Below are 127,648 nucleotides of genomic sequence, written 5' to 3' on the forward strand. Positions count from 1 at the left end.
CCACTTACTTTCGTTGCCTTTTTTTAATAGTTCAGCAGTGCTTCACTCTCCACCTTGTTCCTCAGCTCTATTGGGCAAATATGCAAATATGAATAATAAAATCACTTCGCTATTGAGAATGACTTATAATAAAATCTCAAAACAATAAAATATCGACTTTTCAACTCCAGGATCTGCTTTTAAATCTGCCATTGAGGCTGCTAGTTTTTATGACCCTTTTATGTGAAATGTGATTTACAAATAAACGTACATTAGTTTTCAGTAAAATTGAAAAACAAACACCCGATATATAAGTACCCCAATACCCCAGCTATAGTAAAGCCAATATTACTCTATGGTGCTGTAGTGTGGTGGACTGCATTGAGAAAAACGACACACAAAACACCTATGGAAAGTATTCAACGTCTTGGTGCCGTCTGCACGACAAGGACAATCAAAACTACTCCTACGGCTGCTCTTGAAAGAATACTCAACATACCACCGACTGGCATTGCGGCAGAAAGTCTAACAGCTAGATCTTCCGCAAGACTTAACGTAACGGGTTAATTTACCTGAGTCAAAGCTCAACTTCACCACCCACATAAACGTTATTATTTCTAAATCGTTCACAATGTTAGCCTTTATTCTTCGTTTTCTGATCCCTATACTCTCAAACTGTTGTACTCGTCCTTAGTTCGGTTCAGGTTAGAATACGAGGTGTGTTCAAAAAGTATCGCGAATTTTGTGTTTTTTTCAAAAATTATTTATTTATTCATTAATATCTATTTTGTTCCCTTCAAAGTAAGCCCCATGAGATATTATGCACTTGTGCCAACGATTTTTCCAATCTTCGAAGCACTTGAAAACATCATTTTTTTTTATCTTGTTCAGCTCCTCCTTCGATGCCGTCTTTATCTCGTCAATCGTAGCGTAGCGTTGTCCTTTCATGGGCCTCTTCAGTTTCGGGAACAAAAAAGTCAGAGGGGGAAGGTCCGAGCTGTGGCATCATTAGTGTGTTGCTTTTGGCCAAAAAGTCGCGCACAAGCAACGATGTGTGAGCAGGGGCGTTATCGTGATGCAAGAGCCAATTATTGTTATTCCACAAATCCAGGCGCTTCTGACGCAAATTGCACATAACTTGCAGATAATATTCCTTATTGACCTTTTATCCTGTGGCAAGAACTCATGATGCAGAACGCTCCTGCAATCGAAGCAAAACTTTTACATTCGACCGAACTTGGCGCGCTGTTTTCGGTCTTGGTTCGTGCGGCAGCTTTCATTGAGATAATTGAGCTTTGGTTTCCACGTCATAACCATAAACCCAAGATTCGTCATCAGTTATGACCCTCTGGAGTAAATTTGGGTCGTCGCGGACAGAGTCCAACATCTCATTAGCTATGTTGTTTTTTCGTACGAATTTTGCGGCGACCCGCAATGCATCCGCGCACTTAATTTCGTCTTTCACGCAAAATTTGATACAGGTTCTTTGATCCATCTTTTTGAATAGGTAAAAATCGAAGGCGAGCCGAAACACGTGCAAGCAAAGCAGCTGTCGACATGAGTGAGAGACATGAGTACCAACATATCGCCACAAAAAAATCGAAATTCGAATATACGTAACCTGTGAAAATTCTAAATTCGCGATACTTTTTGAACACACCTCGTACGCGGTATTCGTTTGGAGCCGTTTCATGCAGTCTATATTAATAACTTAGAGTCTGCTCAGAGAGCTTTTGAGCGTTTTGCAATGCGCTCGTTGAAATTCGTTGATCCCATCCCGTCTTATCGAGCTCGTTGCTTATTAATAAATCTAATGTCCTTAGAGTCTAGGCGTGATCTGTTGTCGATGTGTTTTGTCTTCGATATTTGTGCGGGCTCAATAGATTGTCCGTATCTTCTCAACAAAATTAATTTTAATGTTAATGTTAATTAATAAATAAATAATCCAAGTAAAAAAACAAATATTCGGACATAGCACAATAGGTATGAGTTATCAGACCAATACGGACTATATGACTCCGAAATACAAATGTGTGAATAGATTCTGAACAACAATAGAAAAAGGGAGGTATGAAACCTAGCCCCAATACGCTCAACATACGGCTCGAAAATGATGGATGGCGTAGGGGCAAGGATTTATTGCGCAGAGCTGGACATCAGGCAGCCAATTAAGTTCCCACCATTGCAGTATTTTTCAAGCAGAAGTCTTTGCGGTAGGAAAGACTGCAGAAATAGCACTAGCAAGAACATCGAGCAACTCCAACCTAAATATGTACATGTATACGTTGACAGCCAAGCGGCAATAAAGGCAATAAACTCATATGAAATTTCATCTAAAAACGTTCTTAGGACCAGTGAAGCCATAGGGAGACTAGCTGCAGACAGACGGTTACACATCTATTGGGTACCCGGATATAAGGGCATGGCAGGTAACGAAATTGTAGATGAGATTGCCAAAAGCGCTGTTTACATACAATTCGAACAAGAAAACGACATACTGAATCGCTGCGGACATGAAAACACGGGTAGACAGGAGGTGGAATAACCTAGCCATTTGCGAAACCACGAAAATCATCAACCACAATGATCAGCCCAATCATAGAATCCGTCGTAGAAAACCTACGACTACGAATATCTACTACGAATACGAAAAAATTGTAATCGTGGGTTCCAAGTGAACACAAAAAAAGTTCTGTCAAACTCAAATGTCAAATTTTAATATTTCGACAACAGCTCACTTCAATGTAAAGAAGACAATTTGGCAAATAATCAAATTAGCTGAATTTTCATATTAAAATGGCATATGCTGTTGTGATAATGGAGGAAGAGAGACGTAAACGGAGTCTCAAAATGAGAGATGTCAGCAACTTTCTCGATATGGACGAACCATTGTAAGTGCTTGCCTTTTTGGTAAAGAAAACGTTTATTTAAATTCGGTTTAAAATAGGTTTATCAAAAATTAGCGGTTAAATAAAGCTACATTTACATACATTTTTAGTTTCATTAAAGACAGCGCAAGCTCAGCAAGGTCGTCGTCCATAACTCCGACTATCCTCTGTTGTACGGTTTCTTGCTGAGGGAGGCTATCAACACGGAGTTGGCAAAGATTTCAACGTGCCAATGGGGCATTCGACATTTAGCTATGTACTAAAAGACGTATTGGTGTCATTACAAACACGAATGTGTCTTCTCGGCATGAGAGCCAATAAAAAACGGCAAAGCAAGATGGAATTCTATCAAAAATATGGATTTCCTGCCATCATTTTGTGTCTAGACGGGACGCACATAAAAATTATTTCCCCCACCAAAGGAAAATTTTCTCTACCACAACCGGAAGGGCTACTACAGTATCAATGCCATGATTGATTTCTCCTTTATTAGCTCCAAAAAGTGGCATACTGATGCCGTGTTGTTACAACTTTACACCTGTGGAAGTCACATAAAAGTATATATACTTCAAACATTTCTTTTCATTTATAGTTAAGTTAATATAGGACTTACATTTTACAGCTTTTTTATTTGTTTCCTTTTAAATCTTCTTTTTATTTCTCGTTCCAATTTTTGTCCGTCTAAAGTCGTGGTAGAAAAATTGTACGAAACTCTAAGATTTGACGATACGAGGGTATTTGGTGAATGCTTCTCTACGAATTTCGAACGTACGCTCGGAGCTATTGGATTTGTATGACTACAATTGTATGACTTAGTTTCTACCAAAAACAGTCTACGATGAATTGCATGATAGGGCTGGATAACTTCAAATTTTGCAATGAACTAGAAGAAAGGGAAACTCTTGAACACCTTCTATGTTCTTGCCCTACATTAGCTAGAACTGGAATGAAATGCTTTCGAGCTCTACAATATGAGAGGTTAGAATGTCTCGCGAGCTTAGAGCTTCAGAGCTTACTTAGATTCGCAAACGACGCAGGACAAGAAGACTACTACTACAAGGAAACGTAAGGGTCAAGCTCCATCTGGTACCACTATTGGTCCTTAGTCTAAGGTATATGTGATGGCTTTCAGCCAGCCAGGTCAACCTAACCTAACCTCAGTACCCCAAAGGAAAGTCCTGTGATTCCGAACTGTCGAAGCTTAGACTTACTGAACACCATATATGTGTGTGTAATACATATACATATCACATAGAAAGACTTTAAATCTCAACACAAGTGAATGCGGAATGTTTTCTAAAATCTTAATTGCTAGGTCAAGTTTTTCCTGCATACCTATATATGTTGTTAGTATGTATGTATGTATGTACATATTTACAAAAAGTCAACTATTTTTTCTTTAAATACAACGTGTCTGAAAGATTGGCAACTTTGCAGGTACAAATTTTCGTCGTTGTGTGTGCGCAAATGTCGCATGTACGTATGTATGTATATGTACAAATGTATGTATTTATGTGGCGGAGTGTTGCAACATGTTGTATGCTCTAATTTGTTTGCCTCCAGCCGCCGGCAATTTGAAGGTGCAGCAAAAAATAATTGAATGAAAAAATTGCGTTTTCCAATTCGGATACATATATACATATACATATGTATGTATGTATACACATTATTATTATAATTTTTGCATTTCTGAAATTCCGCAGAATTTCGCTTGCTGGCGTTTTCTTCAAAAAATGTTTTATCATAATTTAAATTTTCAATGTTGAGGAAAACTCGACGCAAATAGACAAATTGAAAGGAATTTTATTCTTAAAATCCCCCAATGAGATAAATTGGAGATGTTGTGTGCACAAGTATATAAGTATTTACAAGTTGAAGTCCAAAATAAACAAGACTGGCGTCAGGAATATATTTCTTTTTAATGAGTTAACGCGTTGGGAATTACATCCCTAGCTGACTTCCAGTGAAAACTTGGTGACATTCGGTTGAGTGGAAGGGAAGTTATTGCGTCTAAAGAGTCAGTATGTTTGTGTCATCGGTACAAAATTGAGTTTCGAACAAAGAGCGAATTTCAAATTTTGTTTTAAAATCGGTAAAACGTTTACCGAATCATTTCAATTGATAAAAAGAGTTTATAAAAAAAGTTTTATAAAAACGTTAAGACCACAATTCATGAGTGGTTTACACGTTTCAGAAATGATTGTGTGGACATAAATGACAAAATCACCGAAAACTCCATCGAAATTCTCAAATTTGTCATTTATCAAAAATGAACCGAAATCACCGTTAAAATTTATGGATTCGGATTTGAATATCTACAAAACATCGATTTATCGCATTTTAACTGATCATTTGGGCTTACGAAAGGTCTGTACACGTTTCATTCCGCACAAGTTAATATAACTGAGGACCAAAAATTGCTCAGAACTCAACATTCGAAAGACCTCATTAAAGAGGTGAGAAGACACAAGAACTTCCTTTACAACATTGTAACTGGTGATGAAACGTGGTGTTTCTAACATGAATCTGAAACTAAGCGTCAAAGTCCGAAGGCAAGGCCCCAGACGAGCCACCACCCAAAAAATTGCGTTTGGAGAAGTAAAAAATCAAGTCGATGCTCATTTGATTTTACAATTCCAAGGAAATTGTCCACAAGGAGTTCGTGCCAATGGGCCAAACCGTCAATGCAATTTTCTATCTTGGCATTTTGAAGCGTTTGTTGCATCGCATTCGTTGTTGCGTCGAATTCGCCCTGAATACCGCGAAGGAGGAAGAACGACCAGAAAATAGTTTTAAGCCAAAAATTTTACGCAAAAATAACGGATTCCTTTTTCCGCCCTTGCGCGCCGTCAGCGCTAGCACGAATAAATTTTGAAGGGGCGAAGTCACAAATTCTTCCTCAATATTTTATACCCAATAGTTTTTGGAAAACGCACCACAGCCGCTCTCTCAAACACGGTTTGACGTGCAAACTTGCAGCGACGAGTTCGATGTCCGGTTGGGCCCCGGCAGTGGGCAGTTTGCCATCGAACTTGTTGGCCGAAGCCTTCGCACCCATGAACGAATCAAATCTTCACTTGCGCCATCACGTAAACGTCAAATTTTGTAACGCCGACTCTACGACGAGCAGTTGCACATGACTAATTGGCCTTGAAATACGCTTCGATGGCAAACGCACGCGGTTCACCCCAGTCCACTGCCCCGTAACTAAATTACCCACATGAATAACGAAGCTAACGCGGTCCCCTCCCCGCCCATACTCTCAGCCATTAAGGAGAAACTTTAAATTTAAAACATTGTCCCCTGTATGGTATACAACGAACACCCTGTATGGTATATGTATATTTTGTCTCTTTTAATACTACTAAAGCTATTCCAATACTACTAAATCTATTCCAAAAAAATCATAAGAGCACTAAAAATATTTATCAAATTCGGTTTGAATAAGATTGGTTGTCCAAATGGTCCTTCCCATTATACCGGCGGACGGAAATTGTTAGGCCTACAGTCATAGTCTGATAGAAGAATTTGCTTTTCATTAAGTTTTGTTTATAGTTATCAATGGCAACATTAATTGCAATGAATTTACCAATCTCTTCTAAGCTCATATCTCGCCCCAAGTCTCAGAAATAAACGCTTGTTTGTTCATTCAACTAACTAAACCGATTATTCAATGAATGAGTCTGTCATGCGATGTGCCCAATTATGTAATAATTACAGCGATATTATAGATTTCAATGTTAATGTACACAAATTGAAACTTAATCTGTTTATAACATTTAACCAATTGTATTCGTTTATTTTTTTTAATATATAAAATGTTAAATGTGTTTAAAATACTTCATTTACTTTGATTAGCCTAGAGTTCACAAGACGTTTTGGCGTTGAAAAGCTTATTTCAACTAAAATTCTTATAAATTTTGCTCGATGGTATCCCCCATAAGTATTTAATTGGGTTTAGGTCCGGGTTGATCGCTGGCCACTCTAAAACTACTGGCTGTGTGAACTGGTGCACTACTTCGCTGGATCAAACTGGAATCTCCGTAGAGTTTACCAGCAGATTCACGTACATGGACGTATTTGACTTGGTTGGTATAAAACAAAACGGAGACTTCCTTGCATATCCAAAATATGCCCAAATCATTCACGTTCCACCAACAAGATTTCACTTATGGCGAGCTTAGCGGGTTGATGCACGCCACATCAGTATCTATGACAGCTTTCATAGCTTTGATTGGTCTCTGCGCCAGAGTGAACGTCTACCTCACCGACCTTTCTCGCTTTTCCACTGCGAGGAATCTCCAACTTTTCCCCACAAAGTCCACGGCGACTCCCTTTACCATCTGGACAAAGGAAGTCAAACTGCAGCTCAAGGCAAAAGTCGATGACACACCAATTCCGACTGTTAACAATCCCAACATTTTGGGTGTACCCTAGGACAGTTTGCTCTCCTTCTCTGCGCACACAACCGCAATTGCCACTAAAGTCCAAAATCGCTTGCCGGCAGCACTTGAGGCAAAGACAAAGAATTGTTGCTATCGACATTTAAGGCAATTGGCCGGTCGGTTTTAAACTATGCTGCGCCTATCTGGTCGCCTGGAACTAGTGACACGCAGCGAATAAAGCTCCAGACTTGCCAAAACACTGTTATTCGGACAGCGACGGGTTGACGCCTGTTGTCCCCTCTTCAACACCTTCACAACGAGGCACAGATGATCCACAGTATCTGCTCGGGTGCTACCGCAGGTTACACCTTTGCAGACACCTGCTTGAGCCAGAGCCGCCTGCCAGGCATATCAGGAGACACCTCCTCAATTTCGCCGACATTCATCGGGAGACCATCAACTCCTTCCGAAGCTCCCGACCACACAATGCCGTAATCGGAGTCCAACCACCACCTACAGCAGATGAAGAGCTCCAGCTTTCCCGTGAGACCCACGTAACCTTGGCACAATTACGTTCTGGATATTGAAGGAGGTTAAACTCCTACTTATCCAGAATTGACCCCGACATACTAAACATATGTCCTGCAGGTGAAGGCACCCCGCACGACATTAACCACCTGTTCACATGCCCCTTGAAACCCACTCATCTAACACCCCTCTCCCTCTGGACCCAACCTGTCGAAACAGCACGTTTCCTCGGCTTACCTTTACATGAGTTTGACAAAGGCGACCGGTGATATACACTGCACTGACAGAGCTTGTATTACTGCTACAACAAGAACAACAGCCTTCAGGACAGTCCGATTACATTTTTCTAGAGTCACATGAAAAATTCGCACACCGCCTTTATAGATATGCCTTGCTATTGGGCATAGTAGAGGAGTTGAAGAAACTATGTAGAATACCATTTGGTATCCTCCACAATTGTTGAGGTGTTCAGTAACCCTCTCATCATTATTTTTTTACAGTATCTTTTTCTACTTTTATTATAAAAATCTAACTTTTTCTGGATCTATTTAATAATACTTTCAAATATAAGTAGATGAGCTACTTTTTCACACTTAACTCAAAATCCGTAATTAAAAAGCTCGATTTCCCATACAAAATTTCTCTTCCAAAATCTGAGATTATAAAATAATCCCAGATAATAACGGTACTTTTTGACATACAACCCTGTGTTTTCTGTGTTATCGATAATTATTATTACGAATGTAAGGGAAAACATCAAAATAAAAACTAAATGAAATGGATGCCGGCAAAGAAAACAGGCCTGTAAACATAATTCTAATCAAATTTTTGATAAATATTATTCATAATGGATTAGTTTTACAGAAAAAAGCGTGTATCCATAAACGTTTTGTCCTCTTATTACTTATTATAAAATTTAATATAGAATTTCCCATGCGTACTGCTGGCATAATTTTTTGCAACCTCAGTAAACGTCAGTACTGGATTTCCTCCAACTGTTTATTATTAGCAGCCAATTGCGCAATTAAATTACATAGCTATTCCTTCTCCTTGTATTTTCTGCATATCGTTAATAATTATTAAAGAAACCAAAAACACCGAAATATTCCACAAAAATAATTTCTATGAAGAAAAACCTCTCAAAGCAGTATTGAAGGCTGATTGTCAATTTTGCAGTTAATCTGCCATATGTGAACGGGTAGATTATTTTGGTGGATTTATAGGTTATTAATGCATATGTGAAAGTATTATAAGATTGGTTAATTTTTTTTTTTGTTTACTCTTTAGTTTTGATTTGACAGTTAGTTTCGATAAATTTCCGATAAAAATTATAAATAACGTAATTCGCTCTGAAATTTTATATGGCAAATTACGTAGTTTGAAGGGTAATTGGGAAGTGAATTACGAATGAGTCACAATTATATGTCGTAGGAACAAAGCATTATATACATCTCTTACTGAACACACTATCAGCTGACTATCTCTATTGGATTTCACCACCAAATTTGGTGAACTTTTTGTGACTGCAAGTTAATGAATGTCCATGATTCAATTATAGAAGGTTAGGTAAGTAAACAGTTTTCTCGCTCCCTCTTGACATATCGGCTCCCTTATTTGAAAACGTGTTGCTTCTTTACAAAAAAAAGTACCTATTTCACAAAAAAAATTTTTGAATTGTAGTAAAAACTAAACTTTTGGTGCAAATTATTTGGTCAGCAACACCGTTTCCACTTTGACGCTTTGCTTTGTTATTATTCGTTGAAAATCTTTTATCTGTTTGTAAACATTCAAGTAGGTATAATAATAAAAGCTAATTATTTTGTAAATTAACGTCGTTTTTCACTATTTAGGTCGATTATGTCTTACATATGGTGATAGTCGATTATTTGGAGTCGGCTTTCTGCTGCAGAAAACCACCGGTTTGTGAATTTTCATACATGTAAGTCCAGATCAGACATTTGTAAAAATTCTTATTAAACTTTTTCATTCATAGGTTTTTATAGCAGCGTTTTTGCAAATATAACAGAGACCACCTTACATACAATACATAAACTACAGTTAGTAAGTTCTTTTAGAATATTTGCTAATAAATTGTAATAAATAAAAAGTTTTTATTTGTAGGACTTCACAGACGGGCAATTGCTGCGGAAGGTGTGTGTTGAAGAGCTAGGTGGCCCAACTATTGTGGTTTTTAGAAACGAAACGCGCGTATTTCTACCATTGTCTCATGTGGTGCTACGGACAATTTCATAGGAGACATGGAGCGTGTTGTGTATGATGGTGCAAACACCTGTTTAACATGTGACGGTCATTATGTGCCTAGTACTGCTACCTCTGAAATCAATTTGACTTCCGAACTGGCTGTCCAATCTTCTGTCGATACCTTACCCCATCTAGAACAATATGCTGTACGTAGATGTATGCGCAACACCTACACGAGCAAGTCCTCGCGCTTTAAGTCTACAATTACAGATAAGTTGTAATGATATATTTGTGAGTTATTTTTAAGTTTTTGGTTTACAGGTTTTTGATTTCTGTCTGAAGTAAGTGCAGCGTTCCAACACCTATACGAGCAAGTGCACCCACATTCCTGATATTTCCTCTCCGATTCATTACTGAGACACGTGGTATTGATATACATAAATTTACAAACCATCACAATTACTAAAAGTGGATTATATTACCAATATCTAAAATTTTTCGATGTATTAGTTTTAGTCTATATTATTGTAATACATTTTCCTATTAATATTAGGGACGCAAAGTATATTAAGGTAGACAAATTTTAAACTATAAACTAGTAAATTTGTAATTTTTATTGCAAACTATTTTAACTCTCCTAATTTCAATTTTTTTCTTATATTTAGAAATGATCGACTGAACTTCTGCTTTCGCAATGTCTTTACGGTAACATACTACATGTATCTACATGTATTGTTATGCACGAAATAAGAAAAAAAATTAAACTTTCTGTTTCATCTCATTCCTGTCGATTAAGTATATTTTGACCTTTGGTGTATTAAAAGACTTGTACTATTGTAGTAAATTAAACACATTAAATTCCTTTATTATGACTATTTTTTGTTCTCTTCCACAAAATATACTCAAATCTATATATATATATAATTGGCGCGGGTGGGGTGTTTGACCGAGCTCTTCCTCCTATTTGTGGTGTGCGTCTTGATGTTATTCCACAAATGAAGGGACCTACAGTTTCAAGCCGACTCCGAACGGCAGAAAAAAAACACATACATAAGTAACATCACATAGTTCTGCGTGCTCTTGTGTTAGATAAACATCCAAAATATTCTAAATAAATATTACATTTGTTTAAAGAAAAAACTATAATTTTTCTGTCGTTTCGTTTTAATGTAGATTAAATAACCAATATACTTGTTTTTCTCTTAGTACAGGACTAATTAGTTACTTTACGTACTTTTTTACTACCTCTAGGCAAGAAGGGGAAAACATTTTTCCCTTTTTCCCATCCTTCGTAAATGCAGCCCTAAAATAAGGGAGTGTCAAAGCGCCCTTGTCACTACTTACCTAACCTTCTATAATTGAATCATGATGAATGTCAAACCGCCTCATGTCACAAAAATATCCTTCAACATAAAATTTCAAATTGAGTGGCCTAAGACGGGCATAAATTACTGATTATATGCCTAAATATGATTAAGATTGCCTAAAGTATGGATTTAAACGAACCCTAACAATTACAAAAAAATATTTGTGAATTCAAAATTGCTAGTCAGAGCACAGTATTATAATTATCATATGTTATTGGGAAGAAACGTCAATCACCGTCTCCGATATCAATACAAATTAGTTCAATTTTTGTTTTGTTTGTCGGGATTTCATAGCTGGTGCTAAAAATCCATCACAAAACGCCCAGTTTGACTACGCAAAACTCCCAATATACAGAAAATGGCTAGCGACTGGGAGTGTATTCCACACACGTACGATGTGACGAAGAATTACCTTCAAAGCTACCAAACCTACGAACATCCACTGAAGATACAGACAGTGACAGTAGTGGAAAGCAAAGGCACGAAGCAGGCTTTGAAAGATAACCGAGGGAGTTTCAGTAGCAACGCTAGCTCGCGTGCTTCCTCAAGCATTTCATTACTAACGGAGCCGCTCGGTTCGGCCCTGGATGGGACCGATCCTTTATCGCAGTTTGCACGGCAAGAGCAAGAACTCAAAGATCCTCTTTCAAATACGTCTTACGACTACGTGAGTTTTCTTCAAAACTTTCTATATGTTTTATATTACTCTATATATACATATATGTATTCTTATTTCAATTATTGAAATATTCATAGCAAAAGAAGGCAAAAAGACGGGAGAGAAACGCGTTAGAGGAGGATGAGCTGAGTTGGGCCACCAAACGGCTGGGCATATTAAATCGATTTACAACCTCGGAGAAGCTCTCGATTACAACCAGTTTTCTTTCCACTGGGAGCACAGGAGCAGATGGCAGTAAGTTTACGTTTTAAAAAATATTACAATAGCCTATTTTATGCACTAGAGCCTTAGTTCCATACCTTTTAATTATTAATACCGAATTTATCATTTAGTCAGAGCGCAAACTATAGTGGCGGATAAGGTAAAATTTCGCCTCGAGCAACTAGACGATTTCGATGATGGTTCCGTGCGCCACATGATAGACCTAACGCAACAGGAATACATACAACGAATTGAACAACTGAATCAAGAGTTGGTACTGTCGTGGAATGACGATCAACGTGTAAAAGCATTAAAAATTGTAATACAATGTTCGAAAATGCTTTCAGACACTTCCGTACTTAGCTTTTATCCCAGCCAATTTGTGCTTATAACTGATATACTCGATATGTTTGGTAAATTAGTTTACGAACGTCTGAATATTAAGGCAAACAATGACTTTGGCGATGGAGAGTATGTTAAGAATATATATATTTTTTTTTTATATTAGCACCTATTTTAAAAATATTATATCTTAGCACCGGGAAATTGGGAAGAACTGAATATATGAACGAAAGTGCACGAGAAACCTGCCAGAATTGGTTTTTTAAAATTGCCTCTATCCGCGAACTGCTGCCCCGTCTTTATGTAGAAATGGCTTTAATGAAATGTTATGAATTCATAACACCAAGGTAAGAACCGAAATCAAATACTTAGCGCATGCGTTACGTGCACACATTCATGTACAAATATATTATGTTTTGTTTTGTACAGCGAAATTGACAAGTCCCTGCGCCGCATTACCAAAATGATCCGTGGCATTGGTGATCCTTTGGTGCAAACGTATGCGCGTTGCTATTTGGTGCGCGTCAGTTTGGCTGTAATTACGAATAAAGAATGCATAAGAGAGAATTTCAAAGATTTTTTAAAAATCTACCACACGGTACTGAGTATCCATAAATGCTTTAGTACTTTCCAAAATTCGTCTACATTTAAATATTTTTTTTTTAGATTTTTTGCGGTACTGTGCGTTCGGAACTTAATCGCCAGCGTGTGAATATAGAAACATACTTGGCACTATATGGCCCGGCATTGGATTTTATGCTATCAGCGCTTGTTCACAAATGCAATCTGTACACAGAAGAAATAATCGCTGAATGCAAGGGAGTAAAAAATAAGTGAGGATTTTCTTCAGCGTACCAAAACTTATCGCATACATCTAAAATGTTTATATATTATTTATATATAAATGAAATTCATTAAAATAATATGGTTTCAGTGCACCGCTTTTGATATCCATATTGAATGCGTTCAAACCGGAATTCATCGCTGCCAATGCCATGGAATTCGTCAAACTACTAACCCATTCCAATGCGGAAGGCACTTCGAAAGGACAGTTATTTCGCGCACTAGGTAGTAATGTCAGCGTCTGTCCACCACTGCCAGAGCAGAGATTGCCGTTTTTAAATGCTGCTTTTAACGCCATAGACACTTTCGCGGATCCAATGGAATATATAAATTGCGTGGAAACTTGGGCACATTTCATCACAGACAACTTTCCCGTAAGTATAGCGAGTCAATGTAATGATTCTACAAGTTCTGTTATTCACTGCCGAGTGAATTTCATAAATTACCGGAATGTTTTAATAGATGTCGTTCGACAGTAAAATACGGAACCTCCCGCATATATATTTTCAAGGAAATAATTCTCTGCTTTCTATCAGGTAAGCGTTATCAACGATCTGCTGGGCACAATCACATTGCGGGTCAAAGTCAGTCGAGCATATGAAAAGCATTATAATCAGCTACAAAATATTCTAGACAAAATCCTGCAATGCTTAAAAAATACAGAATCGCTACTCATTCAAGAAAATTTTCTGCCATATGTTGATCTTTTCCAAAAGGACACAATCAAGGTTGGTGTTTGCAAAAACATTCTCACAATATTCCATCTTAAGAGTGAGGAGAATATTTCCGATGAAATTGTCATCAACGCTCTTACGTATATTGGAAAAATTCTTAACGACTCCGTAACGTAAGTACGGAAAAAGGAGATAATTAGCACTTTTCTTTATGACCGAATATGTCTATACGTTCTTTGCTTCAGCGCTTTAACTGTGGAAGATGAACGCCGTCAAATTTCGCAGTTGATCAGCAGTTCCATACGTAAGGTTGTTTTCCCACGCGACTTTGAACGACAGCTGAGCTTTTATGTGGAGGCACGCGAGGCTTTCACCAATTTGGATGCGGTCTACATAACATTGGTTAATGCGGTCAATAAATTAGCAGTCGAGACGCAACATATAGTCAACGGAAAGCATACACGTAAAACCGGCGCTTTTGTTAAGGCGTGTGTAGCCTTTTGCTTTATAACCATTCCTAGCATTACTGCCGTTCAATCTCAAATGGACCTGTATTTGCTGACTGGCCAGGTGGCACTTTTGAATCTATGCTTAGGACAAGGTAGATAAAGTTTGCTCTAGTATTGGATATCAATTCACAGCTATTTTATATTCTTTTCCAGCGGATGCATGTTTTGAAGCCTCGCTTCAATTAGTTAGCGAATTGCCGCGCTCAGTAGAGATTGAGGGCAAAACGCGTAGCCTGGAAACGTATTTAATTTCTTATCTTTGCAATATGTTAGCCACATTGGTGGTAGTGCCGGTACATAAGGATAATCATTTTTATTGATTGTGATATTAAACTTATCCCATGTTCATATGTTTGTAATGCTATCGTTTATCCCCACAGGATAGCCCAGAACAAGGTGTTTTGTATTTATTACGTCTATTACTGGAAGTAGTAAATAAATTTCCCTTCGAAACACATAGCTCCGGACCCATCACTGTGTACTTGCATGCTCTGGACATGTTGTATGTGCAAAGTTTAGAAGAGTTCCCCTATCACATACCTGGCGGTTGGAAATTTTAAATATATTTGTATAATATTTTGTATTAACAAATAATTTTTAGTGGTTTCCAATGATGAACTCTATGGCAATGATCCGAAATTTGTTGCTGAAGTGAATAATATTTGTACGCAAGTCGTTGACCAAATTCTAGCACAACTCAAAATACTCGGTAACGCACATCAACAACGTGCGCAGGCCACACTCGCTTTGGAACTCTTTTTGCGGATCATCCGGTATGCAAATCTCTGCCGCGAAAAAACCTTCCATTTGGCTCTAAATCTTTGGCTGCTTGCTGTTAAGGCGGAATCTCATATCGACTCTAAATTAATTGTAAATTTCCATTGACTGGTAAATTTCGAACACAGTATTCATTTATATCACCCGTTACTGTTTTCGATGTTCACTTTAACATATGCATTAATTCCACGCTCTTATGCATACAATTCAATTTCAGCCATATTCGTTGAAAACCGTCGAATACACCTACAAGAAAATAATGAACACAAATACGCCGCATGCACAGTCTTTGGCGCAATTGATGTTACGCATTCGAAACCAATAAATTTTGTATTTTTTATTACGTGAATATATTTTATGTTTATTTATACATTTGACCCGTCATCAAACAGTTTGATTTTTAAATGGAAATAATATGTAATCGGTTCCAAAAAAGTTCATAAATGAAGTACTATAAGCTTGCTTAATATATAAAACTATTTTACCACATCCAATAATGAAAAAATTAGTTATTGCAAATTGTTTTATTTGGGTTTTATTCAACGCTATCTTTTCTTATGCAGTCTAATCATTTGAAATTGATTAGTCTATTTTACTTAAATAAACAAAAGTATTTAATTTTAACTGGATTTTTTTGTTACAAATTATCAAGTTTCGGCGTTCATGTGTCCAAAAACCCTGCAAAGTAGGGGAAAGTGAGAGAGCAAAATGACATATCATTTTGCGGGGAAGTCGCAAGTTTTTGCTGTATAAATTATTACTTGTAAGAATTTGCAAGTGAGAAAAACAACTGATCGCAAATTAAAAATGAACACGACTAGAATTTGCGAATTGGGTCAAAGTTCTAAATTAAATAAAAATGGTGATTAAAATGGAGAACGTAAGTAAATATATTTTAGATAAAATTTATTAAGTTTATTTAACCTGGCGTTCGTCGCTACTGGGTAAAAAATACCACAGAGATAATAAAATCACTTCTAACTTTCTACAAAATAACGTGACGTGCCGTTTCAAGTACCTTTCTGCATAGACACAAAATACGCGCTCTTTACGTAAAATAAATATTTACTTAATTATATTATTTGCCTTGCGACAAACCCCCGGTTTAAAGTCATATATTAAATAGAAATCGGCAAATGACAAAGGGGCATGTACTTCTGAACCACAGCCCCCAGTCACCGTAGCTGCAGTTTCCGAAATACAAATCGATAGCATTGAAGGTATCTTTTGTGTTTCTTGTACTTCTTGGTTATTAACTAATTTGGCAATATACAACATATCGCACTTGTTACGTTAAAGCGTAACAACTCAAAATTTCCAAATTTTAGTTTTTTGCAAGAAAACAATGTACAGTGGTCATCTCTACCCACTGTAAAAATCGTTCAGTGGTTTGTCTAGCCTTTCGTTAAAAAAACCGTTATGACTCTCTCTTTGTTTTCAGAATGACTTCTTTTGTCTCAACTAAAGAGTTACATTTTTAGTTGTCTCCAAGTGTTTGAACAAATTTATGTCACATAAAGTGTAACATTTTGAATTGTGCCTGTTTACAACCAAACGGTTTGTTTAAGTTTGTTTAAGTTTTTAGTGAGAATTTTCAGTTAAACAGAGACAACTTAAAAAAACACCACTAAGTGTATAAAAAAATTTCAGGAAAAGAGTGACAACTCAAAAATTTGTTATTTTAGCGCAACTACTAAACAAATAAGAATGAAACAACCGTTATATTGTTTTTAATGATATTTCCGTGCAATTAATATACATATTTTTTTCCTTGTAATATACTATTAATATTTACGGAAACAGTTTTTCGTCTCTACTGAAAATGTTCAGATTTTGAGTTGTTACGCTTTAACGTAACAAGTGCGATATGTATGTACATATACATATGTACATATATACATATATACATGCATAGACGAAAGCAAGGAAAATATGCAAACGCTTTGATTGCCACAACAATACAACTGCTAATGGAATGTTCTTCATCTGACAGCGATGATTAAATAGAAAAATAAAATCATATGATACTAAGCTCGTAATTTTCCATTTTATTTGCTTTATTTTTTTCCTGTTTTTTATGTAATTTAATACGAGGTAGCTCAACTGGAAAAAATTGGAATTCTTGTAATTTTCGCGTCAACAATTCAGTCAGCTGTTCGTAAAACTTGCGAACTTTTTTTATATAATTATGTATATATTTCTCTTTGAGAGCAAAGACACAGAAATTAAGTTACTAGTAATTTTTACATGAACAAATTTATTGATGCTGAATTGTTAAATTTTTTTCAATATATGTATGTATGTATAAAATCAAAACATTCTCATATGTATGTACATATGTGAAAAGCAGTTTTGAGGATTTTTTTATTTTGAATTCACTCTACTCAGCGTGTAAAAATTGGTTCCGATCTCTCGCATCGAAGGTCACTTTTGACATGCTCTCCTCCGCGAATCTTTTGGATTCATTGATGAATCTTAAGAGTTCCGGAAGGGGAAGAGTATGAACTTTATCCATACTCAGTACATCGCACCCTAACAGCCTAAGTCTGTTTCTAGAAAACGCCAGGCAGCTATAGAGAAAATGCTTTGCAGTGTCGTCATTCTCACGGCAGCTTAGGCACATTGGATCGTCAATGATTCCCATAGTAGCCATATGCTGACCACGGGCGTTGTGCCCTGTGATTAAACCCACCGGTGCTCTCAGGTCCTTCCTACTAAGTTTTAGGAGAAAGGTCGCTAGTTTCCTATTTGGTTCTTTCACAAGGTACTTGGCTACTCTGCAGGAACCCAACTACAAGAACAAGATAGACCTCATGAAATCCTGAATCCATAGTTGATGCAGAATTGATACCTAGAAAGGGTTTAGAGCCTAGTGGTATTTGAGAATGCCTGCAACGTTTACACAAAATGCTATCAGATGAAAACTTGCCATACACATTACATGTATTGCCAATAATCTGCTATCACCATCTAGTCTACAGTCGATTGGGTTCTTAATCTGCTCACAAAATTGTTGTAGTATTTATTCTAACGATATATGAGCATATCTTCAGCTGGGGATAATGGTTACTGGGGCGTAAAATATCTGAATACACCAACGCGAGGAACTGTATTTTTCTATGCCGACTTGGATAAGACGCCTTACCATTTTTATGAGAAATTATTTTTCACAAAATCGGCTCGCCGCAAAGATCGAGACAATCAGCACAATTGTCTAAGATCTGCAAGATTGTGCTGCCCATATCTAGAAATCAGTTCCCAGTTTTAATTCGCAACAACTTAACTAAGAGCAGATTCGGATAGTTCTGCATTGAAGAGGAAGGTGTATGAGAGTCTCTTGAGATTGGTCGCACAAACGACAAGAATCAGTGGAGCATATTCTGATCATGTGCAGACGACTGTGCAGTCTGCAATAATCTGTGATTATTCTCAGTGTATGCTCTTTTGGTTGTGCCACCCAGCAAGGATTTCGCCTGGCGTAGCCCCTTAGTTTGATGCCAACTAACCTCCCTTAGATTTAACTCTTTCCATAGCAAGGAAGGTCTGGGGTCCTGCTGGTAACAACGCCCCTACCTCTCTTGCCAATGCGTGCGCTACTTCGTTCCCAGTTATACCCTGTGCCCTGGAACCCAAAATTCCTAACAGTTTCGGTTTCTCGATACACTCAATGACCAGTGAGGTCTTAATCTCACAGGATAACAGAGCCTTAAGTGCAGCCCAACTGGCGCTCAGAACAGCAACTCGCTCATTCCAGAAATTCCTGTTTAAGTAAAACTCTGCATATAGACAGATGGAAGACGCTTGGAAAACTACCCATCGGCACAGAGCGCTTGGTCCTTGGGTCATATATTTCAGCGCCTATGGCTTCTGGTGTCTTCGAACCATCTGTGAACGAGTGCAGGGTACGCTCCTGTAGTTTACTTTCGAATGCAGGTGTACTCCAGTTTACCTTGTCATCCAGCTCAATTCTGAATTTTTTTTTTAGAATTTGATGACTTTAGTGATATCATCTCTGGGTAGCTGGGCAAGTGGGAGCTGCAGATTCAGTAATTCCATGTTCTTAAAATATTTACTAAGCCGGTTAAATACTTTTGAAGAATGAAACAAAATGGCTGTACAACTGAGATTGTGCTGGTGGTATACGAAAAAAATCACTCCCCGCTCATGTTGCTTGCAAGAATGATAGAGTACCAGGTTTGGGCAATCTGCTATGGTGCAATCTGCAAAATTGTGTGAGTAACCTCGGCTGCCACGTCACCGGGTACTGGGCAGCAAAATTCTGCCCGCTCATTTCACACGTATTCACACACTCGTCCAATCAGTCGTTGTTCAGACGGCAATTATCTGAAAAAGATTACCATATCACAATTGCAGATCTGCATCATCCTTGAATCGTTCTTTACTTGACTTCGTCCGCATTTAAAGAAAGTTAGATGTATGTGCTCAACGGGAGCGCCAACAGTTCAAGTCCATTATCTTTCAGTTGAAAATCAAAACGAGTTCATCAAGTTTTGCGCCTAAACAACATTTTTTCGACGAGAAAGCAAAAATAATCAAGAGCTGTTGATGAAGGAATCAATTTGCATATTTTTGTTTTGCAATTTTGCTGAACGTTCCTTCAGGTTCTGGTTTAAAAACTCCGTACTCTGTATCAACCAATGAGCGAACACAAGTCTAAAGGTGATGGCTAATCCAAGTTACACTTGCTTCGCTTCGACAGCTGTCAAAAAAAAAAAATAGAATAGAAAGAGATTGGCTTCACACGCTTTGGATTTGAATAGCGACTTTAAAATTTAAATTTCACTTAGGAATCCACCACTTGGTCATGGAAGCTTTCAAAGCGATGCTAAGAGAGCAAATCCAGGGTTCGTAAAATACGGTACACTAGACAGGGCTAGTTTACGGGGCCGGCAACCCTCCGTCAGGAAAACCCCCGACATTCCTGTAACGTAGAACCGGCTGCCATGGGAATGAATTTTGTCTTTTTTGTCTTCAAGGGTTATTGCTCAAGCCAGACACGAGCACACTTCTAGCATTGCCTTTTCTAGATATCATTCCATCTCCGATCTTTTAACCAAACATCGATGTGATATACGACTACATTTTTCATATATATTGCTATTGTATATTTATTTCAAATTGGTTTGGTTTTTATACAATACTACAACACAAATTGTTCAATACTAACGAAATAAATGCAGTGTTTTCTTTCTGTACCATTCTTTATTAATAAAATGCAAATTGTGTAGCTGACATTTTATCTACCTGCAGCTCTTTTCGTTGAAAACCCCGAATTATAACTTTAATGTAAATATGTATGCACGTGTAAATTGTCATGTGTTCAACCATGCCTTTCAAACTAGATTACTTTATTTATAGGTTAGGATAGGTGCATGTGTATGTTCCCTATTTGCAGCCACTGTTTTCAATCGTTTTCAACTGCATATAGCGATCATAGATGTATGGATGCATGTATGTATTGTATATGTTTGCCGTCTGCCGAAGTTTTGATCGGCGGCAACGAATGAAACGATTTGTCTTTTTATTTCTTTGTTTGAAAATCAGAATGCATGCAAATGCTTTATAGAAAATATATCTGCCTCCGACTTGCGCCGCCTAGGATTTAACAACATGAAAAAGCCAGCTGTAGGCGTTCTAATATGATCCACTATTAGCAAATCATTGTCAAGCAATGCATTTACAGAATGTTTTTCTAATATGGCTAGAAACTATTTCGAACACTAACATAAGTAATATACTTTTTTAGTGATTTTTTTTTTTAAACAAAGCATGCTTAGTTGGCTCAATTCAATTTAAAACAAAACATTCAACAATGACTGAACCTGCAATAAACTTGAACAAGATATTAATGAAAGCCAACTGAAGCCAATCAAAAACCTCAGGTGAAAAGTATTTCTTGTCAGGTGCTTGTGACACTTCGAACCGAAAAATTAAAAAAAAAAAAAATATTTAAAATAACTAAAAAACAAAAGAACATTAAAAAAAAATTAAAAAAAAAAAATATTAAAAACAAAATAATTAAAAAAAGAAAAAATAATTAAAAAAACAAAAATTAAAAAAAATAAAAAAAATAAAAAATAACAAAAATAAAAAAAATAAACAAAAAAAAAAAACAAAAAAAAAAAATAAATAAATAACAAAAATAAAAAAATAAATAAATAACAAAAAAAAAGATAATAAATAAATAAAAAAAGAAAACATAATAAATAAATAAAAAATAAAAAAAAAAATTATATATAACAAAAATAAAAAAAAAATTTATATCAAAAATTAAAATGAAAATCAAAAATTGAAAAAAATTAAAATCAGAAATTGAAAAAAAATAAAATTGAAATCAAAAATTAAAATTTTTTTTTTTAATTAAAAAAAATTTAAACAAAAATTAAAAAAAAAATTTTTAAATTAGAAATTGAAAAAAAAAATAAAACAAATTAAAAAAAAAGGTTAAAAAAAGATAACTAAAAAAATTAAAAAAAGATTAAAAAAATTAGAAAAAAAATAAGAAATTAAAAAAAAAATTTAAAAAATAAACATGAAAAAAAAATTTTTTAAATTAAAAACAAAATTAAATAAAACAAAAATTAAATTCAAAAAATTTATAAAATACAAAAAAATGTCAAAAATAATAATAAAACAAAAAAAAATTTAAAAAAGGAAAAATTTACATAATAAATAAAAAAGTTTAAAACAAAAATTAAATAAAATAAAACATATAAAAAAATTAAAACAAAAACATTAAAAAAAAATTGAAAAAAAAAATAAAAAAATATGAAAAAATTGAAAAAATAAAAAAATATGAAAAAATAGAAAAAATTGAAAAAATAAAAAACATTTGAAAAATAAATCAAAAAAATAAACAAACAAAAAAAATAAAATGAAATAAAAAATTGAAAAAAAAATGAATTAAGAAAAAAAAAATTTAAAAAAATAAAAGAAAAAATTAAAAAAAAAAATTAAATAAACAATTTAAAAAAAAATTCATAAAAATAAAAAAAATGAACAATAAAAAAAAAAACAGTGGTATAAAGTGGCAAGTACAATCTTTATATGGCTGTCTTCGTACACACATCGTGTCAAAGGGAGACACGCGACACACTTTCTTGAAAGCAACGTGAGAAATTTTAACGTGGTTCGTGTAAGTGAATTTCTAATATTAAAATAGTGGAAATGCAATAAATCGACCGCATACACAGACATTCACGAAAGTAAAATTCTTTTGTTGCATATATGTATCTTTGAACGGTGTTTAAAAAGTAGGCCCTTATTAGATGAAAAAACACTGTTGGTTTTAAATTTGTTTCGTTTATTTGTATTATTTTGAAAATTTAGGATCTTATTGTAGTATTCATACTGTAGCATCAAATATACGAATATATGTATATAAAACATCGATTGACGTTCGTTCTTCGTTCTTGTTTTTCGTGTTTAATTTCTTAATTAAATGTCCGTCTTTAACTTTCATGTAGTGATGTTATGCAGGGCAATCTTGTTTCAAATATGAAGCTTTTTTTATATGTGTCAATTTGGGTTAGAAATGTAAAAAAGACCAACAATTTTACAGAGGTCCGTAACGAGTAAAACATATTTGTAGAAATCGGTCAAATATAATCATCAACACCATTCAGAGAAATACGGAGGAATAGTCAGTATTCCAATTTGTCTTGTCAACTACAATACAAAAGCGAGTATCAGCAAAATGATACAGATCATAAATTTAGCAATCATTTATTAATTCATTGCTTTATGCGTTTTCTTTGTAATGGTTAATTTCAAACTTTGTGTCTACTATTCATTCCTAATTTAAGTTCTCATCTTCCTTTCGTCTCCTATACCGACTGTAGTTCGCTCCTTTTGTATTTTAGCGATATAATTTATGTTTATTACTATTATTTCTATCCTTTTTATTTTAATCATTTTTTTAATATAGATCCCTTAAAGTAAACCCTTTTTCCGTCTATTACATTCCGTTTATTGCATTTGCAAGGTTTAATTTATGTATGAGTGTGAATGTCTATGTCTGTATTGAATTCTTGATTAGATATCTTTTATATTTTAAAATAATTATTCTTGGTTTCGTTTATTTTATTATTATACTGATGTATTTTATCATTACCGTTATTATTAATAATTATTCTGTTTTCTTTAATAATAATTCTGGTTTTAATAATTATGTTTAATGCAAAAAATGTTCACACATTGAATGGGAGCGGGGGCAGGAGGAATTTGCTTGAATTCTTTTTTAGTTTTTTAAGTGTTTTTCTGAAATAGAATTTTTTTATTCTTTATGCAATTGAAATGTATATAATGTATATCATTGTTGCTGTTGCAGTGTATTATAATGCTTCTCGTTTTTTTATGTATGTGTGGTTGTTGCTGCTGTATTACAGTAGGAAAAGGTATATAGAGGAGTTTTAGAATTAAGTAAGGATTTAGGGTTACTTAAATTACGACACATCCTGATCTTCAACATCTTGAATCTCCGGCTTCTGTTCGCCATCACCTGTGCAAGAAAAAATTTTTTAAACATATTGAAAATCAAATCAGAAATTGTGTACGAACCATCGGCCTGCATATCAGACGTCCATAATGTGAGATTATCCCTCAGCAACTGCATGATAAGTGTGGAATCTTTGTAACTCTCTTCGCTTAAGGTATCTAGCTCAGCAATGGCATCGTCGAATGCTGCTTTCGCTAGTCTGCAGGCGCGATCCGGCGAATTGAGAATCTCGTAGTAGAATACCTACAAACACAAACATATATGCGTTAAAATGATTTTGATTCCTACGAGGAGCTCTTTATTAGTATCCTTACCGAGAAGTTCAACGCCAATCCCAAGCGAATGGGATGTGTTGGCGGCAGATCATTCATTGCAATATCGCTGGCTGCTTTATAGGCAATCAGGGAATTCTCTGCCGCGTCCTTGCGATCCGAACCAGTGGCAAACTCAGCCAAATAGCGATGATAATCGCCCTTCATTTTATAGTAAAACACTTTACTTTCGCCTGTTGTGGCGCACGGAATGAGGTGCTTTTCCAGCACATTTAAAATATCGGAACATATATCTCGCAGTTCTTTCTCCACCTGCCCGCGGTAGGTTTTGATCATTTCAAGCTTCTCCTCGGCGCCTTTGTTCTCCTCTTTTTGTTCAATCGATGTAATTATACGCCATGAAGCACGTCGTGCGCCAATTACATTTTTGTAGGCGACAGAAAGGAGGTTGCGCTCTTCGACAGTTAACTCCACGTCAAGCGAAGCAACCTTTTTCATGGCTTCAACCATTTCTAAAACAAAAAAAAGTATAAAAAAAATAATTATTAAAACATATGCCAAATAAATTATATTTTGTAGAATATATTGAAATAATGGTCCCCTAAGAAATTTAAGGTTAAGGCATTACAGAAGACACTGCATACATATACATACATATGTGGGCGAAAATATCTTATTAAGAACCATAGTTTCAGAAATGTTCAATTTTTAAAATTATTTAAGAAATGATATCTCAACGTACATTTTAATTTCAACACACATACATACATACATATGGTATACATGAAAAGCTCCTCATAAAAAAATATCAGGCGGCCACCGTAGCCGAATGGGTTGTAGGTCACTCCACTTCTGGAACAACATCAAGACGCTCGCCACAAATAGGGGGAGGAGCTCGGCCAAACATCCAAAAAGGGTGTAAGCGCCAATTATAATATAATTATATATGTAATAACTCACCTGTTATATTATCTATACCCAATAACGAGTCGCACAAATACGTGTATTTAAAATGTTTATTAATTCGTTTAATAGTTACAAATATATTATGCTCGCCGTCCATGTGCTCACACCTATTCACCGTAACTAACTAACTTCTTCCCCTCACTCAGGTAAGGCCACTCTCGCTGACTGCAATGAAACGGCATCCACTCTCATGAGTGCACGCACAGACACATACAGGTCTATACATCTCTTCCTTATTTTTGAGTCTTCTTTCCAGCTATGAATTTGAGGCAGTAGGAATTGTTGATGATGAAACTGTTGCAGCCTTATGCGGTCTTGCTGACGACGCCTCGCTTTGTGGAACCATGTCACTTGCGACCTTCGCTGGTACTGTTGTCGTGGTAGTAACCGGTGTGGTTAATCCTGCGGCGTTTTGGTGTTCTCCTGAAACAGAAGGATTAGCATTTTTGGTAACCGGCAGTCTTTTTACATGGCTTATGTTTCTTCTCAACGACTTCCCATTCGCCGCTATCGTCACCTCGTTTCCATTCACTTCCTTTACTACATACTCCGTTGGATCGAACGTTGGTGTGAGTTTGTGTGGGAATATAACATTTCGTAGAAGCACTTTATCTCCCACTTCAATATCAGGTTCTTTCACTCCGCGCTTCGTATCTGCCTTCTCTTTCCCCTTCCATTTGTTGATCATGTCTAAGTCTTTGGCCGCTGAATCCAGCATATCGCCTGTCAAGTCTTGTATCCCCGGGATCTTATCTCTGATAACGCGGTTGAACAAAAGTTCAGATGGTGATGTCCCAGTTGTACCGTGAGGGGTAACATTGTACATGAGCGTAAAGTCCTGAATTTCCTCCTTGTAGTCTCTTTTGTTGTTGTGTGCTATTATTAACCGTTTCACTAACGAGCGGTTCATATTTTCGACCTCTCCATTAGCCTGCGGCCAGTATGGAGGGGTTGTGATTAGTTCCATGTTGTGGGTTTGACAGAAACTCTTAAACTCCGCGCTTCGTATCTGCCTTCTCTTTCCCCTTCCATTTGTTGATCATGTCTAAGTCTTTGGCCGCTGAATCCAGCATATCGCCTGTCAAGTCTTGTATCCCCGGGATCTTATCTCTGATTATCTATACCCAATAACGAGTCGCACAAATACGTGTATTTAAAATGTTTATTAATTCGTTTAATAGTTACAAATATATTATGCTCGCCGTCCATGTGCTCACACCTATTCACCGTAACTAACTAACTTCTTCCCCTCACTCAGGTAAGGCCACTCTCGCTGACTGCAATGAAACGGCATCCACTCTCATGAGTGCACGCACAGACACATACAGGTCTATACAATATACATATATATATATATAAATAGGTGTCTGGGTAGAATAAATTCAAAAATTATATGCCATAAACTCTCTGCGCCATTAGGTAGTATCAGTAGAGCAGCTGATTTAATTTTTTCTATATATGGTATCTAAATTGTCAAATTTTGTTTAAATCACTCCAAATTATAAAGCTTTGTTTATAGAATTTGATATTCCAGGGATCAAAGGTAGAAACAAAATACATTACTCTTGCTGGGGATGGGGATGGGATACGGCACATTAGACAGGGCTAGTATACTGGGGCGGCAGCCCTTGGTCGGGGAAAAACCCGAGTCGCTCCGGTAACGTAGAACCGGCTGCATGGGAATAATTTTTTCCATTACTCTTGCTGTTTTCCTCTACTGCCGCTAACTAATTGATGTGCCTCGGCCATAACGAAGGTGTATTAAATAAGGTGTAATCAACAACTCTCTTTTAAGCGAACATAATGACACAAAATATAAACAAACGAATTAAAATAGGTAAAATTGTTTTCCATTTGCCATTAAGTTCCTTCGGCTAGATTTCTAGTTGCTATCCAGCAACGAAATTCCATCTGGTCTCTTTTAAAAATATTCAAAGTAATAAACGAACAAAAAGTTTGCAAGAAAGTTGAAACAAAATTCATTATTGAAAATTAAAAGTGAAATAGGTAATATGAAAAAGTAAAAAAAAAAAGCTGGGCAGGCATACTCCGTAGGCTCCAAGGTAGATTTACCTACTTCTTCCATATTAAATTCTGTATATTTCCATTTTCCGAACTGTATTAAATATTCTGATTTCTTAACTTTTTAAGAGTTGTCGAAAACTACCAGCTTCGCAAGCTCAACATTGTATTCTGCTTACTGTCAAATTCAGACACACTTCATTAAATATATTTTGATCATTTGCCATTGATGCATTGAAATGAGTAATTTTTGTTCGAAATCTTAAAATTTTGATTGAAATCTTGAATTTTGACTTCGTTAAGTCTTCATTGCTCACGAAAAGTTTTAGTGCTGTCTATAAAGATTTATAGAGCCCCAATTCTGATTCGGTTTATAGCTTAGCAATATGTTCATATTTCGACTTGTAGGGGGAACATATAGATTTGAAGGAAGTTTCTTAAAACCATACATGAGGTCTAGATGGATCGTTCCCATAACTATCTACGGAAAGAAGCTGTTTCCCCCTATGAGTAATCAATGGTAATTATCAAAGAATGGGTGGAATTGTTAAAAATTAAATTTAAAAAAATATAGGTGAAAGATTATTTTTTTGTTTGTCATCCCAATAGCCACACTGCACTTCATACTAACTTATCTAAAATAGTAGGAATCGGTTAATTTGCACTGATAGGTACCTACTGGTATTTAAAAATCAGTACCAGTAGGAATTTTTAGACATCAGTAACTAGCATTAATTAATTAACTAGCAACTAAAATAACATTAATAAAATTCCAATTCGATCTATTTTATGTATACCTATTATCAGCACTTTTAAACAGCGCTTACCTAAAAACGCTAAAAGAAACAACTAAGAGAAGGAACATAAATGTTAAAAACAGGTTAAAATATATGGATTTTATTTTTTATTCCTTCCATACATATCACCTAAGCGCCCAAAGTTTCTTCATAAATAACCCAAGCTTTGTCTTTGTTGCAAAAGTACAATCGACTCAACACTGGACTCATTGTCCGACTGTAACGTCGAGATGTTTTTGATTGTTTCGAGTTGACTGTCTTTTATATTTTTTTATTCATACTAATTGAGGTAATTGGCAAAAATTTGTTGCGCATACAAATAAAGCTTCCACGGGCCATAAGCTAGTTCGAGATGGTAACTCACACCTTATTTGATGCAGATACGATATTTGTCAACAATATCTGGTGTTATATGTCATAATATCTTACGAAAATAGAAAAACAATATAGCAGTCATATTATTTATTTTATTTCATTTAATTTCATTTCCCAACATAAAATACACAAACGTGTACATTCAAAACAAAAACAAAACAGGGAATTCACGCCAGACATTATGAAATATAGAAGACTACAAAAAAAATCTCGAAATGAGGACGCTCATCGCATGCAATTCATCTCATGCGATATAATTCAAATGGAGACCTCATGCGATAAATCACAGACCCTACGACATGGATATTTTTTTTTTTATTTTTCGTTTAATAGACTTTTTCCTTTTGCTCGAAATTCAGGCCGAATGGATGTTTTTTTTTATAAAAATATATGTGATGAAATGCCCACGTAAAAAAATCATCTGCGATAATTGCTCCACACGACATAAAATTGTCAGTTTGCATGCAATAGCTCATCGCAAATGAAGATGTAGTGTTATGCATGACTATTCGCAACTGGAAATTCGTCTACAAGAGATAATATTGAGATATTTGAACAATATACATAAAACATATCGCATTCGTCCATCACTAAGTATATAAAAAAAAATGCACATGCAGAAATGCACAGCACTCTAGCGATACTCAAATTTTCATATTTCATTGCTAAAATCCTCTATACCGGTATCGCTTGCCCCGCATTCCACACTCAAATATTACAAGCAAAATACGAACGAAAATCCCATTCACCTGCATGAGATAGACAAGGCCATCAGCATCGCCCGGCACAAGTAAAACACGAGTGCGAAAACAAGAGGATAAACATGTGATACAGACAAACCGCAACGTCGACGCTGACGACATCTGCGCTATTTTAGAAGGTGGAGGACTGCATGGATTCTAGCAGCTACATATATTCACGGAAAATGGCAATGCCGCCAACAAACTATTAGCTACTTCTTCGTACATTAATACTTCTATATATTCATCCTTGTTTGACTAATATTGAATTATTAAAATTAATACATAAATACACCGGCTAACACCAACAATAAGTGCGAAGGCACCGATGCGAGTAGAGTAACATGTAGAAATGTAACTTACTCAAGGATTAAAGCATGAGATAAACGTCATTCACTAAATAATCGAATATAAGTATGCATGGTACATGGATACGTTTTTTGGAGTAAAAATGGGAGACTGTTATAAGGACTACTATAAATTAATAGAATGTTTTCAAAGGTTCATTTAACATCCACATATACCACAATCTGTCTTGATAAATATCCCAGCAAAGAGTATCACTGTGCTAGCATGAAATATTTTATAATTACAAACTTTAGTGCAAGGAAAATGGAACAAGCTATCCCAGAATAATAAGGTGTACCGAAAGCTCACTTATGCGGTCTAAAAGACGTCAATATGAACCTTAAAACCCTCAAACGGTTGATGTTGGATTATGTGTGCGCATGAGCGATATGAATATTCAAAATATAATTTGTTGAAAAAATAGATTACAAAAATTCTATTAAAATAATTTACGCGATTGAGCTTTCTCCTGTAATTTCGTCGTTGTTTGCCATCAAAAGCGTCATTTAGATTCTAAGAGTTCACTCAAAACATGTAAATATTTCATGTGAAGCATTTGATTGTCTAACAAAAATTTTCAGTATCCTCAGTGGAGACGAACCTGAAACTGTTCCTTTCGTATCACTCCTTGAAATCTAGAATTACCACACTTAGAAATTTAGTCAGCATATTATTAGAATTATGAGATATTCAGAAATTGTTGACAGATTTGCGTAGCGTTTTGCTTTTGCCCATATGCATTATATACCGGTGATTTTGCTGCAAAACCATCCAAAGTCGCTGTCTGCAACTTATTGTTGTATTATAGGTGGCCGATCGATCCCATTCATCGATTTTTCGCGCTAGCAACTATCCACGAGCAAACGCCACGGTAACGAAAAACACACACAGCCCGAACGTATGACGAATAGGCATGGGGAAAAGAAAACACGAAAAAAAAAAAACATAAAGAACGAAACTTGTGTATGTCAATTCTAAGCAAAACGTGAAAGCACGATAGTAGGTAGCTAGTGACACTGCTCACGCGTGCAGGACAAAATATCGGTATCCGCAATGAGGTATGCGCCAGTGCGGGTTAGGAAATGTACAACAGACTTCTAATTGCCCAAGTGGTTCCACCGTTCTCCAGTAATCGAAATTTTTATATTTCCTCTATATGAATAAATGAATTTAACTCAGTAATCACGACTCCCTGCCTTTCTAGGCCCTTCCAGCAATCTTTCAAAATACATTTTCAATTTAGAATGCTAGGCCCGTTTTACTTGTACATGGCAACTAAGAATTAACTGATGATTAATGAGTAGATTGTTTGGTACTATTTTCTATATTCGCCGAAGAGAAAACCGCGGTGAAGCGAATATTTATATGTGTAGCACTACACTATGCGTACCTAATACTTTAGCATCATCATACCAGCTTTATCGATGACCTTAGAAAACTTTTCTATATGTATACCATTGCCCGTAATTAATTTTTCCCACCCCATCATCTTCTTATTTTTTTATTTGCAAACTATTATATAGATAAGTGAAGACTTCTGGAAGTTTAAGAAACAACACTCTGAAGCAATCTAATTATAAGAAATTAAAATCGCCGGCAAAAACCAAGTTTCAGTAACTTCGTTATTGCGGCCATTTCGCTTCATTGAAATTTTTTTTTTCCTCCCAGGTTGACGCACCATCGTCGTTGCCTTCGTCACAAGAAGTATACTATACTCCGCGTGTTTCTATTCAATTTTTTTTTTTTCTTTTTTTTTTCAATCCACACCCCAGAATGAAAAACCGCATTATTCAATTTACGGCAACGCATTTTCTATATAGTAAGTTATATACACTCTACGTACTTACCGTCATATCGCTCGGCTTGCTCCGCCAGCTTAGCCTTGTACACATTATTTTCACGTTCAGACATTCTATTTTATCGTTAACAATCCTTTTAAATAGCTTATTTTCAATTTAGTTATTTTCCTGCGTCGTTCTTAAACAGCAGTTTTCAGCGTTCTACACCTTTTTATTTTTCGTTGTCGCCTGCGCTTCCGAAATCCAATTTTTTACTTTTCTCTACTACAAATTTTTTCTCTTTGACAAACGTTTTATTTCTGCTGCTGCTTTCGCTTCTTCTCCGGCACTAATGTCGTTGTCGTTCTCGTTACCCGACCGCTGCGCTGCTGTCGCTTTTGTTCTTCTTCTTCCTACCTTTTCTTCTTCTTATTCCACTTTTCTCGACTTTGTCGCAGTAGTCGACGCTTTGTTCTACACTTTTTTCTTCTCTATCTGTGCCGTCTTAAAACAGCGTCAACAGTTGGAAGAAACAAAAATGTACAGATTTCAGTTCAATATTTAAAGGAAAATACTTTACACAACTCAATTAAATATTTTTAAACAATTTTATTTGAGCAATTCTCAAATTTTAACCGCTTTCTATGAACAATACTTCGATGAACGTCGTTGCTCGCCGTTGTCAACTCGTTGATTCATCTCCTACATAAACGAATACGAAGCGACGCTGAACGACGGCTTCGTTTGAAGCAATCAATATGGCCGCACCTATTTCTAAGTGCTTATTGTTATCTCCTTTGCGAGCACGTGTTTTCCACGAAACACTTCAACACTTTCGTTCAGTTTAACAGTAGCTATCTTACTCCACTAACATATCTGCTTTTTGACGGATTGTTTGAATATTATGGGAATTGGAATAATTCAATGCCTTTTCGAGTTCATAGATGTCGCAAAAACATTAAATTTGTAACATGATACTAAGGTATTAAAAATAATGGAAAACCACTTCTTAACATTAGAATGGAGCATTTAGTATTACTGATTCTTCTTCTTCTTAATTGTAAATAATACGATGCAGAAATTTGATATACTCTATTTTTAATAAGCTTATACTTCCTATTGAGAGTTAAGATTAACTTCTTAAGTTCAGTAGACATAGGTATTTTTTTATCATTTTAATAAACTCATAGTAAAAGCTGTTTCGATATTACTACCATATATGTGTTTAAATATTTCGATAAAGTTTTACTACCAAATCAGAGTTGTTATATACTTTTTTGTCCCTACGCTCATATATTTCCCCCCTACTACTCTCAACTCCTTATTTTTGCCCATTTCGTTTTTATACTCATTATTTGATTCAAAAATATTGCTTTTGATAATTTTACCATAAGATTACTTAAACTATGTACATATTTTCAATGAAATTTACGTCGAGATTTTACAGTTAAAAAATTAGAGATTTATATAGTTTTAACAAGTATATATGTATAATTCGTTTGATTGAAATAATACATTTATATTGATAAATAATTCATTTATATAGGTATATATATATATATATATACAGTCGAACTTCCATATAGTGAATTCGCACGGGACCTGAAAATCACTTCACTATATAGAAACTTCATTATAAAGAAACATTGATTTTTTATGTAATTTTATTTAAAATAATCAGTGAGTTTGGTTTGAATTACAGTCTTCCATTTTTCATTTTCAATAAAAGCTTCCAAATCATGTAGAGAGTTGAAAACATTAATCGGCACGTCACTCCTCATTTCCACAAAGGTTCTAATTACGCTAATGGATGAAGCAGCTTGTATCAACGTAGGTAATGCCTCCTCAGTTTCTGCCAATTCTTCAACGGTCAAATCGTGTTCATCGTTATCTGAAATAATATTTACATATTAAATTTTTGTTTGACTATAAAAAGATAAATGCTTACCAGGTTCAGCTGGAACTCCGCGACTTTCAAAACTGCTGTTGAGAATATCTTCTTCGGATGGGTTGTCCCAAGTCTGCACACCATTATCAACATTTACGTAGTCATCAAACGGTGCTTCGATATTTGCTACTTTTTTAAATGAAGACTGGAAAGCAGCCAAACCCGATATTGAAAGAAGGTCCTCTTCATCCCAATGCTCAAATGGAATCTGCATAGCATCTTTTCAAAATCCAGCCTTTTTAAAACAGTTGGCAATTGTTTCTGGTTTAACATAGACATTCCATACATTGCTAAGATTTCGAACTGTTTGCAGCAAGTCTATGGCCATAACAGAATTTCCCTCATCCACTTGAGTCAATATATTCGTTAAAATTCGTTTTCTGTAACGTTGTTTCATGTTGTAGATAATGCCTTGGTCCATTGGTTGCAGTAACGAAGTCATGTTGGGAGGAAAATAAGCGAGATGAATGTTTCTCAACTTGTCTCTTACATCTTTAGGGTGGGCAGTGCAGTTATCAACAAAAAACAACACCTTTCTGTTTTGATCACAAAATTTTTTGTCGAGTTTTACAATCCATTTCGTAAAAATCTCACTGGTCATCCATGATTTTTTGTTAAACTCATAATCGACACCTAAAGATTTTATTCCCTTGAAGCACCTCGGATTTTTGGCCTTTCCGATTACCAGCAATTTTAGCTTTTCTGATCCAGTCATATTGCTTCCCACCAGGACAGTTATTCTCTCCTTGCTTTGCTTCCCACCAAAGCATTTTTCATTTTTGAATGCCAGTGTTTTAGTTGGCAAGCATTTGAAAAACAAAGCAGTCTCGTCGGCATTAAAAATGTCGTTAATGTTGTAATTTTCAATTAATTTCGGTAAGACGTTCGTTACCCATTCATCACGGTTTTCTATGTTGGCGTCAGCACTTTCCCCACATGATGTCTTTTGAATAACGCCATGCCGACTTTTGAACTTGTCTAACCAATCTGTACTTGCCTCAAATTCGTGGTGTCCTAGTGCTTCCGCAAAATCTTTGGCCTTTTGCTTCAATAATGGTCCAGATAAAGGGAGATTCTTACCACGTGCAACGAGTAACCATTTCAGCATGCTTCGTCAATATCTTCAAAATGACAAGGTCGAAGTCTTTTGCGTTTGGTATTTACTGCCAAATCCTCCGCATTTTTTAAAATCACTTCCTTATTTTTTAAAATATTTGATAAAGTGCTGGGAAGAACTCCGAATTCATTGGTAATATCTTTTTTTTTTTCTTTCCTTCATTAACTTTGTTAATCATTAATAACTTTTTTTCAAGCGAAATGCTGCTTCGATGCGTCATTTTAACTTCAATCACTGAATAAAACTGTAATAGCTCAGCTCTTTCTGTTTTAATTTTGGGATTCCCCTCATAACAGTTTGTCCGCATCTAACTGTAATTTCTTGCAACAGAAAACTTTTGAAAAAATTCACTATATGGAGACAAAAACTTAGGACGCTTGAATTTCCAGCTGTAAAATTTGTTCATTATATAGAAAACTTCACTGTATAGAAATTCATTATAAGGAGACAAAAATACACCGAAAGTAGAACGAAAAAGCAGTGTCTTCGAAACCAGTTTATTATAAGGAGAGCTTCATTATATGGAAGTTCACTGTAGAGAAGTTCGACTGTATAATGGGCGGTTTTCACCCTTTTTGGGTGTTGGGCCGAGCTCACCCTCCTATTTGTGGTGTGCGTCATGATGTTGTTTCACAAAGGGAGGGACCTACAGTTTAAGACGATTCCGAGCGTCAGATATTTTTATGAGGAGAAAGAGACTCGGAGGTTTGCCATTGCCTGCCGAGGGGCAACCGATATTAGAAAAAACTTTTTTTTTTCATTTTGGTGTATCACTCAGATTCGAACCTACGTTCTCTCCGAATTCAAAATGATAGTCACGAACCAACCATTCGACTACGTCGCCAGAATATATATATATATATATATTTTTTTTTTTAAATAAGATAAGTTACATATATAACGCATATTTATTATTTATTATATATCTTCACATATTTATATAAAGTATTTATGCTTATAATAATATTCAGTTCTGTTTAAAACAAGCCAAGCATTTGTATCTAACTGAGATACGTTCGTTAAGTCTCTATAAGAAAAACTATTAGAAATAAGTTCTTACTTTGAGAAGGGACCTACATTCTAAAAGTATCATTGAACACATTGTAAATTTTTTGATAAATATTAAATAAATCAAATATACTTACAATTCTAGTGAGACCATGTTTTTGTGATGTGACTCTTTACACTGAAAAGAGCAGCAGTGCTGGTTTTGGTTTTGCAGTTTGGAGCAGATGATACAAATCGAGGTCAAACCTGCGTGACTGAGTTTTTTCGTTTCTTGTATGTACATCGGGGATGAATGTAGAAAATAAGATCTTGAATTAAAAAATGCTCACAAATTCCTCAAGTTCTATACTTATATGCCAAATACACGACACAAATGTAATTACGAACGTTTTTTTTATAGAATGTTTTTAATATGGCCACACTAACACCAGTAACCGAATGTTGCCACAAAAACGGGCTGATTTAAATTATAAGTGGAAAAAGTAACTTTCAACTTTGAAGAACATTTTGTAATCGGTCGAAAATTCCCCACATTTCAAGCTTTTTAAAAATCTGTACTCTTTTCCCTACAGCCATGAGGCCTCTTCTTTTCGCCAAGTGTTAGCAAGTGGAGAATAGATGAAACAACTGGTATAAATGAATATATCTTGGCAATGCTAGAATACAGCTGTTTAATGAGTTATAATCATACTCGTTAGCGACGAATTTTACTCGATAGCTTTGTTGTTGCTTTCGCAAATTTTAATCGAGTTAATTGAGAAAAAAGACAGCGAGGCTTATCTCCGATTCACCAAGTGGTGAGTGGATGAAGCGACTACTCCTGTTTTTCATCTACCATTATATCAAGACTTACCAGTTTAGAGTCGTTTTTGTGAAATATGAATGTAATACGCCTTTTAAAATTTCTATTGAGCAATTGGTACATCCAAAAAAAAAATTTCAAGATCTCCAAATTTGTCGACAGTAGCGCTACAGCGAAATGCGTATCAAGGCGAATTCGTTGAAGGTACAAGCATATCAGCAAGAATGATAAAGTAATTGATTGCGCCCTTCGAATTCGCTGTGTGTAAACAAACAAAAGGACGGGGAATTACTAATGTGTGAAGAGGAAGAGTAGGCGAAAGCAATGGAAAGAACCATACTTTCTTGCCATGGCGTCTTCCGCATAAAAACGTAAACAAAGTGCATTTGGAGGGCTTATGTTAATTTGTATTTTCAGAATTTAGCACACGGGGCTTCGTTATCATTAGTTCGGTTAGTTTCAATCTCATAAATCACAATATTACGAAGCCATTCACTGAATTTTCATATATTTCATCCATTTATTTATTTTGTTCGTTTGTTTTGTATTGGGAAGGGAGATGACGTCAGACTTGTAAAAATCGCGACAAATGTCATACAAAAGATTTAAGGCGCAAATTATCAGAAATCAATTGGAATGCACTTGGACAAATTAATACAAAAATATCCTCAAAACTGCTTTTTAAATGTGTAAATTTTCGTTTTATTCATACATATGCATGTATATTGAACAAATTTCAACAATTCAGAGAGGATGTTTGGTTGATCACCTACTGATTTTGTTGTGGTGAACGGAGGGCAAGAGGGCGTGTCATTTAAAACCCATCCCATTTGAAAGACGACAGTCCAAATTCTCACTATGTAATATTGATTACTTTGTTGAAATTTGTAGTTATTAAATTTGTATGTTATCGTTCTTGACTATAAACTGCAAATTTCAAGCCGAAATTGAAATTTTAATTTCAAAAGCTAAATTGGTTTGTTTACACAACGGTCAATCATGTGGTCATATGATCACAAGTTTTTCTTGCATTGAACTGTCACTTTGCTCTCTCAAGTTTTGGGTGGTGGGTAATTTTTTAGCATTACCGAACGCCTACTTGCAAAAATTATAATACTTTGCCATATATTCTTCTCACTTATTAAGATTATTATAATTTTTTTGTTAAAACTGCAATAAATAAATAGCAATGGCTATACGAATTTTTGTGTTATTGAACGCAACTATTATTACAGTAGAATATTACGTGTAATAGTTTTTCTTAGCAATCTGGTAACTACGATAAGTTTTGATCAAAATTGTCACATAGAGTAGATAGAGTTTCAGTTTTAAGTTTTTGCTATTTGTCGGATGCTTTGATAAACAATACATTAAATTAAAAAGTTTTGATTGCCATGGCGGGAAACGGAGATATAATGGATGGTATAGAGCCATGCCGTACATGTGGTATTTTCTATTTGACAACATCAAATTTTCTGCGCAAGTTTTTCGATTCATCAACTGATGAATACGATTTGTCAAATATTCGTACTGAATTAGCTGCATGGAGTGTTCAGGTGAGTACCCGTAAATCATTGTAAAAATCAATAGTGAATGAATGTTATTTCAACAGATTATAAAGGACGATGGCTTGCCGCAGTATATTTGCACCTGTTGTATACTTGAATTTCAAAAGATGTTCAAATTTCGTGGGCTTTGCGTTGAACTACAAACCCAATGGAGACATTTTTACAATGTACGAGCAGAGAATAAATTATATATTAAAAAGGAGCTAACCGATCCGGATGAGAAAACTGAAAATATTTGTGATTTTATTTACGTAGACGACATTAGCGACAATGAGTACAACGGCGAGGGAGGAGGTGGTTTTACACCATTCAAGATTCCACATGTTCCTATCAAAGAAGAAAGTCCAGATGATGCTGCGGGTCAAAATGAGAGCATTATTCTTGGAGTGAAAGAAACATTTAACACCAGTAGTAATCAAATGGAAACATCAGAAGAAACAAACTTTGCACACAACATAAGCTATCTTACGAATTCCAATTCAAATAGTCTTGATTCTCCAGTATCTCAGCTTTTGGATGAACCGGTAAACCAGCTGCCCCCATTTGAACCAAACCAAGAAGTATCAACATCGGTTCAGTGTAGTTTATGTCGCCATATGTCTGTTAGTGCAGAGTTACATAGGCAACATATGAAGCGAATACATGAAATAAAAGATTTGGTGTGTCACATATGCGGAAAAGAATTCAAAAATTCTACTGCTACCCGCCTAAAGTTTCATCTGAAATGGCACAGAATAAGCAAACATATTAAGTGCGCTCAGTGCGGCTTTTTCTGTGACTCTCGCGCAACTCTTAAGGAACATACCAGAGCAATACATTCAAAGATCGAATGTACCACTTGTGGTAAACGTAAGTAAAAACCTCGTTATTCGATTTACAATGTGAATGTACCAGATTATTTCATATTCTATTTAGGCGTCTTGGGGAAAAAGATGAAAATTCATATGCGGGGGCATAAATTGAGATCGTGGTCGTGCTCTTACTGTGATGAAGGTAAAGAGAAAACTAATGATATTGCGATTTTTTGTTAAATTTTGTTTTTAGTATTTCAGACAGAAAACGTGCTTGAGGCACATATTTGGCAAATACATGCACAAGAAGAGAATCTGTCAATCACAACAGAAGAGAATAACACTCGCAATAAGTTGTTGGCAGAACAATCTTCGTCTTGTAGTCAATGCAATCAGTTTTATACCACCCAATACGAATTAAATGCACATAAGCTGCAATGCCATTTGATGCCAAATACTTTCGATACTGAGTCTTACGCTAGTTCGGACCTTCAAAGCGAACAATTCCACTACCAAGACCCAGCAGATATCCTGCAAGTGCCTACTACAAATTTACCAAATACTAACAAAGGCACCGGAGTCAATGAGGGAAACTCATACACCTCATGTAATAATGATGCAGTCACGCAAATTATTTCTTCTGACGAGGAAACTTGTGATAGTGATAGTTATTCCGCAGCGTCAAAAGATTTCGCTTGCCCAAAATGTACACAGACTTTTTCAAGCACTGAACAACTTTGTACGCACTATCAGCAACATGTGGAAAAATCTGGATTTAACTGCCAGATATGTGGAAAATCGTTTGAACTTAAATTCAGTCTTAACCGTCATCTAAAAAAGCATAATAGTCAATAGTTTAAAATTTAATTTTGCGCTTCATTTATGTAAATTCAATCTTCAAATATACATATAGAGTATAATTGTAAACCAGCTATATTGAATACGATTAAATGTGAATATCCCAAAAATTGTAGATTTATTCAGTTCTTATTAGTCACATTTCTTTCAATCGACTGAAAATTTACGTAAAATGGGTCAATCCGCATTCTTTTTCTTAAAAGGTGCGCTATTTAAAGCGGCAGCATGAAACTGTAGGTCCCTTCTCTTCCAATTTGCTGTGTCTGTTTTGATGTTACAATTTTATGCTGCTGCCCCCGACCGACAGACTGTTTTTTTTTTTTCGTTGAGTAAATACACAACACTAACCACCTTTTCACATGCCCTATTAAACCCACTCATCTAACACCCCTCTCCCTCTGGACCCAACCTGTCGAAACAGCACGTTTCCTGGGCCTATCGTTAGATGAGGTAGGCGAAGATGTCCGGTGATCGACATAACTCTGGCAGGGATATGTATACTGCTACAACAACAACAACAACAATCTAAGGACTATGATTTGAGGGCATGCACATGCATTGTCCTGTCCGTAAATGGGGTACCTCTGCCCGGCTGGTTAATGTTCTCCGAAGAACAAAGGCTGACATCACTTAAATTCAGGAGGTGCGATGGACGGGGCAAGGCAAGAAACACATTGGACCTTGCGACTGCTACAGCCTTGTAAAGGAGCATAAATTCGGTGTTTGTAGTGGGAGACAGATGTCGTCACCAAGTACTTTCGTTCACTCCATTGGGCGTGCGTCTCGCAATAATCCACATCAAAGCGAATTTTTCAACATCTTGCTCATCTCGGCGAGGGCGCAAGCCCCGACGGAAAAGAAGGACGATTAGATCAATGATTGGAACGTTTCTGAGCCCTACCTCCGCCACGACATAAAAATCGTGCTTGGCGACTTGAAAGCCACGACGGGCAACGAGGGTATTTTTGGTCCTACAGTCGGGAAATTCCGCTTGCACAAGGAAACATCCGATAACGAACAGAGGCTGCGTGACTTCACATGGCCTTGAAACTTGTTAGTCTGCAGTACCAGATTATATATATAGGTATAATTGGGGCGTACACCCTTTTTGGGTACTTGGCCGAGCTCCTCCTCCTATTTGTGGAGTGCGTCTTGATGTTGTTCCACAAATGGAGGCACCTACACTTTCAAACCGATTCCAAACAGCAGCTATTTTTATGAGGAGCTTTTTCATGGCAGAAATGCACTCGGAGGTTTGCCATTGCCTGCATCAGCTTCTATGCAAAATATGGTCGGATGAAATAAGGCCTGCCGATTGGAATTTAAGTGTGCTCTGCGCAATCCATAAGAACGGTGATTCTGTAATCTGTGTCTATTACCTAGAAGACTAATCGTCTTCTAAATATTGCGTATTAGGTTCTAGCGAGCGAATTGTGTAAAAGGCTGAAGCCCACTATCCAATCAGGACCTTATCACTCTGGCTTTAGACCTGAAAAGTCTACCATCGACCAAATATTCAGATTACGCCAAGTCTTGGAAAAGACTCACGGAAGGATAGTCGACACACACCACCTTTTTGTCGATTTTAAAGCTGCATTCGACAGTACGAAAAGGAGTTATCTGCATGCCGCGATGTCTGAATTTGGTATCGCCGTAAAACTAATAAGGTATGCAAAATGACGTTGCTCAATAGTAGCATCGCCGTCAGAATTGGGAAGAACCTCTCCGAGCCGTTTGATAACAACGAGGTTTCAGACAGGGTGACTCGCTGTCGTGTGAATTCTTTCACCTGATGTTGGAAAGGATCGTACGAGCCGCAGAACTTAATCGCTCAGGCACAATTTTTTATAAGAGCGTACCATTCACATCATCTGCCTTAACAACCGCTCTGTTAGTTCTGCTTTTTTCCAAACTGGGTAAAGAGGTAAAGCGATCAACGGAGAATCTCTCTTGTCAACAAGCTCTACTTTGGACTAAGTAGGCAATTGAGTAGGAAAGTTCTCTCTCGACAAACAAAACTAGCACTCTACAAGGCTCTCATCATGCCCGTCCTAAAGTATGGCGCAGAAGCGTGGACGATGACAATATCCGATAAAGAGCTCTAACTTCCCCGAGAGTCCCGTGTAATCTTGGCACAATTACGTTCTGGATATTGTACCAAGTTAAACTCCTACTAATCCAGAATCGACCCCGGCATACTAAACGTATGTCCAGCATGTGAAGGCCCTCCGCACGACACTAACCACATTTTCACATGCCCTATTAAGCCCACTTATCTAACACCCCTCTCCCTCTGGACCCGTCGAAACAGCTAGTTTTCTGGCCCCACCGTTAGATGAGCTAGACGAAGACGACCGGTGATTACGCTACACTCACAGGGCTAAGGTACTGCTACAACAACAACAACAGCAACAACAATATCCGATGAAGCGTCGCTTGGAGTGTTTGAGATGATTCTGCGGAAGATTTTTGAACCTTTGTACGTTGGCAAAGGCGAATATCGCAGGTGATGGAACGATGAGCTTACGACGATATAGACACAGCGCGGCGAATAAAGGTCCAGCGGCTTTGTTGGCTGCGCCATGTCGTCCGAAGAGATAAAATGCTTCGGCTGTGAAAGTATTCAGGAAGAGGAAGGCCTACTCTTTGTTGGAAATATTAGAATTTGACTTTACTTGGCGTGTCCAACTAGCGCGATTTGTTAGACTCGGCCAAAATCGCTTAACCGGTTATAGCGCCAATCAACAAGTTTGGACGAGTTTTATTTAGTCCTTATTGAGATACCTGCATTTGCATCGTTGTTTCCTTTTATTTTATTTTTTTGTATCAATATTTGGACTAAATGTGTGTTGCTTTGGCTTATTTATAACAGAGCTATCACGTTTTTTTTTTTCTTTTTTTGAACACTACCATTTTATGGGAGATGGGCGTGGTTATTGAGCGACTTGGCCCATTTAGGATACCAACCTACCTTGAAGTATTATGCGTTTTGAGCTTCAAGCTTTGCTTTAAAGCGCTTATGAAATCAGACTTTTAGTTCAAGAAGACACCAATGGACAATAGGATTTTGTTTTCTTTGATATATTTATTTAATGTCGTCACTCAAATTATTTATGTGCTTGCAATTATTTGTGTTATACACACATTTCTATTTTTGCAAAAAAGGATGTCTATGTTTATTAATAATAATATATGTATTTTCTTAGATTAATAATCAATGTGAAATAAAAAAATTAAACTTATGTAAACGATCTAATTCCGATTTTTTTTCTAGCATTCTATTATATAAAATTGGTATTTTTAAAATAGGATATTGTTAAACGTAGTAATTGTTATATGATTATGTGCATACTCGTAGTAGGCATTTCCCACATTTTGGGGGAAATTAAAAAAAAAATTAACGTTCTAGCAGCATCAGAAAATGTATGAAGATCACTCTCAACGAAATCATCATTTACAAATTTTAAGGGGAGCGAACCTTGTACCAAGAAATAACTGTTTAATCAATCTCGTATACTTCATTATCTTTAAATCCGGTTGGGGCTGCATTCAATACTGCACCAGATGGGGCAGCTGCCGGGTTTTGATCTACTACTGGCGGCTGTTGTCCATCCGGCCCAACAGCTGCTTGGTAGTAGCCTGCTGCACTTGGATTCTGATTTGCGAACAACAGGGGACTCATATACATACCGCTGGGATGGGCGAGTGTGGCGTGTAAGGATAAAAGATCTTTATACATTGCAGGATTGTTGTTATTCATTTCGGTATACAAATGTTGCAAGTATGTGGGCACAAGCTGTACGGCTTGATTTTGTGTTATTTCTGGATGATCCTTTACTATCTTCATATTTAGTAGCTGCAACAAAATATCCGAACGGAAACCAAAGATGCGATTAGAGGTTACACCACCTGCAGCGTTACCAAATTGACCACCAAAAGCACTTCGGTCGTAAGACATGTATTGGGCTGTTTGCACACTACGCGTCTTTTCGGCTTCATATTCCGCCCAAGCAGCCTTGCGTTCGGCGTCGTTGAGATTCTCACTTTCCTCGTTCTCTAAAAGTGAGTCATGCTCATGATATTTAAAAATCAATGAGTCATGTTTGCTAAGCAGCTCTGCAAATAGGCGGTCCTTGGGCAAAATCGGTATTTCTCGTTCAGTGGCTGGCTTTAGTTCAAAGGAGTAAAGTTCTTGAAGATCGGATTGATTATAGTGGCGAGATATTTGTTGCTCATCTATTACGCGCTTAGCCGTTGCCTGTTTCGCCACTTGACGCTCGTAAACCTTCTGCTCCATGGTACCCATGGCTATAAGACGATAAATATAGCAAGGCTTCTCCTGACCAAAGCGATAAACCCGAAAAATGCTTTGAGTATCGTGGGAAGGATTCCAAGAAACATCGAAAATGACCACACGATTTGCTGCAACCAAGTTGATGCCCAAGCCTCCAGCTCGTGTAGAGATGAGGAATAGGCGACCACGTAAATTGCCAACATCGTTAAACTTCTTACACATAGCCTCACGACTTTCAACAGAACAAGAGCCGTCAAGGCGGTAATAATCTATACCCGGCTGCCAAAAGCCTTTAAAATCACCAACATTACCTGAAGAAAACACAAATCTTTTAGTAAATGCACGCTATTTATAAGTTCTGTTGTTACCTTCGTATTCGTATCCTCTCGTCTTACTGTCTATTAATGCCAAAAAATGTTCAATGACGTCAATAGATTGCAAGGACTGTGAAAACACTAGAAGTTTGTCGCCAATAACCTCACATTCTTGCAACAAATTCATTAGTATCACCAATTTCGGGGAATGATTTATGTTGTTTAACTCTTTTTCATCAACCAAACACTTCCACCATTCTGATGGATCAGCTTCTGGTTGTGACGGTTCCAACTCTTCTACGTCACTTTCTTTGTCTGCCTGTTTACCACTCCGTGTACGAGTGCCTTTAGCACCCTTCCGTGCAGTGGCATTGCCGCTGCCCTCACCGCCGCTAGGGAATGACTTCGATGAATCAACCGATGTATCAGATCCAGTGCCAGTCTCTGCCTCGTCATCATCGTCGTCACAAATAAAATCCTCCATTGAATCGGAGTCATTAGCCTGCTGCCGCTTGCGAATAACCGTGTCACTGTTCTTTCGTAAATTCATCGGATGAGTCCAAATTCGACGCAAATCCTGAAAATCTTGAAATAATCGTGCGCCTTTTCCGGTAATATCACTAAAGTCACGCTGGGTCGTCATGTAATATTCGTATATCTGCTGTTGCAGTTCAGACAGAGTTGTGTAAACAGTGTATTCGTGTTTCGGCGGTAGATAGGGTGCCAGCACCGAATAATCGCGCCGTTGAATGCAGCCCTCCAACATTTTGTGTAAAATATGGGATCGATGCTTCATCAAGCGAATATCTCGCTCGGTTGAATCTGTATACTGGCCATTGGTAATCGGATTTACAAAACGATTTAAATACTCTTTATAGGTGCCAAGAAGATTGGGTTTAATGAACTGTATCATGCAATAATCTGCAATAAAAAAATTTATTAAATTTCATATTGAAAACAAAAAAAAATGTATTAAATTTCATATTGAAAAACAAAAAAATAAAATAAAATAAAAAATGTATTAAATTTCATATTAAAAAAAAAATGTAGGTATTAAATTTCATATTAAAAAAAAAGTATTAAATTTCATATTAAAAAATAAAAATATTAAATTTCATATCGAAAAAAAAAAAAACGTATTAAATTTCATATTGAAGAACAAAAACAAAAACAAATATTAAATTTCATATTGAAAAAAAGGGTATATAAAACAAAATTATTAAATTTCATATTAAAAACAAAAAATTTATTAAATTTCATATCGAAAAAAATGTATTAGATCTCATATTGAAAAAAATTATTAAATTTCATATTAAAAAAAAAAAAAACAAAAAAGCGTTATTAAATTTTATATTGAAAAAAAAAAAAAAAAAAAAAAAAAAAAAAAAAATTTTATTTCATATCGAAAAAAAATCATATTAAATTTCATATTGAAAAGAGGGTATTAAATTTCATATTAAAAAAATATATATATTAAATTTCATATTAAAATAAACAAAAAAAATTTATTAAATTTCATATTGAAAACACAAATGTATTAAATTTCATATTGAAAAAAAATTATTAAATTTCATATTAAAAAAAACAAAACAACAAAATTTATTAAATTTCATGTTTGAAAAAAAAACGGTATTAAATTTCATATCGAAAAAAAAACGAATCTAATTTCATATTGAAGAACAAAAACAAATATTAAATTTCATATTGAAAAAAAGAGTATATAAAACAAAATTATTAAATTTCATATTAAAAACAAAAAATTTATTAAATTTCATATCAAAAAAAATGTATTAGATTTCATATTGAAAAAATGTATTAAATTTCATATTAAAAAAAAAATTTATTAAACTTCATATTGAAAAAAAAAAGATTAAATTTCATTTCGAAAAAAAAAACGTATTAAATTTCATATTGAAGAACAAAAACAAAAACAAATATTAAATTCCATATTGAAAAAAAAAAGTGTATTAAATTTCATTCATTTCAAGCCGAAACGGCAAAACCCATGAAGTACCTTAACAAAAAACGTATGAATTGGATCAAATATAAAGAACATCTTGCCAATGGACTTCCTGATATCAGGCAGTTTGAAATGACAAATAAAAACGATATCGAAAACGCTGTCAACATGATAACGAAGACGTGTCAAAGCGCAGCACGACAATCTTGTCCCCTGACAAAAACAGGAGGTGCATAAACCTTTTTGGTGGACTCCAGAAATCTCAGAACGTCGCAATCGAACTCGGAAACTCTTTAACCAATCTAAAATAACAGACGAATGGGAAGAATATCGACAATGTCTCAAAGACTTTAAGAAAGCTGTCAGAAGTGCAAAACGCACATCCTGGCGATCATACACTCAAGAATTAGAGAACACTTCAGAAGTAAGCAGACTACGCAAGATTCTTGCATCAAACCCAGTCTCTCCCAGTTTTATCATGACTCAAGATGGAACTTGGACTACTTCAACTGACCACACTCTTAGAATACTTCTAGAATCTCACTTTCCAGGCTGTGTTGCCAACTTACCTGCACTTCCCAGCACTCTTCAGAGTAATTATGGGAATAGATCAGATCTAATCAGCTCTAATAGCATCTCTACAGCAATACTAAGTTTTAAAAAATTTAAATCACCAGGTCCTGACAACATCATTCCAGCAGAACTTCAAGAAGGACTGGAAATTCTACTGCCTTGGTTAACAAGGATCTTTAACAAGTGTTTAAATCTCTCCTACCTTCCGACAATTTGGAAGAAATCGAAGGTAGTATTCATTCCGAAAACGGAAACCAAACGACTTCAGGCCCATTAGCCTAACCTCTTTTTGCTTAAAGGCTTTTGAAAAAGTCTTAGATGAGCAAATCAAAACCCAACTTGATACTAAGTTGATCTCTGAGGCACAACATGCCTACACTAAACGGAAATCGACTGAAACGGCACTTCATTCACTGGTGCAAACAGTGGAAACTTCCCTTCACAATAAAGAGTACTCTCTTGTCGCATTTATGGACATAGAAGGTGCTTTTAATAATATTGAACCCAACGCTATTTTGTCTGAAATTGCCAAATTGGGTATCAATTACTCCATCCGAAAGATGATCGAACAAATGCTCCAAAATAGAATAATCACTTCAGAGCTTGGGTTAAGCCGCACCCCTTCTTTGGAATCTCGCTGTAAACAGTTTGCTTCGAAATCTCGAAAAAGCAGGCTGCAAGGTTGTAGCCTATGCAGATGATATTGCTCTCTGCGTGTCAGGCAAACACCTGAATACCCTCACTGAGCTCATGCAACGCTCAATCAATATTCTGTCAAAATGGTGCACCGAATGCGGACTAAATGCGAATCCAGCAAAGACAGATCTTGTTCTCTTCAATAGGAAACAACAATCTCCTCCACTGCAAACAATAACTTTAAAAGGGGAATCATTACTTCTATCTGATTCAGCTAAATATCTAGGAGTTATTCTAGATAGGAAGTTGAGTTGGAAATTGAACATCGAAAATAGATGTAAAAAAGCCTTCATAGCTCTCTATACTTGTAAGAAAGCTATAGGCAAAACCTGGGGTTTTTCACCTCGGATCATTTATTGGATATATACCTCGATCATCAAACCGATACTCTTCTACGGTGTGGTTGTATGGTGGACAGCACTCGAAAAACGGTGTAGAGTAGCCACAATTGATCGAGTTCAAAGAACAGCCTGCCTCCTGGTAACAGGATGCTTAAGTACAACACCTACTAAGGCTCTAAACACGTTGCTTCACTTGTTCCCTATCGATCTGGCTGGCAAAGCGATTGCAGCGAAAGCAGCGACCCGCATGAATGCTATATCGAAATGGATCTTGGCCATTCGGTCATACTGAACAGGAACACTGTTATCTCTTCCGACATAGACTATCATGTAACCACCCTTGCTATTCTCCTGTTCACTCCCAACTAGGAAAGAATGGAAGACAAATCTAACCGAAATCAATGGCCCTCTGACTATATATACAGATGGTTCAAAACAAGACGGCAAAGTGGGATTTGGAATCTTTTCCAATTCCCCTCACATCAATCTATCATTTAGATTACCCGACTACTGTAGCGTATTCCAAGCGGAAGTATGCGCTATCTGGTATGCTGCGAAAACTGCTCCCGCTTTTTCACCGTTCGAGCACTCAGCTCCTCTTATACCCACTCAGACGTGATTCGATCCTGTCTCTTATCTCTTAACGAGATAACTGTTCAGAATTCTGTCCAAGTAATCTGGATACCGGGTCACAGTGGATTCGAAGGTAACTGCAAAGCTGATGAGCTCGCAAGAGCTGGAGCTGCGCAATCAAATGTTAGTAACTTACCCACAATCCACATTCCGCTCTCAACATGTAAAATGCTCATCTATCGAGAATTTCACAGCATTGCTGATCGGAGGTGGCTGGAAACTACTTGCGTTACGACCAGACAAATCTGGCCATTCTACAATCTGAAACAGACAAAAACCCTTATAAGTCTTTCGAAACACGAACTAAGGCATATAACATCTCTTATCACCGGCCACTGCCTTTTGGACACTCACGCACGTCGGCTCGGGGTTCCTCAAAACGACCTGTGCAGATACTGCGAGGACGAAAATGAGGAAGTATCGAGCAGACATTTGCTGTGCAGTTGTCCGGGTCTAGCCAGAAGTCGACTCGCTCTTCTAGGCTCTCCAACAATTGACAATCTTTCAGTACTCTCGGACCTGAAAATCGAATCTCTCATCAAATTTTCGAAACGAATTAATATCTTTGACCAAAATCTACAATAAAAATCTCGGTTAGGTGGGGAAGTCATTTAAAATAATGAGCTTTAGGGCAACACAACGGACCCAACTTGCGGTCTATGTGGCACTCCGATGCGGGGTCACCCTTAAACCAACCAACCAACCAAATTTCATATTGAAAAAAAAAAAAAAAAAAAAAAAAAAAAAACAAATATTAAGTTTCATATTGAAAAAAAGTGTATTAAATTTCACATTAAAAAAAAAAATATATTATTAAATTTCATATTAAAAACAAAAAATGTATTAAATTTCATATTGAAAAAAAAAAAAGACTAAATTTCATATTGAAAAAAAAAAAAAAAAAAAAAAAAAAAAAATGTATTACACTTCATATTGAAAAAAATATATATTAAATTTCATATTAAAAAAACAAAACAAATGTATTAAATTTCATATTAAAAAAAAATTTATTAAATTTCATATTGAAAAAAACAAACAAACAAAATCTATTAAATTTCATATTAAAAAAAAACTTTTTTAAATTTCATATGGAAAAAAATTTAATTTGATATTGAAAAACAAAAATTTATTAAATTTCATATTGAAAAAAAAAAATAAAATAAAAAAATTATTGTAAATTAAAAAAAAAAACCGTATTAAATTTCATATTAAAAAAAAAACTACAAAAATGTATGTATTCAATTTCATATTGACAATATGTTTAAAATATTAAATTGTGGCTAACTGTTTATTGATATATGCAAAACTAGGTTAGGCGATTGATAACATAAAATGTGTTTAAGACAAGCTTCTCTGCTCAGAACGGCAGATGATTTTGATCAAGCTTTTTATGGCAGAAATGTAGCCGGAGGAAGGTCATTTTCTGCCGACGCACCGCTGTTGGAAAATATTTGAGGCTTTATGTCCACAGTGGGCATTTTTTAAGCAATGGTGCAGTATCAATCTGAGAATACCTCCGAAATATTTATGTACATACATATATGCTCCATATTATGAGTCAAGCCACAACTTTTCTAACAGAGTTTTATTTTGCGTCATAATGATTCTGTTCCACAGGCGAATGAAAAAAAAACAAGCAAAATGAGTGAATGGAAATAAATGCGCACATTCAAGTAAACAGCACACCTCTAGTCTACGCAGTAAAGCACGGTAAAAAAAATGGCCGAATGAAATACGAGTCGCATCGATTGTTTTAGTCCTGCTTATAGTTACACCTTAGCATTTCAAAGTAATTACTGCGATTTCACTTCGCATAATAAATAAAAATATTATTGCAATATAAAAAAAATATTTACTTTACGTGAAACAAAGTCGCCTATTAATTGATATATGCAGTTGTGTAGCTATGGTAAATACCAAATATACATAATGAACTATGAATAAGTTCGTGCGGTTTTTTTTTCGAAATTTGAAACTTTATTGACGTAAAATGGTTACAAATTTAATATTCAAAATATTGTCCATCGCTTACTACTACTTTTTCCCATCTTTCTGGCAATTCACGGATTCCCTTTGTGAAAAATTCGGTCGGTTTTGCCGCAATCCACGAATCGATCCATTTTTTGACTTCATCGTAATTACGGAAGTGCTGGTCAGCCAGGCCATGTTGCATCGATCGGAAGAGATAGTAATCGGATGGCGCAAGGTCTGGACTATACGGCGGGTGGGGTAGGACATCCCATTTGAGCGTTTCTAAGTATGTTTTGACCACTTGTGCAACATGTGGCCGAGCATTGTCATGTTGCAAAATAACTTTGTCGTGTCTATCGGCGTATTGCGGCCGTTTTTCTCGCAGTGCTCGGCTCAAACGCATCAATTGTCGTCGGTAGACATCCCCCGTAATCGTTTCATTCGGTTTCAGTAGCTCATAATACACAACACCCAGCTGGTCCCACCAGATACACAGCATAACCTTCAGGCCATGAATATTCTGCGCCGACGTCGATGTTGAAGCATGGCCAGGGTATCCATACGTTGCCCGACGTTTTGGATTGTCGTAATGGACCCACTTTTCATCGCCAGTCACAATTCGATGCAAAAAACCCTTTCTTTTGTGCCGTTGAAGCAGTTGTTCGCATGCCATAAAACGGCGTTCAACGTCTCTTGGCTTCAATTCATACGGCACCCAATGGCCTACCTTTCGGATCATTCCCATGGCTTTTAAACGTTTGGAAATGGTTGATTGATCAACTCCCAAAGTTTTTGCAACCTCTTCTTGCGTTTGAGCCGGATCTTGATCGAGCAATTCCTCCAATTCGGTATCCATGAACTTTGGCGGCGCACCCTCGCGTTCTTCGTCTTCCAAGCCAAAATCACCACTTTTAAAGCGTGCAAACCACTTCTGGCACGTTCGCTCAGATAGAGCATGCTCACCATAAACTTCCACCAAGATACGATGACTTTCGGCTGCTTTTTTCTTCATATTAAAATAATGAAGAAGAATTCCCCGCAAAAACACATTATTTGGCACGAAATTCGACATTTTCAAGTGTGGTAAAAATATTGTTGTTTACGCTTCAAATAAAAAACTTATACTGACGTTTGTGCCTTACGACAGTAGCTCTCCAATGAATGTTTGGAAATGTGGATCGATGGAATAATAATCAAGTTACGCCATCTGTTGTAAAACCGCACGAACTTATTCATAGTCATATTACATTGCAAAAATAAAATAGTATTATTAAATCGACGGCCGTAGTCGAATGGGTTGGTGCGTAAATTCGAATCTCCGTGAAGCACCAAAATGAAGAAACGGTTTTTTCTAATAGCGATCGCTCCTTGGCAGGCAATGGCAAGCCTCTGAATGCAGTTCTGCCATGAAAAAGCTCCTCCATAAAGACGTAAACCACAAATAGGAAGAGCGAAAGAGATCCCCTCTCTTTTCAAGTGCACGACATGATTTGCACATAAGCAAACAATGTCAGGCGAAGTTGAGAGCGAAACGAAAAAGCGAAAGGAATAGAATAGAACAAAGGGAGGTTTGTACTTCGACTTAGAGATCTTTTGTGGTCATCACAATACCTCATTAATTTCCTCAATAAACCTAGGATAACGCTGGGTTAGGATGAGCATAGGTGCTTTTCTTCTGGCCGAACCAGGCCTAGATGTCTCTAGCCAACGCACCCCCGCTTCGTTTCCAGGTACACTCGCTGACTAGCGAGGACTTAACCTCAGGAGATGACAAAGCCTCGAGTGCAGCCTGTTGCTCAAAATGGCAATTCGCTCATTTCGGAGGTTTCTCCGAAAATTCATCTGTGCACATGACAGATGTCATGCTGCGCCTGTCTGGTCGCCTGGATCCAGTGATACGCAGTGGACGAAGCTCCAGACCTGCCAAAATACTGCAATTAGGACCGCGACAGGATGTTTCCTGATGTCCCCCATACAACACCTGCACGTCGAGGCTCACATGCTTCCTGTGAAGGAGCATAACAAACTGCTCAGCAAGCAGTTTCTGCTAAGGTGTCACCGTAGGCCTCACCCATGCAGACACCTGCTTGAGGCTGAGCCACCTCCCAGGCACATCAGGAGGCACTTCCTCAACTACGTGGACGAGATCCTGGGCAAAACAGACAGACCACTCCAGGATCGGACAGTGTACAGACAGACCATAAACGACATTCATCGGGAGACCCTTACCACCTTCTTAAGCTCCCGACCCCCGAATGCCGTTATCGGAGTCCAACAACCACCAATTGCAGACGAAGAGCTTCAGCTTCCCCGAGAGTCCCTCGTAACCTTGGCACAATTACGTTCTGGATACTGTAGCAGGTTAAACTCCTACTTATCCAGAATCGACCCCGACATACGACACTAACCACCTTTTCACATGCCCCATCAAACCCACTCATCTAACACCTCTCTCCCTCTGGACCCAACCCGTTGTTGTTGTTGTTGTTTTAACAGCATAGTTAGCCCTGTCAGTGTGGGTATATCATCTGTCGTCTTCGTCTAGCTCATCTAGGGGTAGGCCCAGGAAACATGCTGTTTCGACGGGTTGGGTCCAGAGGGAGAGGGGGGTTAGATGAGTCTGATTAAGGGGGCATGTGAAGAGGTGGTTAGTGTCGTGCGGGGTACCTTCACATGCCGGACATGTGTTTGGTATGTCGGGGTCAATTCTGGATAAGTAGGAGTTTAACCTGCTACAATATCCAGAACGTAATTGTGCCAATGTTACACGAGTCTCACGGGGAAGCTGGAGCTCTTCATCTGCAATGGGTGGTGGTTGGACTCCGATTACGGCATTCACGGGACGGGAGTTCATGAAGGTGGTAACGGACTCCCGGTGAATGTCGTTTATTGACTGTCTGAATACTGTCCGGTCCAGTAGGTCTCGGTCAGTTTTGTCCTGGAGTTCGTCAGCGTAGTCGAGGAGGTGTCTCCTGACGTGCCTGGGAGGCGGCTCAGGCTCAAGCAGGTGTCTGCAGGGGTGAAACCTGCGGTAACACCCCAGCAGGAACTGCTTGCTGAGCAGTTTGTTGTGCTCCGCGACTGGGAGCATTTGTGCCTCGTTGTGCAGGTGTTGTATGGGTGACATCAGGAGGCACCCGGTCGCTGTCCGAATGGCGGTATTCTGACATGTCTGAAGCTTTATCCACTGCGAATCACTAGTACCAGGCGACCAGACAGGCGCAGCATAGTTTAGAACCGGCCGGCCAATTGCCTTAAATGTCGAAAGCAACAGTTCTTTGTCCTTGCCCCAAGTGCTGCCGGCCAGCGATTTGAGGACCTTGTTGCGATTTTGGACTTTAGTGGCAATTGCGGTTGTGTGCGCAGAGAAGGAGAGCAAGCTGTCAAAGGTTACACCCAAAATTTTGGGGTTATTCACGGTCGGAATTGGTGTGTCGTCGACTTTTACCTTAAGGGACAGCTTGACCTCCTTTGTCCAGGTGGTGAAAAGGGTCGCCGTGGACTTAGTGGGGGAAAGTTGGAGATTCCTCGCAGTGAAAAAGCGAGAAAGGTCGGTGAGGTAGTTGTTCACTTTGGAACACAGGCCATCGATGTCATTGCCCGACGCCATTATCGTGCAGTCGTCAGCGTATGAGATCAGGGAAACTCCCGCTGGTGGTTGGGGGGACCCAACCCGTCGAACCAACCAGTTTCCTGGGCCTACCGTTAGATGAGCTAGTCACCACTACACTGACAGGGCAAAATTACTGCTACAACAACCACAACAACAATAACAGATGACATACACCTCAGCTTGGAAGATATGAGGAAAGGAGCAGTTGCATTTCATTTTAAGGGGAAGTTATAAGTTTTTTTAAACAAGCATGCACTCGTCTAAAACAAGCCTAAATTTTGAAAAATCTGAATATACGGAACAAGATTTTTATGAGTGGGAGAGATTTTTCGGGAAACCGCATTCCAAGTTCGTTTTAATCTATATTTAAAATATACATATATTACTTGCATGGAAAACATACGTCTGTTTAAAATTGGTCTGTGAAAATGCGCTCAGGTGCAGATATTTCGAAATACATCGAAATGGGCATTACCATACGACATGACATACACCTGCGTTCGAAATAATAGAAGCATGAACAACTATCAGAATTCTTTTTAGAGGTATGGTTCCTTCGGCAAAGTTTCTTATTTTGATCCCTAGAATATGATTTTCACAGAGCAATGGGCGACTTTTTTGCCTCCCCACAAAAGACACTAAAAGTTCGACCCGAATTGGGCGACATCAGAATTCGTTTTAGAGGTATGGTTCCTTCGGCAAAGTTTCTTATTTTGATCCCTAGAATATGATTTTCACAGAGCAATGGACGATTTTTTTGCCTCCCCACAAAAGACACTAAAAGTTCGACCCAAATTGGGCGACATCAGAATTGTTTTAGAGGTATGGTTCCTTCGGCAAAGTTTCTTATTTTGATCCCTAGAATATGATTTTCACAGAGCAATGGGCGATTTTTTGCCTCCCCACAAATCGATCCGGCCTAATGAAAGGACTACTAAACTAAATAACAAAATCACATAACTATTATTAGGCAGCAGTTGTTAAATATTTGTTTGTAATCGAATATAATCCGAGAGTGAATAGCAAAATCATTTAAACTTACATTTACTCCAACCAGATCCTGAATATTCTCAGCATATATACTTTATATGTCCACAAGTTTATAATCTTATATTTATCCCTATTAAAGCAAATGAAACACTTACATTCTTTAAGATTATTCTGCAGGGGTGTACCAGTAAGAACAATGCGTCGTTTGGTTCTCATCTTTGTTACTGCTTTACTAATGGATGTTTTCTCGTTTTTTAGTAAGTGACCTTCGTCGCATACAACCAGATCTGGACCTGGATCGACTAGCGCTCGCTGCAATACCTCACGTTGTTTCTTGCGTAAACCCTTTGCCTTTTCATTAGCCAGTATGCGATACATGTCATAGCCGATTATGCATGCTCCACCCTCCTCAAACCATTCGTTTAATTTGAAAATGCGTGTAGGTTTGTCCTTATACTTGGACATATCATATACTTCTACACTACGTTTAGTGGCAAATCCTATCCAGTATTTGAATTCCCGTGCCCAGTTATTAAGAGTACTTAAAGGTGTTATTATTAATACGCGTTCTACGCTTGTTCGGCTTGAATTCTTCAATAAAGTGTGAGATAGTGTGACAATTTGCAATGTTTTTCCTAACCCCATACAATGAGCCAAAATACATCCGGATCCAGCATTATCTTCAGATTCTTTAATTGTTTCGAAACAAGCATCCCACATAAACTTAACACCGGTTACTTGATGCGGCTTCAATTTCTTTAAGATTCCCTTATCAACTTCAAGGAGGGGTTTTTTAGTTTCCTCATCGAAGTCAAGTACTAATTCAGTGACTTCAACATTTTCTGGCTTTTCATAGATTTGATTGTAAAGCCTTTGACGTTCCTCTATACGTTTGCGCCGTTCCTCCTCTTCCTTGGTGGCATTCTTTGTGCTTATGTCCAGATCCTTGGTTTTAATTATTTTGCGGATATGTTTGCGTTTGTTTTTATTCGTCTCATCGGCGTCTTCATCATCCGAGGATACACTCTTTTTGCCCTTCCCCTTTCCCTTAACGTTATCAATGTCGTCCCCATCACTGCTGTCTTTGCCACGTCGAAGGCGTCCTCGTTTTTTTGCAGCTGGCTGCGGTGCAAAGTCAGAGTCATCGTCACTACTCTTTTTTCTTTTATTAAATACGCGTTTTTTACGCGCCGGTATCACTTCACTATCACTGCTGTTGGCATTCGACTCAACATCGGAATGTTCGTCTATGACGATATCATTCTCTTGAGTTATAGATTCAGATTCATCTGAATCCGAATTCATTACTTGGGCTTTAACTGATACTGCCGATCTTTTGTTAAAGTATGAACTGTTGTTGATGTTGCTCCGATCGCGTTTTCCCTGCGCTTTTATTGAATTATCTTTACCATTAACTTTAGTACCCACCACTCTTTGGGTTGCGACGCTGGACGTTTGAGGAAAATGAGTGCGCTTTATGCGCACAGTACACTGCCTTATACGGGGTAACTCGCTCAATGCTAGCGGCTGGTTCGGCTTTCTGGGTAGCGCCAATTCGTTTGATTTTGTCGAGATCGATTTCTTGACTTTTGGGGCTGACTCTTCTTTTTCTCGGTCTATCTCACTACCCTCACTATCACTTAACTCAATAAACCCACAATTACTTCGGTTCTTGCGTTCAGGCAATCGTCTTGTCTGATTCTGTAATTTGCTCAGTAGTATCGGCGGATTCGGGTTTCCGGGTAGAACTAATTCGTTCGATTTTAATGAGATCGATCTTTTAATTTTTGGAGTTGGTTTTTGTTTCTCTTGGTCTATCTCACTCTCCTCACTATCACTTAAATCAATCGAAGGATAAGTAATTCGGTTCTTGCGTCTTGTCTGTGGCTCTGATATTAAAATTTTGGTGTCGTTAGCTTTCTCAACTAATGGTTTCTCTAATAATTTTTCTAATGGTACAACTCGCAATTTAAATTCGTTTGCTGTTTTTTGTACACATAATGTAGGCTTATTCACTGAAGTGCTGTTGGATGTCGAATCACTAATTTCGCTATTGTTACTTTCGCCGTTGTTTTTGACATTGCTACTAGAACTGGATCCATTTTTATCTTGTTGTGTGGAATGAGATTTAGAGACTTTGATTAAAGAAATTATATTGTTTACTGTTATTGCCTATACTACCATTTAGCTGATTGTCTTCCGCTGAATTTGCATCAGAATCCGAGTTCGCTTTATCGAGGCCCATAGATGCAATTTCAAAGACGAATATAAAGCTCTTCTTTAGACAACGAAACGATTATTATTCTCAGCTGGATTAGGCTACAGATTAGTTATATATGTAACCGGGTACATACAGTTTCTTGAAAATCAGCTGGAATTAAGTCTGAAAATAGAAAACGATTTCATTTAAATTTTTATTTTTCTATTGCATCTTGATTAATCTTAAACAAAGTTAAACAATTAAATTTCCGTATATTTATATTGTATACTACAAATGAATGCATCCACCTTAAGATTCAGCCTCATCTCTCATTGTTTGTTTTCCCTTATGACCTCTTTCGACGTTGTGTCCTTCATGTAACAAAACTATTTCTGTTATTGGCTGTTTTCGTATCTATAAAGCCTGATTGTTTCAGCTCTTGTATGGGATTTTTTATTTCACTTTTTCTGTGTTCTTTTTCACCAATAAATTGTTTTCTATTCCTCTAAAATGTACTAAAGGAGAGCATCAATTTATTAAAAACCTATTCATCTCTTTTACCGCGACACCTAAAATCACAGTTGCAGCCTATATTTCAAAAGCAATTGCATATTTAAGTTAGTTTATTTGAATATGTCTTAACTATAACTGCTTCATTGAATTTCTAGCATATATTATATATTTAACGTCCCTAGGAACAAGTCTGTGTATTTTCTACGGATTTTCTTACCAAATTCAAGTGTTTTTTTTTTTTGTAAGAATCAAACCCCTATCTTTCCCGAACACAAATAGACGAAATGGTTCTCACATTTTTCTTTCAGTTTATGATCTCTATCAATTCAAAACTAGATAACAATGAAACAGTCTGCATAAATTTTATAATTATTTGATTTTTGCAATGTTTTTTCATACGCTCCCTTCTTAAACACACAAATTGCCAAACGCCGCTAAAAATCGGAATTTGTAACTTTTTCAGGTATACATAGATCAACTCAAGATGTGTTTCGTGATCATAATGTTAGAGAGCATTCGCGTGTCGTAGAAAATCAATTATTCACAATAGTATTAGCAAAAATTATTTTGCAACTTGCATATTTAATAAAATCCTCAAATTACAAGAGATCGTATTCAAATTTACATTTTATTTCCACAAAGAAGATTTATTTAATATACAAAATAATGAAAAAAAACGTAAATAACTACTTTGCTGCGCCTGCTGTTTTAATATAAACGAATTTTTAATAATAGTTCATTCTCTTTTGGAATTTGTAAGGCTTTAAATATAATTTTCCTGACTAGTACTTACTTATGAGATTTTCATTATACTCCCTATGAATTCTGAATGGTAGTCATGCACCAACCCATTCGGCTACTTCGGCGGTGGATCTAGACTCATTGTATATGTGGTTACGTAAAAATAAGTTAATGTTAAATGTTAAAAAGATACATTTGATGGCGTGGTTCAAAATTTGAAAAATGAAAAAGCATATTCAAAAAGTTTCTAGTCTTCAAATAAATTATTTCAAATAGATTTAGTGATCTGTTATCGTCTAGACCGACGGCTGAGAAAATCCCTTTCCACTTCCGATATGATGGAAAAACGACGCGTACTGGCGAAATAAATATGCATATGTTCAATGATTATTGCATGATCCGTTCAATATTTCACTCTACACGATTAATAAATATCACGATCCAGTATTGCAATCCAAATATCGCTATACTTATTGTTCGTGTAGAGTTCACCTAAGGAATAATGAAAAAGGCAAGAATTCTCTAGGTGACTTCATTCTACATAAAATTAATCTCTGAAATAAAAACCGTTTTTAATGTACTTCATTTAACTCCGTGTATAGTATTTGTTTTTAATTTTTCAATTCACTTAAGATAGTGAAATTTGAATTCAGATAAATGTGTTTAATTTTTTTTTTTCTATTTATTTAGTAAGTATTTACATATAATCTTACATCTAATTACATAAAAATTTAACTACATATACGCACAAAATATCGTAAAAGCACTTACCAGTTCCACCAATTACAACTGGCTGTTGTGCCACACTAACTATGAAAAACAAAGCGAAAAGAAAGAGTCATAAATCGAATAGGAACTATATTACAATTTTCATCCGTTGATTTCGTCTCAATAAAGTGCAACACAAAAGAATATGGATGAACGATTGGTATAAACAATGAGATCAATGTACTCACGAAAAGCGAATGAAATATTTGGTAATAAGAAATTTTTCTCCAGTACTTGAGACATTTTTTGAAAAGGGATAACTCAATTCTTTAAAAAAGAACACAAATACGACGGTACGAGAAGCTTTCATATTTATATTACATATAGCTATTAAAAGGGTTTTACCTGTCCCATGAACTCGGAAATTTTTTGTATTCTTGTATTACAGCTTTAATTAAGTAATTTTCTATATCTTAAGGCCATCAAACTCATACATACAAATTTCTCAAACACAGCACCCAGTAGGTTGTAGTTTTTTTAAGCTTCCTATGAAATTTAATTTAAATAGGTACCCTACAAATCGTTATAATCTGAACTTGAGTACAGTTTTCGTTCACTGTGTTCAAGGGTATAAAATATTTATATTGATAATATAGTAACCGTGAATGCGCCAAATATGGTTGAATGTACTGCAAATGACAAGTAAGTGACAATTCATGGTATGTTCAATGCACGATGAAATTGGAAAAGTTAAAAAATGAGAGGCTGCGTCCGAAAAATAATAAATTGAAAAGCTGAAAAAATGTTCAGATGAGGAAAAAATTTTTAATGAGGGAACCGCATTGCTCACAGCGCACCTTCGACGTAGACATAACTGAGTAAAAGATATTACTGAGTGATATTTAGGTGTAAAAAACGTGGATAAAAGCCAAATTTTTTACAATAGGCGAGCCGTGGACTGTTGAAGCGCCGTGAAAATAAATAATTTATATATAAAAGTCCTGTAAAGTTGGTAATAATTTTGGTACAGATAATGTGCCTGTACTTGCAATGAAAGTACAAACGATGATGCAAGAAGGTTTGCATTCAATGGAAAATTTTACTTTTCGTTTTTCGGTATAGAGAAATAATTTTGACTATTGTGGTTTGTTAAATTTCTACATTGCAGTAAAAAGGCTAAAACTGAGAAAAAACATCGATATAGATAGCAAAAAGTAGTGCGATTATGTTGCAACGGATCAAACGGGATACGAGAAATACTCTGTCTGATTCCGAGATGAGTGCCTCGGGTGGTGCATTCGAATTTAGTGAATCCAATTCGAGTAGCAGTACTAGTGTGAGTTCATCCACATCATGTACATCGGACAGTGACGAGCTGCAATTAGATGCACTTGAATTAGCTAAAATTAACAGCGAAGTGTTGCGTTTACCGCGCGGTCTATGCGAAAATGTAAAAGTATTCCACGAATTTTTTTCTGCAGATACATGGAATATTCTTCCCGAGTCAACCCGCGCAAGGCTGGAGCAATATTTACCGAAATTTACAAATTTGGTTACACCTCAAGAAGCAGCTTTCGAGAGACAGCGCACCTTGGTAATGTTGTTCAATTGCGATTTAAAACGGTTTGGTCATTCCCCGCTTACTGACCTTCAACATGAATTGGAAGATGGAAACTACAGACCGGACGTTCTCCGTTTGCGTCAAAGCATTGCCAAATCACGTCGACGTGAACAAAGGTTTCAGAGATGTGAACGCTATAGTCAGCTTGCAAAGGAGTTGTTTCTATCTAGAGAACGTTTATTACGTACAGTATATAAATCAGCTCCAGGATCAGCAATTCGTTCAGAGCGTACCATAAGGCGGGAACAGAATAGTTTACATGCTGATACAAAGTTGTGTACCGTGCGCTCTCGGAAACGATTTCGGAAGGAAATAGAACATATTTCAGAACAACTGGGCTTTAAAGCAGGCGAGTTAAGTGCTGATGAAGACGAATTCGGTGCCGGCGATAGTAAGATGGACGATTTTTACCACAGTATAAAAGCTGATGTCTCCACAGCATTAAAACCCTCTGCACCTGCTACGGACCGATTCATCTTCAGTACATTGTTCAAGCGGCGTCATGAGCTTACCGATGAGGATGCAGTACGCGCTGACCAGCAAATGCAACAGCAGCGTTTATCGAATCGAAATTTTCGAACATATATCCGCGATCACAAACGTCGTAAGCTTACAGAACCGGTAAACCTTTATATAGTAATTTTTGAAATTGTATAAATGTTATGTAAATATGCAAATTTTGAATCATTTCAGACTTTACCTGACTTTGAAACTTCGGACATACGGTTGCGAGATGTATGTGCAAGAGCTCAGATGGGTAGCAACTTTAAGCACCTCTTTGGCATGGGCAAAACAGTGGGACGAAAACCAAAAACAAAATTTCTCCCAAATATGGAACCCCCAGCGTTAGTGCCCATTCAGTCTATTGAACGAAATACTGACACTTTACGGAGTGCCAAAAATGAGGCTCCTAAATCCATTACTATTCCAATCGAGGGCAGTGCGAAAATAGTAAAAGAGCAACAGACCGAGCATTTTCAATCACATTTGGCCGACCATTCAAATTCCGCAATACAACATCCATTCCTGCCTGAAGATGGTGCGCCTTTTAACATACTCGACGGAGAAGTGGAATTACAACAGGAAGAGGTTGAAACTTATGGTACTTGCGAGGAGGCTTTGCCGCGTTTCGTCATTTCCAATGAGATTGTTTTACCCACCATTGAACACAGCGACGTACCGCCACAGAAACTGTTACAAACACCTCATAAGGAAGAGAACGGTAGTTTGGGTGTTAAAGGTAAATTTCAACTGGCTGATAATAAAAAGCGTGATTCAATAGCTGAACAGAACATACCCAAGCTAGAGCCCTTATTACCTATGAACAGAGCACCTTTTGAAAAAAATCGTTCGCATTCACAGTCAAATTCCATGACATGCAGTCCTTCACCTACCGCTGCGGCGATAGTAAGCCCAATTAAAAGACAAACATTACCACTAAATTCATCTACGAAACCAATCAGTCCTGCAAACATTGGTGTCTCGTCGGAATTAATACAAGAGACCCATGCGTGCTTCTTTTCGCTTATACGCGATTTCTTTTGCGCTACATCCCTTCATAGAATGCAATACAACGAATTGCGTTCACGAATCGACGTTTGGCTTCGTAATCCTATTACGGCATTGAATGACTGGTATGCTCAAGCAGATAATTGGTCAGCACTGCTAATGTCCGCCATAAATTTTCTGGCTGGTGAATTTACCGACCAACCTGAAGAATATGTACCGTACATTGAGTTCAAACCACAGCAAGATATTTTTCAGTGGATTGGAGCCGGTCGTGACTCTGATGCCCGCCTATCAATATTGTGTAACTATTGGTTGCAACGTCGCTACGATGTATCAGATCAAGCGCCGGCCGCATCTTGTCAACATCTTACAGAAGCATCAAGTGACGCTACAGGAGTATCTACTACTCGCCGCCACTCCATAGAAGCAGAGGAGGCTCCGGTATCATATGATGGTGGGGTTTCGCCTCCACCACCACCGCCACCACGCTTTCCCACAACATGGACGGTATGTGCGGCGACTCCCGAGGAAGTCATTGAGTTCCAGCGGCAGGAGCGTGAACGATTCGACCAGCCACACCGTGCTTACACGTACCGGATGCATAACTATGAAAGCGTGGTTGGCCCGGTGAAAGGAATATACACACAAATGTATGCGTTAACAAAGGCCCGTGGCCATAGCATGATGATCGGTAATCGTCCAAACTTCGTCACTATACTAACACTAGTCCGGGATGCCACCGCCCGCCTGCCAAATGGTGAAGGTACACGAGCCGATATCGCTGAACTGCTGAAGAGCTCGCAATACATAAATTTGAAGGAAGGCGAAAATGTGCTACAAACAACTGTGAGTGGGGCTTTGGACCGTATGCACACGGAACATGATCCGTGTGTACGCTACGATCCTAAGCGAAAGATATGGATCTATCTCCACCGTAATCGGAGCGAAGAGGACTTCGAGCGCATACACCAGCAACATCAAGGCATTGGAAAGTCTAAAAAAGTAGTTAATCGGAAACCTAAAGCAAAGGGCGCCTCCGGGGCCAAAGCAATATCTGAAATAAGCGATAATAATAATGCTGTCACTACTGGCGACGATGAGAACAATGTTGGAATCGTAAGTGTTGCCAACAACACGCCAAAAGCCAGCGCTACCTTTTCCATGCCTGCATTGGTACCAGCAAACCCAATTATAGTTAGTAGTCAAAGCGCTATAACGCAGCAAAAGCTTATATCCGTTACATCTAAACCATCGGTGAACCGCTCACTTCCAGTGCCGCCACTAAAGTACAATATACCGCACCAACAACAAAAGTCGTTGCTTAAATCAACGGTGCAGTCCCATTCGCAACGGCAACAAGAGCATCGTCAAGTCAGCAACACCCTTGGCATGGATGCGCAGGTGCAACACAATCAGAGAATCCAGCAGCGCGTAGCAATTCTCGCAAAGAGCACACAGTCTGCTGAAATCACTGCAGAGGAAAACAAAGCCAATAAGCAGTTAAGTTTAACTATGTCACCAACCAAATCTAACATATCGTCATTGAGTTCTGCAAGCGGCAACTCTACGCCGATAATTATTGCTACGCCAACTGGTCTTCAAACTGTGCACGTTTCGAATGCAACAGTCGTGACAACATCAACGGGTGCCCCCGTTCCATTAACCACGCAACAGTCCTCGCCTTTGAGTGCCACACTTTGTGGAAAGAAAGTAGCGCTGAACAAACCGATCATCATCAATCAAATTAGGGGCCAGTCAACAATAGCTTCCACGTCAAAAACCAAAGCTTCACATCAACAAATTTTCAAACAACAAAACTCTATAGGCCAGCAGCAGCAACAAAAACATACGCATGGTTTCATAATCCCAATAAGTATGTCAAATGCCATTACAAATACTGCAGGCGTTGAAGGCCAAAATTTTGTAGCGAAGGAACCAAATTTGCGGACATTGCCGGTTTCTTCAGTATCAGGTGAAGGTACGGCGACGATTTATATGGATAATGCACAGTTCATTAGCAATGTTGAAAGTACGACACCGGAGCAACAACAAAGGCAGACACAAGCGAAGAACATCATACGTCTTGTGCCGAGTATCGGGGGCGGCGGAGTGAAATCAATTTTGCAATCCACGTCGACCGGCCCTGCTGGTGGTAGAAAACAGCCAGTACATGTTATTGGCCATCGCGTTGTGACAGGCGGCAGTGGCGCAGGAGCTGTACGGTCTCAGACGCAGCAGGGCAAATCCATAGGAAACATATCGCTTATGAGCAGTAGTAGCGGCACACAAACGTGTGGTGTCGCCTCGGTGGTGACAGCTGCCAGTGGATCTACGCTCATAAAAATGTCACCACAAACGTTTGCAACGTTGCAGCAAAAGCAAGGCCAACATATTGTCGTTAAGCAATCCTCTCCTTCATCCCCTGCATCAAATCAGCAACAACGTGTCATCGATAAGACCACATTTTTAAGTAATTACAATTAACATATCAAATTGAGAAATTCAGACTATTTAATTTATTTCGTATTTCCAGAAAACACTTCTATTGTTACTCAGTCAGTCGGTCCAGGTACACAAACAATAGGCAAAACCATCTTTATGCAACAAACACCAACCACTGCGGTCATCCAGAAGTCTGCGGGCAGTGCAGCGGCGTCTGTTGGCTCACAAACCTCCGCATCAACCCTCCCAGCAACATCTACTGGGAAGGTGCATACTATTAATGCAACCAACCTTACTTCTCAGCAACAGCGAGCTCTTCTGCAGAATATAAAGCAACAGAATCAGCAGCAACAAAACATTCATTTCAAATCGGTGCAAGTTGTTTCTAGTGGCAATGCCACACCGCAAACACAAACTCAACAAGTGGAACAAATGCATCAAGTAGTACCGCGCGCTCAAACACTGACAGTGATACCATCCCTTGCATCTGGTGGAATTGCAGGCGCGCAGTCGGCAAACAGTAAAGCTGTGGCTGTAATGGTTTCTCAGGGGCAAGGTATTTCACGGGTATTAAAGACAGGAACTACAAATGCACAGTCTCAGCAGCAAGCCATCACAATATCCACCAATGACTCTGCTGTCACAGCTGCAACAGCGGGCGGTACTCGTATCCTGACAACTTCTGGTGGACAAATAATTTCATTAGAAAGTTTACTTCAGAAACAAAGTAGTGGTGGTTCGTTGAAAATCAGCCCAAGCAGTAATGTTGGCACCATAGTTAAAAGCGTACAAACAAGCAATGTCATACAGCAACAACAACAACAACAACCTCAGCTTATGCCATCAACCGGGAATACAACCACATATACAGTTGTCTCACAAGCACGAAGCGTAAATGCCCAGCGGTCTAATACAACGCAAGCCGCTGATAGTACGAATACATCAACGAAAACTACACTGGTAAGTGGGGGCTCCGGTCGGATATTGGTGTCAGCTGGTGGACAGTTGACAGCACCACAAATTGCAAAGGTGCTCGCCAAAACAGGAACGACAACCAATTCTGTGGCTGGTGCAACAACCACAGGTAGCAACATACGCTTGATCAAAAATGCAACTAACGTTGGGAGTGTAGGAGGTAGCTTTAATATTAGTAATTTACAAGGAAAGCAGGTGGTATTTGCCACCAAGCCAGCAACAACAGTTACTAAAAACGTTGGAAACTCCGGCCAGCCCCAACAAATACAAACTACTGGAATGGTAATTGGAGGGCAGACGGTTAAGTTACAGAGAAATGTGAGTTACCTATTTATTATTTATTGTATGGTATAAATATGTGCCGAATTTAATATGCATTTTTCTATACTGTATTTGTGCAGCAACAAAACAAGGGAGCTACACCGAACAGTAACGTTGGCGTAATTGCAACACACTCCGGCGGTCAAATGCAAACCGTTATTATGGGTAATCAAATATTGCGTGTTCAACAAATGCCCACGTCTGTGAAAACAGTGGCGTCGACTGGAGCTACAATGCAGCAACGCGTGGCTACACTTCCCGTTGGAAGTTTTGTTGCTGGTAATTCTGCAGCTGGCAGTATGGTGGTGAATAGCAGTGCTGAAGCAACAAATAATGCGACAACGATGAATTTACCAAAGACTGTGGTGCTCGGCAGCAGCGGGCAGACAATACGTTTGCAGCAGTCACAGCAGGCAGTTCCAGCAGCCCACCATCAATCACAGCCTCAGACACAGGTTGTCTCTGTCAAGAATACGGCTCAACAAGTAATATTTTCAATAGGCAGTTGCACATTATAAAAAAATATGTTTATTCATTCGCAGGGCGCAAAAACATCGAATGTTGGTCGTGTGGTCTTGGCTGTACAAGGTGGTGGACAGATATTCCTTTCGCCTAATTTTCAGGGCAACACATTAAATCTGAAGTCATTGCAAAATATGAAAGTGGTCTCGTTAACGCCGCGCAGTGGCGCTACTACCAGCACGCAACATACCCCGGACAAGCAATCAACTGTGACACAACAAAACAGCGGTAGCAGCACCTCTTAAAGAGAGTTCTTTTTAGAATATTATTATATGAATGAATGTGAGAAATTAAACACAACCATTTGTATGTGCAACACATGATTATAAACTTAAGTAACTATTAAATAGTAATTGACGTAATAGCTAAAACATGGATAATGTATGAGCAATTACTCCTTTTTGATAAGAAGTTTAACTTATATTCAAATACAATAGTACTAGTGAATATTACTAAAGCTTAATTAAAAAATATCAAAAATTTAAAGTGAGACTGTTGAGTTTTCGATAAATTTTTCAATTTTTGATAAGAGCTAACTAACGCCAACTTTTACATAAAAGTACTTAGTAGTTCTCTAAATTTATTGAACCCGAAAAAGTTTCGACATTGAATATGTGGATTAAAATGTGTCTATAGTTAATAGCTGATATTTTTAAAATCGTCTAGCTACTCCGTATGCCGGCATGTTGCTTAACATGCCGCCAACACCTGGTCTATTAGGCCCTTGTGGTATATTTAGACCAGCCGGTCCGGCCATTCCCGTCGCGCCCATTCCAACCGATTCACTCATAGCAGCTATTGTGCTTCCTACTCCACCAATGGGTCTGTTGTGTACACCTTGATTTGCTTGTATATCGGACAAGCACGCTTTCCACTCTTCTAAGCGACTGTAGTGTTTATTGAGTAGTTGCTCTTTGCGGGCGATTTCATTGCGCAAGTCCTGATTTTCATCTTTTATTAACATATCTGGCTTTAGCGTTGAGACGAGGAAGCGTTTTTGAAGAAAGAAGGCTTCCATCTGCCGGGCAACGTCGATAAACCGATTTGTGGTTTTTTGCACTTCCAGTTCTATTTCATCCTTATTTGTGCCAGTGTTGGGTTCTGGTTTGGTCAACGATAAAAGGCATGCCTGAAATGCTTCCTCGAACTCGTCCATAAGATTGCCATTCTCGTTACTCGACGAAGCCATTACTTACTTATTTATTTATACGCTATGGAAGAAAACTATTCAACTGAAGCAAATTGCTTGGCAAACAAATAAAAAATGTCAAATGTCAAACGCCAAAGTCATACAATTGCTTAATTTTTGTAGTTGCCAGACTCACTAAATTAAAAAAAATGATGCAGAGAATATAAAGGTGACGCCCTTCGCAAACCGCTACTTTGTTCGCTTATTTGTGAATCAGTCAGTGAATATTGTGATTGTTTAATTATCGAACTGCATTAAAATAAATATTTACAAACAAATAATTAGACCAATCATATCTTATGCTCATCCGATATGGTTCAACATTTCGTCGAACCAAATTAAGAGGCTAAGACGATTTGAACGATATGTTTTAAGAATTTTTAGCGGTCTTAACCGCCAACCTTACAGAAGTGGTACTTTTCGGAAAAGAGTTTCTAATAAAAGTTTATATAAAAAATGTAAAATATTACGCATAGACTATTTCTTAATGGAATTGTCAGTAAGATTTGTTGGTAAACTGACATTCATAGAAAATGAAATGATAAACAAATATCTGTCAAAGGCAAGGGAAATATCATTACCTCTAACAGAAAAACATTTATCACCAATATATTTAAAAATACTAAAAAATAATAATATGTAACATAAAAATAGTAAAGCAATATATTATCATCGGCGATACAATACTTACAACTTCAACGATGAAAATGCAATTTATAACATTGATAAATTTATAGCCAAATAAATTATAGAAGTTTAATATACGTTATCTCCTTTCTAAGTCCCTGTTGGGAGAATATAAATAAGTTTCAAAATTATGCCAAAGACATACAAAATAATAATCATAACCTATTGTATACATCAAAAAAAAAAAAAAAAATAAATAAATAAATAAGTTTTAAACTCCTAGATAAATACAAATGTATGTTAGGATAATGCTAAACAATCTAATTTTATCATAACTTTGTAAACTCCTATGTTAAAATGATTTTGGGCAATAAATGAAATGAAATAAAAAAAATTAAACAAAATGATAAAAATGAACTACTGCCTGTTGAATTGTAAAAGCACGAATGTTAATGAAGCCTTGAGCAGTTGAGCAAAAACAAAAAGAGGGATCCTTAAAATGATTTGATTCTATAAACAAAAATTGAAAGTTCAAACTAACTTAAACAAAAACTAAAAATTTACTACCTATTTAATGTGCTTTGCTCTAAATGCAGTTATTTCTTTGCTTTCACTTATCTTCCTCTTCTTATTTTTTGTTTTTGTGTTGACGTCACGGCCTGGCATAGCGCAATCTCGTATCCTACTATTCTTATTTATTTATGCCTTAACAATCTAGAAAAAGCGTTAGCAACTAAGGCCATCAGCTTCTTAAAATTAATTTATTTCTACTATGTGTACAAATAAGACTTATGTATATATATATCATACTTCAAAGTAAATGTTTAGTTTAGTTATAAATCTTATAAATTCTTTTATGTTGCTGTGTGTCACATTTGAGAGCAATTCCCTTATATTGGGGTTGGCCATAGATTGGAGTATTGTTTCAAGCGCTAGGCATCCTTCGATTATATGTGGTATTGTTAAGTTCGCATCGTTGCAAAAATAGCAGAGTGGTGGTTGGACGTTTTGGAAGAGATGTTGTTGGGTTAGCCTGGTGTGTCCTAGACGGAAGCGGGTGTATATAATCTGTTGCCTTCTGGTTATTTTTGTTGGTAGTGTTGTTGGCTGACGAGTTGGGTTTATCTCTTTGTAGTAATGAGTATATTCAGACCATTGGGTAATTTCATTTCTTAGGCAGTTTTTGTAAGCCAGTTTTTTAATGTCCTTTTTGTTGATGGTATTGATGAGTTTAACCGGGGATTTCGTGGCTAATTTGGCAGCAGAGTCGGCAAGTGTATTGCCTTGTATTCCGATGTGGCCTGGAATCCATAATAGCTTGATTTTTCCGGAGTATTCAATAAGAATGTCTCTTATCTGTGATATTGTTGGGTCGGCAAAATTAGCATTTAAGATTGCTTGGATTGCTCCTAAGGAGTCGCTGCATATAAGGTATCGATGCTTAAGTTTTGCGGCATATCGGCAGGCAAAGAGGATTGCTGTTGCTTCTGCTGAAAAGACTGATGAGTACCATGGTAGTACTGCAGATAGAATTGTTGAGGTATCGTCCACTACGCTACACCCAATGATATTACTGTTTTTGGATCCGTCTGTATATAGGGCTCTCCAGTTTACATGTGAGTTGCATATATTTAGAAAGGATTGTAAATATACTGATATAGGTGTAGTTTCTTTTTTGTATTTCGTTAGGTCAAGCATGATAGAGTTTTTTTCCAGAGTCTAAGGAGGTGCACGAAGTGGGAGTGTTGGTAATGGAGTAATTGATATATCTTCCTCTTTTACCAATTCTATAAGTTTCTGCAGGGTAGAAGTTCCCCTCGTATTACGTTTTCTTTTTAATCTTTTTTTCAAAATATCTTGAACTGGGGATCCTTCGTTATATGCTAACTTAAAAATCATCCCTGTATTGATGTAAACTATCCGACCTTTTAGAGTTGGGAGTCCAGCTTCTGTTAATATATTTATGATGGGGGTGGTACGAAATGCTCCAATGGCCAGCCTTGCTGTTGTATGGTAGATTGATGATAATTTTGATAAATATCTTTTTGAAGTTAGGGAAAATATTGGAAGGCCGTAATCTATTTTAGCTAATATTGTCGCTTTTATAATTCGCACAAGTGTGTTGGAATTGCTCTCCAATTTTATATTGCTTAAAGATTTTATAACATTCAACCTGCTTTGAAGTGAGTTGTGTAGATATGTGATGTGATCATTCCAGGTGTACTTATTATTAAACACTAAGCCTAGTATTTTAAGACTATTTACATTAGTAATACTGTTATTATTTATACATATGTTTATGTCTTGACAATTTTGTTTGTAGCAAATGTGTAGATGTTTAGATTTATTAGTAGATATAATTGTTCCGCTGGCATTACACCAATTAGAAATTTTTTGGAGTAAAGTGTTTGTTTGGAATAAGAAATTATCGATATTCCGAACAGTCGTAAAAACGTAAAGGTCATCCGCGTAAATAACGTGGTTGAAAAACTTGTGTTCTTTTATAAGACAACTAAGTCGGTCGAATGGTATGAGAAATAGGACTACAGAAAGGGGTGACCCCTGGGGGATGCCATTTTCGATTGGCCACTGCTCAGATATCTTATTGCCGACTTTGACACAAATTTTTCGATTTTGTAAGTAGTGGCGTATATAGTTAATAATTTTTGGGCCGACTTCCCAGTTTATTAGCTGTTCTATTATCGTATGTAAGCCAACCCGATCGAAGGTCTTTTCCATATCTAACGAAAGTATTGAAAAATGATTCTTGGAGGAGATGGAGTTAGATATCTGTTCGTCGAGTGCTAGTAAAGCATTTATTGTGCCACATCCTGGTTTGAAGGCGGTTTGATGGTTTGAAAAGAGTTTTTTTGTTGTGGCAAACCACATTAGTCTTCGTGCTATCATTTTCTCCATGACTTTTGATAAACAAGGTATAAGTGATATGGGGCGGTATCCCTCAATGGTAATTTTTGGCTTGTTAGGCTTAGAGATTGGAATAATTAAACTGGTTTTCCATTGTTGAGGGATTATGCTCGTTGTGAAAATTATATTGTAAAGGCTGCATAGTTTAGATTTTCCTATAAGCGGTAAGTTTTTGATGAGAGGGTAAGAGATGTTATCTAAGCCTGGGGTTTTGCCTTTAAGTGTCGAAATGCAAGCATTGAGTTCCAGTGGAGAAAAAGGGGCTTCTAATTGCATTGCTATCTTATCAGCTATATAGCCAGTGTTGACGGGGTTGGTATAAAGATTTTTTTTGTAGACAAATTCGTTGGAGAAAGTTCGGTTTTTAGAAAGTTCTGACCACGTTTTCACGAAGAAACGTCCCATTTCTTCATTAGAGGATGCGGAAGAGTTTTCGGATGTTTGTATGACATGTATTCTGTTTGAGGGGAAGTTACCGTGTAGGATATTAACCTTCTTCCAAAGCGTACTTGATGGGGTTTGGTGATTTATATCTCTGGTAAATTCTACGAAGCGTTCCCTTTTCGAAATTTTGGCTTCTCTTTTGAATTTGGCATTTGCCTTTTTGTATTCTAAAATATTTTCTTTTGTGGGGTTGCGCTTAGCAGTTTTCCAGAGATAAACTTTTTCGCGTCTGAGAGAGGATAAATTTTCATTCCACCAGTAAGTAACCCGACTGTGATGGTTTGGTGTACGAGTGGGAATTGATCCGTTCGCGCAAAGTTTAATTTTTCTTGTTAGGATTGCTGTTGATTGGTTGCTGTTGTTTCTGTTTAGTGTAAGATTTTCAAAGTGATAATCTATGAGGGTCTGGTAGGAGGTCCAATCTGCTAGCTCTAAGTTGTAGCGTTTGGTATTTTCTGTGTGTGGCATAGTGTTGTGATTAAATAAGCTAAGTGAAATTGGGTAGTGATCGCTGCCGTAAGGCTCATCAAAGATTTTCCATGCAGCAGCGATGTTGAGGGGAGGATTGCAGATGCTAAGGTCTATGTGGGTGTGTGTGGATCTTGTTGAAAAATGTGTTGGGGATTTGTCGTTAAGTAAAATCAAATTACTGTTTTGAATGAAGTTAGTGATTATTCTGCCTTTTTTGTTAAAGGTCGGGGAGCCCCAAAGCGGACTCCAGGCGTTTAAATCGCCCAAAAGCAAGAATGGGGTATTTGAGTTTGGAAAGAGATGCTGTAAATCAATTTCTGTGAGGCTATCTGTAGGCGATATGTAAGTACTAATTACTGTGAAATGGATATTAGATTTAATTTTAACTGAGATCGATAAAATATTGGTGTTCGTGTTTATTACAGTGTGTTCTAATGTGTTATTTATAAGCAGCGCAACTCCTCTTTTTGCTACAGAGTTCGGTTCTATATCGTTGTTTGTGTAGATAGAGAAATTTTTCGGTATTCTGTTTGGTGGTGGGTTTGAGTGAAGGTGGGTTTCTTGCAGAGCGATTATGTCGTATTTATTTTCTTTTATGAGTAAAGTGAGCTCATTATAATTATTCAGATAACCATTAAGATTCCATTGCAGAATCTTAAGTACCATGATAAGCAAACTGAGTGAAGTTTAGAATCTCTACTAGCGAAAAACTGGTTTTCGGTAGTAAGAGTTCTTTTTACTGTTCCATGTCGGCAGGTGGATTAGAGCCATAGAGATTGGGAGTTAGAGAGGGATGTGAGTAATTGTTGGGAAGCGTTATGTTATCAGTGGGGGTGAAGTGTACGTTGCTTCTCGGGGGAATGCACACAGAGGCGTATGGCAGTTGTGCCAGTAGCCTAAAGACCGACCATTGTGGTAGAATGCCACTCCTGCACGAGGTGCCCCTGCTTTTAACCAAAAATGGCGGATCTAGAGAGGCATAACTCGAAAAAACCCGTAATCCTAGGTGTAATTCGAACCGTGCCTATAGGATGAATGGCACTACGTAAGTGTGTCTTATAACGGTGACCTCCAGATATCGGGCGCCCTCTGGTTGTAATTAGCCTTACCGCGACACCGGGGCACTGTCGTGGCTCGACCTTCCCTTCCCCTTCACTCGTGGGACCACATGGCAGAGTCAAACAATTTATTAAAAAAGGCAGAAGTGCCTAATATAAACCAGGTCGATAACGACCTTTCGGTAAATAGTGCCGAATTACCAACAACATCGCAGGCAGCTAAGGGCAAACAATGCCCTCCAACTGTCAGCGAAAGTACCGATATGGAAGTTGACGACATGGCCCTGGGGCCAGATGGCAAAGCTTCTACCATATCACCAGAGGAAGAGGAGAAACTATTATCTTCCCCCACTCGTGACGCAGGAAGAAAGGACGAAGACAAGGTGCGGCTTTGCGGTGCCGCCAGAAAGCGCCTAAAGTACTTCCTAAGAAAAGGTCACAGCATTGACGAGGCAAGAGAGTTGGCTCAAAAACCAGCTGATCTGAAGCGACAACGCTCCAGCAGCACCACGCCAAAGCAAAGCTCCCCTAAACGTGCCAATTTACAGGGGAGCTCTAGCGTTGGACAAAAGGCAGAAGAGCCTACCGAAACGGAAGGACCAAAGGCAGCAGTGCCTAATCCAGAAGTCAAGGTAGACTCAACAAAAATGTCTTACAAAGACGCGGCGTGTAGCACGAAGTTGGGAATAATTCCTCCTGACTATCCCACTACAGTATGGTCGACGGAAAGACTAACGGCCATACAACATGCTATCCTGGAGGCGATAAGGAAAAAGCAGACTGGCGCTGCAAAGCCCAAATTTAATAGCTGCACCTTTCGCCCAGGATATATAGTTATATCATGCGGCTGCGATGATACGGCTAATTGGCTAAAGGAGGTAGTTCCTAAGCTGAAGCCGTGGAAAGATGCACAGCTGAAGATTGTGCAGGAGGCGGACATACCGCGCCCACAAATCTTCGTTGGTCACTTTCCAGAATTGGACAGCCCCTCAACTGAGGATATCATTAGCCTCCTTGACGGCCAAAACGAGGGCCTCAACACCAATGACTGGCGGGTGCTCAACAGAGTGCGCAAGGGTACTGTGGTAGAAATTACCATTGCTATTGACCCAATCTCCGCAGAAGTCATAAAGACTTCCAACAACTGGTTGAACTACGGGTTCGGTAAAACCCAACTTCGGCCAAAATCTAAAGGCCCGATTGATCCGCCTAAGGTTACCGAACAGGACCCCGACCCCTCGGCGAAACAAAGCTCTGAGAAAGCGGGAACTTTGACTCCAACGGCTTCAATAGCCCAGGACGATAAGGCCAGCTGCTCCAGACACGAGCCAGAAAAGCCAACAACATCCGGCACATGGCGCCATAACGTGGCCGAGGGTATCCGCATGCGACCCCCGCTGCAGGCTGATAAAAAAGCGCACAGCCACAAGAAGGATCGAAGGGGGGATCAGATGTCCGCTGAGGAAGCAGTCCTGCTGAAAAGCAACCGAGGCAAGAAAAAGGCAGCCATTGCCAAACGAAGGATCACTAGATGACCTGGCCTAAGCAAAAACCCTACAACACCAGAAGGCAACTCGGATGCCTTCAAATAAATCTCCATCACGCAAAAGCAGCCTCGGACGTGCTTACGAGGAGATTTAACCAAGAACTCTTGGATGTAGCTTTCATTCAAGAACCATGGGTACGTAAAGGAGTCATTCAGGGACTCCAGAGCGCAAACGGTAAGTTGATATATGCTGCCAACAAAGACCGTCCCAGAGCGGCGTTGATAATAAATAATCAACTAACCTTTATCCCAATATCACAGTTCATTACAGAAGACCTGGTGGCGATTTGGGTAAAAGTGCCAACGAGCAAAGGTGAGCATGAGGTAGTACTTGCCTCCGCCTACCTTCCAGGAGATGAGGTCACTGCTCCAACAAGGGAGGTTATAGCCCTGGTGGAATATTGTCAGCAAAAACGTCTCCGGTGGATCCTCTGCTGTGATGCAAATGCGCACCACACAGCGTGGGGAAGCACAAACATCAATCCAAGAGGTGAGTACCTTATTGAATTTCTACTTAGGTATAATATATCTATCCTAAACCGAGGCAACGAACCTACATTCATTAATGCAATCAGAGGTGAAGTCCTTGACATCACTCTCTCTAGCCATAATGTTTTGTCCGAAGTCTCAAATTGGCATGTGTCAGAGGAAACATCTATGTCGGATCACAGACATATTAGATTCGATATAGGTGCAACCAAACCACAAATGACAATTTACAGAAACCTCAGAAAAACTAACTGGGACTACTTTCACTTCTATTTAGAACAAAGTGTTAACTGCTCTAAGCGTCACATTCAGCTTATATCTGAGCTTGAGTTCGAATCGAACGAACTACATTCAAACATAATATCTGCGTTTCACGAAAGTTGCCCAGTAAAAGTGAAAAAGCCACAAAGAAATGTTCCTTGGTGGAATAGTACACTTTCCAACCTGCGTAAAGAAACAAGAACCCTATGGAATAGAGCTAAAGCAATGGGGGACTGGTCCTCCTACTCAACAGCCCTAACCAACTACAATAAAGAATTGAGGAAATCTAAAAGGGCTACTTGGAGGAATCACTGTGAAAAGATTTGTAGTCTTCCGGATGCTATTCGTATCCAAAAAGCCCTACTAAAAGATCACTCAAACGGCATTAGTACCCTGAAAAAGCCAGACGGAAGCTACACAAAGAATCCAGAGGAAACCAGTCAACTTCTGCTGGACACTCACTTCCCTGGATCACTTGTGCTAGACGAGATCTCTGTACCGGCAGAAGCCACTACATCTGCGGGTGCTGAGAACTTAAAACTAGCAAACAAGCTATTCCATGAAAAGCGGGTACAATGGGCGATATCAACATTCAGCCCATACAAATCTCCTGGTCCTGATGGGATATTCCCCTGTCTTTTACAGCAGGGTGCACACCATATTATCCCTAATTTGACCAGACTATACAAAGCAAGCTTACTGCTAGGGTATTTGCCTACAAAATGGGCTGAGGTTAAGGTCGTATTTATTCCAAAGGTAGGGAAAAAACCCGAACAATTGCCTAAATCATACAGACCAATTAGTCTCAGCTCATTTTTCCTCAAAACAATGGAAAAGATAGTTGATCAGTATATTAGGGAATACAATCTAGCTAAATTCCCACTGCATCGACTTCAATTTGCCTATCAACAGGGAAAATCCACTGAGACTGCAATACACAGCCTGGTAACAGTTATTGAAAAGGCTATTGAGTCCAAACAGATAGCTCTATGTGCATTTATTGACATATCAGGAGCTTTTGATAACACCTCCTATGAGGCAATCTATAATGCCCTATATCTAAAGGAGGTACCTGAACCCATCACTAGATGGATAATATTCATGCTGAAATCTAGGACGATCAGCACCGAACTAGGAGGAACAATCAAATCTATTAAAGCCACAAGAGGTTGCCCTCAAGGTGGCGTACTCTCTCCTCTTCTGTGGACTCTAGTCATAGATGAACTTCTCCACAAACTGAATAACCTAGGATTTCACACTCAGGGTTACGCTGATGACCTAGTAGTTTATGTATTAGGCTGGCATGAGGAAACCATTTCGGATCGCATGCAGCAAGCCCTTACACTAATAAACAAATGGTGCACGGAAAAAGGGCTCTCCATCAACCCATCCAAAACAACACTTGTACCATTTACTAGGAGAAGGAACATAAATCTCAAATGTCCGACCCTTAACAGAACAACACTTGAACTCTCGACAGAAGCGAACTATCTTGGCGTTAGTCTTGACAAAACGCTTACGTGGAACTCCCATATTGAGAGAGTTACTTCAAAAGCCACAAGGGCATTCTTTGCCTGTACAAGGCTTTTTGGTAAGACATGGGGACTAAGCCCTAGAATGACCTTCTGGACATTCACCACAGTTGTAAAACCCATAGTCACTTATGCATCCTTAGCATGGCGGCCCAAGGTCAAGCAAAGAAAGGCGGCAAACGAATTAAGCAAACTGCATCGCCTGGTATGTGTTGGTATTACAGGGGCTATGAAAACGTGTCCCACGGATGCATTGGGTGTGCTCCTGAACATACCACCGCTTCCAATTCTAATTGAAAGGGAAGCTCGCTCGAGTGCCTTAAGACTAAAAGGTATATCTGAACTTAAAAGTGGGGATATGAAAGGACATTTAAAGATCTTAGAAGACTTCCTACATAGTCCCATTCTTCGTAGGGATGATATACTATCACCCAAACCAATACTCTTCAGGAACTTCCAAGTTATAATCAATGAACGAACAGACTGGAGAACTAACTCTATCACCTTCAAACCTGGCTCCCAGCTATGGTTTACTGATGGGTCCAAATTGGAAAATGGTAGAACAGGGGCAGGAATCAATGGGCCCAAATTCAAAAAATCGATTCCGATGGGATCCTACCCAACAATATTCCAGGCAGAAATACATGCCATTGAAATATGTGTGAGAGAATGCCTTAGAAGGAAAATGAGAGGTACTCACATCTACATACTTTCAGATAGCCAAGCGGCTTTAAAAGCCCTTCTATCAACAACCATCACCTCTAAATTGGTAAACGATTGCCTAAACCTCCTAAGCACGTTAGGAAACCTCAACACAGTAACACTATGTTGGATTCCGGGACATGAAGGACATGAGGGAAATGAAATGGCTGACGACCTTGCAAAACAAGGAGCAAATATGCAACTTACTGGTCCTGAGCCTTTCTGTGGACTGACAAAAGGCCACATTAATGAATTCCTTAGGAAATGGGAGGAAAGAAAACTTGCCGCACATTGGCTAAACTGTGCCGGTCAGCGTCAAGCCAAACTATTCCTAAGTCCCAACAAAGGAATATCTGACAAATTTCTCTTACTAAACAGAGTAGATCTGCGTCTTTTAACCGGATACCTTACAGGTCACTGCAGCCTGAGGTACCATCTAAACAATATTGGTCTATCCGAGACCAATGTCTGCCGCTTTTGCGAAATGGACATAGAAAGCTCAGAACATTTGCTTTGTGAATGCCCTGCGTTGGGCAGACAAAGACTTCACCACCTTGGTGGTATCGTAGTATCTCCATGCAATCTTTGGAACAACGAACCCAAAACTGTGCTAAAATTTCTAAAAAGCCTAAAACTCTAGGGTTACAAAATAGGCCTTTCACAATAGATCAGCTCTGGTCGCAGTGCGTAATGGCCTTCTAATAATAATAATATAATATCAGTATTGTGTAGTTGTGCTGTGCTATTAATTATTTGAGACAATAATGTTTGTGCATTGGGAATAGTGAGATTGTTGCTGTCTGATAAAGAGAGGTTCATAGAGTTGCTATTTATTGTTGAGTTTATTGCTTGTTGGCTTGTGGATGAACTAAGCATGTGATTTTGAGTAGTTAAATGGTTTTCTATAGTATTTGTGTAGTTTGAGTTGTTAGAGAGGGGAATAGTATTGTTGGGTAAAGGAGAGTGATTTGATGGGTTATCTTGGTTAACTGTATTCTGTGTTTCTATTATAGAGTTTTCTTGTTGAGTAGTGGATGGATTAAAAGTTACTCTTTGAGTGGTTTCTGTGTTTTCAGTAGTATGGGAGAGATTTGGTATATTGGGTATAGGTTTTGTTATCTTTTTTTTAATTGCTTCCTCTAGATTTTCCCGTGGGGAAATATATTCTTTTTGATTATGATTAACTGCTTCAGTGGCTTCGCGAAAAGAGCACTTGTTTAATGTTTTGTAGGTGAGTATATCTTTCCTCTTTTGTAATGTTGGACATTTGGTGTTGTTGGATCTATGCTGTTGCTTACAATTAATGCACTCAACTTTTATACATGGTGAGGAGTCGTGAAATGTAGAGGAACACACATTGCATTTATTTTCGGATTTACAATGCTTTAATGTATGACCTAAAGTATAGCAATTTTTGCATTGCATTGGGGATGGGATATAGGGCTCCACCTTTACTTTCAGCCAAGCTACATTGACTTCGACAGGAAGTTCGTATGCGTTAAAGGTAATAATATGCAAGGGAGTGTTTATGACTTTACCGTCTTTAAATTTAGTAATTTTTTTGCATTCTGTGGCTCCTTGGTTTTGTAGCCCTTCAACGATTTCATTTTCTGTTAAGGTGGATAGAAAAGTAGAGTAAATCACCCCTTTTATAGTATTGAGTGTGGGGTGAAGGCTCACTGAAATATCACATAAATTTGATAATTTAGTAGCTTTAAGAAATTTTGTGGTTTGTTCATAATTTTTTGTTAATATGAGAAGATCTCCATCTCTGGTAAACGAAATTGAGTTTGGCTGCTCTGTAGTGATTGACTCTAGGGCCTTTTGTAGTAAAAATATATTAAATGTTTTTAGTGGTTTCGTGTTGTCTTTGTTTTTCACAATAATAAATTTTGGGCAAATTGTTGGGTTGACGTTTAATGGTTTGTTGTTTTTCTTGAGGTGAGGAAAGTCACGTGTATTGTTAAGGTTAAAGGTTTTACGTTTAGGGGGGGGCTCTTCCCCGAGAATTGCAAAGTAATTATGATCCCACCCTCTACGCTCTGAGGACATGGTGGATACTTTTGTTTTTAATCACACTGCGTTTACTTATATAGTTAAGTTTCTCGTATTGGGTGTAAAACTAAACGAATGAAAATTAGAACAGCACTATACAACAACACAAAATTTGATCGCTTTGCTAGTATAGAGACACAGTAAGAAGATGCGAACTGGTAGACAGTCAATTACTCACTGTCCTACTATTCTTATTGAGCTAGGTTATATGTAATTGGTCGGTTCCGTTATTCTCATAGTAGCACTTTTAGAACTGTAAGGAGCTAAAATTACTCTTTCGAGTGAGATAAGTGGTTAAACAGTAGGGGCAGCCAAAAACAGGTAATTATTTAGTTCGTAGTGCACATACCAAAATTAGCGGGTTCCCAAAATCGGTACTTTATCTTTCGCGACAACCGAATGCATCAGCCATAGATGACTAGATGTGAAACTCTTTTTCTCGTGAGAGCGCTGAAAAATGTGCATTTTTTATAACATTTTCCAATATTGCCACACCGGTAGAAACATGAATTGGGTATTTTTGAACCAAAGGTCTGGATTTTTTAGTTTCCATACCACCATTGAGGTTAGTATTTAGTGTGCGGTTGCCCAATAGCCTTATATCACTCGTAACCCCCAACATATACTAAAAATAAGCACAATCCGTATGAAATATGTACATAAATAAGCAAAAAATTTAAAAATTTATATGTAAATGAAATTATTTAAAACTGATATTCATAAGTAATTTAATAATAATAAAGTTATGAACCCGAAAAACATAAGTTATAATTAAAAACATGACTTATTGCGATTTTTTAATATAACACAGAAAGTGGGTAACAAAAAACAAAAATTCTCAAACAACGAACAGAATAAGTTAAAGCAGATTACTTTTAATCTTCGTAAAATATCTCAAACTCAAATTAAATTCCCTTACCTACGCTTTTCACTCATAGAATATTTACGTATATACCAATTTACAGACATAAACCAACATACAGATTTCAATAAAAGTACATGTATGTACGAGTAAAATGTATTCATATGCATATGTGCATAAGACTAATTAAAGTAGAAGTTGAAAAGGATATAAAAGGCTTTGAAAAATTCTAAAACTCCCTTCAATTTAAATTATTACGTTTCAATTGAATTAATTTTAAGACAAATAATTATAAACATTTCAACACGTCATTTCTCCATTAAGCAAAAACGAACTGTTTTCGTCAGTTAATATATTTTCGGCACGTTTCTTCTGGCAGTCTGCCATTTCGCCTATCAGCTGTTCAAAATCCCATAATGTGTGAGTGCTGCCAAGTTTTGAAACGTCCTCATGGGCGCGCTCTCTCTCAAAATGTATAAGTTTCACATCTAGTTATCTATGGCATCAGCACCTTGGCATCAGCGCTGTGAATAAACAGGCAAAAAGAAGAACATGAAAGAGCTGCCACATATATTGCCTTTCCTTATTGCGCTTTCCGAATTCGCTGTGACGTCAGGTTCCGAAAATATACAAACAAAAGGAGGAAGAAATGCAAGAAATCATAAACATGCTCACACACTTTCTTGTCACGGCGTCATCCGCATAATCCGCCATTCACTGAATTTTCACAAACATGTAATTTCTCCTCTTGTTTGTTTTGTATTGAGAAAGGAGCTGACGCCACTCTTTTAAAAATCTATAGCACTCAGTTCACCTTGTTTAAGGCGGTATCGGTAAATCAACTGATTTATTTTTTTCTTTCGCCGTGTCCAATTGGCTGTTAGCATAGAATGAAGCAAGGCGAATTCATGACAATCAAATGTACAACAATGTACGCCTAATAAGGTGCAAATCTTTTATTTTATGTGAGAGCGCGCCCAGAAGCCCATTTTGGTACATGGCAGCATTGCCAACCTCTGGGCTGATTTATATTCTAATAATTTAAATTAAAGTGTGTTTTAGAATTTTCCAAAGCCTCTTATATCATTTTGGGCTTCTACTTTTATAGAAAACTGTGTGTTGGTTTATGTATGTAAAATTTATATATAATATAATATGTAAATATTTTATGGTTGAAAAGCGTAGGTAAGGGAATTGAATTTTAGTCTAAGATATTTTACAAATATACTTATCTATTTTTACGATATAAGGTTATCTGCTTTAACTTATTTTGTTTTTAGGTTAGGTTAGCCTGGTTGGCATTAATCTGAATTCTGTTTTTAAGTTATATTAAAAAATTGCAATGTTTTATGTATTTATTTATACTTATTGGATTCGTGTTCATTACTTTATTAGTTTTATAATTCAATTTTGAATAATTTCTTTCAAATATAAATCTTTAAAGTTTTTGATTATTTATGTATTTTATACTAATTGTGTTTATTTTTATTATATGTAGGCGTATACGTGGTGTGGAAAATGAAAATTTCTAATTTTTGTTTAAAATATACTAAGTCAGTGTCTTCCGGCGTGGCATTACCGGCGCCTATTATAAAAAATTCAAATTTTTACAATGGTGAAAAGATTTTTTGAGCGAATTCGATAGAATCGGCTGATGGACTGACGTCACTTGGGATGTGTTTAACAAAGATTAGCTTTTTTAGCGATATATTAATGCAATGGTATGAGCATTGGCTGTGTTGATTTTTTCGTATGTCACTTATACGTATATATATAATTGACGCGTTTACGGTTTTTGGGTGTTTGGTCGAGCTCCTCCTCCTATTTGTGGCGTGCGTCTTGATGTTGTTCCACAAATGGAGGGACCTACACTTTCAAGCCGACTCCGAACGGCAGATATTTTTTTAATCAGGAGCGTTTTGATGGCAGAAATATACGCGGAGGCTTGCCATTGCCTGCCGTGGGGCGACCGGTATTAGAAACAACTTTTTCTTCATTTTGATCTCCCTTCCCTCTAAATTCCGAATGGTAGTCATGCACCAGCTCATTCGGTTACGGCGGCCGCTTACACAAGCTAAATTTTGTTAAACATATCCCAAGGGACGTGGTAGCCAAAGTTTCCCTCAAAATTTGTTTTTTCCACCATAGCGGTTGCGGAGTTCCGCTTATTTAATTACGCAGTTTACTTATTTAAGATATTTGTCATTATATTTTATTCTAGTAAATTTGTCGTTCATCATTTCTCCACCTTATGTTATTGTAAATTTGCTGTTTCTTATTTCTCCAGTTTATGTATATAACCACCGTTTTGTAAACTGGGATGCGTTTCTCCACTTTTGTGGCTGCTGTTGTTGTTGTTTTAACAGCATAGGTAGCCCTGTCTGTGTAAGTATATCATCGGTCGTCTTCGTCTAGCTCATCTAAGGGTAGGCCCAGGAAACATGCTGTTTCGACAGGTTGGCTGCTTTTTTAGGGTGGTTAAATTTCAAGGGCCGATGTTGAATATGAGCCATGCCTAAACGTCAACGACACCGTTGGACTTCTTTCTTTGGGGTTATTTGAAAGAAAAGGTGTACGTCGATAAGCCAGCAACAATTCAAGAGCTAAAGGATGAGATAATTGGGCACATTAACGGCATAGAACCTGCCTCAGCGTCATCGAAAATTTGAACCATCGGATGGAGGTGTGCCGCCGAGGCCCCGGCGCCCATTTGACCGATATTTTGTTTCATACGTAATTGAGCCATACCAATATTATCATAATAAAGAGAAATGACAATAATTTCCTAAAAGAATTGTATTTTATTCAAAATCAGCATCGGCCCTTGAAACTTAACCACCCTTTATTAATGTACGGTAAATGCAATTGGTGAAACCGTTTACCTAAAATTGTATATAAACAGGACGAGAACATAACTTAAGCAGTCGCGGTCAGCTAAGAAAGTAAAAGAACTCATCGCGGTGAGTATTTATTAATTATTTATAACATGTATGCACTTGTTTAAATTTTAGAAAAAAACGAAACCAAGCGGAATTGTATAGATTGGATCTTGTTAAACTCGCGCCACTGGATCGGCGACAATAGCTAACACGCAAACCCATGATGCAAAGAATAATGAGATGGCGCCCATCGTGGTCCCGTTACTTTGCACTCAGCGAATTTGACAACTAGTTACGTGATTTTAGCTCCAGTATGGCCAGATTACCATTTTCGTAACTTGATTTAGAATTTTTTTTTGTTATTTTTATTATTTTTTGTCTCGGAGTTTTAGTTCATTCCACATGACATTTTTCTAGCCTATTCTATTTAAAAGTAATGTTTATAATTTTGTAAAACATACATTTTTTAATAATTATTTAAATAATTCACTCTGTTTTATTTAGCTTTACTTTTTTTTAACATCTGGTGGCATTGCCCGCGATTGCCGGTGTTGTTGGTGTTCTTCTGCTTTCGGCAGTCAAATCTCTCTCTCGCTACTGCAGAGTTGCCTAGCTTTGGATATAAAAACGCACTAAATGCCCATTTAAAGAAAATAAAACACGAAATTTTTATTGTGTTACTTAAAGAACTTTGTATGCGTGACAAATTGTCTGTAGAATGTGCGTTTTTTTTTAAATAAACGTGTTATGCTTATGTACAATTTAATTTATGAGTTTTTTTTGTTAAGCGAGACTCTTTTATTAAGGGAACGACTTTTTTGCTATATTTGAAGTTATGTAACTAGATAAGGTACTCTTTTTGTAAAAATGTCAGTATGGTTTCTTTAGTATTTTCTGTTTTTTGTTGCTTATTTTTACTATGAATACACCTCTTGATGCTCTATGTCTCACTAAGGATTGATGACCGGAAGAAACGATTACACCTCTATGGTTTTAATTCGCATTCAATAAATTCAAAGGCTTTTTAAAATGTGTAAAAAGGTTTTCAATCTTAAGAAGAGTTGAGAGCGGGTCATTTAATATTTTTGCATAGCCTTAAATGAAGCCAAAAATTAAATTTGCACTTTCAAATTATCAAATTTTATAGGAGTAAAAAAATTTTCATTAGCACTAAAATCTTCTCAGAGTGGCCTTTTTTAAACTTCTTTTGTATAATAATACAGTTTTTTTTTAACCTAAAGTTTCGCTAGCCTTAAATTAAAAACAAAAAGAAACAAACACCATACTTAAAAGTTGTCGCATTTTCGGTATAAAAAAGCACTAAATTTATTGCGAAGAGCAAATGGTTGGCAATACTGCCCAACTCAGCAAACGTGACGTCACGTACGCTCTGATGGGCGCAATCTTGTTTCTATCATTCTTGACGCAAACCTCGAAATCTATCATCCTTGCATTTTTACAGTGCTGCCACAAGAAAAAGAGTTTCGAACAAGGCGCATTTATTAAAGTTGGTGTCGCTAGACCCACAACAATGTTTTCTACGTTTGATTGCCACGGCAAAGTAGAAAACAAAAAATTAATTCGCCTTGTTTTATTCTGTGCTGACAGCCACATGCACACAGCAAAAAAAAAAAAATCGGCTGATTTCCCAACACCACCTTTAATACATTCGCCTTGGTTTCGAATCTAGTCATTTCGAATCTGATTACAGCATACCATTTGAATATTGCGAGGAGCGGAGTTAGGAAATCGCAACTACAGAAATTCTTACTCTAATATAAATACCATATATGCACTTACTTACCCAATTTACTCCAGGTGTTTATTCTCCGGGTAACATTTTATCAAAGTCATTTTACTTGGATTACAAGTTTTTATTTTGTTACATTAAATTCTCGTTTTATTAGTTGACTGAATATGTATACAATTTTAATATCTTAATATCTTATATGTATTACGTGTACAAGTATCCATAGTAGATAAAACCAACCATATAATATTTATGGTAAAACTGGATGATTTTTAAACAAAGACGTACAAAAGTTTAATTCTCATTCTCAATATTTGACAAAAAAGTTTTGCATTAAGCAATACATACATACATTAGGTGGAGTGATATTTTTTTCGCTTCTTAGTCGCTTTTGGCAGACCTGTAGAAGATTGACTTTCTATCCCAGAAACAAGGATGCAATATGTGATATTATTTGCCTCATCGTATGCTAAGGGGCACCATTCAGTTTTGAAAAAAAATTTTCATTTTCATTTTACAAAATTATGTACGAACATTTATGCATACAATTGTAACTTTGTATGATGTTTGATGCACTGCTGGATGTTGCTAGTGTTTACATAGCTTGATCTCAAAGCGTTCCATAAGTAAAGTAACTTGTAACGCTATTTAGTGCTTTGTTGTATTTGGTTCCATCAAATGGTTTTCAGTGACGAGACTGCAAGTTGTGCTGGTTTTTATTATTTCTTATTTAAGTTATTATTTTATTATTATTACAAACAAAAAACTAAAAATCGACAATATACGAGTACAGTCTGTGTCAGAAAAACAGGAACCGCGATTATTCATGAAGTATAAAAGATATATTTCAAAGTTTTTTTTTTTACATGAAAGTATGTACAAAACTACGAGTCGCAATTACTCAATAAGCCATGTAGACTTCATCGTTGTCTTCATCGCGCTTTTGCCACCGCGGCGTAAGATAATTTCGGTCCTTTCGAATGCGTGCATGAAAATACTGCCTCGAAACGCTTCGCGTACTTCTCACTCATTTTTATTTGCTTACGTTTACGGGAAAGTTTCGTACACCACTAACCTGAGTTAGTACTGGCGTCGTAGCTCTTGAGTAGGACTGTTATGCAGTAAAAAGCAGAACGAAATATATCTTGCAGTTACAAGAAAAAAACCGGTTCTTTTCTGCTGACACAGACTGTATGAAGTTTATTAATGGCTTAGTAAAATTTCGTTCATTTTCCCAAATTTGCTTAAGCTGGAGACATCTCAAAACCTTATCCTAAGAAGATAATATTTTGTGATTTTATTAACTCTGATAAAGACAACTTTTTATTGCTATATCATTACAAAAAAAAAAAAAATATGTATATAAAAAAATTCCATATATTTCGCTCCACCTTAGAAACATGTTTATATACATACATACATTAATACGTAACTAGATAGACCCATCCAACCAGCTGAGTCCGTAAAGTTTACAATTAGGAGGCTCCTAGTGTGCTAAAGATAAAAGGGTCTTTAGGACAAAAAGGTTTTAAGGGGTTAGGGGGAGGTCAGAATTTTCAAAAAATTTGATTTTTTTTGCATTTACTTAAAGTATAATATCTTAAACATATTGTGTGAAAATTTGAAGTGAATCCGACAAATACTTTCCGAGTTATTCAACAATTAACAAAGGGCGCTCGGGCTCTCCGGAGCGTTCGAGAGCAAGTTGCTGGATGCTACACGTATGAAAGTGGCAGATAGCGCTCTAACGACAACACTCGGGAAGGTAAAATGCTACGTAGGCAACAGCAAATCGATATTTTGGAAGCTGCTATGACGGCTGAAGAACTATTTTATGGCCCAGGAATGGAGATGACACAGTTAAGTAATTAAAAAATTCGTATAACTCTACAAAAATCTATAGCAAAACTTTAAATGCGTTGGTTTTTTTTTCGAAAATCTGAAAAATATTTCCTGAGGCCGCCATATTGTTAATTTTGGAAAAAAAGAGCTTCAATCGGGGACAACATTATCTATTAATAAAACTAATTTCTCTTGTCCGACTGATTATAGATGAGTCTCCAAGGGCTTGTGATGATCACCGCAAGGGACTTCTGGATTAACGGGCTCCACACAAACAGCTATAACTTTTACAATTATTAATTTTTGACGTGATAACGTCTTATAATTCGATTTAACAGGCTGCACGCACGAAAAAATGTGTCGTTACCTTGCTCATATGTCGTTACCTTACTCATTAGTGTTACCTTGCTCATATGTCGTTACCTTGCTCATTGCCGTTACCTTGCTCATTGCATTGAATGAACTGCAAGCGAAAGCGCGGAACGAACGACAAAGCAAACAAAGCAAACGAACGGCAACGTTCGACATCTTGCTCTCTCCTACTTAAGTGAGCGTATACATATATGTATGTATATGCGCATATGTACATATATAAATTCACGTATTTGTATTTGCATATGCCTTCTTATTGATTATTATTAATTTGATTCACTTGAAGAATTTAAAATAAAACCAAGTTTGTTAATAATACCAGTTGTTTTAATGTTATTATTATTAATTTTTTTATTATATATATTAATATATGAAGCGAAAAATGTATGGTAATATTTACCATATACCTTATAAGATATGTTGTATACTAATATATGTATATAAACATGCATATACATATACAATTTCGCGCAATTTTCAAAAAGAAAAAATCTATATGTAAAGATGCATACAAGTCATATGGACATATCAAATATACGAATCTATTCCGTACGCAAGCAAATGTAAGCTAATGTGCTTGAACTGCAAGCGAGAGCGCGGAACGAACGACAAAGAGCACAATCGGCCCCCGCGTTCGGCAACGTTCGACATCTTGCTCTGTCCTACTTGAGTGAGCATATATATGTATGTATATGCGCATTTGTATATAAATTCACATACTTGTATTTGCATATGCCTTCTTGCTGTGTGCATGGTAATGAACCATTTCTTTGTTGAGAATAGGACGATGATAGAAAAAGTAGGAAATGAAAGGGAGTGTTTCGAGTGTAAAGTGTCTTGAAAAAGGCAAATCGATGATGGTGCCTCTTAGTGTTGTTGACTTATTAACGTCTGATGCACAATTTTAAATTGAAGATATCTTTCATGAATTTGATAAATGTTTCGTAATTTTTCACGTTTTTGTAAATGTAACTTGACCTATTCCATTGCAATTCCATTTACCTCCTCCTCTATATCCATACAAAATATCTATCAGACAAATAAAATTAAAATTTTGTTTTGAAAATTGCAACCATTACATTAGTATTTTCTTATGACGTTGTCACGTTAAACTATCGTCAGTAAACCGACTTTACAGACAACCTCTTTTTTTTGAAATTTTGCTAAAGTCAAGTCGAAAAAGGATGTATTAATGCTATGTTTTTATTTTTGTCAAATAAAGCAATTGACTCGGGCCTCTGACTACTCCTAATCCCTTAAAGGAGCATAACCGTCAGGGAAAAGAAAATTTTCAATATGTACCTATATAGGAGCATTTCAGAAATATCATACCATATATAATATTTGTAGAGAACGACCGAGCTTCGTTTTCGGCCATGTTCAGCCACGAAATTTCGGCCAAAAATGAGTCGAACTTTAAGGAGTTAAATGAGTAATTTCCGCGTCCCATATAGCTCTTTTTTCTAACCTCCAAGCATTCAGGTTAGACTCGTCTATGATTTTTTGAAAACATTTTCTTAGATCATCCAGAGACAATCATTCACCAAAAATTTTTTGCGACTATTTTATTTATTTATAATTTATATATATTATAATAATTGTTTTATAAAAACGGATTAAATAAAAGAAATTTCACATAATTTTAGGAGCAAGGGAGGGGAAAAAATAAATAAATAATAAATAAAATATAATTTTTATTATAATTTGGAAATACGTTGCTTTGAAGTCACTTTGCGTCTTGTGAGGCAAACAAACTGCCGGTTAAATGCATCTGATTTAATGTTAATTACTTATATTTCATTATTAAAATCATAATTTCCGGTCACCAAGGCTATAGTAAGGATATTATTAGTTTTTATCAAACATGGTCCGTGTAAATGTGGTTAACTTGTTTTGTTTTGTAAGTTTTTTTATTTATTTTATTGTTATTTTATTTTTTATAATAATACATAATATCATTTGATTGAAACTTCTTAACTTTGAATGACCTGCTAGTTCGTCGTAAAGGTGCTGCGTTCAAACTCAGTGCCTTCAGATTAGTAGCGCTTTTAAGGAAGCAAAAAAAATGTAGAATTTTTTAGGCTAAATCTGTTCCTTTCCTTGCTTATCAAATCGGGTACCAGTGTCGTACTATCGAAAAGGATACGCGGCTTAAGAAGAGAACTAGTTTGCAATTGTTCGGAACTGCTTTTTTTTTGGGAGTTAATTAGTGCATGTCGTTCGGTTTATAAATGGCAGGATCGTTGAGTAAACTCGAATGGGCATACAACATCATATGCGCTGAGTTAATGGTTTTCACGTATGGCTTCAATAAATTTTTGGCATATCAGAAATAGCATACCAAATAGGGAAGGAATATTTGTAGAGAACAACTGAGCTTCGGTTTCGGCTATGTTCGGCCAAAAAAGAACCGAACTTTGTTTGAACATTTCCTTAAAATTTTTTTAATTAAAAATTGTAACAACTTTTAAGTTTGGCACATTTTTAGAATACTGCCATCCATTTTTTTGAATTGCTTTGAAATATTTATCTGCTTCTCCATCGAGTATGGCTAATGAGCAATTATTTAGTGTTGCAAGTAAGCTCTGTACCGCAAGACTGTGTCGCTAGGAAGATGAAAATGCCGGTAAGCTAATGTTTTTACATTACAAAAATAAATTAAAAAAATAAAATTATTCAACTATACGTATTAAATAATTACACAGGCCTGCGAAATTTAACTTTTTCAGTTTCTAGAATGGCTGTACTAGACGTTATACCCAACGTATACGTAACTGAAACTGTTAATTTCAAAATGTCATAACTTTTTTTTAAAAAATCGTACAATAATTTAAAAAATGGGTTTTAAAGCTAAAGAGTTGTACTATGTGACCTTTACGTCGAAAATTGAAAAAAAAAATTTTCTATCCCAAAAAAAATTATCAAAAATGGCTAAAATGGCCATTTTTTGACCTTTTAGGCTTCATTTACCAAAAATCCTGACGTGATGGAGCATTTTGAAGGTCAGATTCGTTTTCAGCGCATAAAAAACTACAAGAAACAAGTACAGCCATTCTAGAAACTCACCCTCGCAGGACTGTGTTATTAAACTGCACATATTAAAATAATTAATTTTTTCTTAGTTTCGCAAGAATATGCAAGCATGAGCTGAAAGTAATGTGATTGAAACTTAACTACCTGCTTTTGCTTTTTTAATAATAAAAATACTGGAATTTCAAAAAATCATTTATGGTTTATTACTTGAACGCTTCAAAATGTTTGTTTCGGTTTCGACTGAAATAAGTCGAACCTTAAAACATAATGAGAGAACGACCTCTATTTATTTGGATCTTTAAGTTCTGCTTCCCAAGTATGGAAACAACTAAGACCCAAAGGTGCGGCGCATATGAGGCTTCATCTTATTTATTATTCAGGCTTGCAAGTGAAAATGCAAAAGCAAACCCCGAGTATAAATTTACTTTCGCCCATCAAGACTTGTATGCACTAACTTCAAAACCATGAAATTTCGCCAGCAACTTATTTGGTTTACCGTGAAATGTTGCTAGCAACATTGATTCTCAAATGAGAAGAAACGTGAAATTTATAAGCATTGCTCCAGAAGCATTTGGCAAATTTTGTTAAGAAAAGTGTTTCTAAACAAATTAATACACACACATACATACATATTGACACAAAAAATATAAAGCAGATTTACTTACACTCTTTGCGAAGACGGTTCACCTTCGAAATATGCGAGCTCAGGCGCTTCATACGCAAACATGTGCATTTTGAATAGGTGTGAAAAAATGTTGCTAGCATCATGTTGCTAGCATGTTGCGCGGTGTTTTCACGGCGTGAACTGTGTACTACTTTGCCGTGAGATACATATATACGAATTTCACGCATATTTCACGGCAATGCAACTTGTATGGATATTGACAGCCATTTCACGTGAAACGCGAACTTAGTACTATGTTTTAGAGACAACTGGAGCCTTTGCAATTTTTATGCTGTTAATAGTTTCATAAATTTTGTTATTTGTATGTATACTTTGTTTTCTGTTATTATTATATTGTGTAACGTTGTATTTTTATTGCGGTTTGTTTTCTTAGTTGCTTATTGCGGTTATCGTGGTCCTATAAACAATGTATATACATACATTCATATACTTATATATACATATGTGTACATACATACATATCTATATTATATTAATTGAGACTACTTTTGATTCATATACAAGTATAAAAACTATTATATGTATGTGCATATGTTGGTAGGTATGCGCTCATGTATGTTTCATTCATAAGTTCATACATACATACTTACGTACATATATTGAACTGTATGTGCTTGTTATTACAATACTTGCTTTTATATTTTGGGGAATTTAGAGGGGAAAGCCGCCATTTTAAGAATTTTCGTGATGCCTGTCGTTTCACACTCTCAAGCATTATTTCGAATAACTGCCACATACATACATACATACCATATATTGGCTCCAGAGTAAGTACAATTTTGCCAATTTTTTAAAGCGAACGATTGAAATAGATTTTGTTTTGTAAAATTAGCACTTTTTACTTGTGAATTTAATAGATGGAACGTAGTCAACAATATTTTGAAAATGCAATTTTTTCATATGTACATACATACATACATGGCGCGGCGGGAAAAAAGAATACTGCGCTGTGGTAACACTGGACGTTAGAAGCGCCTTTAACACAGCTAGCTGGCAACGTATACTGGAAACCCTGAGGAGTACATTGTGACAGCAGTGGCTCCTCAGGGATCAGTTCGGGGTCCACTGCTATGGAACTTAATGTATGAAGGGGTTCTAAGACTGGATATGCCCCCTAGAACTAAAGTCATTGGATTCGCGGAATACATCGCGGTGGTCATTGTGGCAAAGCAAATCCACGAAATTGAAAGGATCGCCAGCGAATCAATGAGCATAATCAAGGCTTGGCTAAGGTCTATGAAGTTGGAATCAGCTGAGCATTAGACCGATGTAGTCCTGAAAAGCAGCAGAAAGATAGTAGAAGCTATAAATGTAGATGTTGGGACTGTAACTATTAGTTCAAAACTCGCTATTAAATACCTAGGACTGATGATTGACAGCCGTTTGAACTTCAAAACGCATTTGGAATATGCTACACAACAGCTACACAAAAAAAACTGATAGCCGTCTATCGGCCGTTGGAACAGATCATCCAAAGGTAGATGGACGCATGCTCTAATATCCATTCTTACGACGAGGTTAGAAAGGAACCATGGGGAAACTAACTTCCATCTGAGCCAATTCCTTTCAGGGCACGGGGTGTTTCGAAAATACCTCCATAGATTCGGCCATGATAGTTCACCAAACTGCCCAATCTGCAAGGAGAGGGAAGAAGACGCTGGTCACGTCTTGTTTCAGTGCCCACGCTACGCTCCCGAAATTTGTAGCATACGAATTAAACGCTGAGAATATTATAGATTTTATACTAAAATCGGGTGATAACTTGATCGCGAATCTGCGCGCATGTAAAACATATCCACATTGATTTAAGACGCGGGGATATTCGTAGAAGAAATAACTAGCAGCCTATGAGCTAACCAGCCCCCTGAGGTAATTCCGTTTTTGGACTGTTCCCGTACGTAGGTGTAGCTGTGACGCTACAAGTCGTGCATATTGCTATGCCGGTATAGCAGTACTCATGAGAGTTGCCTCTTCATGGGCATCATCCCGAAAAAAAACATATACATACATACATTTCTCACTAGAAAAAAAAGGTAGTTCGCAGCAACATTATTGATATTCTGCTCAGGAAAAAATTGCTTACTTTTTAAGATTTGAAAAGGCGCATTCTAATTTGAGCAAGTCCAAGGTTAATAAGTCGGCTGTCAATCAAAGTATTTTCTGTATATGAACAGCTTCTAACATGCAAACCATTAAAATATACGCGGCATTGCGCCTTTGAATATAAATTCGTTGCTATTAGGGATGATCTAAAGTGATTTCTGCGACGTCCGGAATAAGGAAAAAAATATGGCAAAGGAAAGGTGTCAATAAGACATGTGTGTTCCCCTCTCTCTCTTTTTTTTATAATTTATATATATATGTAGCCGAATGGGTTGGTGCGTGATTACCATTCGGAATTCACAGAGAGATCGTTGGTTCGAATTTCGGTGAAAGCAAAATTAATAAAAAACATTTTTCTAATAGCGGTCGCCCCTCGGCAGCCAATGGCAAACCTCAGAGTGTATTTCTGCCATGAAAAAGCTCCTCATAAAAATATCTGCCGTTCGGAGTCGGCTTGAAACTGTAGGTCCCTCCATTTGTGGAACAACATCAAGACGCTCACCACAAAAAGGAGGAGGAGCTCGGCCAAACACCTAACAGAAGTGTACGCGCCAATTATTTATTTATTTTTTTATATGTATGTATGTATGTTGCTGTTTATAATATGGTTCATAATATATGTAAAAAGCAAAGTGTGGAGAAAGTGCGCGCGTATAAAAAAAAATTGTTGAAACCACAAAAATGAGCTAAAAATATACCGTTTACTTATTTGTTTTATACCGTTTCACACTATGAAAAACGAAGAACATAATTTTGGAAAATAAGTAATTTCATCCGAATCGCATGGAATATAGAGTATAACTTTAAATATATGTATATAGGAAATTTATTTATTTTTATTTAATTTAATTTAATTTTATTTTATTTCATTTTATTTTATTTTATTTTATTTATTTTTTTATTACATTAAATATATATAGGAAATTTATTTATTTTTATTTAACTTTATTTTATTTTATTTCATTTTATTTTATTTTATTTTATTTTATTTTATTTTATTTTATTTTATTTTTTTTAATTTTATTTAATTTAATTTAATTTGATTTAATTTAATTTAATTTAATTTAATTTAATTTAATTTAATTTAATTTAATTTAATTTAATTTAATTTAATTTAATTTTATTTTATTTTATTTAATTTAATTTTATTTTATTTCATTTTATTTTATTTTATTTTATCTTATTTCATTTTATTTTATTTCATTTTATTTTATTTTTATTTTTTATTTTTTAGAAGTTTAAATAACAATAGCGCTAGCAACGGAGGCTTTCAGCTGGATATAGGAAATTACTTACAACCATCTTTAAGAATTTTTTTTTAATTTTAAATAGTTAGGAAAGGGAGGCCCACCATCTTTTATGTGCTCATCTCAAATTAGTTATAATAAAATATTATCAACTTTTTTTGCAAAAGCACGCTTTTATTTTAATAAATTTGCGTTAAAAAGCAATAATTTCAATTATTGCATGTATCGGAGTGAAAATAAAATATATTTCTTTTCAATATTGATCCCTTCCTGATGCTATTTGTCATTTATTGTCTCGAACGAAGTAAAGTTAGCAGCTGTAAATTAAGAAACATTTAAACATCGATCGCTCATTTGTGCGGTCCCAACATGTCGTATGAGTGATTTCGAGTTTTTTTATTATTAGATATTATTTCGTGCTTTTGATAGTCATCATCTTACACTGCATACGTCATAAATATAGTGTATGTATGTGCTATGTGTGTAAGCATATTTTACTTTCATAATTTTTGATAATTCTATTTGTACGTATTTTGCATTTGATATACATACATACATATATACGTATGTGTGCATGTGCTTGTATACCATACATATGTATCTATATTTTATATCTGGTTGATTAGCTCATTTCATTGCGGTCTATATTTATTTCGCCGTCGTAGTTTAGTTGTTGTCAAAGCTTGCCGATTTTGTTTGCCGCTTCCATGTATTTCTTTATACTTTCAAGCATGTAGGTATGTATTGGTGGTCTGCCAAATTAAAAACATTTGCATAAAATTAATGAATTACAAACAGGTTGATAAAGTGAGTTGCGAGAAAAAAGACAGAAGCAAAAATGAGCAATATAATGAAAAATAAATGACCAAGAAATTATTGTATTTACGTGAAAAATTAAGTACATACATGTGTTTGTATGTATATGTACATAGATGTGTGTATGCGAATATGGCATTAAACAGGGGCGGTGCTAAAAAAGTACTAAATGCACAATTCTAAGTTAGATTTTGTACAGGGTCTACTGTAGTTCTAACTACCGAGTATATGTACATAAATAGTTTAACATTTTTAACATTTTTTCGTTATTCTATGAATATCTCGCATGCTGGGTTTGTTATTTCCGGAAATATTAAACCTATATTAACGGACGCGCAAGCGCAATGAAACTTTCAATGAATGCAAAAATCTATACTACACCTCCACATATGAGTGTGCATATAATATTTATAATGTTTGTTAAATTTTAAAACATATTCGTGCGGTACTGACCCACACTTTACTGCATTGTTAGAACAAAACTTTTTATGTCTACATCGGTGAGCCCAAATAACATTTTTTTCTGGATATATTTTGTTTTTTTTGCAAAACATATTAAGTCACGATACTATTGCTTTATTTTTGCAATATATGTAGTTTGCCATATTTACTCTTTAAGTCAATATAAATAAAATATATCTGACATTTGAATAACCTTTCCAGAATTTCTTTTCAATAATGGTGAAGAAGATCGATACAAGTTGGCCTCGTGTGAGGATTGAAATGTTCCACAAAAAATCACTCGCTAAATTTTACATAAAAAAATATCTGCCGTTCGGAGTCGGCTTGAAACTGTAGGTCCCTCCATTTGTGGAACAACATCAAGACGCACACCACAAATAGGAGGAGGAGCTCGGCCAAACACCCAAAAAAGGGTGTACGCGCCAATTATATATTATATATATATATAAATTTTACTCTAGGCCGCTGAAAATATTACCATTAATTTAAACTTTAAAATTATTGAATACATATATTTAAACTGTAAAAACCAATCGTGGTGAAGTGGGGCCTTACTACAACTCAAGAATACCAACATTTCAGATTTTAGGTCTCAAATTGCTCTTCAACTGTGCTACAAATCAATCGTGCACTTCACAACATTACATATATGCACACATGATTTTCTGTGTTCCAAACAGTCGTTATGTGAGTCAAATTTTACTGTTGGTACCAACACTTATTGTTTGCTATAGGCCAACAACAAGCGGTGTTCAAGCGGTCCCCCATCCAAGTAGTAACCGCGCTCGACGCTGCTTAATTTCGGTGATCGGACGAGAACCGATGTTTTCGGTGTGGTATGGTCAAACACAGCCAAACACCTGACTTACATACGTGTACGCGCCAATCATTTACTTTTATTTTACCTGCACTTTGTTTCGTTTACTGTGGAATTTTTCTCTGCATTGCCATATGATTTCCGAATTCGTATTGATACAATTGCATTTAAACGAATACAACATAGAGCCTGAGAGCCATTTAAGGCGTTTGTGTGAGTAAAGAAATTTATTGCATGGTTCGACGTCCAATGTGGATATGAAAAACCAATGTACGAAAAAGTTGTTTTCTGATATTTCCAATGACTAATCTCTCAGCGCATTTCTGCTATTGAAAAGGTACTAATAAGAACCATCTGTTAGCATGAAACTGTAGGCCCTTTTATTTGTGGGACAATAGAAAAAATCGCGTCACAAATTGATTAAATGTAATTAATTTGCATTTTTCCTTTTTTTACTTAGATTAGTTGCATATACCTGTTCCTGTTCCAGAGCTTACTCCAGCATGCTCCCTGATTGTTAAGACATTTTTTTTTGGCTTCCAAATGTCACAAAATATCAGTGTTTAAGTAAATTCGAAAAAACGTTTTGTCTTGAAGTTTTATATTACGACGAAGCTTGTTTTGCACTATATGTATGTATATTTGGCTATATGTGCTCGTATTATATTTATGTCACTATTTATATAATATGATCACACAGTCGTTCGTACATTGATGCAAACATAAACGTAAGATCAAATGCATTAACCTAAAATGTTCACCATATTCGCTTCATCGTGAAAATTATTGTTGCAAATGCGCCGCACTTGTACAGTATTGGGTAAAACCTAAGTAGTTTTTTCGGGAAATAAGAAATGCTATAACGGTTCTTTTTATTTGTCTTTAGTACGCATTTTGAAAATGTTTAAGAACTGAATTTATAGCCGATTGGTCAGAATGCCGTAAAGTTCTACCGATATTGCATTAGATAAATAAGAGAGTGTACAGTTTAATTGGAATTGATTCATAAATTTCTTTAGATAAACCGAACTTTGATTTTTTTAGAATTAGTGCCAAAATGTTTTTCATCCTAGAACAATATAACCAAATGATATTTACGAAACTTAATTGGGATATTTAGTTTACACCAAGGAGAATCTATTGAAGGTGGCCCTGTGACACTGTGGCCATCTGTTGCGTCGGAGCTTTTCGGACTACTTTAGGCCCGGCATTAGATGCTCTGATTAGTCTACCCCCACTTGATGTTTTCATCCAAGGAGAGGCCTTGAAGGCCATTTGAAGCTGAAACGCAATGGGAATTGGTACGGCCCCTGTTCAGCATTGGACAACAGAGACGGCATGGAATTGGATCCAACGATCCAATTGCTAGTCTGCCCCGACAAAAACAAAAAAAAAGATCTATTAAAGGTGATAGCACTGGCTGATTTGTTTTTTTTTTTTCGCACAAACTGAAATAACGAAAAGCCGTTCCATTCGCACTATCGTCGTATGCTTCTAGCTTCAAATGAATGTCGGCTGTTCTTTTTTATTTTTTTTCTGTCGTTGCATTCCAATGTACAAAATGTTGTTGTTGGTCTAGTGCTATCATCTTTAATGAATGCGCCTCGGTTTACAGCATGATTCAATAACAAAATCTAAGCAGATTTCTTGTTCCCCTTGACAAATCGGCTCCCTTAGCAAGACACTGGATTGCTAACTCTAGAAATTTTGAGTAAAAGTGCAGGAGGGGAGTAAAACCTGTAAAAAAACATTTCGCTTTCAAACTGATGTGCAATTAATCGCTGAGGGGTTTGTAACGTTATGTCCTGGACCAGGCATGCAGCCTGACATACCTATTAAATGATGGAGCATTTTTTGTGGCAATGCGTGCGCAAGTTTGACTTTTTGACAAAACAAGAATGTATCCATAAATTAAAAATTTACACAAATAAACTCAAAATAAATTTTTTTTAAATAAGTAGCAGTAATTGTCAAGTGGGTAACTTAACTTCACAAACTTAAGTGGGTAAAGCGTAGTAAAATGAGCTGTAAATATGTTCAAATCTTATTTTTAGTAATTTAATCCGCCTTTTCTATGGATGAATTCAGTTTTTGCATAGCTAACACAATACCTTCATATTGGCGAAACTTCGCAGCTTCGCGATCAGTTTGAAATTTATAAGAAAAGAAATCCACTATTTTCTTGGTAGATGGCTACAGTGATCGATATCTCGTAAAATATCAATCAAACAATTTAAAGTTTATGCTCTTCGTCAAGATGACATTTCACACTAAACTAATTCTTTTGCTGTTTTTTGTCTTATCCATTCAGTTGTAAGTTACAGGGTGTTAACAATGAGAAAATTTGTTACATTTTACAGTTTTTCTTTGATAAAGGTGAGAGATGAAAATGGAAGTCAGGCCGCTAAAATTATGAATGGTGTTCATGGTGCCGTTACTGTAACAGCTGATTACGTGCAATTTTGGCTGCGTCGATTTTGATGTTAAAGAAAATGTGGATAATGTCGATGAAATCACAGAAATAATCGCCATGTTAGTAGTCGAAGTAGCACCCAGGAGCTAAAGATCGATCATAAAACAGTTGTAAACTATTTGCGGAAAATTTTTACCTAAAAATAATGGATTTTTTTTGTCTCAAATTAATATTTATTTATACACATAAATATGTATGCACATATGTTATATGAAATATATTTACATTGTCAATAAAATATTTTATTTACATTTAAATAAAAATAAATAAAAAAATGTGTCCCTCCCTTTTTACCAAAAGGGTCAAAAGTCTAATCTCAGACATGAGCAAACGTTTAATAATTGAATAATAATTTACACTAAATTTCAAATAAAAATCTTGAAAAGAAAATATGTTGACAAATGTTTCTACATAATAATGTTAGACAGAGCAAAAAGTAATTTGTCTACAAATTCATATATACGTGTATGGATATGTAAGTACTTGAAAAACGAGTTGTTGTAGGCGGAACCCCAATACAAATCCTTTCCATATATGAATATATGAATGGCAAAAAATATACTCAGAACTAAGCCAGCCTACTTAAATAGCTACAATCGTCGAAGACTTTTGTATGTAATCACACAAATTTTAGGCACAACAAGTAGAACTAATTCAAAAGCCAAAATTAACTATTAGGTATTCTACGAAATTGGCAAAAGTTGCTTACGTTTTTTGTTTCGCCCCTTTTATGGCCATATGAACTTGTAGTAAATTCCTAATACTGGAATTGAAAAAGAAAATGCCTAGTTAATATTTCATAGGACAAAAGGTGCTTAGGTTCTCCACTATACTGTACGAGCGCTCTTGTGTGTGCCAGTCAATCTATTGTGGCTTTTGCTACATCACTTCTTTATTTTTTGCTATGGCATTTTTTTTTTACTATTTGCGTATTCTATTTTAGATAAGATTAAATTTCATTTGTCAAACCCCTGAGCAAAGATAATGTTACGCTCTCAAATGCATTCATGCACACACATATACACTCCATACATTAACAGTAGATATGGACTTACAAACATACAGCTATAAAATGTCATCATAATTTAAAAAAATTGCCCTGATTTTCGTAACTTCCATACACAGAAATACATACACATGCATGCATGTCAACATGCACAAACATGTACTCTACTATATTTAATATAGAGCGTGCACATTCATATACATACATATGTACATACATACGTTTGTTGAGCAATTAGAGAAAATTAGAAAAAATACTCTTTGAAAGCGTAAATTTGTGTGTAGTTGAATGACGTCTATGAGACTATATTGAAGTTCAGGTTGGTGGCATTACATTAACTGCGCAAGCATGTGAATTTAAGATATTCCCGCATACACGTTTGTGGACTTTGAAAAATCAAATGAACTTTAGCGCCTTTTTTATTTCAAAGCAACAAATAAGGGGCTCTAACAGAAAAAAATAGTACCTACTATTATTTAACTTGCATTGTGATGGATTCCTAAATGGATAAATGCGATTTGAACATAAACTTAATATTTTTCACTGCTTTACAGTCAGAAGAAACTTTTTAAAAGTCCACAGGCATATTTATTTATTTACTTATTAAACCGATGAATATAATAGATTTTTATGGGCTAAGTGGATATATTTTAAGGTTAATTGGCAATAAAAAAAGAAGGAAGTACAATTAAACTATTTATAATAAATATTCAAAGATTTTAATTGGCGATATTGTGAAAATGAAAAATCTATCTCAACAAATTTAGAGATTTTATTAAACTGAATTAAGGTTCTAGAAATAGGAGCATTCTGAGCATAAAGGGATTTTGAAAGACCAACGTAGAAGAACTCCGCCCTAAGCAGAGCTCTGGCAGGAATATTAAAGAAAATCCTCTCAAGAAGCATCGGACCGTCAACAGCCCCACGGATTAACCCTCCGATGTTCATATGGGTCTGGCCAGACCCATTCGATCTTTAAATGTATGTAGATCTTTTATTTTTAATATCTGAGGCTTCTTAGTCCATGACTTCCTAAAATATAGTGTGCTAAACACAATGAAGTAGCAAAATTAAGATTTTTGCTATATTTGTTGTAAAAATAATAATTTTAAACTAATTTCGTTAATTAAGCTCACATGGGTCTGTGCAGACCCATATAAGCTTCTCATGTAAATTGGTTAACCGTTAGGTTTAAACAACTAAACTGTTAGCGGAGGCATCGGCAGAGATAATTTTTTAGTTGACATTTGAAAATTAAAGTGAACAAAATTATACCAGCGAGAAACGAATCAAGGTGAACGGGTTGTCATGAAGTTGATGGAAAATCATATGGACAGCGGTAGGACTGTTTATGCTGACAATTTTTTTTCAACATACAACTTGGCAGAAATGTTGATGGATCATAGAGTGGCTTTCGTCGGTACCGGAAGAAAAAATAAGACCTTCATTCCGCATGAATTGCTTAACCCGAAGCGTGATGTTAAAAGCACTTTATTTTGTCATCACAATAATAATATCGCTCTGTGCTCGTATATGGCAAAGCAGAAAAAGCCAGTAATTATGTTATCCACTGCCCATTACCGTCAAAGCACCGATCCATTGAAAGGATTCAAGCCAGATTAAATTTTGGACTACAATAAATTTAAAGCGGGGGTAGATACAATGGGTCAAATGTTGACTGGCTATTCGTGCAAACGCTCGACAAGCCGTTGGCCACTGGCAATGTTTTATAATATGCTTGATATTGTCGGTTTGGCCTCATTCATCATCTATGACGAGCTGAATCCGGCAAAGCAGAGTGATAAGAGGCGCTCATTTGTCATTGAATTGGCACGGCAGCTAGTTATCCCACATATGACGAAACGGGCGACTAACCCATTAGTATGGAGGTTTGCTCATATAAGACAAGCAATGAATCGTTTCAATATCAAGGTGAATATGAATTATATACACACCTACATATATCTCCGCGTATAAAGATATGTGTATGCATGTATTCATATTTACTAATTTAAAATCAATTACTTCGCTACTTTTAGGTACCGGAATCTTGTCCATCGACATCAGATGCAGCACAGCAACAGTCATATGCTCAAGTTGCTTCAACACGGTCATCGTGCTACCATTGTGTTGCTTCTTCTTCGGAAAAACGACGTAAAATTCGTTATAACTGCAGCAAATGTAATCGTCCCATATGTCTTAATGAACATTCCATGCAACTATATAGTTGTAAACCCAATTGCTCTTCCTAATTAATACTAATCCGTTCAAATAAATAAATACAATTTTTTTTAAAACCGTATTTCTTACATTATTTGTATGGGTCTGGGCAGACCCTTATGATGCACTTACCGCATCATAAGGCACCGAACATCGGAGGGTTAAGTCGAAAATGAAAGATAAAGATATGATTATTTTCCTGCTTTGCAATGATTTTAAGTTGGTCAATAAGCCTCGCGCTTCATATGTAGGGATAGGATCCGAAAAGAGTAAATTACGCAACGCGAAATGTAAAAACACTTTAGGGAGTCGGTCAATTCTAGCAGCATGGAAATACTTAAACATATATAGTATATGTAAATGTATATCGGTATGGAAATTCAGCAACGTAAATATTAATATAGTAAAAATAATTATTTTGTATACAAATTTGGAAATATCGGTTTTCTTAAAAAAATATAAACTTGTGATTCCACTTTCCACTTTTACGAATTTTAAATATAACAGTATTTTTAATACTTTAGAGCTTTATCAAAACAATAAATTGATAATAAAAATGAACGTGGCTGCCGTGTGCCTTAAGTCTAGTCATTTTGAGCCAGCTTGAGAACAATTTAAGATAGCGTTGTGAGTTTACAATTAGTCCTTGTGTTTTGTTTTGTTAACCGTAATAAAGGTTCAGTTAGAGGTACCCTATCCATAACTACATCTCACTCTTTTTACACGATAGATACGTTTCCAAAAAAACTTGTGAGAATTAAGTGAAAAGGGGTTGGGGGTAGTCAGATTTTTCAAAAAATTGGATTTTGTTTTTTGCATTTTCTTAAAGTATAATATCTTAATAATATTGTGTGATAATTTGCAGTGAATCCGACAAATACTTTTCGAGTTATTCAGCATTTAACAAAGGGCGCTCGGGCTCTCCGGAGCGTTCGAGAGCAAGTAGCTGGATGCTGCACGTATGAAAGTGGCAGATAAGCTCGCTGACAACACTCGAGAAGGTAAAATGCTACGTAGGCAACAGCAAATCGATACTTTAGAAGCTGCTATGACGGCTGAAGAAAGACGGCTGGCGCAGGAATAGATGACACAGAGTAAGTAATTAAATAATTCGTATAACTCTACATAAATCGATAGCAAAACTTTAAATGCGTTTTTCTCAAAACTATGTCTTTTGTACTGGTGATCATAGTAACTTAAAACCGCTTGGCAGATTTCATTAAAATTTATACTGCTTTTGAAAAACATAAAAAACTCGTGCCCGATCAAAGGATTTTTTTTCCGTTTTTTCTCGAAAATCTTAAAAATATTTCCTAAGGCCGTCATATTGTTAATTAAAAAAAAAAAAAATTAGATGAATCTCCAAGGGCCTGTGATGATCACCGCAAGGGTCTTCTGGAGAAACGGACTCCACACAAACAGCGAAAACTTTTACAATTATTAATTTTTTTTTTAATTTTGCTCTAGTCAAGTCGCAACATGATGTATTAAAATAAATCAATTGACTAGCAAACAAAAATTAGTGAAAATCATTGTTTTTTCGGGCCTCTGACTGCCCCTAACCCGTTAAATAATTCTTTTTAGAGTTCACTTAAGAATTTATTTCGTGCTAATACATTCCAAACGTTCCTACTTTACTAGTTTCTATTAAAAAAAAACTTAAAAAAACCCATTCTTTAACCCCAACAACCTTATCCTTCCAGTCCTTACTCCCGCACAAAAGTCAGCACATTACTTGCATTGCTTATAAGAAATAAATTATACTTTGAACAAAACCTCACTCTATTTGTTCTATGTGATTCAAGAAAAATTCATGAAATATTGCAAATGGTTTTGAAATCAAACAATTCGTGTAAAAAAAGAATTTGCCGGTCGAACCAACCTATGAATAACACTGTAATCGATTAGAGATGACATGCCGTAATGCCATACTCATAACCGCAACCGTGCGGACCAATTGAATTTTGGTTTTTCGCGGTAACCATAAACAGCTGATTGTTGATTTGTTGCATTGCGGTATATAATGCCGTTATATAATATGAATGAATAAATTACTAATTTCCTCGTCATTCTTGTGTTGTTATCTTTTCTTTACTTTTTGCGCTTACGGAAAGGACCAATAAAAGACAATACATACATACATGTACGTAAATATCAGCTGCTTATTGCTATGGCAACAATAATGGATGAAAGTAATAATACGTTCACATGTGTATAAGTAGATGATCTACTTTTTCGCGCTTAACTCAAAATCCTTAATTAAAAAGCGCGATTTCCCATACAAAATTTCAAATTATAAAATAATCCCAGATAATAACGATACTTATTGACATACAACCCTGTGTTTTCTGTTTTCTCGACAAGTATTATTACGAATGTAAGGAGAAACATCAAAATAATAACTAAATGAAATGGATGCCGGCAAAGCAAACAGGTCTTTAAGCACAATTCTAATAAAATTTTTGTTAAATATTATCAATTAGGCTTTCATTTTACAGAAAAAAGCGTGTGCCCATAAACGTTTTGTCCTCTTATTACTTACTATAAAATGTAAATGCGAACTTCGAATGCATGTTACTGCCATAATGTTTTGCAACCTCAGTAAACGTCGCATACGGATTTCCTCCAATTCTTTATTATTAGCAGCCAATTGTGCAGTTAAATTATCTATTCCTTCTCCTTGTATTTTCTTCATATTGTTAATAATAATTAAAGAAACCAAAAACACCGAAATATTCCACAAAAATAATGTCTATGAAGAAAAACCTCTCACAGTAGTATTGACAGCTGATTGTAGATTTTTCAGGTAATCTGCCATATGTGAACGTGTTGATTAATTTGGTGGATTTATAGGTGATTAATGCATATGTGAACGTATTATAAATATTGTTATGGCTAAAACCACGCTTAAGGTTATGGCGTTATGGTATGGCACCTTTAATTTAAATTTAAATGTAGACAAGTATACTGAGCGTTCTATGGATGAATGTGTGGCGTATGGCGTATGGCTGAAAACATGGACTACTTGCGTTCCTATATTACAGATGTGAACGGATGTTGTTATTGTATATGTATGTATGCACATACATGCCTGGTACACATATGCATGTTGTTGTTGTTAATATTGTCAACATTTGTTTTCGTTTTTCTTTAGTTCGTTTATTATTAAATTAGTTAAGCCACTACAATGATTATAAAAATTAGAATGAAAACTTAATGCCTATATACAATTAATATACATACAACAAAATCAAATAACAAATACGGCAATTAAACATACATACATATGCATTACGCTATGCAATATCAGTGTAAACAAAATATTTAGCTGCGGCTCTATGGGAATAAAGGTTACGATTACGATTAGTTTTGCATGAACTCCGATAAATTCGAGGATGATTGGGGATGACTTGTGCGTAGATGACCGCGTGCAGCGCCTTTCTGTGACTGATTGGTGGCAAGTGCTCTCGTATCGGTCTGTATACAAATGTCGTCGCATATATCTGGTGCTTAAGTAGTCTTCTACAGGTACAATTGGGTACTATTTCATAAAATGTGTGTGTGTGCATGTGCGGACAATTGCAATATATATTTTTCCTTATTTATTGATGGATTGATTGGTGTGTAGGTGCTTGGACAGCTGCAGAAAAAAAGGAAAAAAAAGAAAAATAATTAGATTTATTTGCGCGGTTTACAAATAACCTTTATTCTTTTAAGGTATGTATGTATGTATACTTGTAGATCTATATATGTATGTATGTATGCAGCCCTCATAAGAGCTAAAAACTGTTTGCTTGTTTTTTGAGTCGGTGCTGTGTTGTGCATGAATTTGTTAAACGAATTTGATTGAGTTTGAACTAAAATGATGTATGTATGTATGTATTTTGAAAACTGCAATTAATTCAAATTCTTTTCATCGGCGTGCATATGTACATGCATACTTAATTATCTTCATTGATATTACTAAAAATAAATTATATAATATAAATTCAATCATCAATGAACATAAAATACATTTTGTCATTTTTCGAACATCTGGCGCTTTGCAATTGAAATTAGTGATCTTTGTACATTCACACACGCGTTGCACACACACATACGTACATGCATACATAACTATATTATTAGATAATACTTATAAACTTAGCACCTACACCGCAGGCCAAACGAAAAAATTAAATAAAAATCGCCTACATACATATGTACATATATTTGGTGGCCCTCATAAGTGCCTCGACGAAAACAATAACAATTTCAATGCTAGAACAATAAAATTACTACGACTACAACTGCATAAATCAATGAAAGTGGAAATTAAAATTTTTGCTTATTCTTTTGGGAAATAAGAAAACAAGCAGACATCTCCAGTGTAGACTTTCCAAGTTTAACATAAATTTAAAAAAAGGAAATTAAGAATATTTATTTATTAGATGGCTGCAGTGATCGGTACTTTACGAGAAGTAACGATCAAACAATTTAAAGTTTATGCTCGTTGTCAAGGTGACATGTCACACTAAACAAATTCGTTTGCTGTTTTTTTGTCTTATCCATTCAGTTGTGAGTTACAGGGTGTCAATAATGAGAAAATTCGTTACATTTTACAGTTTTTCTTGGATAAGGGCGAGAAATGCAAATGCAAGTCAGGTCGCTGAAATTATTAATGGTGTTTATGATGCCGATGCAGTAACAGCTGATTACGTGCAATATTGGCTGCGACGATTTCGATGTTAAAGAAAATGTGGATAAAATTATTTCTGTGATGTTAGTAGTTGAAGCATCGCCCAGGTGCTGAATATCGACCATAAAACAGTTTAAAAGCATTTGCGTAAAAATTTCACGCAACAATAATAGATCTGGCGGCCTCGGTAGTCTAGCGTAAGTGTACTAGCCTGCCATCCCAGAGGTTGTGGATTCGAATCCCATGTAAAGCACGGCCCTCACACTTTTCCAAATTTAGCTACTTTCCCTGTTTCTAAAACAAAAAAATCCTTATATTTTCCATCTTCATTCCCGTCAATAGTTAGCGCATTATTTGCGTTATGGTTGCTAAAAGAAACAAAAAACAAAGAAAAACAGACAGTTACACATTGCATCAGTGGCGCCAGCAAGAGGAAGCGGGTAATAGTGCAGACACACCAAATTTAACGAAATCCTCAACCATCAGTGCGATCTTTCTGGCAGAAAAATGTGAAACACAGGTGGTGCTCCAAGCAGTAAGAAGGCGTTGTTCCTAAACAACGACAGGTGAGTATTGCCACTGTTTAGGACTGGTAGCGGCAGGCTAATCACCTACCCTGTCAGAAATCAAAATAGATTAACGAAACCAACGCAACACTGAGTCTTGTCGAGAGTCTTGCTCCCGAGATGAGTAAACAAGGAAAAAAATAGATTTCTTCTTCCCCAAACTAGTATAAAGCTTTTACCAGTTCACAATCACATATTTTTCTATCATATAATCACTGTGAGGTTAGAAATCTACTCGTAAATGGGTCTTTGATAAATTATTTACAGTTGTTTGTGCGCTTTAAAGTCTTTATACTTATACATACAATACATATGTACATATATGGGCTGTACTGTGTGTTAGTGAATGTTACTGGGATGTTATTTTTCACAGCTGTATCACCTGTGAGGTGCTATTATTTTGGCGCTACTGTACATGTTTATATGTTTAAACCCTTTTTACATTTAATCGCGCGCAACATTTGTGTTTTTCGGCTTTTGGATAAGTTAATTAAATAATAATGGAATTAAACCAGCATCGCCAGGGAGATCTCGAGCTCAATTATTCGAGTGAATAAGTAAGTATAAAATTTATCAAAAAATATTTTTAATGTTACCAATTACTAATTAATTTAATGCACATCTCCCAATAAATATCATCGTTTATCAACTACACCTAAGCAATTAAACCAAACAATGGATGCGGTCTCCTAACAAGTGAGCAGGGCTTAAGATGGTGAGCTATTGCGTACCTGTGGCAGGCGTGGGATGGCCTAAATTGAACGAGCTTAATGAATTTGGGCAATCATTCGCGTTTCATATCAAACATTTTCGACTTGGCAGCAGCGAACTCCCTAGGCTGTCACCGCGCGAAATTCGCTGGTTGCTTGTATGGACAAGAGAAAGAGCGCCATTACATACATTCATAGGTGTACGCATATAGATACATATGTACATATGTAAGTAAGTATATATGTATATGTTCATGTAGACTTACAAGCACACATTCGTCCAGCTCGGTACGCCGAAGCATCAAAAGCATCAATGAGTGTTGTGTTTTTCTTCTGCTTGGTCGTTAGACTATTTTAAGACGGATTCTTATTTGGCATATAAATTAAGCACAACCAAAAACATAAACAAACTGAGATTCATTTGAAAGACTTTTGCTGAAACTTAACAGAAAGTAAAAAATAGGAAAAATTAGAGAAAACTACAAATCACACACATACATACATGCTCACATATTCAGTGCCTATCATTGTTTAGAAGACTAGCCATGAAAGCAACATTCTGAAAAATGTGAAGAAAGCAAATAAGGCAAAATGTATAAATTCAAAAGCGTTATGAAATGGATTCTATTAAAATATTTTGTTATCGTTTGCTCGCCACTTGAGCTCAATACCACACAGGGCAAAAGGCTGCGGTGGCGTCGAAAAGTGTGCAGATTCACCAGATTTTAACTAAAAATTCAAAACTGCGCAAAATGTTCTACCCTCGCTATCCACAATCGAGGCGCTATGTTAAAATTAAAATTTCAACAAAACGTAAATGGATATGTATTCGTTTGTCTGACTTCATTTAAATGCGAATCTCGAGTAAACATCTATAGATGTTTATAATTTAATAAATGCTCATACATGCATACCTACATACGTACTTATGCACAACTACGTACATACATATGTATGTATTTAAATATACGTGCGGTTGAATTATAATAATTTGTAGGAGCAGCTGTAAGCACAACGAAGCCATAGCTAGGTATGTACGTATGTACATCCATATGCACATACGAGTATGTGGATATGTGAGATACAGACATTTTTTTTCATGTAATATAAAACAGAACACTTGAATATTGGCCATTTTACTTGGCTTTGCAATGCTCATATTTACTTATGAAAAATATTCACATACAATCAATTACATACGAACTTACATATGTATGTACATGTGTATATGTATTCCATCTAAGTGATTGCATTTCACTGCAGTTTTGTCGCAAAATGATACACATAATCTATTGCACATAGTCTACCAAATTTACCAGAAAGTTGTAAATATTGAGCACTTTAACATACCTTTGTACATAGACATGTATGTGTATGTATGCAAATGCAGCCCAACATCTAACAAAATTTCTCACTATATTCAGCTTCCCAAAAATATTTTGATAACAGATATTTTAAAAGGGCTTAAAATTGTTACTGTTGTTTAAAGCTAAGTAGTCGTAGTCCAAATTTGGACAGCATAATGTGCTTTATTGCACTTAAATTGCCTTCATCACGGTTTTTCTTCATTAATGCTGTGAGACTCTGCAATTGAATTCCTTAGTCTGTGTTCGGTAGGGGTAACTACAAAGGGGTAATACGTACACGATTGCTTTAAGTCTGTAAAGTGAATGTGGTTGTGATTAAACTGTTACCATCTCTCGGTCGCTCTAATTGCTACTATTATAATCCTCATTTTGTGTGCTTCTATTTATGTACATATGTGTCTGACTATGCCTATATTTATCTACCAGTTTATTTTAGTTTAAATTTTAGTTTTAATTTCTATTGTGTACGGCTACTTATACAGGTAAATTTAAATATTAACATTTTCTAAATTGTAGTTTTAAGTTTGCAATACATAAAAATAATTGATTTCGACTTTTGTAACTTCCACCAGCGTTGTATTATAAAGGATGGTTTAATTTCAAGGGCCGATGTTGACTGTGAACCACACCTAAACGTCAAGTTTTTTTCTGCATTTCATTTAACATTTTTCAATTTCAGACTAGCTCAATTGGAATCATGGAAAGATACACAATCCCGCAACGCGTTAAAGTTATTCAGGCTTATTATGAAAACGGGCGTTCAAATCAAAATGCATATCGCACACTTCGTGATTTTTTCGGTCAATTTAATCGTCCAAATGTGCATATCGGAAAAATTGTGCAAAAGTTTGAACAAACCGTACTGCAGAAAATATTGCTGCTTTTCGCGATAGTGTGGTTGAAGAGCCGTCCACCTCAACTCGTCGTCGTGCCCAACAATTGCACCTCTCACGCTCGTCGTTGATGAACATTTTGCATAAAGACATGCATTTACAGGCTTAGAAGGTGCAACTGACTCAAGAACTAAAGCCTCTTGAACATTTCAAGCGCCATCAATGGTCAGGAAATGGCAACAGTGAATGACCAATTTTCGAAGAAAATCATCTTCCGTGATGAGGCACATTTTCACCTCAGTGGATTCGTCAATAAGCAGAATTGCCGCATTTGGGCGAATGATAATCCAAGAGTGATTGCCGAAAAACCAATGTGCCCACAAAGAGTGACTGTTTGGTGCGGGTTATGGATCGGCGGCATCATTGGGCCGTTTTTTTCCAAAATGAGGCCGGTCAGGCAGTTACTGTGAATAGTGTTCGCTATCGTGAGATGATAACGAACTTTTTATGGCCCGAATTAGAAGATGTGGATGTGGACGATATGTGGTTTCAACAGGACGGTGCCACTTGTCACACAGCTAACGAAACAATGGCTCTTTTGCGCGATAAATTTGATGGCCGAATAATCTCACGTCGCGGCGATGTCAATTGGCCGCCAAGATCACGTGATTTGACACCGTTGGACTTCTTTCTTTGGGGTTATTTGAAAGAAAAGGTGTACGTCGATAAGCCAGCAACAATTAAAGAGCTAAAGGATGAGATAATTCGGCACAGTACCTAAATTATGCCTCAGTGTTATCGAAAATTTGGACCATCGGATGGAGGTGTGCCGCCGAGGCCATTTGGCCGATATTTTGTTCCATACGTAATTGAGCCATACCAATATTATCATAATAAAGTGAAATGACAATAATTTTGTATTTTATTCAAAAGCAACACTGACCCTTGAAACTTAACTACCCTTTATACGATTTAAAAAGCTTACAATAATGATTTCTTAAATAAATAAATTAAAAAACTAAAATAAATGAAAAATAAAAAAATACTTAAAAAACCTACAAATACCGCCAAATTTCATAAATAAATAAAATAAAATAAAAATTAAATAAATAAAAAATATATATTAATAAAAAAATAAAACAAAATACTTAAAAGTCTTACCAATACAGCCTGATTTCTTAAATAAATAAAAATAAAAAATAAATACAAAAAAAATTAATTAATAAAAAAAATAAAATAAAAGACTTAAAAGTCTTACCAATACAGCCTGATTTCTTAAACAAATAAAATAAAAATAAAATAAAAGAAGTGAAATAGATAAAAAAATTAAATTAATAAAAAAAATTAAACAAAATGCTTAAAAGACTCACAAATACAGTATGATTTCTTAAATGAATAAAATAAAAAATAAGATTAAAAAAAAATAAATTAAAAAAAATAAATTAATAAAAGAAATAAAATAAAAGGCTTAAAAGTCTTGCAAATACAGCCTGATTTCTTAAATAAATAAAATAAAAAAATAACATAAAAATATAAAACAAAATACTTAAAAGTCTTCCCAATACAGCCTGATTTCTTAAATAAAGAAAAAAAAATTAAAAAAAAAATAATAAATTAATAAAAGAAATAAAATAAAAGACTTAAAAGTCTTACCAATGCAGCCTGATTTCTTAAATAAATAAAATAAAAATAAAATAAAAGAAATAAAATAGATAAAAAAAAATATAAAAAAAAAAATTAAACAAAATACTTAAAAGTCTTACATGTACAGCCGGATTTCTTAAATAAAAATAAAAAGTAGGTAAAATGAATCAAAGAAATAAAAAAAAAAAAAAACAAAATAATCGAAATAAATAAAATAAATGAAATAAATAGAGGGAATAAATAAGCAAGTATTGTGCACTTAAGTTATTATAAAAAAATTAAAAAGTTTCCATTTTATAAACGTAATGAATTCTTACACATATACATATATGTATATATTTTTATAATTAAAAAGCTCAGATTAGATGACGTCTGTAGGTGGCGCGTTAAAAATGTGTCGAATGCCAATCGTTTTTTACAAGCAAAAATAAATTTTCTTGAATGTGGAATAAAATGTCGACGTAATTAAGCACATTGTACTGAATATCAAATGGTTTTAAAATTAAAAACTGGCATGCACATTGCGGCTATGATAAACGATATCTTTAGGTACGGCCTCATATAAGATTTCTCAGTTCTCATTAAATTGCAGAACTCTCTCGAAAGTGACTCGCTTGGTGTAAAATCTCGTTTTCTTGCGAACGACTCAGAGAGGCTCCTATGTAAGCTCAATGCAAGATTTGTGCCACGCAAGCTGACAGATGACGGTAACGCAACTTCTACATATACGTAATCAGTAAAGAATTTTGTGAGTAAATTTTTGATAAGAAGATATTAGCTTTATTAAAAAAACAAAAAAAAATAAATAATTGGCGCGTACACATCTGTTAGGTGTTTGGCCGAGCTTCTCCTCCTCCTGCAGTGCGTCTTTTATTACTATTTTCAATAATATGTTTTTAAAACTCTTGCATACCCGAAGTTTATTGTTTTTTAACCTTAGGATTGGAGGCCTGCCATTTTAAAACTCATTAAGCGCGCATACATACGTACATACATACATACATATATATATATATAAATATATATCTAATATACTATGATAGATGTAGAAACTAAATATGCTAATGAATAAAAGATAACGAGTTGATTTGCCGTTATTTTAGTATGGTTAACAGAAAATTCTTGGCATTCTAGAAATATTATATTACATCGTACAGTCCGACTGATAAGCAGCAATAGCAGCAGCAGGTGACCAGATGGCCATTAGTCAACCATTACTAGAAATTAAATTCATTGCGGAATACAGATATGCGCTCTGTACATATAAAGCTTTTATTGGGATTGGCCTCAGCACTCCCATGAAATTAATTTTGCATTCTGACATGCATTCTTGCAAATGAAATTAGCCATTGTAAAAAACATGCAAATAACTCAATCCTTGACCAGTGCCTGCGTATGCATGTATGAATTATACCAACAAATAAACACGATATACCTACACGCACACACACGAACGTGCCTAATCATTCTTGCCTAAATCATAAAGGAAACTCTTTTCTTACGTTGTCCATTATCCAAGAGTGTCCTCTTCTTCGCATTCGCCCACCCTCAGAGCACAAAATTACGTTCCTTCTCCGTTGGTAGAGTTTTATTGACGAACGACACGATAGCCGAAGCTGGTTGATGAATATCCATATCACAAAAAACATGGCATTGATTATCTTTCGATTTTGGTGAATTGCGCGCCACAAAAGCAAATATGGTTTTCTTGAGCGCTCCAACAGCGGTGGTATTCTTGACACTGCCGTCCTCCTCCGTCAACTGAATGGCCCAGAGACGATGATCTGGATCTATGGCACAAAACGAGATGCTTTCGCCGGGATAGTGTTTCCGGAAAAACTTCTTTCGCGTATTGTCGGTGAGTGTAATTCCTTGTTGAGTCACCTTGAAGTGCACCTCTGTTGGTATGGGTAACGGTTGTTGGGCGTACAGCTGACGTATGGCTTTACGGATGGCCTCTTCGCCAGTCAGAGATTCGGTGTCACATGAGTAGAGCCACAGTACATTGCAGGCGGCACCTTGCATCAGTAGCTGTTTTTGCGCACTTGTCGGCTCAATTAACGATGGTACCAAATCGTGATCAGGTATACGTAGCAAACACGGCAAGGCCAATTTGTTGATTGAATGCTCGTAAATGAGTGCCGAAAGTGATGTGAAAACTGGTTCATTGGCGCAGCTCTTCAAGCGGACGCCGTGTTTCGTGGGCTCTATAAGGAAGTGACGTACCAAATCGTCGGGTTGACCGGTAAGTTCGCTGTTTGGGGGTGGTTGATGTACACGCACTACCAAACCATAGTTGTCCTTATACGTGGTTGAGTTGCGCACAATAAATGTGCCTGGTTCAGCGTGCAGCAGCAATTGTACGGCTTCTTCGCGTGACAAATTCGGCTTGTACCAGTATTTGGACGAGTCTTTGGCAAATTTGACCAGATGTGCAGCAACCTCCTGTGGTTCACTATTCACCAGTGACATGTTGGAGTCAAGACGTGGACGACAACTCGTCCGGTAAATGGTCTCCGAGGAGTAGTTGTGCAAGTCGAGCATTGATTTTCCATTTGGCAAGTCGGGACGCTGCGGTACTGGGCTGTGCGAATAGCCCATGGGGCTGTTTTGGCCATTGTATGCACCATGTGGCGTGCGTGGCGTAACGGGAAACGCGGGCGTTTCGGGACGTGCGACATGTAATGGCGAAGGTGAAATCTTACCAGCCCCAACCGCATTCGTGGCCGCAGTCGCAGTTAACGCTGGGCTAACTGGCAACGACAATGACGACGCCATCGGGTGATCCGTAATTGACAATTCTGGTTCGATTGTATTGCGGCTTTGATATGTGCTCGTAGCTGTGGTGACTTGCTTACTCGTCGTGGCATAAATGGGCGATGACAAGTCGTTACGGCTGCGTGCAACAACGGCGGCCCCCAATGAGCTACGATTATTTGTTGCATACTCGTTGCCGCTGTCAAAGCCATAACCAGGCGCATTTCCATTGCCATATGCGGCATACTCAGGCCGCCGCTGTTGCTGCAGTTGCGTTGGAGACAATGATGGCGAATATTGCCTCTGCGACGGTTTCACTACACGCCGCTCCACCGTACTGTAAAGCGATTCGAATTGCTGTTGCTGCGGTTCTTGCGGTTGCTGCCGCTGCTGCTGTGTTCGCGATTGTTGCTGAGCAGCTGCGAACGAGCCGCCTGCCTCTCGACTGGCATTCGAGGAGCTAATTGTGTGATAATTACGTTCCACATATGTTGCATTGGCCGTTGGTGTGGCGGCCTCGCGCATAACTGGAATATCCCGAGTGCGATATTGCTGCAGCTGTTGCAATGACGTTCGATCTATGGTGTGAGCGCGACGTGGGGGCGCTGGCGCATCATCCAAATTTAAATTTATCTCGAAATCATAGTTGAATTTACGCGAATTTGGTGAGGTGCCCAAGCTACCGCCGCCACCATTAGACATTGGTGTTGATCCGGCCGATCGGTAATGCTCCCGTAACACCTTTTCACGACGCTCGCGCAATAGCTCCTCAAAATCATCGCGTGGCTGAGTTTTGCGAACGTGGATGCTGCCGTCGATAGCATCGCCAACATCAAAATTGTTGCTACTGTTGCTGCCATACATGTAGTCGTTGTTGTTATATCTCCTGGTGCTACCGTAGCCGTTGTTGTAGCCGCCGATGTTGCCATTTAAAGTGTTGCCGTGGCCGCTGCTGCTGCCGGCGGTAGCGTTGAAAGCGCTGCCATTGTCGCTTCCATATTTGTAGTGGTATGTGTTGGAAATTGTGTTCGTATTGGTGGCTCCGTTGCGCGTAGGTGATCGGCTGTTGAGCGTTTTGCGCACCAATATTGGACTGGTGAGACGTGGTTGCGCTTTAATAGGATTTGCCGTGTCCGCGCTACTTCCCGATGCCGATGCTTTTGTATTTGCTGTTGTTGATTTTAATGTAGCTGTTAATCCGTTGTTGTTTGCACTTTTGTAATTAGTACCGTAATAATGATCAGTGCCTAAATTGAAATTCACATCCGCTTTCGACGGCGATGAACTTGAACCGAAACCGAAATCGAGAGCACCGCTAGAACCATCACCAACGCCATGTTGACTACGATAGAGTCCACCAGTTCCAGTGCCAACACTTGTACTGCGCAATGGCGTCGATGACTTATTTATTTGGCCGTAACTAAATGGCAACGAATTTTCACGCGCGTGATATGGTATGGCACTATTGTTGGTGTTGCTGTAGTTGTACCTGGTGGCTCTAGCCTCTTCACCACTGTCCGACACGACGGAGAAATCATCGTATGGCGACCGCATAGTTCGCGAATATTCACAAGACTGATTCGTTGAGGCGATTGCTTCGGTGTTGGCATCTAGCTGCTAGCAGTTAGCACGCAGACAAGGAACATCTATGTATGTGCATACTTCCATACATATATGACGCTTACAGACACCGACCCACTCACAGATACAAATACCTCAACGCAATCTGGATACGAGTATCTTTTCGCTTCGTTCCGACAGTTCGCCTGCTAGTTTGTTTTTGTATTTCTTGCTACACTGAGACAAAAACAAACAAATAAATGTTTTTAAAATACAACAGCGTATAAATTTTGTACTTTATGTGGTTGTAATTGGTTCATATATAAGAATGGTTTATATATTCAAATGGAATGGAAATTTTGAAAGTAATTCGTGACGTAATTTAAGATGACTTGTGAGAGAGAACTGAGAGGAATGCGTCTAAGAAGTTATTGTAAGCACAAGAATAAAAGATAAGTAATGGTAGTGTAATGTCGAATGAAACATTTTTTAATAAAGAAATTTCTAAAATTGTGTCGGCTTAACAACTAATTCTTATAATTCACTCAACCGTGGTGCATGCATACAATGACTGCCACCGACGTCGATGCGCTTATGATCGACATATCGGCTGATAATCTTGCATTATTGAGTTCCAACTCTATTTCGGACACGAGCTTTTCGTCGAAATGATATTGTAGAAAACGTTTCTTCCCCTAAAAAAAACCTTTCTTTGATGATATCGGTACAGTACCGAATACCTTCAAAGCTGGAGCGTTTGTATAAGTATCAATTATTAAAAAATTCTTCATAATGGATAATATTGTTTTAGATATTTCCTTGTTAGCTTAAGCCTAAGACATACTGTTTCTCTGAGTGTACCGAATTGTTGGCATAAATACATGCACTGAAGTACTCATCCCCACTTTTTCCCTCCTTTCTATGCCTCTACCAACATCAGTGCACAGTCATTCACGGGTACACACATACGTACATATGTATGCACATATTTACGGTTGACTGTGTTCTCCAATATTGAAAGCTTGATTCCCCCATATGCATATGTATGTACATATAAATTCACGTACATACATATATACATACATATGTATGCAAGTATATTTTCTTTGGACTTGGCGTTTATTGAAATGAGTAGGCCTTCTTTAATGGTATTGGAGAGCAAGATAGTAGGTTTCTTGGCTACGGTCTGTGTAAAGGTGTTTAGGTTGATTGCTTTGTAGTGCTTTAGCTGATATTTTTTATTGCTTTTCTGATTTTGGTACCCAGCCATAGTGATGTCATCCCCACGCGCACAATCATAAAATTGTGCCTCTTTATTCTGCTTACTTTCGGATTGAGAGTTTTGAAGCGCTCTCCGGCCTGCTTGTGGGACACTTAGCTTGTTTCAATACAAGAAGGCGGAGGTGCATACATACATACAATGCACAGATGAAGTGGTATAAGTGCTCTATCTATCTGTTTGCGGCAAATTGCTCATCTGGAATATTTCAACGGCCTGGCGTTTGTTGACGACGTCTCCACTCCGTAAAATACGTATCAATACCGGGATCTTTGTGGCGGCTTTGATTCTATGTACTTGTTTTCCTAGCTGTGCATTGTTGAACTTTGCAATCAATTTAAAATGTTACAGCTGCATAAAGCACGCACCATCGAAAATATCATATTTGTATTGTTTTTGTTCGCAGTTCGCATTAGAGAGGAGAAACGTGTGCATACATACATATGTACACCGTGCATACACAGAGCTAACGGGGTGCACACATAGGAAAATAAGTTTGAGTGTGTGTACTTACGTTCACATGTATGTATGTAGGTATGTATGTATATGGACTAATTGAGAAATAATAACCAATTTATTATTTTAACGAAGGCTTTTACTTTCGCCTACTAACGTCAAATTCTAGGGGATGTGTTAAATTATGTAAATACAACGATCGTGTTTGTTTCGAGAGCGTGTATTAAGAGAGAAGATGCTTTGCACACACTCATACGTATATTGTAACCATACACAGGTACTCATATGTGAATTTATGTGTATGTGTACGTATATTTACGTATGAACTCGTAGGTGGTAAACGCAGCCGCAGTTATTTGTCATGTTTTTGGCATTTTTTAGACCTCGTAATATTGAAAATGTTTGCTTGAAAGCGTCCACATGCAAACACATGTACATACATATGTATGCGTGTATGTACATACATGCTCTTTTATTTACAAATATGCGTATCATAGAATTAACCATAGAATTAACTTTGTAGGTACGTATGTACATGTATGCGAAAGTATTTGTATGTGCATACCTGGGAAGGTGAAATTTAAATGTGTGTGTTTTGAAATTATTTTACTTCGTTGAACACAAAAATTGTTAAATCTTAATGACATCATTAAAATATCATTGATGTTTGGTTCTAATGTTTTCGCATTGTTAAAAGTATAGCTGTATGTATGTATATACGAGTATGTATGTATGTATGTATGTATACACACATGGAAAATTATCATCATTAAGCATTTACATACAAATGTATATATGTATATGAACATATACATAATTTTACTTACAAGTAATGTACGAATTGTTTCATCATCTTAATGCACATTTTAAAATACTTCAAACTTTTTAAGTTATTACCAGTCCCGACGAGGGGGTGTGGTTCGGGGACTTTTTACCCCGGGCCCGGAGTTCTCAGAGAGGCCCGGACTCGAGAGTAATTCGAATTATATGAATTAGACATAATTGGAAATTGTATGCTTTGTAACACATGGGCTGAAAAGCCCCGGGCCTAAGACAAAGTTGGCACTAGTTTTAGTTTTATCGCATTCACCTACATATTTTTCATATATTTCATGATATTCTATTCATTCTTCTTCTTCTTCTTAATTGGCGCGATAACGCTTACGCGATTTTGGCCCAGTTTAATAAAGCGCGCCAGTCGTTTCTTTCTCGTGCTAGCCGGCGCCAGTTGGACACACCAAGTGAAGCCAAGTCCTTCTCCACCTGATCTTTCCAAGGTAGAGGAGGCCTTCCTCTTCCTCTGCTACCACCAGCTGGTACCGCATCGAATACTTCCAGAGCCGGAGCGTTTGTGTCTATTTGGATGGCATGACCCAGCCAGCGTATCTTTATTCACTGCGCTATGTGTATGTTATCGTAAAGCTCAAACAGTCGCCGTTCCATCGCCTGCGATATTCGTGGTTGCCAACGTGCAAAGGTGTAAAAATCTTGCGCAGAATCTTTCTCTCAAACACTCCAAGCGTCGCTTCGTCGGATGTTGTCATCGTCAACGCTTCTTCGAAATACGTTAGGACGGGCATGATGAGAGTGTTAGTTTTGTTTGTCGAGAGAGGACTTTACTACTCATTTGCCTACTTAATCCAAAGTAGCACTTGTTGGCAAGAGAGAGTTTTCGCTGGATTTCAAGGCTGACATTATTATCGGTGTTGAAGCGGGTTCCTAAATAAACGAATTCTCTTACAACCTCGAAATTATAACTGTCAACAGCGACGCGAGTGCGCCAACTGTTTTAGCCCCTGGTGACGCTCAAGCATGCATATCTAGCAGGCTTATATGTGTGCGTGTCGGGTGACACTCGTACTTGCTTCGTGTCACACATACTTGTTGTCGGCTTTTGCATGATGAAAATCAAAAATTTTAGATATTAGCGTCAAGCACCCGACACGCACACATATAAGCTGCAGAACATGCATGCTTGAGCGTCACTAGGAGCTATTTGTTTGATGACAGGAGGTACTTCGTTTTGTCCGCGCTAACCATTCGCTTCGTTCACATACCCATTCGCTTTGCCTCTATTCTATTCATTAGTTCGTGAGTTATTGTGCTAAGAGTCATCGCATGAGCATTGGAATATGAAAAAGCTCTGTTCAAAGTCGGTGTCGCGTTTGCACACTGTTTTGTTTCATCAGGACAACGTACCGTGCCACAAGTCAATCAAAACAATGGCAAAATTACATGAATTGAATTTCGAATTGCTCTCAAATCCACCAGATTCGTCAGGTTTGGCTCGTAGCGACTAATAGCTGTTCGCAGACCTAAAAAAATGCTCGTGGGTAAGAAATTTTGCTCGAATGAAGAGGTTATCGCTGAAACTTAAGCCTATTTTGAGCCAAAAGATAAATCGGTCTACAAAAGTGGTATTGAAATGTCAGAGCATCACTGGAATGATTGTCTTGTTCTTGATGGAAATTACGTTGACGAATAAAGCTAATTTTGAACAAAAAAAAGTGTTTCCTTTGTTAGCCCCGGGGCTTTTCAGCCTATGTGTTTCATATGTGGAAATTTTATAAAGAAAGTAAAGAATATTTTGATTAATTTCATGCCAACAGGATTAAAGTTATGAAATGGGCAACATAGTTAATGCGTAGATCTATATGCAACATAGCATCTTTGAGGAGACATAAAAAAGCTGTACACGTCAAGAAACCATCCAATATCGGGCCGCGTTGAGAAGTTTTCATAAAAGCTATCTGGAAAGCAGAAGGCACGGAGAACGATGCCCCACTGTCGGGACAGACTAGCAAGTGCAGCACTCAGATACAATTAAATTCATTGTACTGCACTCGGATTCCCTTTTTAATCTTCTTTAAATTTACTCGACCTCCGAAGAAATCTGAGTAGATCTTGTGGTGCCAAGGAGCCAAGGTGGTCGTTTCTTAATACATCAGTGCCAAAGACCTCAAGCCTGATTCGAGCGAAGGCGGAGCAGATGCACAGAAAGTGGTCCGCCGTCTCATCCTCCTCTCCACATGCTGGGCAAAGCGCACTGTCTGAGATGCCTACCTTTTCCATGTGCTTTGCCCATAGAAAGTGGCTCGTCAACAGTCCAACCTGCCTCCTGCCTCTGCTTAGTGGCAGGAGGAACTGCGACAGTCGGTCGGACATGACAGGTAACATCAGTTCCAGCCAAGCTCGCTTGTGGGTTAGAGTAACCCATTTGCTAACCGTGGCTTTGATGGCTGCAGACGGGAGAGGCAGAACGGGCTCCGGGCCAAAAAAGTTGGCCTCAGAGCCCATCGTGGCTAAAGAGTCAGAGATCTCGTTACCCCCAATACCCACGTGTCCCGGGACCCATGTTAGCATCAGGCTATTATGTCTACCGACATAGTTCAGCCTGGATTTACAAGACTTGACTACCCCTGATGTGGTTGGGGGGCTGTCAGCTTGGCTGTCGCTGAAGACACATATATGTAGATCGGCCTCTCCATATGTTTTCCACAACAAAGTTCATCGCTTCTTGAACAGCATACACCTTCGCTTGAAACACAGATACATGCATTCCAAGAGCAAAGTGCATATTTAGGTGACTTAATACCTTGCCACCGTCACGCTGTTATAAAAACGAGTGAATTTTTAGCAAAGTACTGAATTAAAGTTTTAACACTATCAGAACAAATTTAGGTTTTTAAAATTTCAAAATTTTTTTACTTCACATTTATGGACATATGTATGTATGTACATACAATATGACCACATGTATGAGGTATGTACATACATATATTAGGTTTTTTTTGCGAACGTAAATTGAATTTACATAATTTTTGTTTTTTGGTGTAATTCAAAATCTTAAAATAAAATTTAACACATTTGATCCTAAGTGTAATTTTAAAAATATTTGAGTTTTCAAAGAAATCGAAAGGTATCGCTATTTTCGTATTCGCAACTGTGATAGGCACATACATACATATACATGCACATATACACTTGCATACACTTATAGCTAGAAACAAATAAATCAGCTTATAAGTTGGTTCCCAATGTCAGCCAGTTCAGCTACTGTACACTCGTATATGAGTGACAAATACTATACGCGCACATACATACACACATTTGTTTATATAATATAATATATACACACATATATGTATGTATGTATGTGCTTACTAGGCATGCCAATCGCCCCTTGCCAATGAAAAACGTGCGTTGTTTACTTTTGAATATTGTGTCTGTTTACATTTCACCCTGGCGATCGGTTTGTGAGTTACGTCTACAGTAAAGTTGGGATGCTCGAATGTTTGCTGCTTTACGTCATTTACGATGGTGCGGCTGATAAAGACGTGGATCCAAAAGTAGACAAAATATGATAGCACTCGATTTAGAACTTTTTCTAAATTTAAGTGCAAAAAAAACAAATGGTGTAGGTATATTATGTTACTTTTTATGTTTTGAAATATTTAAAAACGGTGACAGCACTGGAGCAACTGACTTTATCGCAAGAATTCGTTACGATTCTGAGACTTTGGTGAGCATTGACTGTGGGTGGAGAAAACAATTGCGTTGTTAAACCTCTCATGACGTAGCAGCCAAAGCTACTGCTACATTTTTTCCTCGGATCCAAATCTTGTAAATCTATCATTCTTCGGATTTGAAAATCCGGAGAAAAATTGTGAGAGTAATTTTGGCTTCCACGTCACAGGGGCTTTGACAGCAGAATTGTCCCTGCTCATATTTCACACCCATTCTTGCGCTCTTGTTTGTTGTTTTACAAAGTTGTTTTTGTTATCCTCTTTTTTTATCTTATATCCAGGGTCCGGCACTCGAAGGGTAACCAACTTCAGACCGCTCGCGCAGCTCATGCCTGGGCATATGACACTAAATGACACCCCAGAGTATTGTTTACAAGCTCGCGGAAGGATTATGCCGGGAGTAAACACGAAAAAAGAAAATCAGGAATGGATTTCAAACGCAATAAAAGGTGTTATTCCCGTAAAAGATCAATGGTTTCGTTGCTTGTGTGGCACGCAGCACCGTCTTGTTGAAAATAAACGTTGTCCAGATCAATACCATCCAATTCCGGCCATAAAAAATCGTTAATCATCTCTCGACAGCGCAATCCATTCACAGTAACTGTTGCTCCAGCTTCATTTTCGAAAAAGTAAGGTGCAATGACTCCGCCGAACCATAAACCGCACCAAAGAGTCACTCGTTAAAGATAGAGAGGCTTTTCAACAATAACTCTTGGATTTTCTGAGCCCCAGATCTGACAATTTTGCTTGTTGACGAAGCCACCGAGGTGGAAATAGGCCTTATCACTCAAGATGATTCTTCGTTGGAATTCCGGATAATTTTCATGCATTTGAACGACCCAATCAGCAAAGACACGACGTTGTCCATCGTTGATGATCGGCCGGCTTGAGTTCTTGTGTTAACTGGAGTTTATAAGCCTTAAGACACAAACCTTTATGTAAAATATGGTGTAATGACGTTTGTGGAATGCCTAATTCCAAAGAACGACGAGGAATGGACAAACCTGGGTTTTCTTCAACACTTTCGGCTACAACAGCCATATTTTCGGCTGTTCTTGAGCGAAATGCACGGGTTTTATTCTTCACATCACTAACTTGTCCCAACAGCTCGAATTTTTCCACCAATTTCTGTGTTGCGGTCCGACAAGGTGCTTGACGATGACCCAAAAATGTTCGAGTTTTACGAACCGTCTCTGCCCAATTTTCACCATTTTTATAGTGAATTTTAATAATTTCAATGCGTTGTTTCAGCGTGTATCGTTCTATTTTTATTAATGGCATAGTTGTTTCCACATGTCAAATATCAAAAAATTGCAGCTTTAAAAGTGGCATCTACCGAAATAGCGGGCTTTTCAAAATAACACCTGTTATTGGAAAACTCTTTAGTCCGATTACATTAAATTTGTGTTATCTGACGAGAAAATTTTTTAAATTGAGCAATTCGTAAGCTTCCAAAAATGATGATCGACTGTTCATACGAGAATTTGAATCATCGATTGGCCACCAGGAGGCAGTACCCGCCACAGATGATGGTTTGGGCCGCTGCAACCGCAGATACGCGCTCTCCAATCGTTTCCATCGAGCCTGGCGTCAAGCTAAATGCGAAATATTATCGGGAAAGTATTCTGGAGGTTGCTTTGAAGCCGTGGGCAGACAAACATTTTGGTGGCAGACCATCGACATTTCAACAGGACTTGACACCGTTTCACAAAGCTCGAGTGAACCAAGAATTGCTAAAAAACAACGCCCCGAACTTCATAACGTCCACACAATGGCATCAAACTATCTTTCAGACGCGAATCCAATGGATTACCCTCTTTGGGCCATTTTGGAGAACAAAGTGCGAACTAAAAGTTTCACCAGTCTTGAGGCGCTGAAAAAAGCCATTGTCCGCGCGTGAGCCAAATTACCTGCAAGTCTCATTCCGGCAGCTTGCGAGGCGTTTCTGGCCGACCCACGGCCTTAGTGAAGGTGAAAGGTGATATTGAGTAAAAGTAAATTGATTCTTAATTTTGTATTATTTCCACACATTTTTTACTTTGAATTGAATAAAAGTAATTTTGCATACTAAACATAGAGTGACGGGCCTGTACAAAAATTGTAATATGTTTTACGTATCTTTATAATTATTTGGTTTTCAATAATTCAATGTCTTTCAATGTTTGATAATTTCATTTAAATATTAATTTTTGAATTTTGGCTCATTTATGTATTTTGTACTGACTGTGCTTTTTTTACTGTATGTACATACCCTATGATCAGAAAGTACCGGGAATAATAAATTTAAACGAACCGCGCACGTGGGAACCGATCCATATTTTTTTCTTATGTTGGTAGGACTGTAAGATGCTTTAAATAACCGTTAAACAAGTTGGTGACGAGGATGTGGCAACAAAATGGTGCGGAAGCGCTAGTTGGATTCTGGAAGAATCACCACTTTAACCAGCCATCCTACTGTAATACAAACATCTGTCACTTTTTAGCGCCATCGAATCATTAGTGTCTCTCTGGCCGGCCGGTAATGTGGGCAAACAATTCTTGGATGATGATAACGCGCCTTCCACCGCCGGAGTATTTGACCAAGCACCAAGTAAATACCATCGTGCAAGCACCGTATTCGCCTGATATGGCCCTGTGCGACTTCTTTTTGAAGACCATGCCTTCGCCGACCTACCAGGGGTGCATGGAGGACTGAGTTAAACGTTCAGACGGGTCATATTTTGAAGGAGATAAAATAAATTTGCCTGAAATTTAACCGTGTTTTGTTCTATTTAAACATTCCCGGTACTTTCAGATCATAGGGTATATGCATGCACTATTTCTTCCCACGTGTATTAATGGCCATATTTATAAAAAGTTCACATGTTGACAACCCTCTCACGAGAAAAAGAGTCTCGCATCTTCTCATCTCTGGTTCAGACGGCAACTAAGCTTGATTGATTTTCTCTTATAAATCAATACAAGCTCAGTTTTTACCGATCTCTGTTGTAAACAAAATGTAGTCAGAAAATCAGCTGATTCCTTCAAATTTGCTGGGAGCCATATAACGATTTGATGTTGGCCACACCTTTGCATTCTGTACTTCGTACTCTCACTTGAGAGAGTAATTTTGTAATTCGAAAGAAGGAAACAGCAACAAATACATTATTTATCTGGTCACTATCTATAAATGTGTCTGCTAATTTCCGCCCAAATTAATATCATTTCGATTCGAATCGTATATATGTATGTACATATGTTTTAGGACACTTTCTATTGGCGACATTAAACTTTCTAATTGCATAAATGCACTTTGACCTTATTTACAAATTTGTTTAAGACTTAAATAGCTACTGGATGATTTTTAAAACTAATATATTTAAACTGAAATTTACAAAAGGAGTTACAGTGGCCGACAGAAGTCTACATACACCCCTCCCTTTCGTTGTTTACAAAGTACAAACACTTTGTTAAAAAATGTGTTTATGCAATTTCATTTGAAATCTTTTTCTAATCAATTCAACTAAAACAAATCCATTCTTTAACATAAAACAACACAGTTATGCTAAAAAAACGCAAAAACAGAGTAGACATAAGTGTACATACAGAACCGGTTTCCCAGCTTGTACTCTGATATCCTATGTTGTAATAACGGTAAAATACCGTTTGTCTATTTCTTTCCTTTTCTTATGTTTGCTGCTTTGCTAATATTGATTTTAGTTGCAATTTGAATACTCAAGCATCTACAATGGTTCCCCGGAAAGAAATATCAGTTGACGTTAGAAATTTAGTTATTCAGCACAGGAAAGAAAAAAAATCATATGGCGAAATTTCAAAAATCTCAAACTTAAGTCGTGCAACAGTCCAGACCATTGTAAAAAACTTTAAAAATAGTGGTTCCACCGAAAATAAGCCGCGCAGTGGCCGCCCGAGCAAACTATCTCACACAGACGTCAGCTTGATTCTAAAAGAAGTGGACAAAATACTAAAAGTTTCTGCTCCGAAATTGGCCGAGGATATAGCAAGCTCATCCAACAAGTGTGTTCATCAAAGAACAATTCAAGGAGCTCTGAACAAAAACAGCGCTCATAGTCGAACACCACGAAAAAAGCCTCTTATTTCTGAAAAAAACCGTAATCTTCGCCTGGAGTTCGCCAAAGCACACAGCGAAAAGGGGATGGATTTTTGACAAAAAGTTTTGTTTACAGATGAGTCAAAGTTCACTATATTCGGTAGCGATGGAAGCGCAAAAGTGTGGAGGAAAAAAACTGCACTGAGTCCGAAGAATTTGGTATCAACAGTGAAGCATGGTGGCGGCAATGTAATGGTTTCGGGAGCTGTTACTGCATCTGGAGTTGGAAGATTAGTATTTTTTGAAGGTAATATGGATCGTTATAAATATAAATCACTATTGGAGGTCAATCTGAAATCTTCGGTGGGTGATTGGGAGCTTGAGCCAGGTTGGGTCTTTCAAGCACACAGCATACATTGTGAAGGATTGGCTGCTTTACCATGCTCCAAGGCAATTAAATACTCCACCGCAAAGCCTAGATTTGAATATTATTGAACATGTCTGGGAAATTTTTGATCGAAAAATTAGAAAAAATCCGATTTCAAGCGCTTCAGTACTCAAAGAACGACTAATAGAAGCTTGGAACAATATAACTTCTGCAGAGTTAACAAATTTAGTCATCTCGATGCCACGACGGCTTCGAACTGTAATTGCTGCTTATGGTGGACCAACTAAATACGAATAAGAAGCAATATTACTTAGAGTTAAGTGAAGTTTTTCACACTGGAGTAAGATATTTGTGTACTATATGTAGACTTTTGTCAGCGTTGGTTTTCGGTTTTTTGCCATAGCTTTGCTATTTTATGTTAATGTATGGATTTTTTTTTTAGTTTATATTGATTAGAAAAAGATTTCAAATAAAACTATGTAAACACTTTTTCAGTAAAGCTTTTGAGCTTTCAATCCAGTGGAAATGGCGATGTATGTAGACTTTTGTCGGTGACTGTATATACATATAAAATAAAAGTAAAAAAATAAATGGCGCGTACACTTCTGTTAGTTGTTTGGTCGAGCTCCTCCTGCGACTTGATATTTTTTTCACAAATGGAGGGACCTACAGTTTTAAGCCGATTCCGAACGGCAGATATTTTTTTTTATGAGGAGCTTTTTCATGACAGAAATACATTCGGAGGTTT

The 127,648-nt window shown here is 36.9% G+C and overlaps 7 protein-coding genes across 13 annotated transcripts; 3 read left to right on the top strand and 4 right to left on the bottom strand.

Annotated features, from left to right (window-relative positions):
* Positions 1 to 11,405: 11,405 nt before the first annotated feature.
* Positions 11,406 to 15,723, top strand: LOC128864060 (VPS35 endosomal protein sorting factor-like). Its single transcript, XM_054103549.1, has 13 exons — positions 11,406 to 12,016; positions 12,106 to 12,262; positions 12,361 to 12,700; positions 12,766 to 12,918; positions 13,001 to 13,169; positions 13,238 to 13,404; positions 13,506 to 13,788; positions 13,951 to 14,261; positions 14,334 to 14,689; positions 14,751 to 14,890; positions 14,978 to 15,143; positions 15,199 to 15,467; positions 15,592 to 15,723. The coding sequence occupies exons 1-13, from the start codon at positions 11,708 to 11,710 to the stop codon at positions 15,697 to 15,699; spliced, it is 2,928 nt and encodes a 975-aa protein (XP_053959524.1). The 5' UTR covers positions 11,406 to 11,707; the 3' UTR covers positions 15,700 to 15,723.
* Positions 15,724 to 22,677: 6,954 nt separating this feature from the next.
* Positions 22,678 to 31,912, bottom strand: LOC128864069 (14-3-3 protein epsilon). Its single transcript, XM_054103561.1, has 4 exons — positions 31,260 to 31,912; positions 24,207 to 24,676; positions 23,955 to 24,135; positions 22,678 to 23,895 (listed from the first exon to the last, which is right to left on the bottom strand). Exons 1-4 carry the CDS (start codon positions 31,321 to 31,323, stop codon positions 23,840 to 23,842), a joined length of 771 nt encoding a protein of 256 aa, XP_053959536.1. The 5' UTR covers positions 31,324 to 31,912; the 3' UTR covers positions 22,678 to 23,839.
* Positions 31,913 to 37,347: 5,435 nt separating this feature from the next.
* Positions 37,348 to 39,384, top strand: LOC128856561 (oocyte zinc finger protein XlCOF6). Its single transcript, XM_054091869.1, has 4 exons — positions 37,348 to 37,621; positions 37,678 to 38,482; positions 38,549 to 38,626; positions 38,678 to 39,384. The coding sequence occupies exons 1-4, from the start codon at positions 37,460 to 37,462 to the stop codon at positions 39,277 to 39,279; spliced, it is 1,647 nt and encodes a 548-aa protein (XP_053947844.1). The 5' UTR covers positions 37,348 to 37,459; the 3' UTR covers positions 39,280 to 39,384.
* A 2,963-nt stretch (positions 39,385 to 42,347) lies between these two features.
* On the bottom strand, positions 42,348 to 57,870 carry LOC128864077 (transcriptional regulator ATRX homolog). 3 transcript variants are annotated; one of them, XM_054103581.1, is made up of 6 exons: positions 57,598 to 57,870; positions 57,176 to 57,382; positions 56,849 to 57,050; positions 54,823 to 56,775; positions 43,945 to 44,811; positions 42,348 to 43,887 (listed from the first exon to the last, which is right to left on the bottom strand). In XM_054103581.1, exons 3-6 carry the CDS (start codon positions 56,910 to 56,912, stop codon positions 42,782 to 42,784), a joined length of 3,990 nt encoding a protein of 1,329 aa, XP_053959556.1. In that variant the 5' UTR covers positions 56,913 to 57,050; positions 57,176 to 57,382; positions 57,598 to 57,870; the 3' UTR covers positions 42,348 to 42,781. The 3 variants fall into 3 exon arrangements, with proteins under 3 accessions (XP_053959556.1, XP_053959563.1, XP_053959547.1); XM_054103588.1 differs by lacking the exon at positions 57,176 to 57,382 and having other exon boundaries at positions 57,676 to 57,870; XM_054103572.1 differs by lacking the exon at positions 57,176 to 57,382.
* A 1,685-nt stretch (positions 57,871 to 59,555) lies between these two features.
* On the top strand, positions 59,556 to 66,676 carry LOC128864096 (uncharacterized). 3 transcript variants are annotated; one of them, XM_054103606.1, is made up of 6 exons: positions 59,556 to 59,945; positions 59,998 to 61,071; positions 61,144 to 64,429; positions 64,493 to 65,694; positions 65,778 to 66,182; positions 66,240 to 66,676. In XM_054103606.1, exons 2-6 carry the CDS (start codon positions 60,055 to 60,057, stop codon positions 66,462 to 66,464), a joined length of 6,135 nt encoding a protein of 2,044 aa, XP_053959581.1. In that variant the 5' UTR covers positions 59,556 to 59,945; positions 59,998 to 60,054; the 3' UTR covers positions 66,465 to 66,676. The 3 variants fall into 3 exon arrangements, with proteins under 3 accessions (XP_053959581.1, XP_053959573.1, XP_053959591.1); XM_054103598.1 differs by having other exon boundaries at positions 59,556 to 59,907; XM_054103616.1 differs by having other exon boundaries at positions 59,556 to 59,841.
* Positions 66,677 to 66,766: 90 nt separating this feature from the next.
* LOC128864114 (mediator of RNA polymerase II transcription subunit 28) lies at positions 66,767 to 67,495 on the bottom strand. Its single transcript, XM_054103626.1, has one exon. It carries the CDS (start codon positions 67,406 to 67,408, stop codon positions 66,872 to 66,874), a length of 537 nt encoding a protein of 178 aa, XP_053959601.1. The 5' UTR covers positions 67,409 to 67,495; the 3' UTR covers positions 66,767 to 66,871.
* A 26,706-nt stretch (positions 67,496 to 94,201) lies between these two features.
* Positions 94,202 to 116,232, bottom strand: LOC128864127 (tensin-1). Of its 3 annotated transcripts, XR_008454653.1 has the most exons (5): positions 113,386 to 116,232; positions 108,542 to 108,598; positions 108,306 to 108,480; positions 104,628 to 105,725; positions 94,202 to 95,043 (listed from the first exon to the last, which is right to left on the bottom strand). XR_008454653.1 is itself a non-coding variant. In XM_054103654.1 (2 exons), exon 1 carries the CDS (start codon positions 116,192 to 116,194, stop codon positions 113,432 to 113,434), a length of 2,763 nt encoding a protein of 920 aa, XP_053959629.1. In that variant the 5' UTR covers positions 116,195 to 116,232; the 3' UTR covers positions 94,204 to 95,043; positions 113,386 to 113,431. The 3 variants fall into 3 exon arrangements, 1 of the variants encoding a protein (XP_053959629.1); XR_008454651.1 differs by lacking the exons at positions 108,306 to 108,480; positions 108,542 to 108,598 and having other exon boundaries at positions 94,206 to 95,043; positions 105,370 to 105,725; XM_054103654.1 differs by lacking the exons at positions 104,628 to 105,725; positions 108,306 to 108,480; positions 108,542 to 108,598 and having other exon boundaries at positions 94,204 to 95,043.
* Between the last annotated feature and the right edge of the window lie 11,416 nt (positions 116,233 to 127,648).

The sequence above is a fragment of the Anastrepha ludens genome, chromosome 2, assembly GCF_028408465.1.
Source record: "Anastrepha ludens isolate Willacy chromosome 2, idAnaLude1.1, whole genome shotgun sequence".
In the NCBI taxonomy this organism is placed as follows: domain Eukaryota; kingdom Metazoa; phylum Arthropoda; class Insecta; order Diptera; family Tephritidae; genus Anastrepha; species Anastrepha ludens.

Excerpts from the sequence above, each read along its gene's own strand:
- LOC128864060 (XM_054103549.1), top strand. The coding sequence starts at position 11,708 with ATGGCTAGCGACTGGGAGTGTATTCCACACACGTACGATGTGACGAAG. Across the intron at positions 12,017-12,105 it reads CAAATACGTCTTACGACTAC|CAAAAGAAGGCAAAAAGACG; the intron begins GTGAGTTTTCTT and ends AAATATTCATAG. Across the intron at positions 12,263-12,360 it reads GAGCACAGGAGCAGATGGCA|TCAGAGCGCAAACTATAGTG; the intron begins GTAAGTTTACGT and ends TTTATCATTTAG.
- LOC128864069 (XM_054103561.1), bottom strand. The coding sequence starts at position 31,323 with ATGTCTGAACGTGAAAATAATGTGTACAAGGCTAAGCTGGCGGAGCAA. Across the intron at positions 24,677-31,259 it reads GCAAGCCGAGCGATATGACG|AAATGGTTGAAGCCATGAAA; the intron begins GTAAGTACGTAG and ends TTTTTGTTTTAG. Across the intron at positions 24,136-24,206 it reads GATTGGCGTTGAACTTCTCG|GTATTCTACTACGAGATTCT; the intron begins GTAAGGATACTA and ends TTGTGTTTGTAG.
- LOC128856561 (XM_054091869.1), top strand. The coding sequence starts at position 37,460 with ATGGCGGGAAACGGAGATATAATGGATGGTATAGAGCCATGCCGTACA. Across the intron at positions 37,622-37,677 it reads TAGCTGCATGGAGTGTTCAG|ATTATAAAGGACGATGGCTT; the intron begins GTGAGTACCCGT and ends TTATTTCAACAG. Across the intron at positions 38,627-38,677 it reads GTGCTCTTACTGTGATGAAG|TATTTCAGACAGAAAACGTG; the intron begins GTAAAGAGAAAA and ends TTTTGTTTTTAG.
- LOC128864077 (XM_054103588.1), bottom strand. The coding sequence starts at position 56,912 with ATGGGCCTCGATAAAGCGAACTCGGATTCTGATGCAAATTCAGCGGAA. Across the intron at positions 56,776-56,848 it reads GGAAGACAATCAGCTAAATG|ATAAAAATGGATCCAGTTCT; the intron begins GTAGTATAGGCA and ends CCACACAACAAG. Across the intron at positions 43,888-43,944 it reads GAGAGGATACGAATACGAAG|GTAATGTTGGTGATTTTAAA; the intron begins GTAACAACAGAA and ends TGTTTTCTTCAG.
- LOC128864096 (XM_054103606.1), top strand. The coding sequence starts at position 60,055 with ATGTTGCAACGGATCAAACGGGATACGAGAAATACTCTGTCTGATTCC. Across the intron at positions 64,430-64,492 it reads CGATAAGACCACATTTTTAA|AAAACACTTCTATTGTTACT; the intron begins GTAATTACAATT and ends TCGTATTTCCAG. Across the intron at positions 65,695-65,777 it reads CGGTTAAGTTACAGAGAAAT|CAACAAAACAAGGGAGCTAC; the intron begins GTGAGTTACCTA and ends GTATTTGTGCAG.
- LOC128864114 (XM_054103626.1), bottom strand. The coding sequence starts at position 67,408 with ATGGCTTCGTCGAGTAACGAGAATGGCAATCTTATGGACGAGTTCGAG.
- LOC128864127 (XM_054103654.1), bottom strand. The coding sequence starts at position 116,194 with ATGCGGTCGCCATACGATGATTTCTCCGTCGTGTCGGACAGTGGTGAA.